The following is a 144,179-nucleotide window of genomic DNA, read 5'->3' as shown; positions in this document are numbered from 1 at the left end:
TTAGTGGAGTATAACTGCCCTACAACGGTGTGCTAGTTTCTGCTTTATAACAAAGTGAATCAGTTATACATATACATATGTTCCCATATCTCTTTCCTCTTGCATCTCCCTCCCTCCCACCCTCCCTATCCCACCCCTCCAGGTGGTCACAAAGCACCGAGCCGATCTCCCTGTGCTACGCGGCTGCTTCCCCCTAGCCACCCACTCCACATTTGTCAGTGTGTATATGTCCATGCCACTCTCTCGCTTTGTCACAGCTTACCCTTCCCCCTCCCCATATCCTCAGGTCTATTCTCTAGTAGGTCTCTGTCTTTATTCCTGTCTTACCCCTAGGTTCTTCATGACATTTTTTTTCTTAAATTCCATATATATGTGTTAGCATAGTGTATTTGTCTTTCTCTTTCTGACTTACTTCACTCTGTATGACAGACTCTAGGTCCATCCACCTCATTACAAATAGCTCAATTTCGAGGCTTCCCTGGTGGCACAGTGGTTGAGAGTCCGCCTGCTGATGCAGGGGACGCGGGTCCCTGCCCTGGTCCGGGAGGATCCCACATGCCGCAGAGCAGCTGGGCCCGTGAGCCATGGCTGCTAAGCCTGCACATCCGGAGCCTGTGCTCCGCAACGGGAGAGGCCGCAACAGTGAGAGGCCTGCGTACCACAAAAAAATAAAAACAAACAAATAGCTCAATTTTGTTTCCTTTTATGGCTGAGTAATATTCCATTGTATATATGTGCTACATCTTCTTTATCCATTCATCCGATGATGGACATTTAGGTTGTTTCCGTCTCCTGGCTATTGTAAATAGAGCTGCAATGAACATTTTGGTACATGACTCTTTTTGAATTTTGGTTTTCTCAGGGTATATGTCCAGTAGTGGGATTGCTGGGTCATACGGTAGCTCTATTTGTAGTTTTTTAAGGAACCTCCATACTGTTCTCCATAGTGGCTGTACCAATTCACATTCCCACCAGCAGTGCAAGAGTATTCCCTTTTCTCCACACCCTCTCCAGCATTTATTGTTTCTAGATTTTTTGATGATGGCCATTCTGACTGGTGTGAGATGATATCTCATTGTAGTTTTGATTTGCATTTCTCTAATGATTAATGATGTTGAGCATTCTTTCATGTGTTTGTTGGCAATCTGTATATCTGCTTTGGAGAAATGTCTATTTAGGTCTTCTGCCCATTTTTGGATTGGGTTGTTAGTTTTTTTGTTATTGAGCTGCATGAGCTGCTTGTAAATTTTGGAGATTAATCCTTTGTCAGTTGCTTCATTTACAAATATTTTCTCCCATTCTGAGGGTTGTATTTTGGTCTTGTTTATGGTTTCCTTTGCTGTGCAAAAGATGCTACAAATAGATGGAGAGATATACCATGTTCTCAGATTGGAAGAATCAACGTTGTGAAAATGACTCTACTACCCAAAGCAATCTACAGATTCAATACAATCCCTATCAAACTACCACTGACATTTTTCACAGAACTAGAACAAAAAATTTCACAGTTTGTATGGAAACACAAAAGACCCCGAATAGCCAAAGCAATCTTGAGAACAAAAAACAGCTGGAGGAATCAGGCTCCCTGACTTCAGACTATACTACAAAGCTACAGTAATCAAGACAGTATGGTACTGGCACAAAAAGAGAAATATAGATCAATGGAACAGGTTAGAAAGCCCAGAGATAAACTCATGCACATATGGTCACCTTATCTTTGATAAAGGAGGCAGGAATGTACAGTGGAGAAAGGACAGCCTCTTCAATAAGTGGTGCTGGGAAAACTGGACAGGTACATTTAAAAGTATGAGATTGGATCACTCCCTAACACCATACACAAAAATAAGCTCAAAATGGATTAAAGACCTATATGTAAGGCCAGAAACTATCAAACTCTTAGAGGAAAACGTAGGCAGAACACTCTATGACATAAATCACAGCAAGATCCTTTTTGACCCACCTCCCAGAGAAATGGAAATAAAAACAAAAATAAACAAATGGGACCTTGCTGCTTTTAATATTCTCTCTTTATCTTTAATTTTTGACATTTTCATTACAGTGCTTCTTGGTGTATTCCTCTTTGGGTTGATTCTGTTTGGGACTTCCTGGACCTGTGTGTCTGTTTCGTTTCTCATGTTAGGGAGGTTTTCAGTTATTATGACTTCAAAAATGTTCTCTGCCCCTTGCTTTCTCACTTCTCCTTCTGAGACCCCTATAATGTGAATGTTAGTATGCTCGATATTGTCCCAGAGATCTCTTAAACTGCCCTCATTTCTTTTTATTCTTTATTCTTTTTTTTCTGTCCCTCTATACTGATTTCCCTTACTCTGTCTTCCAGATCTCTGATCTGTTTGTATCATCTAACCTACTGTTGATTCCATCTAGTGTACTTTTCATTTCAGTTATTGTATTCTTCATCTCTGTTTGGTTCTTCTTCATATTTTCTAACTCTTTGTTAAAACTTCTAACTGCTCACTCTGTTCATCTATTCTTCTCCTGAGTTCTATGATGATATCTTTTTTTTTTTAATGTTTATTTGGCTGTATCGGGTCTTAGTTGTGGCACATGGGATCTTTCACTGTGGTGCATCAGCTCTCCATTGCAACACACGGGCTTCTCTCTAGTTGCGGTGCACAGGCTCCAGAGCACACGAGCTCAGTAGTTGCAGTGTGTGGACGCTCTAGTTGTGGTGCGTGGGCTCCAGAGAGTGCAGGCTCAGTAGTTGTGGTGCACAGGCTTAGTTGCCCTGTAGCCTGTGGGAACTTATTTCCCCAACCAGGAATAGAACTCATGTCCCCTGCATTGGAAGGTGGATTCTTAACCACTGCACCACCAGGGAAGTCCCTATGATAATATTTCTGATCATTACCTTGAACTCTTTATTGGGTAGATTGCCTATCTCCACTTCACTTAGTTTTTCTGGGCTTTTATCTTGTTCCTTCATTTTGAACACATTTCTCTGTCTCCTCATTTTGCCTAATTTGTTGTTTTTATTTCTATGTATCCAATAGATTGGCTATATTTCTTGACCTTGGAGAAGTGGCCTTCTGTAGGAGACATCATATGTGTCCCAGCAACACACTCCCTTCTGATCACTGGAGCTATATGCTTTAGGGATGTTCCCTATCTGGGCTGTGTGGGTCCTTCTATTGCTGTGGGCTGACTATGGTGGATGATCTGGTAGGCGTGACTGGCCCCCAGTTGATTGCCAGGTCCTGTCTTATGCAGAGGCTGCCAGCCACTGGTGGGTAGGTTTTATCATGAGGCTGCTGCTGCAGGACCCCAGGAGGCCCAGGGGCTAGTCTTGGCCCACTTAGGTAGAACTGGGTTCTGGAGTGTGTAGTTATAGAACCAGAGGTCCAAGATCTAATGTTGGCCTGCTGGTGAGTGGAGCTGGATGCTGGGGCAGCTGGCTAAGTGGTCCAAGGTCTCTTGGAGCTGGTATCAGCCTACTGGTGGGTGAAACCCGGTCCTGGGCCTAGTGCAGACTCACTGTGGGGAGAGCTGGGTCCCAGGTCTCTGCCAGCAGGGCCCTAGGGATTCCCAGGCCACTGGTGGGCAGGACTGGGGCACAAGGGGTCCTAGAGCTGATGCCTGCCCACTGGTGGGTGAGGCTGGTCCCAGGAAGAATGCCAGCCCACTGGTGTGAGGGGCTGGCTGGGTCTTAGGCCCTCTGGTGGAAGTGGCTATGAGCTCAGGGGGTCTTTAGGACCAGGCCTGCTGGTAGGTGGGGCTGTGTCCCTGCCCAGCTAGCTTCTTGACCTGGGGCATCCCAGTACTGTTGCCAACAGGCTGGTGGACTGGGCCAGGTCCCTGCACTAATAAGCTAGAGGGAGGATTCCAAAATGGCACTTGCCAGCACCAGTGCCCAGGTAGTAGAACAAGTTCCCCAAAATGGCTGCCACCTGTGTCTACGTCCCCAGGGTGAGTTCCAGCAGCCTCCTGCTTCTCCGGAGGCTCTCCAAGGTCAGCAGGTAGGTCTGATCCACCCTGGGTCCCAGAGTATGTAAGATCCTGTGTGTTCACTTTAAGAGTGGAGTCTCTAAAAGGAACCCTCCTACACCATTGGTGGGAATGTAAATTGGTGCAACCACTATGGAAAACAATATGGAAGTTCCTCAAAACACTAAAATTAGAGTTCCCATATGATCCAGTAATCCCACTCCTGGGCATATATCCAGAAAAGATAAAATTCTAATTTGAAAAGATACATGGACCCCAATGTTCACAGCAGCACTATTTACAGTAGCCAAGACATGGAAACAACCTCATCAATAGTCTCTCTGTAAACAGTTATAATTTTGCTGTGCCTGTGGGAGGAGATGAGCTCAGGGTCTTCCTACTCCTCCATTTTCCATTCTATTCCTTTTATGTGTGTGGGGGTATAGTTGTTTTACAATGTTGTGTTAGTTTCTGCTGTACAGCATGGTGAATCAGCTATATGTATACATATATCACCATTTTTTGGATTTTCTTCCCATTTAGGTCACCACAGAGCACTGAGTAGAGATCCCTGTGCCATACAGCAGGTTCTCATTAGTTATCTATTTTATACATAGTAGTGTAAATATGTCAGTCCCAATCTCCCAATTCATCCCAACCCCCTTTCCCGCCTTGGTGTCCATACGTTTGTTCTCAACATCTGTGTCTCTATTTCTGCCTTGCAAACAAGTTCATCTGTATGATTTTTCTAGAATCCCTATATATGCATGAATATACAAAATTTGTTTTTCGCTTTCTGACTTACTTCGCTCTGTATGACAGTCTCTAGGTCCATCCACGTCCCTACAAATGACCCAGTTTTGTTCCTTTTTATGGCTGAGTAATATTCTATTGCACATATATACCATATCTTCTTTATCCATTGGTCAGTTGATGGGCATTTAGGTTGCTTCCATGATCTGGCTATTGTAAATAGTGCTGCAGTGAACATTGTGGTTCATGTGTCTTTTTGAATTATGGTTTTCTCAGGGTATATGCCCAGTACTGGGATTGCTGAGTCATATGGTAATTCTATTTTTAGTTTATTAAGGAACCTCCATACTGTTCTCCATAGTGGCTGTATGAATTTACATTCCTACCAACAGTGCAAGAGGGTATCCTTTTCTCCACACCCTCTCCAGCATTTGTTGTTTGTAGATTTTTTTGATGATGGCCATTCTGACTGGTATGAGGTGATGATACCTCATTGTAGTTTTGATTTGCATTTCTCTAATAATTAGTGATCTTTTCCAGTGCCTGTGGCCAACTGTATGTTTTCTTTGGAGAAATGTCCTTTTACGTCTTCAGCCCATTTCTTGATTGGGTTGTTTGTTTTTTTGGTATTGAGCTGCATGAGCTGTTTGTATATTTTGGAGATTAATGCCTTGTCAGTTGCTTTGTTTGCAGATATTTTCTCCCATTCTGAGGGTTGTCTTTTCTTCTTGTTTATAGTTTCCTTTGCTGTGCAAAAGCTTTTAAGTTTCATTAAGTTCCATTTATTTATTTTTGTTTTTATTCTCATTATTCTAGGAGGTGGGTCAAAACAGATCTTGCTGTGATTTATGTCAAAGAGTGTTCTGCCTATGTTTTCCTCCAAGAGTTTGATAGTGTCCAGTTTTACATTTAGGTATTTATTGCATTTTGAGTTATTTTTGTGTATGGTGTTAGGGATTGTTCTAATTTCATTCTTTTATCTGTAGCTGTCCAGTTTTCCCAGCACCACTTATTGAAGAGACTGTCTTTTCTCCATTGTATGTTATTGCCTCCTTTGTCATAGATTAGTTGACCATAGGTGTGTGGGTTTACTTCTGGGCTTTCTATCCTCTTCCATTGATCTATATTTCTGTTTTTGTGCCAGTACCATACTGTCTTGATTACTGTAGCTTTGTAGTACAGTCTCAAGTCAAGGAGCCTGATTCCTCCAGCTCCATTTTTCTTTCTGAAGATTGTTTTGCCTATTCGGGTTCTTTTGTGTTTCCATAAAAATTTAAAGATTTTTTTGTTCTAGTTCTGTGAAAAATGCCATTGGTAATTTGATAGGGATTGCATTGAATCTGTAGATTGCTTTGGGTAGTATAGTCATTTTTACAATATTGATCCTTCCAATCCAAGAACATGGTATATCTCTGCATCTGTTTGTGTCATCTAATTTATTTCATCAGTATCTTATTGTTTTCTGAGTACAGGTCTTTTACCTCCTTAGGTAAGTTTATTCCTAGGTATTTTATTATTTTTGTTGCAATGGTGAATGGGATTGTTTCCTTAATTTCTCTTTCTGATCTTTCATTGTTAGTGTATAGGAATGCAAGAGATTTCTGTTCATTAATTTTGTATCCTGCAACTTTATAAAATTCATTGATTAGTAATTTTCTGGTGGCATCTTTAGGATTTTCTATGTATAGTATCATGTCATCTGCAAAGTATGACAGTTTTACTTCTTTTCCAATTTTGATTCATTTTATTTCTTTTTCTTCTCTGATTGCTATGGCTAGGACTGCCAAAACTATGTTGAATACTAGTGGCCAGAGTGGACATCCTTGTCTTCTTCCTGATATTAGAAGAAATGCTTTCAGTTTTTCACCATTGAGAATGATGTTTGCTGTGGGTTTGTCATATATGGCCTTTATCATGTTGAGGTATGTTCCCTCTATGCCCAGTTTCTGGAGAGGTTTTATCATAAATTGTTGCTGAATTTTGTTGAAAGGTTTTTCTGCATCTATTGAGATGGTCATATGATTTTTATTCTTCAATTTGTTAATATGGTGTATCACATTGATTGATTTGCATATACTGAAGAATCCTTGCACTCCTGGAATAAATCCCACTTGATCATCGTGTGTGATACTTTTAATGTGTTGTTGGATTCAGAGGCTAGTATTTTGTTGAGGATATTTGCATCTATGTTCATCAGTGATATTGGCCTGTAATTTTCTTTTTTTGTGACACCTTTGTCTGGTTTTGGTATCAGGGTGATGATGGACTCGTAGAATGTGTTTGGGAGTGCTCCCCTCTCTGCAATTTTTTGGAAGAGTTTGAGAAGGAAGGGTGTTATCTCTTCTCTAAATGTTTGATAGAATTCACCTGTGAAGCCATCTTGTCCTGGACTTTTATTTGTTGGAAGATTTTTAATCACAGTTTCAATTTCATTACTCATGATTGGTCTGTTCATATTTTCTATTTCCTCCTGGTTCAGTCTTGGAAGGTTGTACCTTTCTAAGAATTTGTCCATTTCTTCCAGGTTGTCCATTTTACTGGCATATAACTATATGTAGTAGTCTCTTATGATTCTTTGTATCTGTCAGTGGTAACTGACAGTGGTAACTTCAGTGCACTGTCAGTGGTAACTTCTCCTTTTTCGTTTCTAATTTTATCAATTTGAGTCCTCTCCCTTTTTTTCTTGATGAATCTGGCTAAAAGTTTATCAATTTTGTTTATCTTCTCAAAGAATCAGCTTTTAGTTTTACTATCTTTGCTAGCATTTCCTTCATTTCTTTTTCATTTATTTCTGCTTTGATCTTTATGATTTATTTCATTCTGCTAACTTTGGGGTTTGTTTGCTCTTCTTTATCTAATTGCTTTAGGTGTAAGGTTAGGTTGTTTATTTGAGATTTTTCTTGTTTCTTGAGGTAGGATTGTACTGCTATAAACTTCCCTCTTAGTACTGATTTTGCTGCATCTCATATGTTTTGGGTCATTGTGTTTTCATTGTCATTTGTTTCTAGGTATTTTTTGATTTCCTCTGATTTCTTCCGTGATCTCTTGGTTATTTAGTAGCATATTATTTAGCGTCCATGTGTTTGTATTTTTCACATTTTTTCCAGTAATTGATATCTAGTCTCACAGTGTTGTAGTCAGAAAAGATACTTGATACAATTTCAATTTTCATAAATTAACCAAGGCTTGATTTATGACCCAAGATATGATCTATCCTGGTGAATGTTTCATGAGCACTTGAGAAGAAAATGTATTCTGTTGCTTTTGGATGGAATATCCTCTAAATATCAATTAAATCTATCTGGTCTATTGTGTCAATTAAAGCTTGTGTTTCCTTATTTATTTTCTGTCTGGATGATCTGTCCATTGGTGTTAGTGGGGGCGTTAAAGTCCCCCACTATTATTGTGTTACTGTTGATTTCCCCTTTTATGGCTGTTAGCATTTGCCTTATGTTTTGAGGTGCTCCTATGTTGGGTGCATATATATTTATAACTGTTTTATCTTCTTCTTGGATTGATCCCTTGATCATTATGTAGTGTCCTTCCTTGTCTCTTATAACAGTCTTTATTTTAAAGTCTATTTTGTCTGATATAAGTATTGCTTCTTCAGCTTTTTTTTTTTTTTTTTTTTTTTGCATGGAATATCATTTTCCGTCCCCTCACTTTCAGTCTGTATGTGTCCCTAGGTCTGAAGTGGACCTCTTGTAGACAGCATATATATGGGTCTTGTTTTTTTTGTCCATTCAGCCAGTCTGTGTCTTTTGGTTGGAGCATTTAGTCCATTTACATTTAAGGTAATTATCAATATGCATGTTCCTATTACCATTTTCTAAATTGTTTTGGGTTTGTTTTTGTAGGTCTTTTTCTTCTCTTGTGTTTCCAACTTAGGGAAGTTCCTTTAGCATTTGTTGTAGAGCTGGTTTTGTGGTGCTGAATTCTCTTAGTTTTTGCTTTCTGTAAAGCTTTTGTTTTCTCTGTTAAATCTGAATGAGAGCCTTGTTGTGTAGAGTAATCTTGGTTGTAGGTTTTTCTCTTTCATCAATTTAAATATATCCTGCCACTCCCCTCTGGCCTGCAGAGTTTCTGCTGAAAAATCTGTTGATAACTTTATGGGAATTCCCTTGTATGTTATTTGTTGCTGCTTTTAATATTTTTTCTTTTTATTTAATTTTTGTTAGTGTGATTAATATGTGTCTCAGCCTGTTTCTCCTTGAGTTTATCCTGTATGTGACTCTCTGCGCTTCCTGGACTTGATTGATTATTTCCTTTTCCATGCTAGGGAAGTTTTCAACTATAATCTCTTCAAATATTTTCTCAGACCCTCTCTCTCTCTCTTCTTCTTCTGGGACCCCTATAATTCGAATATTGGTGTGTTTAATGCTCTCCCAGAGGTCTCTGAGACTGTCCCCAATTCTTTTCATTCTTTTATCTTTATTCTGCTCCATGGCAATTATTTCTACCATTCTACCTCCCAGCTCACTTATCCATTCTTCTGCCTCAGTTATTCTGCTATTGATTCCTTCAAGAGTATTTTTAATTTCAGTTATTGTGTTGTTCATCACTGTTTGTTTGTTCTTTAGTTCTTCTAGGTCCTTGTTAAACATTTTTTGTATTTTCTCCACTCTATTTCTGATATTTTGGATCATCTTTACTATCATTATTCTGAATGCTTTTTCAGGTAGATTATCTATTTGCTCTTCACTTATTTGATCTTGTGGGATTTTACCTTGTTCCTTTGTCTGCAACATATTTCTCTGTCTTCTCATTTTGTTTAACTTGTTGTGTTTGGGGTCTCCTTTCTGCAGGCTGCTGGGTCGTAGTTCCTCTTTCTTCTGGTGTCTGCCTCCAGTGGGTGAGGCTGGTCCAGTGGCTTGTGTAGGCTTCCAGGTGGGGGGACTGGTGTCTCTGTTCTGGTGGGTGGAGCTGGATCTTGTCCCTCTGATGGACAGGGCCGCATCAGGTTGTGTGTTTTGGGGTGTCTGTGAGCTTAGTATGGCTTTAGGCATCCTGACTGCTAATGGGTGGGATTGTGTTCCTGTCTTGCTAGTTGTTTGGTGTGAGGCGTCCAGCACTGGAGCTTGCTGCCCCTTGGGTGGAGCCGGGTTTTAGTGCTGAGATGGAGACATCTGGGAGAGCTCTCACTGATTAATATTCCCTGGGACCAGGGGTTCTCTGGCGGTCCAGCGTCCTGGACTTGGCTCTCCCACCTCAGAGGTTCAGGCCCAAAGCCTGGCCAGAGAACTAAGATTCCACAAGCCACGTGGCTTGGAAGAAAAAAAAGGAAGAAAGAAAGAAAACGAACAGACAAACAAAACCCCAAGTCAAATGGTAAAAGCAAAACCAAACAGACAAAAACACACAAAGAAACACACAGACACACAAAAACAGAAAATAAAGGTAAAGAGAGATAACTGAAAAGCAGAGAGCAACCAAACAGTAAATGAACCTGAAAACGAAAACAAACAATAAAAATGAAACTAACAAAGACAAAAAACAAATCAAAAGCAGAAAGTAAAGTAAAAAAAAGGCAAAAAAGCATAAAACAAACACACAAAAATGATCAAAAAAATAAAAACAAAATAAAAGAAATAAGAAAATAAAAGGAAAAAACACAAAAGTAAAGTAAAAATGGAAAATATAGTTTAAAAAAGATAAAATCAAAGCCAAACAAAGAAAAAAACAAAAACAAGGAAAAAACACAATATAACAAAAAAGTAAAGTAAAAATAGAAAAAAATTTAGAATATATTAAAAATAAAAGCATAAAAAATAAAAGAAAAATATGTAAAAAAATAAAGGAATAAGAAAAAGGTCAATGACAGAAAAAACCCAAAAACAACAAAAATAATTGTAAAAATGATAACATTTTCCTGAGGCTTCAGCTGTCAGTGTCCTTGCCCCCTCAGTGAGCCACAGTGAATCCCTGCCTCCACCTGAAGTCCTCCAAAATCTCTAGGTAGTTCTCTGGACCAGCTGTAGGCACTTTGGGGCCAGCTCAGACTCTGAACTGTCCCAACTCCTGTGTGTCCTTGCCTCCAAAGTCCACAGTTACCTACAAAGTCCACAGCCTTAATTGTGGGAACACTTGTCTATTCAGATATTCTGTAGATGCAAGGTTTACCAAACAGATTGCAGGGATTTAATCGGCTGCTCCTGAGGCTGCACAGAGAGATTTCCCTTCCTCTTTGGTTGCACTGCCCCTGGGGCTTAGCTTTGGTTTTGGCCCCACCTCTGCTTGTGGGCCACCCTCAGGCATCTGCTCCCCGCCCAGGCAAGAAGGGTGGAAAGCAGAGGCTGATTAGGGCTCACTTGCTCACTCAGGCCAGGGAGAGGGAGGGGTACGGCAGTCACAACTGGGATGTGTGAGGACTGCCTGTGGCGGCAGAGACCAGCAGGAAGTTGCAACAGCCTGAGGCGTGCTGTAAGCTCTCCTGGGGAATTTGGCCCCAGATCGCAGGGCCCTCGGCAGTGGCGGGCTGCGCAGGCTCCTGGAAAGGTGTGGGCAGTGACCTGCTCTTGCTCACAGGACCTTTGGTGGTAGGGGCAGCAGCAGACCTGCCTCTGGGGTCCAAGATAGCAGCCGCAGCTCACTCCTGCCTCTGGAGCTTGTGTAGGTTGTGCCCTGCCACCTGTGAGTGCACAGAGATAGAAGCTCCTATGGCAGGCCTGCTCCTCTCCTTGCGCACCCCCCAACAGTGGTCTCTTGCCTCTCTGGCAGGTCCAGGTTTCTTCCCAGACTCCCTCAGCTGTGGTGCATTAAGCCCCCTCAGGCTGTCTTCACACATCCAACCTCAGACCTCCGAAGCCCTGGCCTCAGCATTCAGCCACCACCCACCCCAGCGGGCGAGCAGACAAGCGTCTCAGGCTGGGGAGTGCTGGTCAGCACTGACCCTCTGTGCAGGAGTCTCTCTGCTTTGCCCTCCACATACCTGTTGCTGTGCTCTCTTCTGAGGCTCTGAAGCTCCCCACCAATCCCCGCCAGTGAGGGCACTTCCTAGTGAGTGGAGACTCTTCCTCCTTCACAGCTCCCTCCCAAAGGTGCAGGTCATATCCCGATTCCTTTGTCTCTTTTTGTTTTCTTTTTTCCTTTGCCCTACCTGGTTACATGGAGATTTTCTTGCCTTTTTGGAAGTCTGAGGCCTTCTGCCAGCTTTCAATGGAGGTTCTGTGGGAGTCGTTCCACATATAGATGTATTTTTTATATATCTGTGGGGAGAAGGTGATTGCCACGTCTTACTCCTTTGCCATCTTGAGAAGCTCCCCACTCCTTTTTAAAAATGTAATGTTTTCTCATGTGTTTCTAAGAATATTAAATACAGGTTTAGGGGCTTTTATTTCATTTTCTCTTGCTCCCTGCATTATCTCTCTTCCAGGTTCCTTTTTTTTTTTTTTTAATTGATTCTGTTTGTTTGGAGGCTGTCTTTCTCAACTGAGGTTTTCCTCAAATATCTTGTGATTCCAGCACCCCATTTACATTTCAGAATAAATCACTAACTACTTGGCTAGAAGATTTGTGTGTAATGGGTGGAGTTTGTCAATCCTCATTGTAAGTGAAATAGGGACCAAGGTAATCAGCTGAGAGTGAAAAAAGAGAAAGAGATGTTCAAGTCCTCTCTCACACCTAAATTATGATTTTGGCTTCATTGTTTATATATGGTTCAAACTCTAGATCAACCTATTTAGCACTTCAGAGCAGCTTCCTGTCAGAACCTCGTAGAAGAGACTTTCTTCTTATTTTAACTTCTTTCTTTTGCTAGCTGTTGAGCACTCAAGGAAATTTTAAGCTAAAGATCCCATTTTCTTCTTCCTTTATCGAAAGCAGAAAGAAAAACACACACACACAATGGTATAGGTCCCAGATTTTTACGAAACTTCCTGATAGTCTTCAAATCTTAAAAAGAATGTTCTCAACTCTAATCCAACTAGTTATTCATGCATTAAAAAAATATTGAAATATCTACCACAAGCCAAGAACTCTATTGCCCTTTGGGTTTACAGTTGTAAACAAAATAGATACAGTTCTTGTCCTCATGGGCTGAATGTCTTGTGGGGGAGAGAGACAATAAACAAGTAAACTAATGTGGTGCTCCAAGGACAATGATGCTTCAAGGATAAAGGATGACGTTGCCTGAAAAGGTGTCAGCGTTACACCCCCTACTGGACTCTTAATTGCCCTCCCCACCATGTTGTAATGGTTACAAAATTCCTGAGCCCACCTGGGCAATGCTCACCTGGGAAGCAGGACCTGTCCCAACTAAGGAAAGGCATATGTCCTGTCCCACTCCCACTCTATAGAAGGAAGGTATATGTGCCTTGACCAATCAGTAAACAAAATTTTCACCTTGGACCATTCCTTTGTTTTCTGGCTATAAAAACTGAGCAATAGCACACGTTCGGGCTTGAGTGTCCCAGACTACTAGGAAGTCAGCACGCTGTTCTGGCAGCGACCCTGCCCTCCAATAAATTCTATCTTCTTTACATTCTGCCTTGTGTCTAGAAATTATTTTCCAACCGTCGTTCAGACCACAACAACTAACAAATAAATATATATTTACAAATTGTGATAATTTGACAAAACTGAACTGGGTACAATGACTATGAATAAGTAAGACCTGCTTCAATAAGGTGGTCAAAGGCTGCTCCAAGGAGATGAAATTTAAATTGAATCTGGGTCCTCTGAGCCCATTTACTTAAATTTTAACAAAAAATAATGTATATGCACAAAATTTAATAGTTTTGTTAATTACATATTATCATTATATATTAACTATGCTTCAAACCATTCAATTTTTCTTATGTGAATAAGCCCTCTTTTCTTTCTGAACACTTTAAAACAGTTAAGACATAAACAGATTATTTTAAACTGAAGATATGTAGCAGTTTCTTGCTTGTTTTGAACTCGGTTTGCAAAAGAAATCAGTTTTCCACTTAATCAGAATCGATGTCTCTCTCTCACTCACACCAGGAGATGCTGGGATCAGGTCACACTCCTCTCTCTCTGTGTAGACTTCCTTATCTCTGTGTCTCACAGGGTGACCCTCTTCTCACATTCTTCCTCTTGGCTTCTCCACAGGTCAAGGTGAAATCTATTTAATCTGCAAAGCTCCCAGGATCAAAAAGAGAAGAAACTCTTTCCTCAAGGAGCAGAGTAGGAAGGAACCTGAATAAACAATGATCACAGGTTAGGAATTGGGTAAAAGGAAGAGAAGAAAAGAAATGGGAAGACAGGGAAACAGGGGAAGGAGTATTCCAGGAAGAAAAGTCAGAGGTGTGAGTGGGCTGGAGATCCCTTGAGGAAGCTGGATCTGGGGATGGAGCTGAAATGTCCTCCAGGCCCCATAGAGAAGGAGGGAGAATGTTAATGTCTGAAGCCAATTATCCTGTTTCCTTGTGTCCCATTATACCCAGCCTAGGCTGCCCCTTAAAATCTTGTCAGATTCACACTTCAGACACCTATTATTACATGCTGTGTATTGGAGATGCAGAGAAGGGTAATAAGCATGGGCTTTGTCATGGTTCCATGGAGAAGACAGACACATGCACAAAGGCCATTATACAGCATGCTCAGTGCTCTCCTAAAGTCATTTACTAGGGTTAGCCGCAGATCGTGATGATTGTAACGGTGAGTTCCCCAAGGGGTGGGAATATATCCAGACCTCTTCTTCACTGTATCTTCAATGACTAGAACAACACAGGGTGCCTTAAAAATGCTCTGTAAATGCATGTTGCTTAATGAAGAAAGAGGGGCAAAAATATTTATACCTTAGATAGTGGGCAGACATCATAGGGTTTTAAGCGAAAAGAAACACAAGCATGGCTTTCATTTAGAATTAACCCCCTAGCAGCACAGTCAGGAGGATGATTGGGAGGGGAGGGGAGTTAGGAGACCAGGTGAGGAATACGTGAAGTGAGGAAAGTGTGAGCAATGGCTGGTAGCGTGAGGAAGACGAGGGCTCTAAATAACCAGCTTTCTGCCTTTGGCAACAGGAAGAAAACAAGGGATGTGGGGAGAGGCATGGGCACGGGGCAACATCAGTCCTGGGAAGGACTGTGACCCGAGAGAAGAGGTCCAGGAGAGAGCAGCCCATGTGGCTGAGGAGAGCAGGTTGAGGGTAACAGAATTGAGGAATAGCCCCTGAGCTTACCTATCAGGATGCTACTGGGGCAAACCAGCCACAAGGGGTTGAGGAGTGAATGGCTGGTGAGGAACCAGAGACAGGGAGCAGAGACAACTGTTTCAGAGGTCAGTGGAGAAGAGGAGAGGAACAGGTGTGTTTGGACCGAGGCAGTTTCCTGTCATGGCCTGTGGAACCCAGGAGAGGCCACCCTTGCCCACCGGAGGAGCACAGCCCTGTTACCCTCTCGGAGCAGCTCTAGGCAGGAGTAGGGGCCGAGGCTTCTCTGAGGACACAGGCAAGGAGGTCTGGGACCCCTCCTCAGTGGGCTCTGCAGGACTGAGTGAGGATGGGGGAAGCACCTTCCCTCAGGAAGTGCCGGGAATGAGACAATACCCAGCTGAGTCTGCTGCAAGTCCAGGCATGGGGGTCTGGGGCCGACAGAAGGTGGGCAGAGTGGGACGGTAGTGCCAGAACCCTCATCTCCTGCCACCCCAGAGATGGTCCCTCCTGCAAACTAATCCTGCCCTATTCTTCTTTAACCACTCCTAGAACCCTGAGGAAGGCAGGCAGGGATGCTGTGAATCTGGACCGAGTCTGCAGTGAAAGGTTCTCAGAAGGAAGCGGTTACCTGAGCAGAGGGGCCTGACAGGGATGGAGCTGGAGCTCTGGCTGATGGGGTTCTTGGCAGTACAGCGATACCTGTCACTGACCCCAGATCTCCAGGACATGCTGAGAGTGGTCCCCCTGTGAGATACAACTGCCCCCTGGCCTTGGGGGTCCCAGCTATACTTAACATCCTCTCCAGCCTGGTCCATCCAGCAAGCCAGGGTGATGAAGCAGGTCCCATCCTTCATGATCTGAGAGCTGGCCGTGATATTGGGCTCTTGCAGACTCTCTGTTCCAAGAAGGGATAGTTCAAGCTGTGAGAAGGCTCTGGCTTGGCCAAGCAGAGGAGAAGAAAGGTCAGAGTTCAAACGTAGGCCCTCTACCCCCCACCCCCACCATAGCCGCGCAGGGTGAAATCCTTGGTGTTGTTGATCGGGGGACTCTGCAGAGTTATCCAGGTTTTATAGGAGCCAGAGTCCTGCAGCCTCAGGGAACTGATCTGAAGAGGGTAGTTGTGGCGGAGGACACTCACTCTCCTGCTCTTGGGTCCCTGCATCCCAGCAACAAGGATTGGTTTGCCTGCAGGTCCTGGTTGCAAAATAGCCACAAGCCCTGGAGAGCTCCAGGTAACCTTTTCAACCTCCTGCCCCACCGGGACTTCCAGGGGCAGAGGGGCCGACTTCCCAAGGGTGCTGATCACTATCTCCCCTACTGATTCCCCTCCCAGGATTCCTGGTCCTGCAGATGGAGAGAGAAAACCACAGCTTCAGCGTCAGAGTCTCCCTGGCCACTTGGGGCAGCCATAGGTCCCATCCAGCCCCTCCTGCCCAGACCCCTCCAGCCTCCCCATCAGGTCCAGCGGGTCTCCTTCCTCTCCCCTGACCACACAGACCAACGCTGGCCCCCCCACTCTCTCAAGGGTGTTCGCCCCTCTCCTCGGGGCCTGAAGGGGACAAGACTCCTTCCTCCAGCTTCCGTCCACTCCAGAGCTGCCAAGCAGGGTGTGTGCTTGGGTTTCAGGTACCTGTGCATGAGGGCGGCACCAAGACAGGGAGGGAACTGTTGTTACTAACTGGGTTCTTGACCACAGAGGTAAAATTCAGAGCACTGTTCCCAGGTCTCAAGGAGACACTGAGGACAGACCCTCCGTGGGACACAACAGTCCGGGGCCCCAGGGGTGTCCAGCTGTAGGTCACAGTGCCTCCTCTGCTTTCTGCCATGCATGTTAGGATGACGAGGCAGTGTCCATTCCCATTCGTCCTAGAGCTCATTGTGACAGGGGGCCGGGCCAGCTGCTCTTGTGTGCAACAAAGAACCAACGGAAGACTGGAAAACTGCTCTGGACCTTCCCTTCACAGGGCAGAAGCAGGAGGCGTGGCTGCCAAGACCCTGCACCACCCTGAATATACATAAGGAACAACAGAGGCAGAAGCTGGCCACGTCTATTCTCAAAGCTTTGGGCTTTATAAGGCATGTCACTTAATATCTCCTCAGATTCCCAGAACAATCTTATGAAGTAGGTAGGGAAGGTGTTATATCTACTCTATTAAGTTACTTGCCCAGAGTCTCATCGATCCTAAATCCAATGGATCTGACCTCAAAGCTGAATTCCCACCCTGCACTGAGTAGATGAAGGCTGTCTGTACGGGCAAACAAGGAACCGTGTTGTAATTACATATTCCTCCAGTAGGGGGCTCTGCAGTATACACTGAGCTTCCAGATGCTGAACCAGGCTCCCAGAGGAGGTGGCCCTATGCCTTTGAGGTTTCTCCTACGTCCTTGCATTCCCTTCCACCTCCACTCCATCCCTTCTCACCCCGGGACCAGGCACCCAGATGCTCTCCTTAATGTATCCAGAGTCTCGTTATTTGCCCACCTGCCTCCCCAGGCCAGAATCAGGACGGTTTGAGGGCAGCAGCAAGAGCAGTTGCAGACAACAGACAATCAGGACAGGCAACAAAGTCACAAGGCTTGGGAGAAGACTGCTCTGCTATTGGGCCTCTGCCCTGGGGTCCACCTGACAGTAGCCCCAGGGGCAACTCAGCTGTGCAAAATAGGACAACACAGCCCGGAATGTCCCCCAGGAGAAGGCAAGCTGGACATGTCCACTGCTGGGTAAATTTCTGCTGCCTCACTCCAGTGTGTCTTCCATAGACCAGGCCCTGGGATCCAAACCCTTCCCCTGCGACCCCTCCTGCAGGCCCTTGTCTCCTCAGTGTCCTCTCAAGCTCAGGAAGATAAATACAGGGACATATGAGAAATCCAAGGTGTGGCATTGGGGTACCTGAGTTCTATTCCCAGCTCTCTGCATCTTTCTAGCTCTCTGTCACGGGTATGTCATTTTTTTCTCTCTGAGACTCAGTCTCCTTAGCCTAGAAATCAAAACCCCTTTCCTGCCTGTTAGCAAGGCTGTCACGAACCGCCACTGACTTGGGAAATACCCTGTGAAGGATGAAAGCCTGGCCCCTTATCATCACTCTTGCCCCAGGAGCCCTCTCTGATTGGTTAGCACAGCTTTATATCCTGCCCAGAACGCGCACTGAGCTCATCTTGCCAGAATGACCATCAGCATAGTGCGAGGGCTCTCCCACCACCCCTGGGGTGAACAGTCCTACCCCAGGTCCCAGCAGCCCCTCACCCAGTGTTCCCTCGCCCTGTCTGAGGAATGGGCCACAGCCATTGCAGGCCAGTTTATGGCAGAAATGCTTTCTCCCCAACCATGTGAACCTGACCTTGGCAATTCCATCATCCCCGACTTAAAAAAAAAAAAATGCCTTCACCTAATAGGAATATTTCCTGTCACATAACCCAGGAAGATGTCTGAGAAGGATATCCACTTTCTCTCCATCACTTAGCTTCCTGTGTTCATCCTCACTCCTCATTGGTATCTTTCCTGCTACCCACTGTAGAGGAACAGCTCTGCCATGGCATCATGGTGACCTTGCCTGGTGAACTTGCCATCCATGGCCTCCTTGTTCCTCAAGCAAAGACTAGAATCACGGCTAATCCGAGTCTTGCAAAAGGCCTTGTGATCCTCCCAGAACACGACAGGAGGGTGGCCTGTGAGGAATTACCTTGAAGCCATCTCCCTCCTGGGAGCCATGGTCCCTCCTGGGAGGCTGTCATGAGCAGTTTGTCATGGGGTTCAGGGCTTCCTGCTGCACCCTCGCAGAACAGAGCTGCTGACTACAAAACCTTTTCTCTGCAGTCTAGAATTTGTTTCTCAGCAACCCCCGTTATGTTCATCCGGTTCCTTTTTTCTCAGTGTCCTCATTTCTGGGGCGTGGGATGAGGACCTTTGGCCCCTCTCCCTCTCACTACCTATATAAGTAATAAGCTGTTTGAATCTAAAAGTACCTGACTGTGTCTTCACTGGCCGATCTTGCTGCTGCGTATGCCTGACACCCCACCCCCGACTCCTTGTCCCCTTTGTAGTTTCCCCTGCTAAAACAGTCATTTAAATTTCCTTAAATGAATATGATAATAGTGTTCTCGTACATCTGTACAGAGCTTTACAAAGTTCTTTCCCATGAATTTCATTCTCACAGAAGGTAGTGTTCTATTTTAGCAAGGAGGAAGCTCAAGGCCACACAAGTAGGTTGTGGCAGAAGCCAGTTCTCCGGGCCTGAAATACCATTCTCTGCCCAGACCCAGCGGTTCTGCTGCAACTGGTCTGGGACACGTCCTGGGCCCCGAGATTTTTCAGGATATTCTCCCAGGTAACTCTATTTTCCATGTTTTTCCCCAGTGAGCACGTGTTAGCCTTTTAATTAGAAAGAAAATTATAAATGTAACCAAAGTGGGAAAGGCTATAAAAATGACTGAAAGACAGTCATCACACACACCCACCTGTTGCCGTTCCCCAGACACTCACCATAGACGTGCAGGCTGTACTCCCAGACGTGGGTGATGCGGGAACTCCACAGATTAACGTGGGCTCGGTAGGACCCTGCACCCTCCCAGCTCAAGTGGCTGATCTGCAGGGAGCAGCCTGGATCCACCACACTCAAACGACCCCAGTACTGCGTTTCTGCCTGGTAAAAGGTGTCTGGTCCTCCAGCTTCTACCAAGGTTACCGTGGCTATTACCCCGGGGACCAAACGACACATCCAGTAGATGCTCTCCACCTGCTGTCCATCCTGCAGCTGCAGGGGCAAAATGACAGACCCCCCCTAGGGTCCCAGTTACCACCATGGGGGCTGAGTCCTCTCTGGAAGCCCCTGGTCCTGCAAACACAGAACAGAGGTTTCAGAGGCAGCCTATTACATTGGAGGCTCACAACAGGCCTGAGAGAGAGTCAGGGCCATGATTATTATTCCTATTTTATAGGTGAGAAAACAGAGACCCACAGAATTTAGATGCCTTGCTCAAGACTACGTAGCTAGTTACAGGGATAGAACTAGAACACAGCTTGGTCACTCCTCCACACCAAAGTGGTCTCCTTCAGCATTTACATTAATTAACATATAAGAAAATAATCAATGAAGGCTGTCCTAAGGGTTGCAGGTACTAAGTGTCATGGAGAGTAAGCAAAATTCTTGGGAGGGGCCTATGGGGGCGGTGATCTCTGCTGTTTCTGTGAGTCACTCTCTTGTCCATTCAGGGAATAGGACCAGAACTCACTCAGCCCAGCTGCATCCACAGCAGGAACTGCTTTCCAGCATCCCCCATAACTGCTTATTTGGCCACTTCTGAAACAAAAGCCAGCTCCTCTGAGGCCCAGCCAGGAATCTGGGAACATATCTTTCCAGAGCAGGAGGGATGGTGCTGTGCTAGCCAAGCCAGGTTAAGCACGGTCAGTGGGACAGTCATTTGGATACCAGCCTATACTGCCCTTGAGAGAAGAGTGTAACACCAGGGCACTAGTCAGACTGCCCAAGTTCAAGCCATTGCTCTACCAGGTGCTAGCTGTGTGATCTTTGGCAGGTTACTTAACCTCTCTGAGTCCTGGTTTTCTCACCTGTGAAACAGGGAGTACCATCTTCCAGGATTTTGTGAGTGTTAAATGAGATAATGCAAGGAAATGCCTCACTATGGTATTATTTAAGATACTTAACGTCACTGAAATAAGTTGGTGACTGCATCTTGTTTGCATCCTTACCAAAACTAGTCAGTGCTCTTGCAGGGAAATGTAAAAAAAAAACACTCCTAAGTAGTGCGACCCACCTCTATTTTTGCAACACCGACACAGTCCCAGGAGGCAGAAAGTGAAACTGACTCAGGTCTGCTGCATAGCTGTTTAAAGAGAAAAGGCTGCCTGGCCCAGGGAGGGATGCAGGTCCTGATTCAAACTGGAATCTAGAAGCACTGGCCGCATCACTGATTCCTAGGCCTGGTGGTGAGGTTTTTCTGCTGAAAGTTGAACCGAGAAGTCCTGTGATAGTAGCTGTGGTGACGAGGGGTAGGAGTGTGGTTGCTGTCTTGTGGGAGTGGGGATTCCACACTGTGGGGATGTACAACATCCTGTGCGCCCACCACAGAATCCACTTGACGGCCTGGTGTTCTTTTCTTCCATGGGGCTCTTCTGGCTCCACTTGGAGGATGGTACAAATCGGCTGGAAGCATGCCAAGGCAGTGCTAGCACCAGATGGATCTTTCTCATCCCAAGTTGGCCCAGGACCTAAAGTCTGGCCCAGAGGAATTCCACCTTGACCAAGCAGCTATGGTCACCCTTGCACCCTTGAGTGCAGTAACTCGTTAAGCCTAGTTCAAGTGCTACTTCCTTTCTGGAGCCTTAGCTGAGCTCCATACTTCCGGTCTGGCCATGCTTTCCTCCTAGTTTCCTTCAGCCTGTGCTTTTGTTGGCTTGTTTTGTTTAAAGCTTTTACTTCATTCTGCCTCATACAACTAGCTGGGTTGTTTGTGTTTCCCCATAGTTCATGAGCTCCCCAAGGACAGGAGAAGGTAGAAGGGAATTAGTATCTGAGCTATAAAGTAAAGTAAGGCTGATGGTTTAGCCACGTGGTTAGGTGCAGTGGGATGTGTGTAGAGCTTCCCTTTCTGAATCCTGTTTCTGGATTCAATGAGGGAAAGAGACACTAAGGGATCAGATCAGTACATGAAATGCCGGTGCCAGACACTGCTGAGGACGTTAAGCACATTATTTTATTTAACTTTCCCAGCAAACTAGTAAGGTCCGTATTTTTATTCCCACTTCACAGATGAAGACCATGAGACTCAAAGAGCTTAAGAAAATTACTTGCCCAGAGTCACCAGCTAGGAAGCAATAGAGGTCACATGAAACCCAAGTTCACCTGACCCCGAAGCTTATTCTCCGTTGACTACACTGCGCTGCCAGCAGCAGAATTGCACCACACCTAATTCCTCCCTGTGTGCCACTGACCCCTTTCCCCACCACACACACACAGCACAGGACCAGCACACAAGAGGCCTCAATAAATGTTTCTGGAATTGAACTGAAGAAATATGAACATTTTTTAAGGCAGGACCTGTCTCACCCATTCTTTTGCCACGTGCCCTAGGGATGCCCCTGTGAACAGTGACCTCCAAGGGCCTGGCCCGGATGCCACAGAGGAAGGGAAGCTCACAGATGTGCTTGTTGCTTCATGGAGGGTTATGAAAGTGGAGGCAAGGGGAAGCTTCCAGGAATCCGGCGTCTGAGTTTCAATTCTGTGACTTTGGTTGGGGACACTGTGGCTCTCTGAGTTTCCTTGCTGCTGCTGCATTCCCACAGCTGGGCCGTGCTGACTTCCATTCTCACAGATCACCAGCTGTGTGCCAGAGGATGTCACCTAATCTCTCAGTCCATCGTCTGTAAAATATGCTTAATACTACCTGCCTTATCTATATCACAAGATTGTTGTAGGAATCAGATTATTTAATTTCTTTCTTTCTTTAATAAATTTATTTATTTAATTTTTTATATTTGGCTGAGTTGGGTCTTCATTGCTGCGCGCGGGCTTTCTCTAGTTGCGGCGAGCGGGGGCTGCTCTTCGTTGCGGTGCACGGGTTTCTCACTGTGGTGACTCCTTTTGTTGTGGAGCATGGGCTCTAGGTGCATGGGTTTCAGTAGTCGTGGCGCACGGGCCTAGTTGCTCCGCGGCATGTGGGATCTTCCTGGACCAGGGCTCGAACCTGTGTCCCCTGCATTGGCAGGTGGATTCTTAACCACTGTGCCACCAGGGAAGCCGGGGATCGGATTATTTTAAATTTGAGTAAAAGTTCTTTATAAACTGCCAAGTTTTAAACACATTTAAAGGATTCTACAGCAGGCTTAGGGGACACCCTAAAGGCTGGGGTGGTGGCCACCCTGAAAGCATGTGACCCTGATAACCAGTGCAAGCTGGTTTCCTCCTAAATGAGGATGAAAGCAAAAGACGGAAACTCTGGAAGCTAAGAGCAGAACCTGGCCCCTCCCCATGGATTTCTTAAGAGCTCTGTTCCTCTGGCCTCCAGTTCTCCAGCCTGTTTCCTGCCACCACCCAGGTCCTTGGGGCCATGGGAGTAAGCAGTAAGAACCCAGAGGGACAGGAACAGCCACAAGGTGCCAGGTTTGAGATCCCCTACTGGAGTCATTTATGCGACAGGAAAGCCCAATTCACAATAAAGGTGACTCTCAGAGGCTTGGGGGAGAGAGCATAAGAGGATCATGCTTGAAATGGCAAGATGCAGATGAGGTCCTGAAACTGGCTGTGGCGGATCTCCTATCTCATGCCTCCACCATCGGTCTGTCTGGGGACTTCCAGGGTCCTTGTGACTCACTAGCAGAAGAAGTGTGAAAGTGACAGGACACAATCTGGGTTTGCATGGTCTGAGATGATAGCACACACACCCCTCATACGCACACACACCTCACACACACACACACACACACACACACACACACACAGAGTCTGGCTCCCAGTGGGGCAGCAGCTTCAGTGAAAATGACCCATTGCTGGAGAAACCCAACATGCAGGCAGATAGAGGTGCCTGGGAGGCAGTGGCAAGGACAGACTTACCAGTGAGAAGACCTAGGAGGAGCAAGGACCACCGTAGAGAAAGGCCCATAATATGCAGCAGACTGGCCTGCCTCACGACGGCTGACGGACTGTGCATGTAAATATCAGCCCACAAACATTTCCCATTTTTAGACTTCACTGCTTTAATCACATGTAGTTTTTGAGTCACATGCTATGAAAATAAGGGGATATGAAAGAAAGAAGTGTGAGAGGCAGCAGAGTGAGCTATTTAAAAGCCAAAGCTGACGCTGTCGCAGCCTTGCTTTAAATCCTTCTAAGGTCCCCCATCCCCTACAAGGTAAAGTCCAGGGTCACAGTCCTGACAGATGAAATCCTTCAGGATCTGCTGGCTTCCCTGCATGAGCTCGGCCTCATGTTGTCACTGAGCCTCACGCTTGCACTCCCACCTCACATACCTTATGATTTCTCACTCTTGTAAATTGACTCCTGCAATTTGGCTTACTGGACTGCCCTAGTCCCTGCCACCTGGCTCACCTGCCTCTCTCTAATATCCTCCTGTTCCCCGACTAACGTCATCACCACCTTGAGAAAGGCTTCTCCTGAAACGCCACACTAGAACAGTTGCCCTCTTCTGGGCCTCTCAGTTTCACCCTACTGGCCACTATGGTAACACCCATCCTGCTCTACCATAAACAACTGCTTACTTGCATACACTTCCTAGTAGTCTCTCAGCCCTTTGAAGGTAAGGTCTACTTTTTTCACCTTTCAGTTCCCAGTGACTAGCTCAGTATCAGCATATAGTAAGGGCTTAGTTCCTACACGCTTGGTAAGTCCACGAGCAGACACGGAGTCAACAGGCAGAGAAGAACGAGCCCAGAATGGCCCAGAGACAAAAATGGGAAAGGCACAGGCTTGGCTGTAGCTTCTTAGGCACAGAAACAAGGCTGGAAGAATCCAGGGGACAAGACTTTTGGGACCGCCTCTGCCTCCAACCACGAAGGACGACCAGATATCATTTTACTATCTTGCCCTGTTAGTGGTACGGTTGAGGGAGTTGCGTGAAAAGTCCTGGCGTTCCCCTCCACACCAAGGAGTCCTGATGGCTTTGCTAGGCTATGCAGGCTCCTCTGACATCTCCATGAGAATGTGATTGTGACTAGTGTCACCTGTCACTAGTCACAATCTAGTCAGAAGTAAGGCTCCCTTATTCCTTGGACTTTGATAAGTATCTCCCTGGCCTTCCGTGTGTGGAGGCTAGGTGCCCCGACAAGACTTGAAGAGAATCTATGTTGCTTTTAAGAACATCACCAACGGTCTCCCATCAGTCACGTCCTGTAGATCCTTTGGTCCTTATCTTATATGACCGCTTGGTGGAATTTGACACTGGAACACTCCTTACTTGAAACCCTCTCTTGAGGGTGCTGCAGGATGCTCTTCTCACTGGGTTCTCCTCACTCAATTATTCAACACACATAAGATGAGCTCCTGCTGGGAGCTGCAAAGGCACTGTGTTGAGACTGGGGATTCAAAGATGAAAAGAAGTTTCTGCAAGCATGTTGCCCACAGGCCAGTGGGAAAGTCACATCAATAGAAAAATAAAGTTATGTGAATGATTTAACCTCAGGAGGGATTGGGTGCAGTGGGGTGTGTGTGAAGCTTTTTGATCTGAATCCTGCCTCTGCTGCTTTCTAGCCCTGTGACCTTAGCAAACTACCTTCCAGTAAATAAGACTCCCCCACTATCATTTATTTCCCTGAAGGTGGTTTTAGTGCTTAAAAAAAGCATTCATAGGTTATACTGCTTTTAAGAATTCATATTCAGGGACTTCGCTGGTGGTCCAGCGGTTAAGAGTTCGCTCTCCCAATGCAGGGGGCCTGGGTTCGATTCCTGATCAGGGAACTAGATCCCCCATGCTGCAACTAAAGATCCCACACGTGGCAACGAAGATGCTGTGTGCCACAACTAAGACCTGGCCCAGCCGAATAAACAAATACTTTGAAAAAAAAAAAGAATTCGTATTCAATTTACTAAAAAAAACCCAAACAGACAAATTAAAAACCTGTCAGCCTTAAGGCCAGTTCAGCTTACGAACATATTGTTCCATTTACAAGTCAGGAAACTTTTAGTAACCCTTTTTAGTGGCTATTGATAATATTTGACTCATTTTACAAATGCATAAATTGATTCCCTTAAGGACTTCAAACCTCACTATTGAATGTCATATATTTACTTTCCTTCTAAAGTATTTTAATCAACAAATAAGCCTCCCCAAATACTTAAAGAGAGCTTATAAATCTAATAATTAAAGTTTTAAATATGGTGATTCTTAAGTGGTTTTAAAATATTCAATACTTCATATATACTTAAGATTTCCAACTAAAATCAAAGTGTAAATCAATTACTCAATTAACACAGTTCAAATCAGAACCACAAAGTTAACTATAACTTTAATAAGCTGAATTTCTTAAACAATACATATGCTTAAACAAAAAGTATTAACTGATATCTTGAACATGCCTATTCTGAATTCCTTATCTTTCCAGGATTGAAAGATTCATAGCTACAAAGGAAACAATCATCTCAATCCCAGCTATTCCCTGGGCCACTTTCTCAACCAAGGACAGTTGGTTAATGATCAGATATCACTGAGACTTTAGCTGATGGTCCCTTTATTTACTTTGTTGATGCCCTCTAAAAGGCTGGTCTCATGCCCTTGTCCCCCAGATTCAATTTGCACACTGTGATATTACCTAACTTTTCCCCTTCCTGCAGCTACAGAACTTGATTTTTCCTTTGCATTTCTTTTTGCTCTTAAGATATTTAACTCTCTTTCCATTTAGGTGTAAAGAGCTTTGAACTTGCCAAAATTCTATACTCTTTTCATATTCTTCCAATCTTTAGGAATAGTACATATTAGAACCCCACATAACATTAAAAGTAAAGTCAAAAAAATGCAGTTATGTAACATGCAGGGTCATCTTAATTGCAAAGTTATTGAAGGGCTGGTTTGGGGCTCATGGTGAATCTATGCAACTAAATTTGGGACTATGGCTGCAGGATCCAAATTGCAGCCCAGGCTGGAGTTTGGTACTACCTGAAGGCAATGCCCATTAAATAGGAGCCTATGACTGGCTGGATTTCCAGGACAGTAGCAGGGATTCCAGACTTTCCAGTCATTTGCACCCTTTGCTGGCCTGGTACAAGGACACTGAGAAACTGGAGATGCTGGGACCAACCTGCCTCCACTCTGCTTCCCAACACTAGGTGTCTTTGCATCCATGGCCCAATGAGAATATTAGTGCTCGCTGTGTGAAGACAGGGGCTGGGTGAGTACAAGACCCCATTTGCCAACTGCATTATATCAAAACTCGCATTATTTTAGATTTATATTGTACTTAATTACTATACTTAAATGATACTTCATTTGGATTCTATCACAAGATTGCGTCTACCTATGTTCACAACTTCAAAGATGGTCCTTCCAATGACATTTCCCTCACTAAGCCTCAGTTTCCTCATCTCTAAAATGGGGATAATAGGAGTACCAACCAAATAGGGTTGATTTGAGGATTAAAAGAGAAAACGTATGTAAAACTCCAAGCACAAAGCCTTACCCACAGCAATTACTCGACAGATGTTAGTGATTATTCTTATTATTAACAATATCTTTGAACCCTCTCCCACCTTTGTTCTCTCTTCCCATCCAGGCTGTCCCTGCTCTCATGCTCTTACCTGGGCTCCCTAGTGACCTGTCTTCTCATATCTCAGTCTCATTCCTTCCATCCACCTTCCACTCTGCTGCTGGAGTAATCTTTCTTCGAGTCCTTGAGTCAGGCCATGCCTCTGCTTAAAAACACTTGCTGAACCATCACTGCCTGTAGTCTTATGTCTTAGTCCATTTGGGCCACTATAACAAAAATACCATAGGCTGTGTGCCTTATACAAGAAATTCAGTTCTGGAGGCTGGGAAGTCGAGGATCAAGGCACCAGCAGGTTCAGCGTCTGGTGAGAGCCTGCTTCCTGGTTCATAGACAGCCATCTTCTCAAGGTGTCTTCACATGACACAAGGGGTGAGGGAGCTCTCTGGGGTCTCTTGTATAAGGACACTAATCCCATTCTTGAGGGCTCCACCCTCAAGACCTCATCATCTCCCAAATGTTCCACTTCCTAAAACCATTGCTTTTGGGATTAGACTTCAACATGTGAATGTTGGGGAGACACAAACATTTAGTCCATAGCTCCTAGGTTGTAAGACCCTCTATCTGAGCTGCGGCAACCGTTCCTGGCCCCATGTCCTGCAGTTCTCTCTAGGCAACCACATTCTAACCACAGGGCCAGTACTAGAGTGAGGTGAGAGAGGTGTCTAAAGCACAAATTTAAGGAGGCCTTCCCTCTCAGGATTGTACAGCATCAGCTCATGACCAGCCTCTGAAGAAGCTCTCCATGGGCAGAGGCCTGTTATCTTAATTGTCCCCCTCTCTCCCTCCTTCCTCCCAGACTTCTTGGGTTCAAATTCTCAGTAACTACAAAACTCAGAGCAAACTACTTACTCTCCTTATACCTCAGTTTTCTCATCTATAGAGTGGGGATGATAAAAAAAAAATACCTATCTCATAAAGCTGTTGTGAGGACTAATGAGTTAATTTGTGTCAAGTTTTAGAAGAGGGCCTAGCACCCGAGAAGCACTCACTGAATGTTAGCTCAAACCACACACTCCACCATCCTGAAGTTTTCTAAGTCCTCTAATGTTATAGCCTAAGTAAACATATAAATCTCAAGATACAACAAGCTACAGCTTAACCAGCTGTTACACTATCAATTAAAAGAAGTCAGCTTCCCAAGGCAAATAAAGGGAATTATGCTACCCCCCCCCCCCACCCCGCAACTTAATTCTCAACTCAGCCAGTTCTACAACTGTTACCTGCAACATCCATCCTCAGCACAGTTTCCCTGGTGCTTTTTTAGGATTCATTCAAAGTCTTTCAGTTGCATTGACAGGAAGCCAACACAAACTGGCTTAAGCAAAATAGGGAATTTATTAGACCATGGTATTAGTTATCCATTGCTGTGTAACAAACTGCAAAATTTAGCAGCTTAAAGCAATAAACATTTATTATCTCACAGCTTCTGTGGATCAAGAATCCAGGCACAGCTTAGCTGGGTGCCTCTGGCTCAGGGTCCCTCACTAAGCTACAGTCAAGGTGTCAGCCAGGGCTGCAGTCATCTCAAGGCCCTCCTAGGGGAGGATCCACTTCCAGTTTCATTCCTGTGGCTCTTGGCAGGCCTCAGGTTCTCATCAACCATTGGCCAGAGCCGATAGTTCCATGCTGGACGCTGGCCGGAGGCCTTCCTTATCTTGGAGCCCTGCAGTTCACAGCATAATACCTGGCTCCTCGCATGAGCTCAAGGAGGGATGGGGGTGGAGAAAGAGAGCCCAAGATGGAAGCCACATCCCATCCCTTCTGCCACATTCTGCTCACTAGAAGCAAGTCACAAAATCTATCCCACACTCAAGAAGAGGTGATTACACTAGGGCATGAATACCAGGAGGTAGAGATCTTTAAGCGGCATCTTCAGAGCCAAGTTTAGAAGCTAAGTCTCCTGAGGCTGAAGCAAGTGATACCCGCTATGGGTTTGCAAATCCCATGAAGGTTATTAATAGACTCGGGACCTCTACCCCAGCCTGAGCATGTGGGAGGAGTCCGTGGTGCTGGGTATAAACAACCCTCCCTGGGACACACACACACACACACACACACACACACATACACACACACTCACTCACATGCAATTGCGGAAGCTGTGGTGTTTCCTCCTTCAGCATGTTATCTGAAGACAGATCATCATGGCGAGCCCAGGGAGACAAACAGGTGGCTGGGCTCTACAAACTCTCTCCAATAAGCCACCAGAGAGTCAGCCACACATATTCTCTCCCTTTCTATGGATCCCTCTCCTCTTCCTGCTCATGGGTAAGTCCACACTATGGCCACCGCCGCTTGCTACTGGTGTTCCTCTGAGGCTGGTCACATTTCTGCTGGGGATTCTAATTGATAAAAGCAGGAAACTCTTCTCCTTTTGGTAATTATTCTGCAAGTTCCACCTTACTCTGAGCTCTGTATGTGTGTGTGTGAGTATGCATAGTTACACACCATGAATAGGTGACATTCTAGCCCCGGTCACAAATAACTCTGGGCTCAGACTATTCCTCTCACCCTCACATCTTCCTGCTAAGAAATACTGGGTGATGAGTTTGTTCCCTATACACTGTGGGCAAAACACACAGAGAGATACAGGGAACTTGTCCTGAGGGTAAGCCACCTGTCAATTTCCTAGGGAGGGATAGAACTGCTGGAGCTTCTTTCTACATCCTGCCTTGCTTATCACATGTATGGAGGCTTCATTAGGGATCTGGAGATGGTCTGGTTGCCCTCGGCTAGGTGGCTTCTATGTGAATATCCTTTCTCCCCACCATCCTACCTCCCCCTCAAGGCCCAAGTCCTGCTAGTTTCTGAGAAACATTTCTCAAGAGCACTTTCGATTTCATCTTTGCTCACCCCTCTCCAGTGGGCAGAGCTAACCCAGTACCCCAGGGAGTATCTCAACCACCTGGGACTGTGACAGTTACTATCCGTCTGGAATCCTTCTTCCTCACCAGGGATTCAGGGAGGATAATGCAGGTAGCACTAAGGACCTGACAGCAGTGAGGATAGAGGTGGGGATGGGCAGTGAGGAAAACTCTAGAAAACTCTTAGATGCATGTATGGGGGTAGAGGGAGCCTAGACCTCAAGGCTGAATTTTAGTTTGACCTCCCTTCACTTTTTTTGGCTGTGTTGGGTCTTCGTTGCTATGTGCGGGCTTCTCATTGCTGTGGCTTCTCTTGCTGCAGAGCATGGGCTCTAGGGCGCATGGGTTTCAGTAGTTGTGGCACAAGGTCTTAGTGGCTCTGTGGCATGTGGGATCTTCCCAGACCAGGGATTGAACCCGTGTCCCCTGCATTGGCAGGTGGATTCTTAACCACTGCACCACCAGGGAAGCCCCCTCTCTTCACTTTCTTTTTTTTTTTTTTTTTTTTTTTTTGCGGTACGCCGGCCTCTCACTGCTGTGGCCTCTCCCGTCGCAGAGCCGCAGAGCACAGGCTCCAGACGCGCAGGCTCAGTGGCCATGGCTCACGGGCCCAGCTGCTCCGCGGCACGTGGGATCTTCCCGGACCGGGGCACGAACCCATGTCCCCTGCATCGGCAGGCGGACTCTCAACCACTGCACCACCAGGGAAGCCCCTTCACTTTCTATTTCATCTTTTCTCACCATAAAAACACAGGTGGCAGCAGGCTGTTTATATCCACACCCAGCTCTTGAGGTGCTTCTTGGTTATGTTGGATAAACCTGGAATTAGCCACATCCAACGACCTCCAAGCCTCAGGTGGTCAATGCAGGAAATTTCAAACAGTTCAGGGCAAAGAGACATCTCCCTCTGTCTGGTTCCACCAATTAGGGTTACCTCAAACCTCACTGTTTGGGTCTAGAAGGGAATTTCCTTGAGGCTTTTGTGTTTCCAAGGAGTTGTTTCAGGAACCTAGGAGGCAGTAGGGTGAAAAGTTTTGGCCCCTCGCCCCCAGCTTTAGTACCAGGAATATTGAAATTAAGTCCTTTCTCCATCATTTCTTAGGTGTGTGAGCCTCTATTTCTTAAGTGTATAATACAAATAATAAGACGTATTATGCAAGACTGTTTTATCGATAGAGATGGTATGTGTACAGTGCTTGGCACATAGTTGGTGGAAGCTATGTTTGTTATTATGATAATCACTGTTAAGTACATTATTCTCAGACACTATTCAAGGATGGGCAAGTCAAATTCAGTTATCACAATCTTTGAAGCCCCCTTTAATTATTTGTCAAATGATGTAGTTAAAAAATAAGATGGCTGGGCTTCCCTGGTGGCGCAGCGGTTGAGAGTCCGCCTGCCGATGCAGGGGACACGGGTTCGAGCCCCGGTCCGGGAAGATCCCACGTGTGGTGGAGCGGCTGGGCCCGTGAGCCATGGCCGCTGAGCCTGCGCATCCGGAGCCTGTGCTCCGCAACGGGAGAGGCCACAACAGGGAGAGGCCCGCGTACCGCAAAAATAAAAAATATAAGATGGCTGATACCTGGGGCTCCTGTCACTCTGCAGGGAGCTGTGTAGCATTCTGCTACAATATGATCAGGACCACATCCTGCTCCTCCCACTGACAGTATGAGAGGCTTTGTTTATCGTTGATGTGAGGAGCGATGATGTCAAAACATGTTCATATGAGCCCAGCCAAGACCCAGCACCTCTGGGCTTCCAGGATGGGGTGGTCAGTGCTCTTGGCCTCTATACCCTGGGGCATCACGTACATAGAATCTGGGCTCTGCAACTGACCAAACCTGTGATCTCAGGCAAGTGGCTTAAACTCTCTAAATTTCAGTTCCTTATCAGAAAAACAGGGCTACTTATCAGATAATTTTGAGGATTAAGTGAAGTGATTTCTACAAAGTGCCTAATACACACATAGCAATCATAAGCAGTGTCTTCTGGATGAGAAGAGCTCTCTTTTAGGCAACCTCAAACCAACATCACTTCAGCTAAGCTTCTGTCTTCTGCATCTTCCCCCAGAGTCCACCTGAACTGACACTTTCGTGTCCAGGGTTCCTAGTCCTGTGTCCTCCCTAGCTACCACGCCACAAGGTCCAAGCGCTCTGCTGATGGGGGTCTGGGCAGAGACCCCCTTGGCCTGCACCAATCTCTTCTCTGTGTCTACGGAACCGGTAACCTTTAGGCTTTCAGAACACACTTCAACCTTTTCCCATCCATCCAGGCTGTACTTTGGACACTCCTCTCTCTCTAACATTTTCTACATATTTTTCCACCCAGAATTCCTGGTGGAGTCTGGGTCCTGAACCCATCTGAGTTGGTCTAGGGTTTACAGAGCACTCTCTAGAGCCTCAGAAGCCCTGGAATCTGGGAATCCAGGTTGGGGTCACCCAGAGGATACTCACAGGACCTCTACAAGGAAATAAGCTGCCGTGGCCAAATGTCAGGCCTTGGGAGCGCTTAGTAACAATGGTTATCAGAGATCCGGGTCTTTCCTGAGATGAGGAAATCAGGTGTTGAATCAATGCTACCTACCTATTCCCAACCCCAAATCTTGTTCCCAAGCACAGACCAGATTTCCCTGGCCAAGCCAAAGTCAGGCTGAGATCCATGGGCAAAGAGGGAAAGGTAAGGTGATAATAGAGGCGAGAGATGCTCCTTTAATTCCCAATAGTTTATTATGAAAATTCTCAAACGTACAGAAAACTCGAAAGAATTTTGCAGTGAACACACAGATACCTCCCAGCTCAGTTCTATCACTGGTGTTTTACTTTACTTCCTTTATCACACACCTATTCATCTATCCACCCTTTTAGCCATCCATCAATCCATCTTGTTTTTTTAAAGATGCTCCATCTTTTTACTTCATTAGTTCTTTATGATTTACAGCAACCTGATTTTATTTCATCTCTACCACATTCCTGGAGGAAGATGGTACAGGTGTGAACATTTCTGTCTTACAGATGTGTAGACTGATTCTCAGAGAAATTTAGAAATTTGTTGAAAGCCACAATGCTAATTTCCCTGTAGGAATAGAAACCTATAAAGTCTGTTTTACTGATTATTGTAGCTACATTCCTGGGAGAGAATGTTTGGGAAGTGAATGAATGGATGAATGAGGTCCATTTGCTAAGCAATGGACCTAGAGGGAGGACAGCCAAAATATCATTTCATTTCTCAACATCTGGCATTTATTACCAATATGTGTTTATTGAATGAATGAATGCACACATGCATGAATAAATGAACAAACAAATGAACGCTGGCTTGAGGACTCCAGCTCCTCCTCCAAGTCCCTCTTTTGTCTCTGCAGGGCTAGGAGCCTCTGAAAAGGACACAACACCAACAGTGGTGAAAGGGATTCTAGGGGGTTCGGTGATTCTGTCCCTGAACATTTCAGTAGACGCAGAAATTGAGCACATCACCTGGAGTGGTCCCCAACAAGCTTTGGCTTTAGCAGATGCAAGCGGAAAGATTATCTTAATAGACAAAAGCTACCAGGGGCGAATAAACGTCACCCAGAACAACTCCTTGTCTATCAACAAGCTGACTCTGAAAGATGCAGGATCCTACAAAGCCCAGATAAACCAAAAGAATTCTAAAGTCACCACAAGTGAGAAATTCACCCTGTCTATCTATGGTGAGTTCCAGAGAGCGTCTGTGGGTTTTGACCTTTTATTTTTAAAAGCAGGGTTTTTCCCTCTCCAGGAATTAATCTCTCTAGGACAAAGAGAACTATCACATTGGTCCTTTTCCCCCAATTCCATAAATACAGATGTCAAGAGCGAAGAACAGCCAAAATGTGTTTAAGAGCTATTTGGATTCTGTTTTCTGTCATGTGGATTCTCTCTCTGTGTTAATACCCTTTATCCATCCATCTGTATTAGCTTGCTAGAGCTGCCATAACAAAAGATCAGATTGGGTGGTTTAAACAACAAAAATTTATTTTCTCACAATTCTAGAGGGTAGAAGTCCAAGGTCAGGGTGTCAGCAAGTTTGATTTCTTCTGAGACTCATGCCTTGGCTTGCAGATGGCCACCTTCTTGATGTGTCCTCACATGGTCGTCCCTCTATCTGTGTTGTCTGTGTCTTAGTCTCCTCTTTTTACAAGGACACCAGTCATACTGGATTAAGGCCCACATTGTAACCCCATTTTAACTTAATTATCTCTTTAAAATCTCTATCTCCAGATACAGTCACATTCTGAGGTAATAGGGATTATGAATTCAACATATGAATTTTGATTCAGCCCATAACACTCTGCCCTCTGGTCCCCCAGAACTCATGTCTTTCTCACAAAATACATTCACTCCATCTCGACAGCTCCCAAAGTCTTAACCCATTCCAACATCAAGTCCAAAATCTTATCTAGATATCATCTAAATCATGTATAAGTGAGACTTGAGGTATAAGTCATCCTAGGCAAAATTCCTCTCCAGTTGTGAACCTTTGAAACCAGACAAGTTACCTGCTTTCATGATGGGACAGGCACAACATAGACATTTGCATTCCAAAAGGGAGAAATCTGAAAGAAGAAATGGGTCACAGGTCCCAAACAAGTCTAAAACCTATTAGGGCAAATTCTATTAGATTTTTTTTTAATTTTTATTGGGGTAGTTATCTATTTTATATATAGTAGTGTGTATATGTCAATCCAATTTATCCCCCCCTTACCACCTGGTAACCATAAGTTTATTTTCTACATCTGTGACTCTATTTCTATTTTGTAGATAAGTTCATTTGTACCCTTTTTTTAGATTCCACATATGAGTGATGTCATATGATATTTGTCTTTCTCTGTCTGACTTACTTCACTCAGTATGACAATCTCTGGGTCCATCCATGTTGCTATAAATGGCATTATTTCATTCTTTTTTATGGCAGAGTAATATTCCATTGTATATATATGTACCACATCTTTTTTTTTTTGATGATGTATTTTCTTTTTTTTCAATAAATTTTATTTATTTATATATTTATTTTTGGCTGCATTGGGCTTTTTGTTGCTGCATGTCAGCTTTCTCTAGTTGCAGCGAGCAGGGGCCACTCTTCATTGTGGCGCGTGGGCTTCTCATTGCGGTGGCTTCTCTTGTTGTGGAGCATGGGCTCTAGGCGCGCGGGCTGAGTAGTTGTGGTGCACGGGCTTAGTTGCTCCACGGCATGTGGGATCTTCCCGGACCAGGGCTCAAACCCGTATCCCCTGCATTGGCAGGCGGATTCTTAACAATTGCGCCACTAGGGAAGTCTCCACATCTTCTTAGATCTGAGAATAACCCCCTTTGGCTCTATGATTTATCCTCCTGGTCCACTGGGGTGGCAACCACACCTCCTTGGCCCTGGGCCCTGGCCAGCAGCCCTGACCCCTGGAACCAAGGAGGAAACCACGCCACCAACGGCCCCTGGGCCTATGACCTTTAGGCCTGTGGTGCCAGTGGCAGACCTGTCGACCCCTGAACTGCCCTTGGGGTCATTCTTCCCTTTTCTTGAAGGATAAAGCATGGTCTCAGCTGGACATCTCTATTGGCTTATCCTGTAAAATCCCCGAAATCTGACAGCCTTCCTTCATTTTGTCCCTTCAGTCCAAGGTGGCAGAATTTCTACTGAAATGGTTGACTGGATCCTTGAATTACACCATTGTCTATCCATACTCTCAGTGTTTTCCCCAGACACAAATTCTCATTTTTTGCTCTATAGATAGGCTGAGAATTTTCCAAATCTTTAAATTCTGGTTTCTTCTTGCTTAACAATTCCTTCCTCGATTTATCTTTCTTCTCTCACATTTTACTACAAGCAAAAGGAGAAAACAGGCAGTGCCCTCAATGCTTTGCTTGGAGATCTCCTTAACTAAATACCCAGTTCATCACTTAAATGTTCTGCTTTCTACAATACACTAGAACATAATTTGTCTAAGTTCTTTGTCACTTTGTAAGTATCATCTTTCCTCCAATAACAGGCTCTTCATGTTCAACTATTACCTTACCAGCCACACGTTTAATGTTTATATTTCTATCAATGTTATATTGACAATAATATGTCTATCTCTGAGATAATAGACATTTTCTTTACAGATCTCTTCTTTTCTTTCTGAGCTCTTACCAGAATCACATTTAACATCCATATTTCTATGAACTGTCTCTCGAAGACAATCTAGGCTTTTTCTAATATGCACCTTAAAACTCTTCCAGCCTCTATCAGTTAACCAGTTCCAAAGACACTTCAATATTTTTGGGTATTCATTATAGCAGCACCCCAGTTCTGGTGCCAAAATCTGTGTTGGTTTGCTAGGGTTGCGATTACAAAATAGCACAGACTGAGTAACTTAAACCACAGAGATTTATTTTCTCACAAATCTGGGGCTGGTCATGAGGCCTTCTTCTGAGGCCTCTTTCCCTGGCTTGCATACGGCCACCTTCTTTCCCTATGTCCTCATATGGCTGTCTCTCTGTCTGTGTTGTCTCTGTCCTAATCTTGTCGTCTTATAAGGACACCAGACATGTTGGATTAGGGACCATCCTAATGACCCTATTTTAAAATAATTACCTCCGTTTCCAAATACAGTCTTATATCCAAATACAATCACACTCTGAGGTACTTGGGGTTAGAATTTCAGCATACGAACTTTGTGGGGACAGAATTTAGCCTATAACACCATGTTTCTATTGGATTGTTTGATCTTTCTGATTGATTTTTTAGGGTGCTCTGGATATATTAAAGAAATGGAATTCTATGCAGTTAACAGAAATAGAATGAATCAACTTAATATGTACTAACATACAACAATTTCCCAGATATATCATTAAAATTTTTAAAAGCTTAAGGACAATATGTACAGCATGCTATTATATATATATGTCTACAACTAGAATATCTCTGGAAAGATCAATAAGAATCTCATAACAGTAATTGCCTCCAAGAACAATAATTCCTGGGGAGAGGAACTAGGTGGCTGGGGCAAGAAAGCTTGTTTCTTTGTGTGTGCATATGTACCTTTTTGTATCTTTGCAATTTCAATTTTATGTATGTATTGCCTATTCAAAAAAGAAAATGAACTTACACACACACACACACACACACACACACACACACACACACACACACACACACAGGCTGTGAACAGAGGAGATGGAACAAAAGGAAAGGAGAGGACCAGGAAGAAAGTCTGGAAGCACAGTGGGTCCCAAATCTAGACCAAAAGACGAGGGCAACTCAAATTATAGAGGCAGAGCTTCCAAATCCCCCGTGTTTGAGCCTGGCTCATTCATCCATTTATTTACCAAACATTCATGAGTGTCTTTCATGGACCAGGCAGATGTTAGATGTTCAGACACAGACACTGGCTCTGTCCTCAAGGAATTCACTAACTGGTGGGGGAGAGAGAGAATAATCAAACTATTGTCATGTTGAGTCTTGGTGATAACAGCTGTAGAGGATACTACGGAAGCACTGAGGAAAGGCAATCAACCTAGCTTGCATGGGATACAAAGAGGAAAAAAAAAGACTTGCCACTGGAACAGATAATGCTGGCCTCTTCCTTTGGCCCCCAGCTCTTCTACCAACACCATATTTTTCCCTTAGCCCTTTCCTGCTGGGGAAGCAGTCTGAATAGTCTTCCTATTGCCCTTGTTCCTGCAGAACAGCTGCAGGAGCCCCGAGTCACCATGAAGTCTGTGAACATGTCTGAGAACGCCTCCTGTAACATCACCCTTGTATGCTCCGTGAAGGGGGCAGGGGAAGATGTTCAGTACTACTGGACTTCGAGGGATCCCCATGCTTCTGAATCCTGGGGGGGGCCTAGTCTCACCATCTCTTGGTTGCCCTGTGACCCAAACCTGCCATACATCTGCAGAGCCAAGAACCCCGTCAGCCAGAGCAGCTCCCGCCCTGTCCATGCCTGGCAGTTCTGTACAGGTAACTGGCTCCACTGAGGCCCTCCAGGGGATTCCAGAAACAGTCTAAGCAGCTACAGAGTCTAAATCCCAGGATTCTGGCAGGACACAGATGAGGTAGGGAGGTAAGAGAACAGGCCCGAAAATCCCTTTTTCTCTACCCTCAGGAGCCTGAGAGAGACTGGTAGGGGACTTGGGAACTCCCAGGGCACTCTGAAACTCCAAGGGTCTATAACACAAGAGAGGGAAAGAGAGTATGGATGCAGAAATCCAGATTGCTCTTTGCTTGGGTAGGGGTGTCTCCTAGGGTGTCCTTAGAAGGGCAGAGAGGGCAGGAGAGGACTGGGTATGCAATAGGCAGAGCCAGGTGCATACCTGTGCATGATAAGTGGTCATGGGAAAGCAGCAGGGATGCCTCATCAGAGAAAGGGGGAAGGAGGCCTGGGCAGGAGGGTGTATCAGGCTATGGTCCCCTTCAGGCAGGCTGAGGGTCAAGGGATCGAGACCAGTGGCTGAAACTGCAATGTCTCACCTCTGGCTACAGATCTAGGAGCTTCCAGAGGAAGACCAATGGGGGAGACAGTGGCGGGGATCCTGGGGGAGTCCATCACCCTGTCCCTGGCGCTCCCGGACAGTCAGCACATAGACAACGTTGTATGGATGTTTAACACCTCTATTATCAGCAAAGAGCGGGGAGAAGAAGCAATAGCCAATCAACTCATTAAGTTCAAGGACCCACATCAGAGCACGGTGTGGGTCTCCAGCCAGGACTACTCCCTAAAGATTGGCCAGTTGAAGATGGAGGACGCCGGCCCCTACCACGCCTATGTGTGCTCAAACGCCAGAGTTGCCAGCACAAAACATATCAACCTGAGCATCTACCGTGAGTTTCTGAGTAGAGCGCCCATCATTCGATTCATTCCCTGAAAGCTTTCTCCTCTTTGCTGCCTAGCCCACCTCCCTCCTCCTACAAAATGCCTCAGACCCACAGGACAGCTACTGAGTTCACACCAGTACGTTCACAGGAGGACAATACAATCAGCAGCTGAGCAAATTCCCCTAGCCCAGGCCCCCTTCTTCTAGGCTTCCAGTTAAGCCTCAATCAACCAACTTCTGGTACTTGCCCTGTCCTCCTGCATTGATTATTGGGTGGGACAAGGAACTCTCCAACCTGTATTTTTATAGAACATTATCATTTTGCATAAAGGCAGAGCTGGCTGGGTAAAATCATAGAAGACTGAGGAGAAAGCCTTTATTGTCCTGTGACCTCCAAGAGCTTGGAAGGCTACTTGGCTTCCTTGAGTGTGAGGGAAAGAACTCAGAGTCTTCCTCCTCGGCCCTGTGCTTCACAGGAGCTTAGCAGGACGGTTTGTATAATTTAAATTTGCCAGCTCCTTCACCTCTACCATTCAGACATGGTCAACCTATCCCCTGCCTGGGCATGTTGGTGTCTCAGTACAAGAGAAAAGAGTCACTGTCCATGGTCCTATTAAAATATGCAAGTCAGCTAGTTCACTTCTATTGCCTACTGTGACTCAGGTATCAAAGAACCAGTAAGATGATCAAGCAAAAAGAATAAGAAATTGGGAACAAAGAGTGCCAGTCTTACGCTGCTTTTAAAATTGTTAACATTTATTAAGTGCTTACTCTGTGACAGTGCTGTGCTCACCTCTCCATATTCCTTATCTCACGTAAGGAAACAAATTAGATGATGGGACCTCAAAATGTAAGCCTTGAAGGGCCTCAGTGCACTTGGAAGTGTTGTGCTTATTTGTGTTGATTGGTTTGCTTGTTCTTCACAGTATACTGTATAGAATGATGGGGTATCTTTTTTCACTTTTCATTAACCCCTCTATTTCCAAGGACCAAAGATGAGTAAAGTGATGAGTCTGAGATTTTAGATCTATCAAAGAAAAGTCCAGGTGCACTCCTGGAGGCACCTTCCCAGCCCTAAGGCAGTGTCAACCCACAACTTCATGAATATATTTTGAATGGTAACTGCCCAGGGTGCAGGCCTGACTCCACATCTGGTTTGCCTTTCTCCTCACATAGGGAGGCTGAGGAAGCCAAAAGTCACCAGGAGCCTCGGGCTCACAGAGGACGGCGTCTGCAGGATCAGCCTGACATGCTCAGTGGAGGACAGTGGACACAATGTGACATACAGATGGAGCCCCCTACAGAAAGGAGCTGTTGTGTCCCAAGGGGGAGCTCACCTCAGCGTCTCCTGGAGAAGTGGAGAAAAACACCCCAGCTTCACATGCAGAGCCAGCAATCCTGTCAGCAACAGCTCCCAGCAGTTTCTTTCTAGGGACCTCTGTCCAGGTTGCTCTCCTGTTCAGCCAGACCTCAGAGCCTTAAGTCCGTGGACCCAAGAGTTTTCATTCTGAGTGGTTCTTTATAAAGTGCAGTGAGGGAGTGTGAGTGAGAGTCTTTAGAGCAGCACATTCCAATAGAAATATAATGAAATTATAATAGGTAATTTAAATTTTTAATAGTCATATTAGAAAAAGCAAAAAGAAACAGGTAAAATTAATTTTAATCATATATTTTATTTAACTCAATATATCTAAACGATCATCAATTCAACATGTAGTCAATACAAAGAATTATTCACGACATAATTTGCATTTCAGTTTGTACTAAGTCATTGAAATCCAGTATGTACTTTACACTTACAGCACATCTTAATTCAGATGCTAAATTCTCATGGGCAGTAGTTGATCTGTATTCAGATTTCATAAAATTTGCACTTGAAAAAATATATTTATATCCGAGTTGTTCCAAATATACTTATCAGTTTTTCAATAGGGAATAGAGTAGCTGATTTTTAATTTAAATTTTAATTAATTAAAATTAAATAGACAATTTAATTCCTCAGTCATACTAACCAAGGTCACACAGCAGAAGCGGGATTGAGGCTCTGAATTCTGTGCTCTGCTCTTCCCTAGAGAGAAGTAGAAAAAAAGGAAAGTCTACCCAGGATGTGAAAATGCTGGGTCAGGCTGTGTCTGGCAAGTGGTTTCAGAGCCCCGATCAATAGTAATCTGGATTCACTTTCTAGAACTGTCCTTATGCCATTTATAGAGAGGGGCAGTGTAGTGTGATGGATAAGGGTGTTTTAGGATCTGACAGCCTGCCTTCAAATCCCAGCTCAGGTACCTAAAACTCTGTGACACTGGGCAAGCAATAAACCTCTCTACCCAGGGACAGTGTCTGCCTTACTGCTATAATTTCTTGCCTGGAATATGACTGCTCAATAAATAGCTGTAGAATGAATGAATGAATGAAAAGGAATATTTCCTGCAATAGTATGGGATGTTAAGAGGCAGGTAGGATGGCCTTTATGTTTTGTCCTTTGCTTGCCCCAACTCCCTTGTTGTTATTTATATTGATATCACTCAGTTCCTCTTCACAGGACCTGAGAGAAGGACAGCACTTTGGTCTGGGCTCTCCCTGATGGTTCTTTTCACCCTTCTGTGCTTTGGGATCTCTGGCTGGTGCTTTTGGAAGAAAAAAGGACGATGTGAGTTTCTGAGATCAATGATATCTGCCAGTACGAGGCCATTTCCCTAGGACCTCTGGAGACTTCTTTGTCCTCTCATAATTCCCTCCTACCCCTTCTCTCCCAAGACCTCATTTCTTCTCAGAATGATAGGGGAGGAGTGTCAGCTGGGACTCTTTAGTTGCAAATAATTAAAACCCAACTCAAACTAGCTTAGACAAGAAAGGGTGGGGAGAGGTGCAAGGGGACTGGTTTATTATTTGGAGACTCACATAATCAGTCTATGGTCAAGGAAGAGAAGAGCTGGCCTAGAGACAAATGTCACCAGAGACTCAAAATCCACCAGAGCTCTCCATCTCTCATCCCTATTTTTCCCTATAAGCCAGCTTAACTCTCTTAATACAGCCAGCTGAAGGGAAGGGGTGGGGGGGGGGGGGAATGTACCAAAACACAGCAACTGGTAGCTCCAGTCTCACACATACTAGTAGTTCTGACACCAGGAAGGGGAAAAAGATGTTCCAACTCGAATTTGAAGAACCTCAGAAATCTCTCTGATTGTCTCAGCTTTAGGTCATGTGACTATTGCTTGGACTAATCACTGTGGGCAATGGAATGAGTGTTTGTGATTGGTAGCTCCTTCTAGAATGTCAGTATTGAAGTGGGAATGGAGTAGTTCCCAGAAAGAACAGATTGGTTAGAATATATAGGGTCCCTGGAAGAATTACTGTGAGCCAGCAAACCAACCTGATGAGTGGCTACCACAGAGGGGTTAGAGCTCTCCCTTCCAGAGAGATGGCAGGAAACTCCAGAGAATTCTCCTCAGCTGAAGATGACCCTAGACTCTGGCCAACATTTCCCATGGGCTTGTGCTCACATCAGGGTTCACTCTCCTCCCTAAAGCCTTTTCCCTATGTCCTCAGAAATCTCTCTCTCTCTCCTTTGACTCTCACAGAATCAGACTCTCTCCCCTCACAGCCCTAATGATAATCCTTCTCTAACTTGATTTCTCAGGTTCAGCCCCAGCCTTCAGATCCAGTCAAGTTGAGGCTCCAGCTGACACACCAGGTAATATATCACCAGTGACACAGGCTATGGGGTTCCCAGGCCAGATGGAAGCTCCAGAGTGTGGCTACTCAATGTGTGACCAGCAACGTGGGTACACCCAAGGGCTTGTTAGAAACGCAACTCTCGGGCACCACCCCAGAATACTGAACACGAATCTGCATTTTAACAAGATCTGTAGGTGAATCGTATGCCTGTTAAAGTCTGAGAAGCGGCATGCTAAAGGAAGGTGGTTTGGAGAACAAAAGCCACAACCAGACTGAACTCCTGAAAGATGGTAACCAGAGCTAGGAGAACTAGTCCTTCCTCCGGGGTCTCTAGGATTCCTCAGGTATTGACTGCCATCACTGGAATGTGTCCCGTGATGAGGATGAATTTACTGTCTCCACTCCAAGAATGGAGAAACAAAGACCAGATGAAACAGTATATCTGTGACTGAAGCAAAATTAAAAGTTAGTTGAAATTAAAACTCATAAGACTGTTTAGATACCTATTATCCATAAGTATTACTGAGGCAGTGGTTTTCCAATTTTCGAAAAAGCTAAGGAATGCTTTCTTCAAACAAAATATTATGCAACACCCCCAAATCACAATGCACGTAAAAGTGGAGCTGTTCTGATGAGTGTTGGGGTGGAGAGCTGAGATGCCTGTTCCTTATTCTCCCAGTCCCAAATCTCAGTGTCCTAAATTACCACCTTGAACTCTGAAGCTCTGGAGTTCTAAGGAATCTCCAAACTCTGGCCACTCAGTCAAACCCTGCTTTAAAAACCCCTATGTCACCTCTCATGGAGGGGATGCCCCAAAGAGATGGAATAGGAGGAGGGAATGTGTGGGGGAGCCAGGGGCTCAGAAATCCAACATTGCAGCCTTTTCTGATGGGAAAGTGTAACCAAGAAAAAGGGGGCATGAAATGGAAATGAGGTTAGACTTTGGAGATTCCCACCAGCTTCCTCCTTAGAGCTGGAAGAACAGACGCTGGTCTCCCCTAGCCTGAACCCTCCTTCCTTGGCACCCTGGGCACAGGAGGAGGAATAAAAAAGTTTTGGGGATACCACTGTCATCCCTGTCCCTCCTCCCTCCCCCAGCACCTCTCCTCAGTGCCCAAGGTCTGCTTCTTTTATTTCTCCACTATCTCTCCAGAGTTTCCTCTTTGGAGACTGTGCCACTGCCTGAGTTCATGCTGTCATCAGTTTTTTGTTTTATGAAACAGGTTCTTTTTTTAATTGAAAAGTCACATATTAACATGGTATAAATTAAAAATAATCTCCTTCTAAATCCCAATCTCCAGACCTCTATACAGAAACCCCTGAAGAGACCTCCATTGTTAAGATATATGTATGTCTAAATCCTTTCAGAGCATTTTAACGCGTTTACAAGCCATATATTCTTCCTTTGATTACACATATGGGAGCCATCTATAACATTTTTCTGAACCTGCTTTTTTAACTTAACAGTAGATCCTAGCAATATTAGCGTACGTAGATTAAGACTGACTCCCATTTATTCCATTCTACAGATGTACCTTAATTTATTTAACAAGTCCTTATTAACAGACATTCCCATTCCTTGTAACTTCTTCCCTGAAATATTGTTAATAGTTTCCTAACTGGCCATTCCCGCTCCAGAACTCTTCCTTTCTATCCCTTCTGCTCCCCCTTTGAAAAGCTTAATTCTGACTGCTCTAAAACCATCAATGGCTCCTCATGGCTTTGTCTGTTACTCAAAAGGCAAGATAATCTAGTGGTCATGTGTATGAGTCCTGAGGTCAGATAATCCTGTGTTTCTATCCTAGCTCTCCTCCTTTTTAGTGATCTCGGGCAATTCAGTCTCTAAGCCTTAGTTTCCTTACTTTGCAAAATGAAGGCACCAACCTCTCAGTTGCTGTGAGGACTGCGTGGGGCAGCACCCACAGTATGCACTCAATAGGTGATGACTATGATTATTGCTCAGTATTGGGCCAGGACACCTTTTGTCTACTTTTTTCCTACACAAAGTGCATAGGGGGCAGTATTGAGTAGCAGTTAAGAACACCAGGGACCAGATTACCTGCATTCAGATCCTGGCCCTCCCACTTACTTGGGCAAATATTCAACATTTATGTGCTCCAGTTTCCTCATCTGTGAAACATAAATAAGAATAGTTATTGTCTAGGCTTCATGGGGTTTTATGCAGGTTAAATGAATTTATTCATGAAAAACATTTAGAACAGTGACTGACACATAGTGGGCACTTAATAAATGTGAGCCATTATTATTCTACACTTAGATCGAATGGGTTGCTTGATATGTCCCGAAGGCAGTAGACATCCACCCAGGTGTTCGTAGCAGGCACCCATTCTGATTGTCTTATGCCCAAACCATTGTGGTTGTTAAATATTTTAAGTATCATCCTTTCCCAAAAGAGAGGGTGCCTCAGGTTTCATGCCTGCCTTTAATCATGCTGTTCTTTCCACCAAGAACACACTGTCATTCAACAAAGTCCTGCCCCAATGTCAAGGCCTACCTTAATTCTGCCACTTCACAAGTTCTTCTCTGCTTCCTAACCAGAGACCATCTCCTCTCACTTCTGCACTTTCCTCATACTTTTCCTATGACACAGTTGGCCTTACGTTAGTTGATTTATGTATAGATCTGACCCCCAGGTAGACAGTGTACTCCTTCAAGACCGGGTCTAACTCACGTTTGTGTTTCCCCAGAGTACCTGTCATGGCAGTTAGAATGGTTTATTCAACGGGGCCAGTCCTGCTCACTGAGAGCTCCTAAGTCCATCACATATCACACTCGATGAATGTTTATCAAATGAATGAATAAGTGAATGCTTGAAAGGAAGAAGGAAGGGGTAATGGAATGGAGTCCTGTGAGGGAAGACAGGAAAACACCTTCTCCTCCAGTTCTCTAGGCCTCGTCTGGGGTTAGGAGTCAGAGCAGCTTGGATCCTTGCACAAAGCAAGAGAGAGAAGGGGGCTGGTACATACTTTACCAACCCTGCAGAATGTGTTCCAGAGCCCACTGCTGACCACACAGTATGCTCCATGCTCTCCCAAGGGTATGTGAAGGTGGACACTTTCCCTAAGACCGCCAGGCACGTCTCCGACAGCAGCTCTGACAGCAATGGGACAACTGAGGAGGATGAGGAGAGGACAGAGATGCACCAGCCCGTCAATGGAAGAGACCAGGTGTGTGATTTGGTCACTCAGGAGGACGCTGGACATGACTCGGACTCTGAGGGGCAAGCAGAGTATTATCTCGTCACTCCAGATGACATGACACCGGCGCTTACGATTGAAGGGGAAACTGTGTATACACAGGTGTTCCTTGACTTTCAGGTGAGCTCTTTTGATCAGTACACCTTCCCTCCCCCTCCCCATTCTAGGACCATCCAGTAACCTGAAAGACTAATCTCTCCAAACTGGGGGACAGGACCAGCGGTGCAAGGGCAGAGAATTGTGATTCTATCCATGTTTACCAACCTTGGGGTCCCTTGATATAAAGGAACTTCACTCCCATTCTTGGGCCGTAAATAAGGGAGGTGCTGGGAAACCAGAGGCACTGTTTCCACTGCACTAAGGCAGTTCCCACCCTCTATGTGTAATCAGAACCTGGTGGGGTGCGAGTTGAGGGCGAATCTCTGGAAAGCTCTCCCTCGTCTGGTGATTATGGATATCCTGGTGCTGGTCTGTTACAGGGACAGACCCCAGTTCCTCAGAAGAAAGAGAAGTCAGCCACAATCTACTGCTCTATACAGAAACCTCAGAAGGTAAGAACAATTTTCTCTGTATCCTAAGGCCCATAAAGTGAGGAAATATTGCCCAGACCATTTTAAATGAAAGCAGAGGAGCTCAAGTTCCACTCACTGTGTGCCCCCCGACACACTCCATGGTGCATAGAGATACTGAAACAAATATTCCTGATTTACATCTGTGTGGCCAAAAGCTGAACATTTCTAATTAATTTAATGATATCTTATATTGATTAATCTTAACACTACCAGAACAACAGTCTGTAAACCCAAACACTGTATGGTCCATGTATGTTTCTAAATCTATCTCTAATTCATCAAAATGGCAACTTCCCAAAACAATTGGAAATTAGCCAACAGTCTAATGCCAAGATTTTTTGGAATATGTGCTATTAACTACAGCACATTGGTTTCATTAGAGTGTTGAGACATCCCTTAAGCATAGAATTTCCCATTAATAATAAGTTTATATAAAGTTTTACAGTCAAAACATTAGCAAACATATTCTCATCTGATCCTTAAAACAACTCTACAAGTGTGCTGTCATCCCAACTTTATAGCCAGAGAAGTTGAGATTCAGGAAATTAAATTTGCCTAAGTTCACACAGATAGTGGCTGGAATTTCAATATTAAAAACCACAAGGAGTTTTGTGTTTTTTTGTTTTTTTTTGTTTTTTGCGGTACGCGGGCCTCTCACTGTTGTGGTCTCTCCCGTTGCGGAGCACAGGCTCCGGACGCGCAGGCTCAGTGGCCATGGCTCACGGGCCCAGCCGCTCCGCGGCATGTGGGATCTTCCCAGACCGGGGCACGAACCCGTGTCCCCTGCATCGGCAGGCGGACTCTCAACCACTGCGCCACCAGGGAAGCCCAGGAGTTTTTAAATAACCCTGAAAAGTCTTCAACAATTAACCTTGATCTGAATCTGGCTGTCCACTCCACTTTCACTTTCCTGGAAATATTGGGTCCATTCATACTTTTGCTTTCAAGTCTCCCCCAGAATTTCCTCCCTGTATTATGTGCGAACAAGATTTTTTTTTTAACTCTCAAAGTTTTTCAATTATGCTACTTCTCTGTGATTGATGAATCAATCAGTAGATATGTATTGAATACCTTTTGTTTGCCCAGAACTGGGCTGAGGGCCATGGGGATTCAAATATGTGTAAGGCGCCACTTTTGACTTTGAAGACTTGTTGTCTATCTTTGATGTAGGAGAGTTGGATTGATTTAGTCACCTGAAAGATGAGAGGAAATACTCTACGTGACTACTTATTATGTGTGCAGTTCCCAAGGGTTTTTCGGACATTGGAAATGGAAGACAGCACTGCATGGAGGTAGCCAGGAAAGACTTCATGAAAAAAATAATTTGGATGAGGTCTTAAAAGATGGATAGAATTTGTTCAGTAAACGCTTGTGCAAAAACACAGTTTGGTTCAACCATCTCTGCCTCCTGTCCTGATTTCTAGAGCATGGCCTAATGCCTAGCCAGCTAGGAACTTTATCTTTGTCCTCAAGGCCAAATCTGGACTGTTCACTACGTTCACTGAAGCTCCTTGGGCCTGGCCCTTTGCGTTGGGGTCAATACTGGTCAATCTTAAAGTCATGGACAGCAGTCCCTGCTCTGAGTTTCAGAATGGTCATGTGACCCCCCCCACCTTGTCTGGTCCGTCCTGCATGACTCCCACACCACTCCAGGAACTCAAGACCCCTAAAACCACCTTCACCCACAATATAAGTGGAAATCAGTGCATTTCCGCAGCCAAACTCTAGAAAGAATTTATTCCTTGCCCTCAGAATTTTCAGGACCAGGAATTCTGGTTCTGGGTCTCCTAAGGTCATTATTTCCCACTTGATCAGGAAATTCTCAAACCTACTTTAGTTATTTTCGGACACTTGTCTCTGCATGATATCTCAAAGAAGGTTTGTGCTATTTCCAAGCTATTGATGATACTTAACCTCGTTTCTGCATCAGCTCAAGTCTCATCTTCTCTTTAGAGCTTTTCCTGAACACTGTCAGACAAGGGAGCCTCAGAACCCTTGGAATATGAAGGTCTAATGGTTTGGACTATTACTTTGGAACTTAGCCTCTATCACCTGAATTATCTTTATATAAATGTCTGCATTGTTTCTCTCGCTAGGGTAGAGACTGGGATCATTAGACTGTAGCTTCCTGAGAGCAAGGCCTTTTATTGTCATTTTGGAACACCCTCAATTTGCTGCACTAAACTGTCTCATATCTCCCTTCCAAAGAGCCTAGCGCATGGCCCTCACCATTAGGAGATTCTCTGTAAATGCTTGTCATCTGCTTGGATAATTGCTTTATTAAGCATATTATTGTGTCTCTTTTGGCTCACAGGTGGTACCAGCACCGCAACAGAATGATCTGGAGTCTCCTGAAATATCTACCTATGAAAATGTCCCCTGAAATGCAGCTGCCTCCCTGCATGAGGTTGGAGCACTGGACCTAACAGGGTCTGGGGCTCCCGCAGGCAGAAGCACTTCAGAATTTCCTTCAGGGTCCCAGCGATGCCTGGATTTGTGGCTCCCCCTTCCTCTCACCCCCATGACTTCCCAAACCCATTAGCAGATCAGACAACTTCTGGGCTCCATTTGTCTCCTTGCATGCTCATACTGTTTCTGCCTCTCAGCTCAGATGCACACCTCAGAACTCTGCCAAGGCTTGTCATGTTGTTGAAGGGGACCTGGACCTTCACATGTTCCTCTAAAGAGCTGCTAAGATAAATCCAACAGATATTCTCACTTACAGACACAAAGATCTAGGTGAAATCATGACCACAGTAGTATTTTTTTAAATAAAAGGCTACAAATAACCTAAGTGTCCATTTAGTAGGAATCTGGTTCAGCACGTGAAAGTATACCCATGCGATGGCAAAACCTGCCACTTCTGTAAAGAAAGGAAAGGAAAGACTAACATGTGCTAATATAGAATGAGCTCTAAGATACATTGTTAATGGAAAGAACAAAGTCTTGGACAGTGTGTATCATATGCTACCAGTTGGATAAAAAAAATAACTGTATGTTTATATAGGTAAAGAAAAGTTCTGAAAGGAAATACAAAGATCTTATCAGTGGTTGCCTCTGTGGAGGGAACTAGACTGGCTTGGGGATTTTTTTAATGCATACATTTTGTACTGCCAGATATTTTTTAAACCATTTGTGTGTACTACTCTTTTGATATATTTTTTAAGTGCTTAAAATGCCTCTTCTGAATAAGCTTCCCGTATTTACCCAAAAGAATTTCCCTCCTTATTGTCAGGTCTGGATGCATAACAGGCATAATATCTCTCTTCTCCCCCAAACTGTGGCCTCAGCCCTGTCCCCCTGCCTGTAAGTTACACTGCCCTTGACTTACGTTCATGATACTCTCGTGTCCACTTGCGTTACATGTGCTTTGCAGCCCGTTTATGTTTTTGAATACTGTGCTTCTGCTGTCATGCGCCCCTGCACATGGTCCATGGGGTCAGTATGACTTCTGCGGCCTGAAGTGAGTACTCCCAGGGAGCCAGGCAGTGCTTCCTACACAGCAGGACCTTAATTACTGCTTTGCTCATTGGCTGGTCATTGCATGGGTAATCATCTTTGTAAGGCTTTATCACAGAAGCGCAACAAAGACATGTAAGATGATAATGATATACGTGATTACACTCCAGAATAGAGCATCCCAAAAGGTCTTAGGCCCATAGGATCTATTCTGCTCCTTAAACAAATCTGGCCGGTTCAAGAGCTATGCAACTCAGGACATGTGAAAGGCCAGCAGCAGGCAACGGTCCACATCTCTGGTCTTCATCTGACCTGCTGTGACCTCTATCATTTCCCACTCCCTCTTCTCACCAAACTCCTTGACTGAGCAGCTCAGCTCCGAATAGGTGCCTCGGCTCCTCCCCCCGCCCTTCCTTTTGCATATATTTTCCAAGTTTTACCCTTGACACTTTCTCTAGGATGTGGTCTGTCCACACTTGCCTCCAGGAAGAAGCTAGCCTGGCCAACCACACACCTGCAGAGGAGAGGGATCAGGTGGGGCATGAACAAGTGGCTTATCCCCCAAGACTAAGTGGTCCTGGGATCTGGGGACCCTAGAATCTGTGATTCCAGTGTGAACACAGGCGGGGAGACACTGACAGCTTACCAGGAAGCCAGACTCCTCTCCAGCAGGAGTTGAACAGACGTGTTTATTGATGGCCCACGTGTGCCCTTTGGCTGCTATAGAGAAGAAAAGTACAGAATAGGGAGGAGACCCAGACATTTCATTCAGGAAAGAAATTTAGACTGCCTCTAAATAACAACACAGTTCTATATTAAATTCATACCTTATATAGAGAGTGGGGCAACTGAAGAACAGGCTCCATGCAGTGTCACCTGTTGGGGGTCCCTGAGTAGGCCCTCTTCCAGTTTACTCTTTCCTGGGCTTGGCCAGAGTCTCAGCCTGCTCTCCACAGCCTTGTGGAAGGGTCTGGCCTGAAGACTCAGGGGGGCCCAGCAAGGTGCCTGATTCCCAGTTGCTCAGCTGTCTGAGCCCTCCCTCCAGCGTGTGCCGTGGGGAACATCAGGACTCAGAACTTAAATACAATATCGTTTGTAACTGTGAAGAGACCGGAATAGATGTCTAATAATGTGCTTTTGTAAGTCAAACCTCGTTCTGTAGACAAAGCTGGTCCCACTGCCAGGTTATCGGGATGGCGTGGGCTCTGCGTGATTTTTCCACTCAGAGATGGGCTTGCTTTGCACCATCTACCCTCGCTCCTGCCTACACCCTTTTGTGACCAAAGCCCAGGCATGGCCCCCTTGGAGAACCTGCCAGCTGGCTTACAGCTAGTTATTCCACCCTCACAGAGGGGGCTGTTTCTTTTCCTCTGTATTCCCGTTATCTTTCCTTCCTCTTTGGAAGATGGGCCTGGGCAAGGGAAGGGTCTAAAAACGTGGTCATCCCTGATTAGGGAGGAAGGAAGACAAGTCATAGATTAGAAAACCAGAGGAAGGGAATCTTAATGCTAATAATAACACTACCGTACATTTACATCGCACTTGAAAGATTACCAGTACTTGGATTGCTGAGTCCGTTTTTGGAAACTACCCAATATCTCTACTCATTCTTGTCCAGTCTGTGAGTTGAGATAGTATTTAACAGCATTGCTCCTATAATGGCTGTTAGCAATCATTTTTTCAAAACAAAATATAGACCATGCACAAACTCTCATATCCTCTCCAGACTAGGAACTGCTCTGCAGAGAGTCGTGTGGTGTCATCCATTGTAACAGAAGCTGGACTGTAAGGAAGATGAGAACAGCTGCGGCAACTAGGAATATACACAGAAGTTCTCCAGCTCCCTGCGGCTCAGTCGAGCCGGGTTCTCAGCTTTGGGTGCTCTCTTTCCCACCTGCAGAAGAAAAGGAGAACTTCAGACCCTCCCACCAAGAGATCCTTATAACAACCCTGTGGGCCATGAATTAGTATCCCGATTCATAATTATAAGAAAAGGAAGCTCACATGGGTACAGCAAATAATTCAGGGTCAACGACTAGTAAGAAGTAAAGGAGGGGCTTGAATCCAGTTCTTCTGGCTCCATTTGTAGTGCTTTTTAACCACACCACCCCTCTTCGTGACCCACCTAGATTGCCTTGGCCCACATGGTGTCCTTTACAGCCCTGGCCTGTCCAGCTGGCTTTACTGTAGGGCCGCAGCTCAAGTGCCAGAAATTCCAGCAGGCCCCCCTCTACCCTCTCCCTTGTGACCAGGGGCAACATCTTTATCAGGCCACAGGTGGAAGCTCAGGTGTTAAATGAGGCTGATGGGTGGGGTGCTCTCCACGCTTTAAATTCTCTGGGTATAAATGGGAAGTATAATTATACTACCTCATAGTATTCTGTGAGGATTAAATAAGATAGTTCACATGAAGACACTGGCAGGCATATATATATATATATATATATATATATATATATATATATATGCAATAAACCTCCAATAAACGTTGAGTCCCTACTTTCCATTCCCTAAATGGCCTGATGGGAATCATTTCGGCCACCAGGCTCGTTGGTCTCTTTCGTGCAGTGTCCATCCCAGCAGCAGCTGAAGATCACCTATATCCTGGAATGATTCTCAATTACTTACTAATGGGAAAATCAGTTAAATTCATTTATCCTCCCTTCTCTGCTCCCCGTTCCCCAACACACACATACCCGTAGAAAGGAGAGATGTCCAGTGTGTGGCACACAGCTGGGAAACTAGCCTGGGGATAGCTCTAATTTAAAACTCTATCTCCCCAACAGGGGTCAAACTCCAAAATATGATATGATCTTGGGTTAGACCATCACTCTCTTTGAGCTTCAGTTTCTTCATCTCTAAAATGAAGATTTGGATTAGAAGATCCCTAAAGTCCCTACAGCCCTGAGACTCTATGGATGACTTTTCACACGTGTATGAGTTCAGGGCTATGCTATGAGCACGAAACCCATTCAGAGGAGCTCCTTACCTCTTCATAGATAGTTTTATTGACGGAAGTGTTGCGGTTCGTCTTCTTGGATCCAGACTGGAAATTCAGAGGGTAAAGAGTGCTTAACTTCAAGTTAAGAAATGTACCACTCCTAACTGAGGTGAGAGGTCCCAAAGGAGACTCAGGGCCCAGAAAGTCCCTGAAGTGTCCCCAGCCAGGAGTGAATAGAATTTCCTACCCCGGGAGTAAACAATGGTGTTTATGGTTTCCAGAGAAGGCACAGTACATACTTGCCTATGATATGACATTTCTGAACCAAAAGAGTTTAGTATCCCACACCCACAGATCCCTAAAATCCACACATACACACATTCCCAGCACACACACACACCCCCTTCAGACAAACCTAATACAAATACTGCCTCAAACTGTGTATCTTTTCAACACACAGCATACATACACACCTTAGTGTAAACAATTCTGGCACATACATAAGTACCAATCCTAGCACATACCCTGAACATGGTGAAATACTGGAGACAGTGCAGGAACTCAGAAGCACTTTCAGTAGTCTACAGAGCCTTCACAACCTAATACAAAAGCATGTGATCATGGTGCCCGTGACCATCTATATGTCCATAAACTCTAGCGTATACTTTAAATATAAATACCTCTCATGGTAGAATCCAAGTTGATTTAATGACTTATTAGAAGGAGGGTGAGTGAAAAGTCTAAAAATCTTCCCAAACCTCTCCCCTATTTGACACAAACACAGGATCCTGACACACATGAACTCAACACTTCCACAGTTTGGCAGATCCCAAACTTCCCATACTACCATGGTAAGGTTTTGGCTTCATACTGTGACTCCAGCCTTGGAATTAACATTCTTCCCCCCCCCCCACCCCCCAAGGTGGAAATATGACCATGGGCACTAGGATGTCCCACTTTGTGGTCCCAGGCACATGTAACAGCTGTGAGCTCAGCTTGGAGAAGGATTCAAGGAGACCGTGATGGGTTGCCTCGTTCTGGAGACCACCACCAGCAGGTGACTGGCCAGAACCTTTGTCTGATTCTCTGAAAGTCAACACTGTTTCTCTCTAGGTCCAGTCTACTCCTCCAGTTCCAGGTTATATGCCTCTGCCTTGGAAATGACTCCATTATCTCCCACCATAGCCTCAGTTGGTCTAATGAGGACTCTGTGGTCCTTCTGCACAAAGCACCTCCTTTCTGTCTTTGACGGTCCTCTGCCTCCCACAGAAACTCCTATAGAATCCACTCTTCTCCTAATCTCAGAGCTGTTCTTTTTCTCCAGACAGAACCAGAAAGGCATTTCTAGTTGACCCATTAACATTTAAACACAGTCATTTAACACAAGCTACTCAGATACACACAGTGGAAGACAACTCACTCAGAAGTACACACACACACACCCTCTGCAAAGACATGCCTGCGTATGCACAGGCAAAATACGTATCTGCATAAAGAGCACCCTGCGGAGGAGACTTACCTTCCAGGAAGAATGTGCTAATGAATACAATATATGTGCGTTATCTTGTGATGTGGAAGCAGAAGACTATAGAAAAGAGAAATAAAACCATTTCAGAAGCAGAGATCCAACACAACCCTGGGGAGGCAGGCATCTATCTCTTCCATTTCTCCCCTTCAACCTTGCCCAGACAGCAGGTTTAAGTGTTAGTGAAAAGAATCCTGGACTAGTTGGGAGGTCAGACAACCTGAAAGGTAGTCCTGCTCTGTTATTAAAGATAGCTGTGGGCTTCCCTGGTGGCGCAGTGGTTGAGAGTCTGCCTGTCGATGCAGGGGACACGGGTTCGTTCCCTGGTCTGGGAAGATCCCACATGCCGCGGAGCGGCTGCGCCCGTGAGCCATGGCCGCTGAGCCTGCGCATCCGGAGCCTGTGCTCCGCAACGAGAGAGGCCACGAGAGTGAGAGGTCCGCGTACGGCAAAAAAAAACAAACAACAAAAAAAGACAACTGCTACTTTTTGAGTGCTTATTCTGTATATGCATTCTCCCCTAACCCTTATAACACTCCTACAAAATAGGAATAATCATAATTTGCCCCATTCTACAGATGAGACTCCAAAAGGGGAGGATCTAAACCTCAGACTCTCCAAGGTTCTTTCCTCAACACCTCAGTGCCTCCCTCTGACATCATGCCTTCCCTCTCTGGACCTGAGCCAGGTGTCCTCAAAGGCAGGTAACCATCCTCTTTTTAAGATGCTCCAGAGGAGAAATCTCATTCTCACCATCATCTCAGTCTAGGAGGATTTCTTCCTTGCATTTATTTAAATTCCTCTTGTTGGAATTCAATGTGACTAAAGCCAGAAAACTGCCAGATATCAATGGCCCTTACATCTCTCTTTGACTTTGACCCATTATCAGTGGATCACGTTATTTTAAGGGGAGTAGAAGTAGGCAACACCCAGCTTGGGAATTCCAGAGTGGCTCTGAGGGGTCGGGCACGTTCCTTCCTCCTTTCCTCCCTCTCTTCCATTTCTCTCTTCTCTTCCTCTCCCCTCCATTGCCTTCCCTTCTCCTCTTCCCTCTTTTCTTGATCTCCCTCTGAAGCTTATCACCATTCCCCAAGAGTTTTCTTTGCCCTGCAGCCTAGCCACCAAGCTGAAGAGGTTGGTGCTTCAAGCCTTAATTCTTTAAAAAATAAATAGGTAAAATAATGTCATTTGTATCAGAAATTATCATTACTGGCCACCAGGGGGCAGTGTTTCCTTTGCGAGAGATGCCTCCGCAGTCTGGGTTATCAATACAGTCATTTTAGCAGTCAATATTACAGTACAGGCCCCTTCTCCAGTTTACGGGTGAATTTCCACAATCCCAGAATGTTAGAGATGAAGTAGGTGGAGGTGGAGTGAAGACTCGGAAACAATTTGGCTCAACTTTGCCGCAACACAGCTATGTGGCCTTGAGCACGTTAGTTAACCTCTGAGTTTGTTTCCTCATCCACGAAATGGGGTTTTTTTTTAATTTATTTATTTTTGGCTTTGTTGGGTCTTTGTTGCTGCGCACGGCCTTTCTCTAGTTGTGGCGAGCGGGAGCTACTCTTCGTTGTGGTGCACGGACTTCTCATTGCAGTGGCTTCTCTTGTTGTGGAGCATGGGCTCTAGGCGCACTGACTTCAGTAGTTGTGGCATGCAGGCTCAGTAGTTGTGGCTCATGGGCTCTAGAGCGCAGGCTCAGTAGTTGTGGCGCACGGGCTTAGTTGCTCCGCGGCATGTGGGATCTTCCTGGACCAGGGCTCGAATCCGTGTCCCCTGCATTGGCAGGCCGACTCGTAACCACTACGCCACCAGGGAAGTCCCCGAAATGGGGTTTTTATTAGACCTACTTCATGAGGTTGTTTTGTGACATTCAATAAGAAAATAGACATGTTAAGTGCTTAATAAATGCTATTGTTAAGTCATAATTAGATAAAAGAGAACAACACAGATGCATTCTCTCCTGAAAACAGGTATAATCAAGGGCAGGAATAAAAAGTGCAAGGCCCCCAAGTATTGGAAGCAACAGGGAGGGAAAACAGAAGTTGAGTCCCCTGACAAGTTTCCTCCTCCCACTGACTTTATCTGGACCACACTTGCTACCAGGCATGGAAGAGAAAAGAATGTCTGCATCAGACTTTCCAGCTCTATTCATCTGTCGAGACATTCCAGAATCACACTCATCTTTACAAACAACTTAATGCAGCTGAGGCCAAGCTGTCTTCCGGACTCCAGGAGCACCAAGGTCTTACTCTGCCATTCAAGGGTGTGAGTGTCTAGGGGGCATTAGGAAACCCCATGGACAGGTACAGAATGGATTCGAGAAACCAGAGTGGTACCTGGGACTGGATCATGGAGTAGATGCTTATCCCTTCTCCAGGGGAATTCTGCTCCTGCACAAGAGATAGTAAAAGGACATATGGTAACGTGAGCAGACAGCTGTGTCTGTCTGAATTTGGATCGAGTCGGGGAGAAACAGCATAAGAAGAGGCGCTCCCGGGAACCTGGGAGGGAGGTGTTCTTTGAGCATCTCAGGATAGGGAGAGACAGTAGGAGCGACTCACCGTGCAGCAGTTAGTGTCAGAAGTGAGGAACCTCCCAAGTGTGAAAGAATTGCATCGAGTGACCCTGCCCAAAGGGTCTCCTGTCACTTGCTTTACTTGAGTAACTTAGAAACTTGCCTTTGCTGACTTTCTGACTAAATTTGCAACATAACTACTGATAACGGGCAGAGCTTTGGGTGGGGCTCTAATCTGAGTCGTACCTATAAGGACACAAATTCAGGCACTCTAAATGTTCTAAAGCCCCCTCTCTAGATCCAGCTTTGGTGGCCAGCTTGCCTTTGGCCTCAAGCCAGCCTCTGAGCAGTGCTGGTGGTGCTGGGTGGAGCCCTGGAGCGAGGCCAAAGGCAGGGAGCACATGCCCTTCCGGCTTCCCTCTTCAGTCCTGTCCCACGGGAGACTGGGGTTGGAGGCATTTCATGCTGCTCGACCCCGAACACAGACTGCCAGGCGGGGCTCTAGGGGAGAGCCCATGGAGACCATTAGAGTCCATTAGACAAGGAAGAAGCTGAACTCCCCAGAAGCAGGAAGACGCTAAGAGGAGCAGAGAAACATGAACCGTCCGTGGAGGCTGGAGTCGCTGGCATCTGGCAAGAAACAGGAGTTTGTGCTTTTCTCTTCTGCCCAGACCTGAGTGAAGTGTCTCCAGAAAGGTCAGAGCTGGGGCCCAAAGTGAGAGCACGTGAGACTTGAGATTTAGGCCTTCAAGCAGAACCTTGGGGACAGTAGGGACAGGCCATAGAGAGATGCGGCCACGGAGGGAGGAAGCCCTGAGTCAGATGCAGAGTAACAGACCTGAATCCCCAAGAGGTCTCTTTTACTCTGAGTAGTTATTTTCCTTTGTCTTCTCCTCCGTTTTACTTAATCTGAAGTCACCTTCATTTTGTTGGGGAAGAAAGGTTATTTTTACTGAGCAATTGGGCATCCGTGGCTGTAGGAAGATGCACTTGCTCTCAGGAATTTGCACCAGCATCCAGTAATGATGGGAGAAACAAAGTCTCCTTTTGTTTTTCATGTCCCAAAATATTCCCTGGGTGGGGCAAGGAAACAGGCCAGGGGAGCCACACTGATTCCTAATTCCCACTGAGCCCAGACCTTTGGGAAGCTGCTTCTCTGTTCTATGAGGTCTCACAGGGCCTCACACCTGTGACAAGCAAGAGTCCCACTGCTGTGACTTCCTGCCTCGCCCCCGCAGGTGAAGCACCAGGAATAGGGGTGGGAAGAGGGCCCTTCCTCCCCACGCCCATCACCCTTCCCACCTGGCATCTCAGCTGGGCACTGCCTTTCCCCGAGGCCTGTCACACATCCTGCCCTGCTCAGGGGCAGAACAGCAGGAGGGCCCCTGCAGCCCCCTGCAGTTTCCTCCTCTTCGACACCCCTGGATGACAGGCAGAGTTGGCCACTACCTGCAGAGACTGACTGGCCAGAGAGGTTCGCAGAGGAACTAACCTTTGTGCTAACCTGGTTACTCTCTCTAGCACCGCAGCCAGACCCGGGCCTCTTCCTCCCAGAGCACTGTGAGCACAGACCACTGAGGCATCTGCGAAACCGCTGTGCTCTGGCTGCTCAGGCTGGCCTCCTTCTCAGCCTGGGCAACGATCAAGGGACCCGCAAAAGTAAACTCGGGCTTGCAGGGACACGAGAATTTGTGGTCAGACGCAAAATACAAGAAGGTTGGACTCTTCCTGGGGCTGAGCCTGGCTGGTAAGACAGGACAGAAATGAGGACACCGGGGGGCCATCCCTCCCCAACAGGTGCGAGGCTGCACCAAGATGCCCCTTCTGCCTCCTTCATTTTTTCTGCACCCCGGCCCCCTCGTTTTCCTCTTTTCCTCCACGGCCAGAGCTAGGAGGCTGTCGGAGAAAAGACAGATGGGGAGGACTGAGGACAATTGTCTGGTCCTCTTGGACCCCCTGCTCTGGATGGTCATTCTCCCAAGAGCATCTCCCAGACTAGCTGAGAGAAACCGCAGCCCCTAGGGTGCCGTACTTGATTTCTCCTGGTTTGCACGTTGTTGACATCTTCGTAGATCGTCAGAAATTCCTCTGGTCTGGTCTCTGTGAGAGGAAAGCAAAGAAGCAAAGAAAAGAGCTGCAGAGACCTCCAGAGGGCGTCCTGTCCAGGCTTCTGCTTCTGGAAATCCTCCCTCCATCCCAGATGACCAAGACCTTGAGAAAAGTTCTAGAAAGGAGGCAGATTAGTGCTCTTCCTAGGATACCCGAAATGCACAGTGGCAGCAACCTGCCCTGACATACCTATTCCGTCAGGCCAGGCAGAGTGCAGGTAAATCTGCACATTGGGGATCAGACTGTAAACATCCAGCAGCCACCCCAGAAGGCGTGGCCTGGGAGAGAGGGCCCAGCAGCCACTGCTTCCCCTCCCCCAAGCACACACACACATACCTCAATGCCCCCAAGGAAAAGCAGGTACTGTACTCCCAGGCACATGCCACTGGGGATGACAAATCAGGCAACACACCTCCTAGGAACCCCCCACTTACGTGACTGCTTCCTCTTCCACCTCCGCACATAGAAGCAGGTGAGGGCGCCCAGGAACAATGCCGTTAGGAGAATCATGATGCTCACCAAAGTGGACAGAAAGATGAAATCTGAGGGATATGGAAGGCACCAGGCCTGAGTGCTAAGCCCTCTCTGTTCTCCCTTCCCACCTGTCTGCTGCAGGGACTGTCTCAAAACCCACACTCCTCTCTCAAATGGCTGGTCCCCTCGCACCCTGTGAATTCACCACCAAAGTCATCTCTCTTCTCAATTGGGTGACCTCCCCTGAGTGATGCTAAGAGTCTGGGTATTAGTATCTCAGAGGCCAGGCTCGATTCTAATTCTATAACCTCTGTGCCCTTGGGCAACTTCCTTAATTAAACTCTCTGAGCCTCTGTTTTGTCACTCACAGAAAGGAGATAATGTTATCTACACATGGGGGTTAATTACGCAGTCTAATATATGTAAAACATCTGGCACAGCAAATGTTAATCCATTCACTCTTTTGTTTTGAACTCAACAAACATTTGTTGCACACCTACTATGTGCCAGGCAAGTCTTCCATTTCACCTTCTGCTATTCTTGCTTTCATTGCTCTTCATTCAAACGTTAACATTTGTGTCCCACGTGTAGCCTCTTATATAACCCAGCCAACATGGGGAGAAGGGAAATGAATTAAAGTTCCAGATGCCAGCTGACTAGGCTCTTTACAAACATTATCTCATTTAACCTCAACAGCAATCCTGTGAGGTACTTATAATTATCATCCCCATTTTACCCAAAAGAAAAATTGAGTCTCAGAGAAGTAATGCATCAGCCTCAGTTCACAGAGCTAGTGAATGATGAAGCCATGGCTGGCATGAACCAAACTCCAGTGTCCTTGTCACTCCACATTACTTCAGCTTGCTTGTTTCTTTTTTGCCCCATTTGATTATAAGTTCCTTAAGTATGGGAACTGTGGGTTGTTTTTTCCCGTCATGCCCATGCTGATGGCACAGTCATTCTTTGTTTACCTAATCAATAGTGGTGTAAACTTAACTCGGGGTAACTCTTAGGATGTGCATAAGCAAAAACAACCCAAGAACTCTTCTGGCTACCCCCAAGATCATCCTGATGACCCTATGACTCAGAGTACTGTGTACAGCGTAGTTACCTCTTGGGGAGCTATATGGTTTGGGGGAGTTATCACTCAGGAGGAGAAAGTAGATCTCCATCAGTCTCTCAGAGAAAGGAAGTGATGATCAGAATCATGGCAGGGCTGCGACTCACCAAACAAGTAAGCATTCCCTACATGAAGGAGAAATGCACATCTCCCAGAAGGAGATTCTTTATTGGGATAAAATTCTTCCCAGACAAAGACAGCCCTGACTTTATGGAAACTGTGTGCCTAGAGGCCAGGACCTCCCTGGGGAAGGACTGCAAAGCCCTGGGGGAGGCAGCCAAGGGATCTCAGAGCCAAGCCTCCTTTGCACATGAGCCTGGCTGTGGGGTCCCACACCTTCAGCCCCTGTTACAGCGCAAAGAGCTCCACTTACTCGAGTAGGCATTCAGACAGCCCTGTGTGAGTTGGAGGGTGTGGTTTGCCCAGCTGACAGGGTTGCTGACATTGCAGGTGTATGTGTGCAAACCACTGACATCAATCTGCTCCTCCAGTTTGGTGAGGTTCCTGGGTGTCTGAATCAGCTCAGTCCCTTTATACCAAGCATAGCTCACATCACCACCTCTGGAGACTGAGCAGGACAGAGTCACTTGGCACATCCCCCTGTCCAGGACCTTCCACTTCTCCACCAGCTGGGGCTTCTCAACACGATCTGGAAGCAGAGATGTTGATCAGAAAGGTGCTGGAAATACAAGCCCTGCAGGAGTCAAAGGTGCAGTATGAGCTGTCCTGAGGACTCACCAAATACAGAGACGTGGAACTGATGTCTCCAAACCTTCCCAGTGTCTTCAGTGACCTCCAGGAGGTAGAGGCCACTGTCCTGCTGCTGAACTGCCATGATGAGAAGAGTTAAGTTTTCTCTTATAAAGCTCAGTCTATTGTTGAAATGATTTGAAGTCCAATTCAAACTCTTCCCTACATCGCTCTGGCTGGAAACATTCTTCCAAGAGTATATGAAATAACAGCTTGAATTTGAGTATGGCTTCATCTTCCATATAACAGAGTATGTCCTTATCTGTATGCTGGGGGGCCGTAACCAGACAGACTCTCCCGAGATTCCAACCACATGATCAGCAGAACCTAGGGATTATAGGAAAGAGAACCCAGGCTGGAGGTGGAAAGAAAATTTCAAGCCTGAGCATTGTGGGTTGTTGGATGTGACCTCCCTTAAACCAAGAGGATGGAAATGCATATGAGGAGCCCAAAGTCTAAGAGAACCTGAAAGTGTATCTCCCTTATCTGCCTCCCCTCCCTCCATGCTCTGTGCCTGAAGGGCCCACACACCAGTAATAATAGCTAAAATCTCCTGAGTTCTTATTATGGGACAGATAGATTTTAAACACTTTACATATTTTTACTATTTCACTTTACAATGACCCTAAAAGAGTCTTATCCCCATTTTACAGGTTAGGAAACTGAATCAGAAAGAACTTAAAAGTAATTGGCCCAAGTTACACAGTGAGAAAGATGAGCTTAAAATCCAGTCAATTTGGCTTTAGAGGATGAATTCTTAACCATAATTATTATAAATATCATATATGATGTCACTCCTTCCCTGCAGTGCTGAGGCAACCGACAGTGGCCATCAGTGACTGCTGGAAATTCTTAATGGCCAGACCTAATAAGACTAACCCTCCAAGCTGAACTAATGGCTCCCTCCTCCATCCTCCGTCCTCATAGAACTAGATTCATAATCCTTTCTTGTAGCACTTTGCACATAAGATTGTGGTCTTTATTCATTAGTGTTCACCAATTTTTTAGTTACTAGAAAGTATCCACAGGATTGCTCCATAGAAAACAAATAGAGAAAAATAAAACTATATTACCAAGGCATATCCTAGAACATCCCTCTCTAAGGACCATTATGGGGGCTAATGACCGTGAGAATGTGACGTAGAGCTGCTTGTCATTGCCTACCCTAGAGTACTCCAGTGCAATCAATGAAAACAAGTGGAAATCCCTGTACCATTTTTGGCAAGGAAGCTATGTGACATGGCCCAGTGGAGGCTGGAAATATAAAGGTCTGTCTGGGCAGGTTGAAAAGGGTCAGGGAGAATTTGGAGGAGAGAATAGAAGAAGGAGATAGTTATACAAACAGATCTGTTAAAATGGAGGACATTGAGAAGAGAGCGATGGAGAGAGATCTTTAGATGTCCACGTGCATTATAAATACACTCACTCCTAACCATACCTTCATGTCAGCATTTTCTCAAGAGACTAAGTAAATAATTAAAGGACTCGTAATTACTATCTGGTTAATATAATATGTTCCTCTGATTTGACACTCCTAAGAGTAAAACACATGAGGTTCCTACTCATAGTCCCATGATTTGGACTGGCTCTGCTTATTACCAAGCCAAAAGCAGAGACTGTGATATATATCTCTGTGACTTTGTCTCTTGAGGTCCTAGCACTGCCTAAAGATGTTGAGAACAAAGGTGAACAGAAAAATAATTACTAAACCTACAAAAAGGACATGAACTGTCATCACCAATTATTGAGTCCTTACTGAGTCCCCACTGTAATGAGGGCCCTGAAAAGGCAGGGCCTCTTCATGTGTAAGATATGGTTCCTGACTCCAGAGAATTTGTGATCTGGAAATAGAACATGCTTTCATGCCACAGCATACATTTAAGGTTGAGATACATAATCATCTAAAGAATTCTAATTCGGATCATGGAAGACCAGATTAAGACATGCTAACCAATGCTCCCACTGAGAATAACTAGAAAAAATGGGCAAAGTAAAAAAGTATGTTGTTAATGGCATCAGAGAGCTAATAAAGCAGTATAAAGTTATAGGGCCAAGATCTGGAAGAAGGAAACTCAGAGAGGTGAAACCAGAATTTTTGACTGCTGCTCCTTGGAGGCATCTTCTGAGTCCATAAAAAGCATCTGAAATGCTGAGAAGCTAAGCAGAGCTTACAATAAGCTCAAGGAACTAAGAGAACATGGAGTTCAGGAACCTCTTGAGAGGAAGTGGGTATACCTAAAATCCAGCAGATTTGGGGTTTGTACCATAAAGGTCTACACACTAAGAGTAAGGGTGAACAAGAAATAGGCCAAGGACTTCCCTGGTGGCACAGTGGTTAAGAATCTGCCTGCCAATGCAGGGGACACAGGTTCAAGCCCTCGTCCTGGAAGATCCCACATGCTGCAGAGCAACTAAGCCTGTGCACCACAACTACTGAGCCTGCGCTCTAGAGCCCACGTGTCACAACTACTGAGTCTACGTGCCACAACTACTAAAGCCTGCTCACCCTAGAGCCCATGCTCCACAACAAGAGAAGCCATCGCAATGAGAAGCCCGCACACCGCAACAAAGAGTAGTCCCCGCTCACCACAACTAGAGAAAGCCCACGCACAGCAACAAAGACCCAACACAGCCAAAAATTAATTAATTAATTAATTTAAAAATAAAAAAAGAATCTGCCTGCCAATGCAGGGGACACCGGTTCGATCCCTGGTCCATGAAGATCCCACATGTCATGGAGCAACTAAGCCTATGTGCCATAACTACTGAGCCTGCACTCTAGAGCCCGCAAGCCACAACTAGTGAGCCTGTGCGCCATAACTACTGAAGCCTGCGCACCTAGAGCCCATGCTCTACAACGAGAGAAGCCACCGCAATGAGAAGGCCATGCACCCCAATGAAGAGTAGCCCCCAGCTCTCCTTAATTAGAGAAAGCCCATGTACTACAACAAAGACCCAATGCAGCCAAAAAGTTAATAAAAAAGAAAAGAAATAGGCCAGCTCTCACAGAGATTGAAGCCCAGTTTTGAATAATTTCAACGCTGAATTGGATTAACATTATCTAATATCTCTAGTATTTCTAATCTGACTAGAGGCAAATACAAATTATTCCTGGAGGAAAATAACAAAAACCAGTGCATTAAACTATTTCTAAAATTTTTCATACAACAGTGTCCAAAATGAAATAAAAAAATAAACAGGCATAAGAAGAGGAAACATGTCCAAAAACCAAAAGAAAAAATAGAAATAAATCCAAGGGACATCTAGATAATAGTGTTATCAGCCATAAACTTTAAAGTAATTTTGTTTAACATGTTCAAAGAAATAAAATATGTTTGAGAATTACAGCAGAGAACTAGTGTGATAGAAAGCAAAATGGCTATTCTCCCTGAAATGTGACTTTGCAGCTCCTTCCATCCTCAAGAGATTGAGTTCACTTTCCCATCTCTTGTAACTGGGCTGGCTTTCTGAACAGAATGCAGTAAAAATGCTGTTGTGCCAGTTCTAAGCCTAGATCTGAAGAGGCCTTGCACAGGCCTCTTGGAATGTGCCTCTACATGTTCTCTTGGCATGTTGTCTAGCTGACATATAAACAAGACTCAGATAGCCTCCTGGAGGATGAGAGATCACATGCAGCAAGCTGAGGCCTTCTTAGATCAGCCGTCCCCAGTCAATCTGGCAGCTGACCCTATATGCAAAAATGGTGCAAGCTGAAATGAAAATAATGACCCAGCTAAGCCCCGCCCAAATTGCCAACTAGCAGAATCATTGACTAAATAAGTGGTTGTTGTTTTAAACTACTAAGTTTGGAAGTGCTTCATTATGCAGCAATAGTTACCTGAAAAAATGAATTTTTTGAGAACCAAATGAAAATTGTAGGAATAAAATATAAAATAACTGAAAAATGAACTCAACTGAGACCTTTTCTGACCACAACAATATGAAACTAGAAATCAACCACAGAAAGAAAAATGGGAAAAGAACAAACATATGGAGACTAAACAACATGCTCTTAAAAAACCACTGGATCAAAAGTGAAATCAAAGAAGAAATCAGAAAATACCTGTAGACAAACAAAAACGAAAGCACAACCTTATAAAATCTATGAGATGCAACAGAAGCAGTTCTAAGCAATACAGGCCTGCATCAAAAAACAAGAAAAATCTTAAACAAACAACCTAAACTACCACCTAAAAGAATTATAGAAGAACAAACAAAACCCGAAGTCAATATAAGGAAGAAAATAATGAAAATCAGAGAGGAAATAAATAAAATAGAGATCAAAAAAAACCAATAGAAAAGATCAATAAGTCCAAGAGCTAATTTTTTGGAAAGGTAAACAAAATCAACAAACCTCTAGCCAAGGTCACCAAGAAGAAAAGAGAGAGGACCGAAATAAACAAAATAAGAAAAGAAAGAGGGAAATTTTAACCACAGATACCACAAAAATACAAAAAGATTATGAGAATACTAATAGTTATATGCAAACAAACTGGACAACCTGGAATAAATGAACAAGTTTGTAGAAACAGACAGCCTGCCAAAACTGAGTCAAGAAGAAACAGATCGTTTAATTAGACTGATCACTAGAAGTAAAATAGAATCTGTAATTTAAAAATGAAACAAAACAAAACTCTCTGCAAACAAAAATCCAGAACTGAACAGCTTCACTGAGGAATTCTACCAAACATACCAAGAAGAACTTATACCTATCCTTCTCAAACTATTCAAAAAAAATTTAAGAGGAGGGAATACTCCCAAATTCATGGCTTCTATGAAGCCATCATCATCCTGACACTGAAACCAGACAAAGACACCACAAAAAAAGAAAATTATAGGCGAATATCTTTAATGAACATAGATGCAAAAATCCTTAACAAAATATTAACAAACTGAGTCCAACATAACATAAAAGGGATCATACACCATGGTCAAGCTGATTTCATTCCAGGGTCACAAGGATGGTTCAACATACATAAATCAATCAATGTGATACACCACATTCATAAAAGAAAGACAAACCACATGATTATCTCAGCAAACACAGGAAAATCATTTGACAAAATTCAACATCCATTCATGATTTTTAAAAAAGCTCTTATGAAAGTGGGTATAGAGGGAACATATCTCAACATAATTAAAGCCATTTATGACAAACCCACAACCAATATAATACTCAATGGTGAAAAGCTGAAATCCTTCCTGTTAAAATCTGGAACAGGGCAAGGATGCCCACTCTCACTACTTCTATTCAACATAGCATTGGACTCTGTCTAGCTGTGACCGGCTGAGGCGGCGCGGCGGCATAGGGACGGTAGCCTTGCCCGGCTACTGCAGCACTAGGGTGTCAGTTGGTCCCGCCCAGAACACTTCAGTTCTGCCCTGCAAGGATATATTTAATAACTGATTGGTGTGTTCCTTTAATACAAGAAAATGGAAACTGAACAGCCAGAGGAAACCTTTCCCAACACCGAAACCAATGGCGAATTTGGTAAACGCCCTGCTGAAGATATGGAAGAGGAACAAGCTTTTAAAAGATCTAGAAACACTGATGAGATGGTTGAATTACGCATTCTGCTTCAGAGCAAGAATGCTGGGGCAGTGATTGGAAAAGGAGGCAAGAATATTAAGGCTCTCCGTACAGACTACAATGCCAGTGTTTCAGTCCCAGACAGCAGTGGCCCCGAGCGCATATTGAGTATCAGTGCTGATATTGAAACAATTGGAGAAATTCTGAAGAAAATCATCCCTACCTTGGAAGAGGGCCTGCAGTTGCCATCACCCACTGCAACCAGCCAGCTCCCGCTCGAATCTGATGCTGTGGAATGCTTAAATTACCAACACTATAAAGGAAGCGACTTTGACTGCGAGTTGAGACTGTTGACCAGATGGCTTCACAGGCGAATTCTATCAAACATTTAGAGAAGAGCTAACACCTATCCTTCTCAAACTCTTCCAAAATATAGCAGAGGGAGGAACACTCCCAAACTCCTTCTACGAGGCCACCATCACCTTGATACCAAAACCAGACAAGGATGTCACAAAGAAAGAAAACTACAGGCCAATATCACTGATGAACATAGATGCAAAAATCCTCAACAAAATACTAGCAAACAGAATCCAACAGCACATTAAAAAGATCATACACCATGATCAAGTGGGGTTTATTCCAGGAATGCAAGGATTCTTCAATATACGCAAATCTATCAATGTGATAAACCATATTAACAAACTGAAGGAGAAAAACCATATGATCATCTCAATAGATGCAGAGAAAGCTTTTGACAAAATTCAACACCCATTTATGATAAAAACCCTGCAGAAAGTAGGCATAGAGGGAACTTTCCTCAACATAATAAAGGCCATATATGACAAGCCCACAGCAAACATCATCCTCAATGGTGAAAAACTGAAAGCATTTCCACTAAGATCAGGAACAAGACAAGGTTGCCCACTCTCACCACTCTTATTCAACATAGTTTTGGAAGTTTTAGCCACAGCAATCAGAGAAGAAAAGGAAATAAAAGGAATCCAAATCGGAAAAGAAGAAGTAAAGCTGTCACTGTTTGCAGATGACATGATCCTATACATAGAGAACCCTAAAGATGCTACCAGAAAACTACTAGAGCTAATCAATGAATTTGGTAAAGTGGCAGGATACAAAATTAATGCACAGAAATCTCTGGCATTCCTATATACTAATGATGAAAAATCTGAAAGTGAAATCAAGAAAACACTCCCATTTACCATTGCAACAAAAAGAATAAAATATCTAGGAATAAACCTACCTAAGGAGACAAAAGATCTGTATGCAGAAAATTATAAGACACTGATGAAAGAAATTAAAGATGATACAAATAGATGGAGAGATATACCATGTTCTTGGATTGGAAGAATCAACATTGTGAAAATGACTCTCCTACCCAAAGCAATCTATAGATTCAATGCAATCCCTATCAAACTACCACTGGCATTTTTCACAGAACTAGAACAAAAAATTTCGCAATTTGTATGGAAACACAAAAGACCCCGAATAGCCAAAGCAATCTTGAGAACGAAAGAAGGAACTGGAGGAATCAGGCTCCCAGACTTCAGACTATACTACAAAGCTACAGTTATCAAGACGGTATGGTACTGGCACAAAAACAGAAAGATAGATCAATGGAACAGGATAGAAAGCCCAGAGATAAACCAACGCACATATGGTCACCTTATCTTTGACAAAGGAGGCAGAAATGTACAGTGGAGAAAGGACAGCCTATTCAATAAGTGGTGCTGGGAAAACTGGACAGCTACATGTAAAAGTATGAAATTAGATCACTCCCTAACACCGTACACAAAAATAAGCTCAAAATGGATTAAAGACCTAAATGTAAGGCCAGAAACTATCAAACTCTTAGAGGAAAACATAGGCAGAACACTCTATGACATAAATCACAGCAAGGTCCTTTTTGACCCACCTCCTAGAGAAATGGAAATAAAAACAAGAGTAAACAAATGGGACCTCATGAAACTTAAAAGCTTTTGCGCAGCAGAGGAAACCATAAAGAAGACCAAAAGACAACCCTCAGAATGGGAGAAAATATTTGCAAATGAAGCAACTGACAAAGGATTGATCTCCAAAATTTATAAGCAGCTCATGCAGCTTAATAACAAAAAAACAAACAACCCAATCCAAAAATGGGCAGAAGACCTAAATAGACATTTCTCCAAAGAAGATATACAGAGTGCCAACAAACACATGAAAGAATGCTCAACATCACTAATCATGAGAGAAATGCAAATCAAAACTACAATGAGATATCATCTCACACCAGTCAGAATGGCCATCATCAAAAAATCTAGAAACAATAAATGCTGGAGAGGGTGTGGAGAAAAGGGAACCCTCTTACACTGTTGGTGGGAATGTAAATTGATACAGCCACTGTGGAGAACAGTATGGAGGTTCCTTAAAAAGCTACAAATAGAACTACCATATGACCCAGCAATCCCACTACTGGGCATATACCCTGAGAAAACCATAATTCAAAAAGAGTCATGTACCAAAATGTTCATTGCAGCTCTATTTACAATAGCCCAGAGATGGAAACAACCTAAGTGTCCATCATCGGATGAATGGATAAAGAAGATGTGGCACATATATACAATGGAATATTACTCAGCCATAAAAAGAGACGAAATTGAGCTATTTGTAATGAGGTGGATAGACCTAGAGTCTGTCATACAGAGTGAAGTAAGTCAGAAAGAGAGAGACAAATACCGTATGCTAACACATATATATGGAATTTAAAAAAAAAATGTCATGAAAAACCTAGGGGTGAAACAGGAATAAAGACACAGACTTACTAGAGAATGGACTTGAGGCTATGGGGAGGGGGAAGGGTAAACGGTGACAAAGCGATAAAGAGGCATGGACATATATACACTACCAAACGTAAGGTAGATAGCTAGTGGGAAGCAGCCGCATAGCACAGGGAGATCAGCTCGGTGCTTTGTGACCGCCTGGAGGGGTGGGATAGGGAGGGTGGGAGGGAGGGACACGCAAGCGGGAAGATATATGGGAATATATGTATATATATAACTGATTCATTTTGTTGTGAAGCTGAAACTAACATACCATTGTAAAGCAATTATACTCCAATAAAGATGTTAAAAAAAAAAAAATCCCAGTTTAATCTTTGCTCTCACATGATTCAACAGAACTGAAATTTAACCAAGAAAAAAATAACAATATTGAGACAAACTTGTCCTATACTGTAACAATATATATTCATTAAGGAAAAAAAAAAAAAAAAAAAACATAGCATTGGAAATCCTAGACACAGCAATCAGGCAAGAAAAAGAAATAAAAGTTATCCAAATTGGAAGGGACAAGGTAAAATTGTCATTATATGCAGATGGCATAATACTATATAGAGAAAGCCCTAAAGACTCCATACATAAACAACTAGAACTGATAGATGAATTCAGCAAGGTAGCAGGATACAGGATTAATATACAGAAATCAGTTACATTTCTTTACATTAATAATGAAATATCAGAAAGGGAATGTAACAAAACCATACCTTTTAAAATCACACCAAAAGAAAAATAAAATACTTAGGATTAAACCTGACCAAGGAGGTGAAAGACTTATATGCTGAAAACTATAATACATTAATAAAGGAAATTAAAGATGATTCAAAGAAATGGAAAGATACCCCATACTCTTGGTTTGGAGGAATTAATATTGTTAAAATGGCAATACTACTCAAAACAACCTACAGATTTAATGCAATCTGTATCAAAATACCTATGATATTTTTCACAGGACTAGAACAAATAATCCTAAATTTTGTATGGAATCATAAAAGATCCAGAATTGCCAAAGCAATACAAAGGAAAAAGAACAAAGCAGGAAGCATAACCCTCCCACACTTCAGATAATACTACAAAGCTACAATAGTCAAAATAGTGTGATATTGGCACAAAAACAGACATACGGATCAATTGAACAGAATAGAGAGCCGAGAAATAAACCCACACACCTACAGTCAATTAATCATCAACAAAGGAAGCAAGAATATAAAATGGGAAAAAGACAATCTCTTCAACAAGTGGTGCTGGGAAAGTTGGACAACTACATGTAAATCAATGAAGTTAGAGCACACCCTCACACCATGCACATTGAAGTAGTATCTGCCCAGATGGGGAGTAGTGGGTTGGAGAAGGAAAGTCAGGCTCCGCCCTTTACTTGAGCCTCCTCTGCCACATGGATTGACTCTTCCTTTAACAAATGATTTCTCTGTAACAGGCAATGATGTTTGACAGCATTTTGACCACAGTAGAACTTCTTTCAAAATTGGAGTCAATCCTTTCAAGCCCTGCTGCTGCTTCATCAACTAAGTTTATGTAATATTCTGAATCCTTTGTTGTCATTTTAACAATTGATTAAGTTCACCATCTTATATGGGTGCAGTTTATGGCACCCCAAAACAATTGCAATAGTGACATCAAAGATCACTGATCACAGATCATCATAACAAATATAATAATAATGAAAAAGTTTGAAATATTGAGAGAATTACCAAAATGTGACAAAGAGACACAAAGTGAGCAAATGCTGTTGGAAAAATGGAGCTAAAAGACTTGTGTGACACAGGGTTGCCACAAACCTTCAATTTGTCAAAACTCAGTATCTGCAAAGTGCAATAAAGTGAGGCTCAATAAAACGAGGTATGCCTGTCTATAAAGAATTCCTAAAAATCAGTAAGAAATAAACTGACAACCCAAAAAAAAAAAAAAAAAAGGCAGAAGACTAGGACAGGCACTTGGCAAATAAATGATACCCAGTTAACCAACAAGCAGCAAAAAGGTCCCCAACATTGTTGGATATCAGAAAACAATGAGACTCTACTATATCCCCACCAAAATGGCTAACATTTAAAAGACTGAAAATTCCAAGTATTGACAGGGATGAGGCACAACTGAGACTCTGATTCATTGTTAATGGGAGTGTAAATTGGTACAGCCACTTTGGAAAACTGACAATATCTTTTAAAACTAAAGTTACATATGCCCTATAACCCAGGAGAATTTGTACATACTCAGGAAAATATATACAAGAACGTTCATATTGGCTTTATTCATAATAATTCAAAATGGGAAACAACCCAAATATCAGTCATCATTAGATGAATAAATAAATCATGTTATATTCATATAATGGACTGTTACCTAGCAATGAAAAAGAATAAACTGGGACTTCCCTGATGGCACAGTGGTTAAGAATCCGCCTGCCAATGCAGGGGACATGGGTTTGATCCGTGGTCTGGGAAGATCCCACATGCCGCAGAGTAACTAAGCCCCTGTGCCACAACTATGGAGTCTGCGCTCTAGAGCCCACATGCCACAACTACTGAAGCCCGCACACCTAGAGTCGGTGCTCCGCAACAAGAGAAGCCACCACAATGAGAAGGCCATGCACCGCAATGAAGAGCAGCCCCCGCTCGCCCAACTAGAGAAAGCCCGCACGCAGCAACGAAGATCCAACGCAGCCAAAAATAAATTATTTTTTTTTAAAAAAAGAAGAATAGACTACTTCTACAAGCAAAAATGTGGATGGATCTTATCGACTTGGTTATTAATAAAGGAGCCAGACACCAAAAGGTATATAGTGAATGATTCTACTTATACGAAATTCAAATTCCAAAAAAAAAAATCTATGGTAAGAGGTTAGAATATTGGTTAACTCTGAGGAAATTATCAAGGAGGAGGGGACATAAAGAAGACTATTGGGGTGCTAGAAATGTTTTACATCTTGAGATGGGTGGTAGTTACATGTACATACATATATAAAAGTTCATCAAGGTATTCACTTAAACTTTTTGTACATTACTGTAAGTTATATCTTGATAAAAATACAAAATGTAAAAAAGGAGTAATTACCACCTCTCAGAGAGCTGTTCTGATCATTAAACTAAGTAAAATGTACTTTGATAAGAGCAAAGTAAGATGTTGCCACTGTGGAAACATTACCACAGCAAGAGTGGAAAAACAGGAGATTTCTGCACTCACCTTTTGGCGAAATATTAGAAAATTCTTCCTGATACTTACTTAAATGACAACCAGAAATCAGTGGGTCAGAAATTCTCACAGGTAAAATAGACTAGAAAATAGGTTGGGCAAATTTACAGATTGACAACGATGTTCTAAACCTAGGTTCCAGGTACATCTATAAGAATCAGTGAGCCCCTTTGAGGCAATGAGAAGACTATTCACTCCTATATTCAACAATTATTTATTGAATACTCTCTGTGTGTCAGGTATTGCTCTAGGGAAGATATCTTAATCTCAACACTTGACATATGGGGCCTGTTAATTCCCTGTTGCAGAGGAAGCGGGAGCCGTCCTGTGCATTGTAAAGATGTGTAACATCATCCCTGGCCTCTACCCGCTAGATGCCTGCACCCCTGCCCCATTCATGACAAACAAAAAAGTTTTTAGACATTTCCAAATGTCCCCTGGGGGGCAAAATTGTCCCCACTTGAGGACCACTACTCAAGGGCATTGGACTAGAGGGGTGAGCAAGAGATACAAGGTCCCTGCTCCCATGAAGCTTACACTCCAGTTGGGGTACGCACCATAAATAAGTGAAAAATGAGACAAGATCCTTTCAGAGAAACATAAGTGCCATGAAGGTAGTTTTAAAAGGTGATTTAACAGAGTGACTGGTAGATTCATGGCCAGAGAAGACCTCTCTGAGGAGGTGACATCTGAGCTAAGAAATGATAGATATGAAGGATCCAGCCAGGCGAAGAGCTACAGAAAAAACATTCTGGGTAGGGGGAACTGCAACTTCACAGCTCCTCTGGGGACAGGGAATCAAGCAGAAGGTGCAGCCCTTAGGCAGAATATTAGAGATAGAAGAACTAAGCAAGATGGCCTTAGTGGTTGGCAGCATTTGCAAAGAAATACATACATATGATAAGTCTTAATTTCCTAGAAACAGGACATCACCTTCACAGACTATAGAAATGGGAGATGATAAAACAACCAAATTACATTCAAGAGATTAACCCAGGCAAGTAGAGTTGGGGAGAGTTGCAAATAGAATGGTACACAGAAAGATAGAAATGCCCCCCATACGTAACAAGGAAGATATGGAACCCCCAAGACTGGGTAACTGACAATAGCAGTGTCAGTCATATGAAGGGTCAAGGGTAAGGCTCAGTAGAGAGGGAGCCACACCAATGGATACATATTTCATTGCCCAGGCACTGGGCTAAGTAATGGGTATCTAAAACTCCACCCCACCTCAGGCAGCAAAAGGGCTGAGACTACAGATGGATCTTGAGTATCCCACAGGAGCCAACTCCAAGAGCGACACGAAATGCCAAGTTTAAGGGCTCCAGGATGGGTGACAGAAATGCTTGTCACAAAACCAAAATCTATAGTGCTGGGCAGGATTTTAAATAAGGAATGAAAGCCAAATCATAAGAAGAGAACAGGACCAAAACAGAAGCATATAAGTGTAATATGGGAGCAGTGAACAGCCCAGGTTACTGGTGCATGCACGGGTGCATCTTACTGGCCCAAAGGCAGGGAAGAAGTTCAGCCAATACACCAAACAAAGCTTTCCAGGTTGCTCAGGGTTGGCATCTGTTATGATTGCTGTTGCTCATATCATATCTGTAAGTAGATATTTGTAATATCACTCCTATTTTGGAGAAGGGGACTATTAAGGGCACTGGGCAAAGACGTAAAGGAAAAGTTACCATCTCTGTTTTACTGTGCTTACAGTCTAGAGGAAGATAAACCTAAAACAGCCAACTAAGACTTGATCTGAAATGTGCCATGGGGGTATGCCCAAGGTGTGACACAAGCATAAGGAAAGCATGCTCTACTCTTCCCTGGGGCATTAGGAGTGACTTCCCAGAGGAGGTGAGCTAGGTGCTGCCTGGGGCACCCAGGCCTGCCAGGCGGATTGAGAAAAGAGTATGGAAGAGGGTATCACAGACAGAACAGCAGCATTGTTACAGACACCCATACTTCTGGCTTATGGGTCTGCTAAGGATGGTAATAAAGCTCTCTCCAGCAGGTCTGGAGACTGGGGTGATAGAAAATGAGTTTAATTTTTAGGGGGTTGTGATGGTTTTATTTTATTTTTAACTTTTATAAAATTGAGAGGTAGCACAAATATTAAAGGGTGCCTAAAATATAAATGCATAGTATAATGAATAATTATAAAGTAAACTCCTGAATAACCACCATCAGATCAAAACATAGAGCCTTCATTCTGGTTCTCCTTCATCATGACAAAACTGAATATAGGACTTCCCTGGTGGCACAGTGGTTAAGAATCCGCCTGCCAATGCAGAGGACACGGGTTCAAGCCCTGGCCCGGAAGATCCCACATGCCACAGAGCAACTAAGCCCGTGCACCACAACTACTGAGCCTGCATGCCTCAACTACTGAAGCCCACGTGCCGCAACTACTGAAGCCCACGCGCCTAGAGCCCATGCTCCGCAACAAGAGAAGCCACCACAATGAGAAGCCCACGCACCGCAATGAAGAGTAGCCACCACTCACCGCAACTAGAGAAAGACGGCGAGCAGCAATGAAGACCCAACACAGCCATTTAATTAATTAATTAATTAAAAACTGAATATAGAGTATACAAGGAATGATTAAGTTATGAACTAAACTATTAAATTATTAAGGAATCAAATGTGTGATCTACACTCCTGATGCTATACTGCCATTGTAGTCATTTTTTAATTATACTATTCTATTATATTTTCATGTAAATTGTATTAGTTTATGCACTTAAGAAGGGTTTGTCTCCAACCAAAAAGGAGCTAGGAAAGAAGCTACCGCAGGAAGAACACCAGCTGTTATTTTGGTTTGCTGGTTTGGCTTTTGTGAGATAATGGAAATATATACATTATTCTCTCCCCCCAGTTCCTGGCACAGAGTTCCTGAAATCCTTATAATTTCTCAGTGATAAAAGCATCTCTTGCTTTAGTATTTAGTCTTTGACCCCATCCCTGACATGGGGCTCCTAAAACCTTTGTAAATTCCTAAGTAACAAGAGCACCAGGAGCATCTTTTATTCTATTAAGATGACTCTGGATGGACTCCTGGGTGGGAGGGGCTGATCACAAAAAGGGCCAAGCCATGATTAAAAGCTTGGAATTTTCAGCCCCATTCCCCACCCTTCGGAGGAGGGATAGAGGCTGGAAATGGAGTTAATAGTTAATAACTGATCACATCTACATGAGGAAGCCCCTATAAAATCCCAATAGCACGAGTTGGTGAACCCCAACTCCAAGGGAACAGAAGCTGTCTTCCAGACCTTGCCCTATTTATCTCTTCATCTGTCTGTTCATCTGTATCCCTTATCATATCCTTTAATAAACTGGTAAATGTAAGTAAGTGTTTCCCACTCTTCTGTGAGCTACTCCAACAAATTAATTGAATCAGAAGAGGGGATCACTGGAACCTCTGATCTACAACCTGGGCTTGAGACTGGTGTCTGAAATGGCAGAGGGAGGTAATCTTGTGGGAACGAGCCCTTAATCTGTGAAATCTAACACTGTCTCCGGGCAGATGGTGTCAGAATTGAGTCAAATTGTAAGACACCCAGCTGGGGCCACAGAGAGTTGCTTGGTGCGGGGAAAGAACCACACACACATTTGGAGACCAGAGGTATCAGAAGCAAAGTGTTCTGTATGAGTAGTAAGAGACCCATGGGAAAGAAAGACACACTAGGGAAAAACTGGATGGTATTCCAACATAGATTTTTACATGGGAGGATAATGAACTGAGAGTGGAAAGCCAACAGAAAAGGAGCAGTTGAAGAAAGATCAGAGATATCGTGAACTGGGCAGGTCCTGGATGACCTACCAGATGAAGCCATGATGTCCAGAGCACACGGGGAAGGACAGACCAAGGAAAGGAGGAGAGCTCCCTAACGCAGAGCAGAGGTGAATGTGGTCATTTACGGGCACAGATGAGGTCAGCTGATGTTGAGGGATTGTTGGTGAGGTCGGCAGAATCCCTAATTGGGGCCTCCATTTACTTGGAGAAGGAGAGTGTAGGCTGATAAAAGCTATGATGATGGAACAGGATCCTGAAGAGATGGTGAAGGTTTGGAATCACCCCTTTGGAGAAAGGGGAAAGCTGTGGATCAGAAACAAGGATTCCCAGGACAGTGGGGACCCAGCTGAAATTGAAGGCTCTCAATCTGTAGTTGCTCTTTGTTGTTGAATTTTCTTCTGCAGCCCTCAACAGCCCAGTGTGGGGAAAAGGAAGATATTCAGGGTGAGGCAGGGCTAGACAGGGATGGCGGTGGGGTGAGGTTGGAGTGGGAGGATACAGCAGAAAGATGAGTGTGCAAGGTACTATGTACTGGGTATTGTGACTGAGGCAGAAAGACCTCTGTCCCTGTCCCAGAGGGGCACATATGCCAAATGGAGAGACAAGAAATGGCAGTATGAAAAGATAACTTCAACACAAATTCTCACATGCTTAGTGAGAGGTGGAGGAGGCCCCGACACGCGGCGGATTGCTCAGAGCGGAGAGGCCACAGCAGATTCCGGTGGTCAGAGCAGGCCCCAGGGCTGCTGCTACCTCTGTTGTTACCACTCAGCAGCTTTGGGGCCTCTCTTCCGGTGGTTAGGAAAGAATGGGGTGAAACAACTCTGCAGAGGTAGGGCAGAGGTCAAGCGATTAACTCCACCACCTCCTCAGGAAGAAGAGGGAAGCCAGCACAGAGGACGGTCAAGGAGACGATCTGACCCAGCAGTGAGTCCCGCTCAGCCCCAGAGCTGGGTGCAGAAGCTGCAGCCTCCAAAGTCCCACAGTGTCCACCGTCAGCTCAGCTTCCTCTGACCTTGACCTGCTGGTCGGAGGAAGGGTGAGATGGGAAGAAGGTTGAGGCCTGAGAGCCTGGGAGAGGGGACAGGGGAGAGAAAAGAAAACTTTCAGAAAAGTGTAACTTCCCCTAGCCAACAAAGGATGTTGAGGTTTTCTCAGCTCAGGGTTATGCCACCAGGCTTGGAGTGAAGGCAACAGAAGGGGTTCCTGATGGGGTCTGGGTGGATAAAGCTCAGTGAGATCCCAAAAGTGCTGGGGCAGGGCCGGCCCTAGTCAAGACAAAATTATAAAGTAGATAAAATCCCCTCCAGGTCCACAACCCAATTCATCACCTCTCTTCTTCTTCACCTAGCCCCACCCTGAGGGGCTTCCTCCTGGCTATACTGACTCCATTTCTCAGACAATGCAACCCCTTACCTCTGTCAACTTACCTAGGCTATGTCCCACTCTTTGTATCAGTTAACTGAATCATCCCATTTGTAATACTGTCTTTCTCCAAGATGACAAGAGCATCTGCTTCTCACGTCTCCTCGTTCAAACCTGTTTTCCCTACTTCTGTTTAGGCTGTTCCCTCTGCTTAGCTTGTCCTTCTACCTTACCCCTATCTCCTGAACTCTTATTTGTCCTTCAAGGCCACTTCCCCAGTGTCCCTACCTAGAAGGATTCTCCATCTTCTTTGCACCCTTTGTGCTCTAAATGTATCTAGCCTGTCGGAGACACTTAGCATTTAGCATTTGCTGTCTTCCCTTAGAGTTGATATTGTACAGGTCTCTTTTCCTCTAACTATCTGAAAGATTCTTAAGGATGGAACCAATGTGTGTTTTATCTTTGTTTCCTCCACAAAATCTTGCATGGTTCTTGGAACATAGTAAGGGTTTAATGAAGTGTTCAGTTGATTAATTAATTAAATTCAGCTCCCAGAAATGACTCTCACGTAGGAATTTCGTGCAGTATACCAGGGAAGCCAGAACAGACATGGTTCTCTTGGCTTTGACTTTCACCTTTCAGGCTCCACACCCCTGCACTTTCATTTCCCATTTGCAGGTCCTCAGAACACAAAGCTGGTGGCCCTGAAACTTGGAACTCTCACGCACTGCTTGGTTCAACCACTTTGGAAAACAGTTAAGCAGCAACTACTAGAGGTATATCTACATACCCAGTGATTCTACCCCCAACAGACATGCATGCACTAAAAGGCTCATAGAGGACTTCCCTGGTGGTCCAGTGGTTTAAATTCTGAGCTTCCACTGCAGGGGGCGCGAGCCCCATCCCTGGTCAGGGAACCAAGATCCTGCATGCTGAGCAGCTCGGCCTAAAGGCTCTTAGCAGCGTGATTATAATAGGGAAAAAAAAACCTTGAAACAACCCAAAGGTTCATCAATGGTAGAATAGATTAATAAACTATTATATAGTCATACAATGAAATACAGCCATGAAAACGACCAGCTGCAAGTGACAGCAGAGATAAATCTCATCAGATGTTGAGCAAAAGAAGCCAATACAAGAGTATATACTTTATGATTCCATTTATATACAGGCAAAGCTAACCAATGATGTTAGAAGTCAGAAGAGTGGTTGTATTTGTGGAAGAGGGTGGAGGTAAGGAAAGGAGGGAACATGTGGTAAACACACAGGTGTTTTCACTTAACAATAACTCATTGAGTTGTACGTTTATAATTTTGCACATTTTTTTTTAATAATTAGCCATGCCTGTACCAAAGCATTTATTTTTTTCAACCAATTTTTTTTTTTTTTTGTAGATGTTGGGGGTAGGAGTTTATTAATTAATTTATTTATTTTTGCTGTGTTGCGTCTTTGTTTCTGTGCGAGGGCTTTCTCTAGTTTCGGCAAGGCGGGGGGGGGGGGGCACTCTCCATCGCGGTGCGCGGGCCTCTCACTGTCACGGCCTCTCTTGTTGCGGAGCACAGGCTCCAGACGCGCAGGCTCAGTAGTTGTGGCTCACGGGCCTAGTTGCTCCGCGGCATGTGGGATCCTCCCAGACCAGGGCTCGAACCCGTGTCCCCTGCATTAGCAGGCAGATTCTCAACCACTGAGCCACCAGGGAAGCCCCATTTTGCACACTTTTCTGCACACGTATCATGAAGACAATGGCCCAGCTATCTCTGGAGGGATTTCTATAGAAATGGTTCCCTCCAGTGGTGCTGCAACCCTGAGTTCTCTGAGTCCTGATCTCTCTCCTGTGGACAGATACTTCACTATTCACACTTTGTCTGAGGGGGAGTACAATAAGGAAAAAATGGACAAAAATAAATCCAGCCTTTTTAGAACTTGTCTGGATCCCAGCCAGAGCAGTTGCGATCAGTGACTCCTTCCTGAGAAGTGAAAGTTTCAACACAACCTATGGGAACAGCCTGCGGCCTTCAGAGCTAATCTGTGAGATGCTGCCCCTGCCCCTTTTTTTTGGTCCAGCACATCTCACCCCAGACCTTGTGGCCCCTGGGCATTTATAGCCTCTGGTGTGTCCTTTGTAGTTTCTTCAGAATGTATAGCCAAAATCTGAATTTAGGGCCCAAAATGAACTTTAGGGCCCAAGTCCACTCTTATGGGCAGTGATTTGAAGGTCCCTTGTCCCCAAACCATCTGACCCCAAAATTATCCCAATCTTCCTCTAAGATGCCTGAAAACAATTCATTTATTCACTCAACGAACATGTTTTGAGCACTTACTGTGTTGGGCACTTCGTTGGGCACTAATCACAGCTGTAATTATGTACTGATGGATAAAAATGGTGTAGGCTCCATAAACAAAGGGGCCGTGTACTTAATCACTACTGAATCCTAAATATCTTGTCCAGCACCTGGTGCAGAGCTACTCAAAACATATCCAGGGAAGGAATGGGAATAGAGAGGGAGGTGCTATTGTGAAAACAGACTGCTTTACATTACGATGTAATCATGTGATTAAATGTCTTGAATACATGTTTCTTTAAGTTAAAAATGTTGAAGTCTCCCTAAGATCCTGGTTATGATAATGAGAAACCCTCAGAAAAGGGTCACACATTAAAACTTTATCATCTTATCTGAAGATTCTCTAACTCACTTTCTATTCAATTAATTAAAGTCAACAAAAGATTACTGAATAGTCTCTCCTCTTTACTCTGACTACAAAACTAAGTGAAATATATGCCCTGCCTCCAAAGAGTCGACTAACATGAGCATTCATTTTGGAGGACTTGTTATAACTCAGCATTTCTCTAACACTTTATACACTATATCTCATCTAATCCTCACACATCCCCCAGGAAGCAGGCACCGCTGTTAACTTCATGTTATGAATGAAAAATTGAGAAACAAGAAGTTAGTTAACTTCCTCAAGGCCACAGAGGTAGTTAGTATTTACATACTTTAAAATCTAAAACAGTTTTCCCAATGAAGCTTTCTGGTAGGCAGATAAACTCACTTTATTCCATGGATTATTTAAAGTACTCATTCATTCGATAAATACATAGTGAGGGTCTACTTGTGCCAGATACTGTTCTAGATGCTGAAGATACAGCAGTGAACAAAACAAACAAAAGCCCTGGCCTCAAGGATCTTACATTCTAATGAGGTAAAGAAGAGCCTAGGAGATAGAAAATAAGACAAATAAGTAAACATATAGTATGTAAAATGGAGACGAGCATTACAGAGAAAAATAAACGAAGAGGGAGATAAGAAGTTACAGGATGAAGGGGTTGACATTTTTAGTGGGAAAGATATCACTGCAGAAGTGGTATTTGAGCAGAATGAGGAAGGAAGCCTCACAGCAAATGAGGGAAACGCAGCATTCTAAGTGGAGAAAACAGTGCAAAGCCCCCAAGTGGAACATGCGTGAGGACCAGCAGGCCAGCGTGGCTGAAATGCAGTGAGAAGACCAGAGAGGAAGGGGCAGTGGTCAGGGAGGCCAGATCACGTGGGCCATTGTAAAATGTATAGCTTTTACTCTATGCGAAGTGAGAAGCCTTTGGAAGACGTTTGCAATGCTCAAGAGTGCTATGAGCCTCTTACACATATGTGATGCATATTACATTCTTCAGTAAACCAAGTCTTAGAAAAAATGTTTCACTGTCATTGTACCACCTGATGGGATGCACTGAAAAAGACATGCCATCATTTTCATGGTATTCCTGCCAAAAGTGCATGACCTAAGTCTTATGACAAAACATTAGACAAACTCAGATTGTGGAACCCTCTAGAAAACAACTGACTTGTATTCGACAAATGTCAAATTCATAAAAGACAAAGAAAGGAATAATTGTAGATTGAAGATGACGAAAAGGATATAACAACTGAATGCAATACATGATCCTGATTGGATTCTGGTTGGGGAAAAAAGATGTCGTATAGCACATTTGGGGGACAGCTGGTAATATTTAAATATGGACTGTATGTTTGATTGTATCTATGTTAAATTTACTAAATTTGATAACTGTGCTGATATATGATATGACATGGGAACATCCTTGTCCTTAGAAGATGTGTGCTAAAATAGTTAAGAGTAAAGGGGCATGATGTCTGCAACTTACTCTTGAATATTCCACAAAAGTAATTATTATTATACAGTTATACACACATACCTATATTTGGAGAGAAAGAGAAATAAGGCAAATGTGATAAAATGTTAACAACTGGTGAATCTAGGTGAAGGAAATACAAAAATTCTTTGGGCTATTCCCTGAAACTTAAAAATCATTTTCAATTAAGAAGTTTAAAAATTGAACTAGATAAACAAAGCAGTTTCAGTCAGCTTACGTGAGGTCAGCCCCACAGACACAGGGCATAGCAAGAAGAGAGAGAAGTTCCCTAAGACCAAAGTCCATCCCTCCTTGTGCTCAAAGAATCAATCGCCAGGCTCCCCCCTACCTCCCACCAATGGGTCTTGTCATAACCACACCCAAAGAGAGCACCACAGCCCTGGGAATGGGGATGGAGGGAGCATCGTCTTCCTGCCACTTGGGCTCATGATCTGAGTCAGCCTCAACGTTCTGTCCCTCCCACCCCCAGAGCCAGGCATCAAAGCATGTGGGTCCTACCTCAGCTTTCAAGGCTACTTAGCCCAGGTTCCAACCTAGCTCTCTTACCTAGGATCCTGCGTCTTTGGGTCCCCCCAGCCCACACGCATGAGCCCCAGTCTCCAGACTTCTCTCTCTGCTCCCTGTTCCTTATTACACCCTGCCCTACTCCGCCTGTACTCATTACAAAAGCCGGAGCCTGGAATGTGTCTTCTTGAAGGATACCAAAGTGCTCAGGGGCTCAGTGATTGAACTGAGTACCCAGGGATGGCTTCTAACAGGCCCTGCACAAATACTTCCTTGTGCCTCTGTTTCTTCCCTTTGCACAAAAGTGTGCCCTCCTCTCACCGCACCCCCCACTCATGATGTCCCTCAAAGAGTCACTGATCTAAAATGCAGGCTCCGAGTCTCAGAGCATCCTAGACTTAGGGTTGGAAAAACAAGGGGAACCTGCTTCCCACACACACAAACATTAGTTGGCTCAGGGCCCAGCTGACAGTTACCAGTTTGCTATGGAGCTTCCTTATACTGTCTCCTTCTCTTCCCTTCCCCTCACCCTGCCCCCAGACAACATTTCCCTAATAATTCTCAGGCTCCCATGGCCTCTGGGCTGCTGGAAGAGCTGAGGGATGAGGGACCAGGCCATGCTGGTAAAGCCTCTGTTCTGGCCTTGGCCTCACCCTTCCCCTCTCCCCTCTCCCTTGCCAGGGCTCAGCTCTCCTGCCTCAGAGAATAATCTATCAGTTTCTGAGCTCCAGTACCCCTACTTCCTTGGAGAAACCCAAGCTCATGGCCACTTCTCCTCTCTGCTGGTAATTGCACCAAATTAGAGGATATTTCCTTGTCCTTCTTACAGCCAGCAGAGAGGATACTTTCTGCCCACTAGACAGAAAGGAAAACTGAAGCCAGTGGAAAAGACTTACCTTGCCTGAGGTGGCCTGGATTGCTTGGCCAGAGGTGCTTCTCAAGGACCTCCCAACCCACTGCCAGCCTTTGCTCTCTGACCCAGCCTGTCCAGAGCTGCGGGGAACTGTTCAGAGTCACAGTTCCAGGTCACCAATGTAAGCAGCACAACCCAGAGGCTCTGGACACTGATCTCCCTGAAGGCCACGGCCCCTAGTCCATGCCAGCCCCACCCCTGCCAGGCTAAGCCTCCTTACCTTGGCCCCGATGCCCCTTGATGAGCAGAAAGAGTGTGAGGGTAAGTGCTTGCCCCAACATCCCCACAAGACAGAGGGGTCAGGCCGGGTCCTCTCCCACCAGATGCTCTGCCCTGCACAGGCTCAGCAGCCACCCATCAGCAGGAGGCTGACGGAGAGCAGAATGGCCTCGCTCCAGCCACAGTTTCCTCAACTTGAGGCTGTTCTCATTAGCTGAACACTAACAAGGCCTTTGAGGAAGCCCCAGTCCCTGGACCTGGTCTGATAGTTCCCGCAAGCTAAACTTGCAAAGTCTGCCTCAAGTGGGCGGGTGTTCAGAGTTCACAGTGACTCACAAAACCAGCTTCAATATCTTGTCCCAAGCTCTGCCCCAGCCCAGCTGCTTTGTTTAAAGGACAGATGCCCAAGAAATTTTCCAATTCTCTGCATCCTACTGGCAATATGGAGGAACCTACATGGGGGCCAAACAGCCATCATCAGAGCCTGTCCCATCCCAACAGACATTGTGAAGGTGGAGGGGAGAGGGTTTGGGAAGGATGTGGACTGAGAAGTGGAACCCTAGATAAGTGGGTGAAATGTTGAAGAAGACAAGTAAGGGGCACTAGAAAAATCTAACAGGCCTGGGGAATCTCTGCAAGTTGATACCAAAGTTTAAGCATATGCAAATTAAATTTTTTTCTTAAGAATGTGCTTTTGCCCTAGTTTCCTATCTGTACTTCTAAATTCCCTCCCTTCTTCTTTTTCTACTTTCCCGTAATAGTTCTTTATTCCTTCTCTCAGCTTCTCTCACCCAGACCGGATGTAGACCCATGTTTGCTTCCCCCAAGCACGCACTTTGATTCCACCCTCCAGAAAGGCCAGGTAGCATCTGATCCTCTTCACCCCGTCAGGGAGAGGTGGAGGCATCCCATCTTTCTCAGAATGCAATTGCTTTGAGACCACACCCCAGAGTTCTATGCCTTTCTCTTTCTTCTGCTTTCCCCTTAGCAGAAAATACTTTCAGTTCACTTCAGGTCGGTCTTTCTTCTCCTTTTCAATCTTTTGATCCATTTCCAGTCACCCTGTCTGAAGCTGGGCTGAGGGGAGGCAGACTGAAAGCCTTGCCTGCCAAAAAAGGAAGCAGTGATATTCCGGATGGAGCACTGGATTTGGAGTCAAAGATGTAGACTTGGGTTCCATTTCAGCAACACACAGCCTGTGTGATCCTGACCAAATTATTTTCTGAGCCTGTGGGCTCAACAATACTTGGCTCCCGTCCCTTACAAGGTAGTTTCAGAATCAAATTAAAAACTGTACCTGAGAGGATGCGTGTAAAAAACTCTGGACAACGGTAAGGTTTTGTTTGTTTTCTTAAACGGAGACCGACACAGATTTTTCCAGCTAGTCTAATGGTTATCAGCTCTTCTCTCATTTTTCTCCTCCCAAGGGGCAGTCCTCAGTCCTGGGAAATTGATCTGGCCATGCCCTTGACCTTAAGAACTGGTGCTCAAGGCATGATAAAATAAGGAAGAGTAGGGCTTCCCTGGTGGCGCAGTGATTGAGAGTCCGCCTTCCAACGCAGGGGACACGGGTTCGCGCCCCGGTCTGGGACGATCCCACATGCCGCAGAGCGTCTGGGCCCGTGAGCCATGGCCGCTGAGCCTGCGCGTCCGGAGCCTGTGCTTCGCAACGGGAGAGGCCACAACAGTGAGAGGCCCGCGTACCGCAAAAAAAAAAAAAAAAAAAAAAGGAAGAGTAAATTTCCTCCCATTAAAGATGGAGGACAAGGTCCATCTGTTCAAAGCAACTAATGGACAACATTAATTAGGAATCTGGTTCACCACTCCTGACCCCAGCACCAGCTCCATCCTCTTCCCACCAGTCACGTGGATGACCTACCATCCCCTGGAAACTGAACTGGAAGCAGATGTACCACTTTGTGTCTTGTGGCCCTTACCATACTCTACCCCATGATAACTGCTACTTGTTCTACACACTGCCCTGCCTGACCTTGAGCTCTTCTACATGAAGTCTTTTCTCTCCTTAGTTTAGTGTTTCCAGAGCCTGGCCCAGTGCCTGGCTCTTAATAGTTGGTTATAGACTGTTCAGTGCTGAAGGAATGAATGAGTTCCCTAGAGAAAGCATTTCCCTTCCCTCTGAGATACACTAGTAAACTAAGTCACCATGGTCCCTGCCTTCATGGAATTTATATCTTGCCCTGCAGGATCCTTGTACAAAGAGCCATTCTGTGTAATCCAGCCACTTTAGTATGAAGACCCAAGATGCTACAAAGTCCACATAAATTCAGAAATTCCTGTATTCCCATTTCCCATGCATATTCCCCAGGTCTTTGTAAGTCTTGGACATTTAACGGTCAGTGACCATCCAAGAATTAATGTTTCATCAACCCCCACCCACTCATCCTTCTTTTTCTCAAATCACACTTTCACCATGTTTCAAGGAGTCAAGTTCATTCTAGTATATCCCAGTTACAACACTGATGAGTCCCCAAATCCACTCACTTTTTTTTTTTTTTTTTTTTTGGATGACCACAACAAAAGCAACAATGATTGCAATTACCAAACACGAAACACACTCATACTATGTCATAATATTGACATTCAGTCCAGGAATCCTCCACTGTAACAGCTCCTTTACTTTGCAGTGAAAATTGATTTGTATATTTTTTGCCTCTGAGTCCTTGTGGGATTTTCTTTTTTTATTCAAACAGAAAGTCACAAAAATTATAATCATCCTCATCAGTTCACTCAGTCCCATGTAATTAATTTGTTTTTTCATCTTTTGTTAGCACTTTTATGAATTCATCAGTTTTCCATTAGAGTTCTGAAAATGCTTATTCATTCAGTTCAGGCGTATAGTCAGTTACCAGAAACCTGTACTTGTCAGTCTTTTCCATGGATTCTGTGAAGATGAAACCCTTTTATAGGAACATTTTTGCAAAAGCCTCAGAGTACACCCAGAACTGTCTGTAAATGACAAAAGACTTAAAAATGACCATGGTTAAGGATTTGATGAAAGTTCATAATAATGCAACTGACAAGGAAATTTAGTTATTTCTGAGATATACATTTTAAAGTAATAACTAGAATTATGACTTATAACATTATACCAGAACATATAATATTTTTAGAAATTTCATGTAATGTCTGAAACAATCCACCCACTTCTGAGACTAATTTTAAATTTGGGGTCCCTAAGACCACCTTCAACTTTGATAATTTACTAGAAGGCAATTTAATAGTAATCATTAACATGTTAAATACATATGCCCTTTCACCTAGCAATACCCCTCTTTGAATTTACCCACAGGAATACTCACTAATACTTTCACAAATGCCCAAAGATAAGCAAGATTCTTCCTTATAGCATTGTTAAGTAAAAAATCCTAAATAACCTAATCAGTGGGGAACAGTTTAAAAAATATGGTGTATTCATTCTATACTACAGTATATTAAGAAGACTTTTAAAAGAGTAAAATAAATGTCTACATACTCACATGAAAAGAAGCTTAAGACATTCACAAAACCATCTGCATAATATAGTTCTGTTTAGGTGGACAAACTAATGTGTGTGTATTTATGTTCTCTGAATGGTTGTAAATGCAAAGAAACATGCCTGGGGAAAAATATTCATGTTGGGGACTTCCCTGGTGGCACAGTGGTTGGGAATCTGCCTGCCAATGCAGGGGACACAGGTTTGAGCCCTGGTCCAGGAAGATCCCACATGCCGCAGAGCAACTAAGCCCATGAGCCACAGCTACTGAGCCCGGGTGCCACAACTACTGAAGCCCACACACCTAGAGAGCCCGTACTCCACAACAAGAGAAGGCACCGCAATGAGAAGCCCGCGCACAGCAACAAAGAGTAACCCCCGTTCTCTACAACTAAAGAAAGCCCGCGTGCAGCAACAAAGACCCAGCACAGTCAAAAAATATATATATATATATTCATGATGGCAACCTTTAGATAAAGAAATAGAATTTTGAGTAGAGGTGAGTGAGTGACTTTTACTTTTTATTCCACATATACTTCCTGTCCAGAACTTTTTACAATAACTATATTACATGGGCGATGATTTAAAATACCAGTTCTCCAAGTTCCCAGGTTTTCAACTACATAACATAAGATCAATGTATTAGTGAGGCTTTCCAGAGAAACAGAACCAATAAGAGATATACAGACATAGATAGAGAGATAGAGATGGAAATGGAGATGGCGATAAAGAGATTTATTATAGAGAACTGGCTCATAAAATTATGGAGGCTGGCAAATCCAAAATCTGCAGAGCCAATGTCTCAGTTTGAAGGTCATCAGGCGGGAGAGTTTTCTCTTACTTGAGGGAGAGTAAACCTTTTTTTTTTTTTTGGTCACTCAATATGTTCTGCAGTACTACACGACCTGTGGCTGGTTGAATCCACGGATGCAGAACCACCTGTATGGAGGGTCAACTATAAAGTTATACTCAAATTTTAGACTTTGGTAGGGGCGGGATCAGCACCCCTAACCTCCACATTGTTCATTTTTCAAGGGTCAACTGTATAGTATAAATCAGAATCTGATTTAGCATCCAATTTTATACTTAAATTGTTACATTTGAGTGTTTTGCAAAATGGAAAAGAAAACATAATGAATCTAGGTGCCCTGCCACCTAGTTTGTGAATTGCACCTACTTTGTGAATTATAAATTTAGAAGATCAAAATTGAGGTCTGAATGATAAGGTAATTTGTGCAAGCCAATGTTCCCTTTAATTTTTTGAGTTGTGGTACACTGGCACCTCTGAAAACAAGCACATGTGATCAAAGTTTCATACTGCAGTTAGGAACTTAAAACCAAATTATCTTGTTTTTTTAATGATATGAACATTCGCAATAAAATATAAATGAAATTTTCTTGACATGGCAAACCCTATTCTGGAGGATTTTCTTTTCTCCACATTGTTGTTTGTCTGTCATGTATAATCCATATCAGTGCTGACAGGTTTTCTGATTCCATGTGTGGTTACATCTACTACACAGGTTACACATGTCCACATATTAGACCACAAAAAATGAAGAGCCTAGATCGGATTTCCCATCCCCCAAGAGTTCCCCTTTTTCTCCCCCCATCCAACCTCCCTATATAACTTTCATGTGAAGTTCTCTCAGTCTTTCTGGCAGACTCTGTCCTAACTGCCTCTGCTGGTGTTCCTTAGCACATCTGTGTGCTTTCTTCTTGTGAGGAAAGAGACTTGGGGATCACATGCCTTGACCTCCCCTTGCTCCACTCTCTTATCTGATACTGCTTTTCTGTCCTCCATCCCAGCCAGGGCAATCCAGCACAAGCACAAGTGTTAGACACACCATTAAATGTCAAAAAGTACATCAGCCTCATTCCAACAGAGGTTTTTAAAGCATTATTTCAGATTTATAAGTCCTCGGCAGAGACTTTTGTTGCCTTGTGTTTTAATTCTAGTAATTCTTCTCAGCCTATAGCAAAGGATAACTTTTGGGTCTTGGACCCCAGAAATTTTATTCCTATTCACTTCCTCAAGTCTGAAAAATAACAATTTTATCTTTCACAACCAGCCCCTTTATCTTTTCGAAATGCATTGGTTCCTCCTGCCCTGTTCGTTTTGTTCTTTTGTTTTGTTTTGTTTTGTTTAAAAAAAAAATACCATCCCAGCTTTATTGAGGTATAATTTACATTCCCCCATTTTATGTTCACAATTTAATTACTTTTAGTAAATTTATGGAGTTTTGCAGTTTCATTACCACAAACTGGTTTTAGAACGTTTTCATCACCCCCAAAAGATTTCTCAGGCACATTTGCAGCCCATTGGCTATTCCTTTATATTCTCTTTTCTAGGCTCTTTGTTATTTTTGTTGTTGTTGTTCTTTTTTTTTAACCTCTTTATTGGAGTGTAATTGCTTTACAATGTTGTGTTAGCTTCTGCTGTACAACAAAGTGATCAGCTATATGTGTATATGTATATATATATATATATATATCCCCATATGCCCTCCCTCTTGAGCCTCCCTCCCACCCTCCCTATCCCACCCCTCTAGGTCATCACAAAGCGTCGAGTTGATCTCCTTGTGCTATGCAGAATCTTTCCACTAGCCATCCATTTTATATTTGGTAGTGTATATACGTCAGTGCTACTCTCTCACTTCATCCCAACCACCCCTTCCCCCTCCGTGCCATCAAATCCATTCTCTACGTCTGCATCTTTATTCCTGCCCTGCCACTAGGTTCATCAATACCACTTTTTTAATTCCACTTATATGCGTTAGCATGTGCTATTTGTTTTTCTCTTTCTGACTTGTTTCACTCTGTACGACAGATTCTAGGTCCATCCACCTGATTACAAATAACTCAGTTTCGTTCCTTTTTATGGCTGAGTAATATTCCATTGTATATATGTGCCACATCTTCTTTATCCATTCATCTGTTGATGAACATTTAGGTTGCTTCCATGTCCTGGCTATTGTAAATAGTGCTTCAATGAACCTTATGGTACATGTATCTTTTTGAATTATGGTTTTCTCAGGGTATATACCCAGGAGTGGGATTGCTGGGTCATATGGTAGTTCTATTTTTAGTTTTTTTAAGGAACCTCCATACTGTTCTCCATAGTGGCTGTATCAATTTACATACCCACCAACAGTGCAGGAGGGTTCCCTCTTCTCCACACCCTCTCCAGCATTTCTTGTTTGTAGACTTTTTGATGATGGCCATTCTGACTGGTGTGAGGTGATACCTCATTGTGGTTTTGATTTGCATTTCTCTAATGATTAGTGATGTTGAGGATCTTTTCATGTATTTGTTGGTCATCTGTTTGTCTTCTTTGGAGAAATGTCTATTTAGGTCCTCTGCCCATTTTTGGATTGGGCTGGGTTTGTGTGTGTGTGTGTGTGATATTCAGCTGCATGAGCTGCTTGTATATTTTGGAGATTAATCCTTTGACAGTTGCTTCATTTGCAAATATTTTCTCCCATTCTGAGGGTTGCCTTTTCATCTTATGATTTCCTTTGCTGTGCAAAAGCTTTTAAGTTTCATTAGGTCCCATTTGTTTATTTTTGGTTTTATTTCCATTACTCTAGGAGGCGGGTCAAAAAAGATCTTGCTGGGGGCTTCCCTGGTGGCACAGTGGTTCAGAATCTGCCTGCTAATGCAGGGGACACGGGTTCGAGCCGCGGAGTAACTAGGCCCGTGAGCCAAAACTACTGAGCCTATGCATCTGGAGCCTGTGCTCTGCAACAGGAGAGGCTGTGATAGTGAGAGGCCCGCGCACCACGAAGAAGAGTGGCCCCTGCTTGCCACAACTAGAGAAAGCCCTCGCACAGAAACGAAGACCAAACACAGCCAAAAAATTAAATAAATAAATAAAAGATCTTGCTGTGATTTATGTCATAGAGTGTTCTTCCTATGTTTTCCTCTAAGAGTTTTATACTGTCCCTTCTTACCTTTAGGTCTTTAATCCATTTTGAGTTTATTTTTGTGTATGGTGTTAGGGAGTGTTCTAATTTCATTCTTTTACATGTAGCTGTCCAGTTTTTCCAGCACCACTTATTGAAGAGACTGTCTTTTCTCCATTGTATATCCTTGCCTCCTTTGTGATAGATTAGTTGACCATAAGTGCATGGGTTTACCTCTGGGCTTTCTATCCTGTTCCATTGATATATATTTCTGTTTTTGTGCCGGTACCATATTGTCTTGATTACTGTAGCTTTGTAGTATAGTCTGAAGTCAGGGAGCCTTATTCCTCCAACTCCATTTTTCTTTCTTAAGATTGCTTTGGCTATTCGGGGTCTTTTGTGTTTCCATACAGATTGTAAAATTTCTTGTTCTAGTTCTGTGAAAAATGCCATTGGTAATTTGATACGGAGTGAATTGAATCTGTAGATTGCTTTGGGTAGTATAGTCATTTTCACAATATTGATTCTTCCAATCCAGAAGCATGGTATATATCTCCATCTGTTTATGTTATCTTTGATTTCCTTCATCAGTGTTTTATAGTTTTCTGAGAACAGGGCTTTTGCCTCCTTAGGTAGGTTTATTCCTAGATATTTTGTTTGTTTGTTTGTTTGTTTGGTTTGGTTTGGTTGTGGTACTCGGGCCTCTCACTGTTGTGGCCTCTCCCGTTGCAGAGCACAGGCTCCGGATGCGCAGGCTCAGCAACCATGGCTCACAGGTCCAGCCGCTCCGCGGCATGTGGGATCTTCCCGGACCGGGGCACGAACCCGTGTCCCCTGCATTGGCAGGGGGACTCTCAACCGCTGCGCCACCAGGGAAGCCCTATTCCTAGATATTTTATTCTTTTTGTTGAGAATGGCAAATGAGATTGTTTCCTTAATTTCTCTTTCTGATCTTTCGTTGTTAGTGTATAGGAATGCAAGAGATTTCTGTGCATTAATTTTGTATCCTGCAACCTTACCAAATTCACTGACTAGTTCTAGTAGTTTTCTGGTTTCATTTGTTTCTAGAATCCTAGCATCTTTAGGATTTTCTATGTATAGTATTATGTCATCGGCAAACGGTGACAGTTTTACTTCTTCTTTTCCAATTTGTATTCCTTTTTTTCTTTTTATACTCTGATTGCTGTGGCTAGGACTTCCAATACTATGCTGAATAATAGTGGTGAGAGTGGACATCCTTGTCTTGTTGTGATCTTAGAGGAAATGCTTTCAGTTTTTCACCATTGAGAATGATATTTGCTGTGGGTTTGTCATATATGGCTGTTATTATGTTGAGGTTGGTTCCCTCTATGCCCACTTTCTGGCGAGTTTTTATCATAAATCATTGTTGAATTTTGTCAAAAGCTTTTTCTGTATCTATTGAGATGCTCATAGGGTTTTTATTCTTCAATTTGTTAATATGGTGTATCACATTGATTGATTTGTATATACTGAAAAATCCTTGCATCCCTGGGATAAATCCCACTTGATCATAGCATATGATCCTTTTAATGCGTTGTTGGATTCTGTTTGCTAGTATTTTGTTGAGGATTTTTGCGTCTATGTTCATCAGGGATATTGGTCTATAATTTTCTTTTTTTGTGATATCTTTGTCTGGTTTTGTTATCAGGGTGATGGTAGCCTCATAGAATGAGTTTGGGAGTGTTCCTCCCTCCACAGTTCTTTGGAAGAGTTTGAGAAGGAGGTGTTAACTCTTCTCTAAATGTTTGATAGAATTCACCTGTGAAACCATCTGGAACTGGACATTTGTTTGTTGGAAGGTTTTTAATTACAGTTTCAACTTCATTACTTGTTCTTGGTCTGTTTATATTTTCTAATTCTTCCTGGTTCAATCTTGGAAAGTTGTACTTTGCCAAGAATTTGTCCATTTCTTCCAGGTTGTCCAATTTATTGGCATAAAGTTGCTTATAGTAGTCTCTTATGATCTTTTGTATTTCTGCAGGGTCACTTGTAATCTCTCCTTTTTCATTTCTAATTTTATTGAGTTTAGTCCTCTCCCTTTTTTTCTTGATGAGTCTGGCTAAAGGTTTATTGATTTTGTTTATCTTCTCAAAGAACGAACTTTTAGTTTTATTGATCTTTGCTATTGTTTTCTTTGTTTCTATTTCATTTATCTCTGCTCTGATCTTTATGATTTCTTTCCTTCTACTAACTTTGGGTTTTCTTTGTTCTTCATTTTCTAGTTGCTTCAGGTGTAAAGTTAGATTGTTTTTTGGAGATTTTTCTTGTTTCTTGATGTGAGCTTGAATTGCTATGAACTTCCCTCTTAGAACTGCTTTTGCTGTGTCCCATAGGTTTTGGATCATCGTGTTTTCATTGTCATTTGTTTCTAGGTATTTTTTTATTTCTTCTTTGATTTCTTCAGTGATCTCTTAGTCAGTTAGCAGTGCACTGTTTAGCCTCCATGTATTTGTGTTTTTTACTGTTTTTTTCCTCTAATTGGTTTCTAATTTCATAGCTTTTTGGTCAGAAAAGATGCTTGATATGATTTCAGTTTTCTTAAATTTTCCAAGGCTTGATTTGTGACCCAAGATGTGATCTATTCTGGAGAACATTCCGTGAGCACTTGAGAAGAAAGTGTATTCTTCTGCTTTGGGGTGGAATGTCCTAAAAATACCAATTAAGTCTATCTGGTCTATTGTGTCATTTAAAGCCTGTGTTTCCTTATTTATTTTCTCTCTGGATGATCTGTCTATTTGTGTAATTGGGGTGTTAAAGTCCCCCACTATTATTGTGTTACTGTTGATTTCTCCTTTTATGGCTGTTAGCGCTTGCCTTATGTATTGAGGTGCTCCTATGTTGGGTGCATAAATATTTATAATTGTTATGCTTTCTTCTTGGGTTGATCTCTTGATCATTATGTAGTGTCCTTCCTTATCTCTTGTAACAGTCTTTATTTTAAAGTCTATTTTATCTGATATGAGTATTGCTGCCCCAGCTTTCTTGTGATTTCCATTTGCATGGAATATCTTTTTCTATCCTCTCACTTTCTGTCTGTATGTGTCCCTAAGTCAGAAGTGGGTCTCTTGTAGACAGTATATATAAGAGTCTTGTTTTTGTATCCATTCAGCCAGTCTGTGTCTTTTGGTTGGAGCATTTAATCGTTTTACATTCAAGGTGATAATTGATATGTATGTTCCTATTACCATTTTCTCAATTGTTTTGGGTTTGTTTTTGTGGGTCTTTTTCTTCTCTTGTGTTTCCCACTTAGGGAAGTTCCTTCAGCATTTGTTGTAAACGTGGTTTGTTGGTGCTGAATTCTCGTAGCTTTCACTTGTCTGCAAATCTTTTGACTTCTCCATCAAATCTGAATGAGATATTTTCTGGGTACAGTAATCTTGGTTTTAGGTTTTTCCCTTTCATCACTTTAAATATGGCCTGCCCCTCCTTTCTGGCTCACAGAGTTTCTGCTGAAAGATCAGTTGTTAACTTATGGGGATTCCCTTGTATGTTATTTGTTGCTTTCCCTTGCTGCTTTTAATATTTTTTCCTTTGTATTTAATATTTGAAAGTTTGATTAATATGTGTCTCTGTGTGTTTCTCTTTGGGTTTATACTGTGTGGGACTCTCTGTGTTTCCTGGACTTGATTGACTATTTCCTTTCCCATGTTAGGGAAGTTTTCAACTCTAATCTCTTCCAATATTTTCTCAGACCTTTCTCTTTCTGTTCTTCTCCTGGACCCCTATAATATGAATGTTGGTGCACTTAATGTTGTCCCAGAGGTCTTTGAGACCTCAATTCTTTCATTCTTTTTTCTTTATTCCACTCCACAGCAGTTATTTCCATCATTTTATCTTCCAGGTCACTTATCCTTTCTTCTGCCTCAGTTATTCTGCTATTGATTCCTTCTAGAGTATTTTTAATTTCAGTTATTGTGCTGTTCATCACTGTTTGTTTGCTCTTTAGTTCTTCTAGATCCTTGTTAAATGTTTCTTGTATTTTCTCCATTCTGTTTCTGAGATTTTGGATCATCTTTACTATCATTACTCTGAATTCTTTTTCAGGTAGGCTGCCTATTTCATCTTCACTTATTTGGTCTTGTAGGTTTTTACCTTGCTCCTTCATTGTAACATATTTTTTTGTTGTTCCTTTTTTTTTTTTTTAATGGGTGGGGCTGTATTTCTGTCTTACTGGTCGTTTGGCCTACCAGCCCACTGGCAGGCAGAGCCAGATCCTGGAATTTCTGGCTGCAGGGCTCTGGGGGTCCTAGGGTTACTGCCTATGCCCTGGTGTGGGGGGCAGGGTCCTGGACCCTCTGGTGGACAGGCCATGTCATAAGGAAGGTGTCAGTTCAGGGAGCCTTACGGCAGCCTGTCTACTTGTGGGTGAGACTGTGTCCCCACCAATTAGTTGCGTGGCCTGAGGCATCACAGTATTGGTGGGTGGGGCAGGTTCCAGTGCTAATAAGCTAGACAGAGGATTACAAAATGGTGCTTACCAGCACTAGTGCCCAGGTAGTAGGACAAGTTCCCAAAAATGGCTGCTACCAATGTCTATGTCACCAGGGTGAGCTCCAGTTACCTCCTACCTCTCCATGAGGCTTCCCAAGATAGGCAGGTGGCTATGAGCTATAAGCTCCTTTCAGATTACTGTTTCTGCCCTGGGTCCTGGAGTGTGTGAGATCCTGTGTGCCCCCTTTAAGAGTGGAGTCTCTGTTTCCCATGGCCCTCTGGCTCTCCCAAAAGTAAGCCCTGCCGACCTTCAAAGTCAAATGTTCTGGGAGCTCATCGTCCCAGTGCAGGGCCCCCAGTCTGGAAATCCTGATGTGGGGCTCAGAGCACTCACTCCTGAGGAAGAGCTTCTGCAATTGTAAGTATGTTCCCATTTATGGGTCATCCACCCAAGGGTATGGGTCTTGATATATCAAGACTCCACCCCTCCTACCTAACTCCTTGAGATTCCTTCTCTATATCTTTAGTTGTAGAAGATCTTTCCTGTTAGATTCCAATCTTTCTCATCAATAGTTACTCTGTTTTAATTTTGTTGTGCCTATGAAAGGAAGTAGAGCTCAGGCCACAATCTTGGCCCAAGTAAGTCTACACAACAGAATGATAAACACAAATTCAGACAATGGCAATGTAGAGGAGCACATGGGTAGGTATAGGTTATTAATAACATTCCAGTTTTGGGGTTGGGTAGTGGTTTATAAGTGTCTAAGTCATTATGAAAAAAAAGGAAAGGGGAAGGGAGGGGTGGAGGAAAGGAAGGAGAGAGAGGGAAGGAGATACAGAAAGAGGACCGAACTGTCTCCCATGCATCTCTGCTGTTTCTTACAGCCATAAGTAAATGACCACTAATGTCACTTCATCAGGAAAACTTTCAGGTAATCATTAGTGTTGTTCACTCTGATTCAATTCACTTCTTTTTAGAGGCACATGGAAGACTGCACCTCTTATCTGTGAAGTTAAAAAGGGCCATGGGACTTGTTCTAGCCAAGGAATGTAAGCAGAAAAGGTTATTTTCAGGCTGAAGCCTTTACCAGGCAGGGCACAAGTCAACATTGCCCTTTTCCCAGCCTCAGGAAATAACTCAAATATGTAGCCCTGGCTTGGTGGCATGCTTATAGCTGATGAAGAAACTAATCTTGGAGGTTAAAGGATGGAGATCTGTGTTCTGTTGTAGGGAAAATGTTACATGTGTTGCCTGTGGTATCTCAGGAGGTATGTGATGTACCTACTGCACTGGAGCTTTAAGGGAAGACCTCTGGGAAACAATGTGAGCACTGCATGTCAGCTGCCTTGGTTCTATATTACAAAGGACAGGACCTCAGGGAGAAAAGGTGGTCTGTTTTGCAAGCAGGAGCAAAAGGAATAACTGATTCTGGGTCTTCAACAGGCAAACAATATGGAAAAATTTCCTTGGTAAATCATCTTCAATCAGGACACACACAGACACACAGACACATATGCAGGCACTATATATATATATATATATATATATATATATATATACACAAAAAAAAAATACCACTCCCAAAATCTTTGTCTCCATCCACCTCAGTCAAGAGCATGTATTTGCTATGTGGTATCTCATGTGCAATATAGTAACTAGTGACACAGACCCAACCTAGCAGCTGAGGGAGCTGAGCAATATTGTTTCTACATGATATATAAAACTTCTAAAATTTGCTTAGTAAAATTTGGGGGAGTAAAACAATACATTTTTAATTACATTTGGATTTAGTAATCTTCCAGATGTTCATTCTTTGATCATCAACATATGGGTTTATTCTCTGCTGAATACTGTTTCTAACAAAGGACTGTTGAGAATATGAGGACAAATGTGTATTCAGTGACCTCTACCAGAAAAGTGTGTAACTGCTGGGTAAGACCTCAAGCAGCCTGAAAACCTGGGCCTGGTGGGGAGTTTGTGATTACAGTACAGGTTTGGCATATGCTGACATTCTGAAATACAGAGCTCTTAAGTTCCAAAATCCCAGTATTTGGGGTATAATAAAATATTTTAGTGTTTTTCAAAAATATGAAATCTGAATGTGTATCTTAATATATATCTTGAGGAACACTTTGCACTAAAATTTCAAATTGAATAAAACTACATTCCTCTTAAAAAATGTCACCATATCTATTCCTTGCTTAAAAACCCATCCTGGTTTTACCCCAGTAAGTACACTAACATTTCAATCTTACAGGATATCACAGTGTACAGGAGTACTGAAAGCTTGTTTTGTAGTCACAACATCCTGGTGGCAGACACCAGTTTTAGGCCTGGTTATAGTCTATTCCTGCAATTTTTTGTTGTTGTTTTTTTAAAACTTTGTAACGCTAGACATCTGAGAACTCATTTCTTGCTTTAATTCATCCGAACCCTTTGAGTAATTCATTTCCTTGATGTTCTCAAAATAGAAAATATTAGCTTGGCAAACATGGGAAATCACCATCTCTCTTAATAATTGCTAAAAGAGGCAAATAAATATTTGAATGCAATGTTATCAGTTACATAATAAAAGCTTGTCTCAGAATTATGAAAATACACAGGAAGAAGTGGTTGATTCTGTCACTGAGAAAGGGAGGTAAATATATTTTCTCAGAGAACTCATTGATCTGGGGTATGAATGATGTCAAAAGTTTTGATCATGAGAGGAGTTTTTACTAAATCAGAGATTCACAAGTTGCCCTCTAAAGGTTGTGGCAGGTCATGACAGTTTCCAGGAGCTGGCATTCATCATAAAAAATATAAGAACAAAAATGTGGATTTTCCATGCAATAGATGTATTCAAGGTAAAGAACTATATTTACTCTGTGACTATGTCCTTTCTATTTTGTTGTTCTTAAAATATCTTTCATGTAAAATGATATTAATAATAGATGTTAATTGACTTTTTAAAACTATATCTTACTTTTCTAGCAATTCATTTATTTTTCTTCAAACTTTCTATGTAGACTTATAGTTTCTGGTTGCCTGTACATACTTTTGAGCATATTGTGGAAATAAGTATGATGGTTTTATAATTTGTTTTGATCCAGTGAATGGGGTATAAATCTATGTTGAGACTAATCTTCTCATATATATATATGTATTTTTTTTTCTCTTTCCTTCTCTGTTGAGCAACAAGGCAGCCTTTTCTACAGCTCCCTGACGTTGGGAGAAGGGATAGCGATTAGTTCTGATTGCTCTTACCTCAGATATTTAGTCAATGTGGAGGGAGTCTCTTATAACTTTTCCCCACCTTGAAAATCCTGGATTTTTTTTTTTCTTACTGTGAAGTCATTTAGAAAACACACTTTGTCTTGTATCAGTGGCCTCTTGCATCTAGGTAAACCAGATTCTGCCCCTGGCATCAGCTGTTTGAGATGAAGCGGAGACCTTGATATCTTGCAGGAAGGGACATTACGTTTGGTTTTTTTTATGTGCTGCCTGAATTGTCATAGAACTCATACTGTATTTGCTTCACTTATTGTTCCTTAGAAACAAGAGCTTTGCAGGCTTAGTGTGGGTTCTGTCGGAGATGCATGTAGGGCTCCAAGTAAATCCTTCAAGTAAAGTGCTGAAGTCCACCCATTTCTGGACCAAAGATTATTTTACATCTTTCTCACAGAAGCTGCTCTTGAGGTTTGGTTTTGTTTTTAAACATCTGGGAGACTATTGTCTTCAAAGCTTCCTGAAGTGTCAAAGCCTGAAATTTTTCCTTTTTTATTGATGTTTTTGACTTTTGTTTTTGTTTTTGCGGTACGCGGGCCTCTCACTGTTGTGACCTCTCCCGTTGCGGAGCACAGGCTCCGGACGCGCAGGCTCAGTGGCCATGGCTCACGGGCCCAGCTGCTCCGCGGCATGTGGGATCTTCCTGGACCGGGGCACGAACCCGTGTCCCCTGCATCGGCAGGCGGACTCTCAACCACTGCGCCACCAGGGAAGCCCTGTTTTTGACTTTTATATTTAGTAAAATGTGCTCTACAAATATGTGCTCTAAATATTTAACATATTATATATTTATAGTAAATAATAATAATAACAATAATGTTAAATGTTTGCTTTTTAATCTTTAATTAGCAAATTTTTAAATTTTGTAACATTATATTTTTCCCATTGAAGTAAATGAACTTTATGACAAGTTCTAAGTCTGTGATTCTCTGCTTAGCCTGAGAAAACCAAAATCCTCGTCTCCATTGGGCAAAGTATGTGGGCAGAAGCAACACGGGTTTTCCACCTAAAGGACACAGCAGCAATCCCCAGAGAGTCTGCAAGACAATCACAGGATCCCAATTTAGCAGGAAAATCTGCATTCCAAGCAGCTGGTGGAAGAAGGGAGAGAGTAAGAAAACGCTCCTCCACCCCTTGGAAGGAAAATTCATGGGCTGTTCTTGGCTGATCATTAAGTCTCCCATCCCTTTCCCTTTGGGGTTGCATGCCTAGAAAAGAGAAAGGGAAATAAAAGTGATCACTAGGACACTTTCTGCACCTTGGTTATATTTTTTCAATGGCAATGACCAGAATCTCTTTTCTGTTGTTTTCTTCATTGCCAGGAGAGGAGTCAGTGTCCACGAGTTACTTTCTTAGGAGCAATAATTCCTTCAAGTTAGTGGTTCCATGGAGTGGAGGTAACAGAGCTGTGCTAAGATGTTCTCAAAATAGAAAATATTAGTCCTATGTCCTTATGAAAAAGTAATATTTGGACACAGAGACAGACACATCACGTGAAGTTGAAGGCAGAATTCTGGTGATACATCTACAAGCAGGGTCTACCTTGCATCAGAGTGGATGTCTCTGAGCTGCAGAGAACCTTCAGCACACTGCAGACTCCAAAACTGGGGAGATGATTTCTGGGCCTTTGCTGGAGTCTCTTTTTCTTACCCATTTTAAATGGTCTTCCTGCCAGCCCAAAGGAGAACCCAGTTTTGTGAAATTCCCTTACTTCCAGCCTGGATTTCCATGGATAGGACACTCTAAGGACATGAAGATGTGGAGAGAAAATAAGTGGAGAAAGCAAGTGGGCACCAAACCACCCATCGGGAAAGTGCAAAGAAGTGGGGAAAATAACAGTAAATCAATCAGAGGGGTGCTGGGACAATTTGAAATCAAAATGGAAAAGAAAATTAAGCAACTCCTACCTCTCAATAAAGAAAAAAGTCGATTACAGCTCAACTGTAGATTTTTATGTGAAACATAAAACAACAGTGCTTTTAGAATATTACACAGGTAAAGATACCTGTGAATATACCCCACAAGTATCTTCATGACCTGGGAATAAGGAAAAATTTATTAAATAAGACACAAAAGGAACAGGAACAGTAAATTGCAATTCATTACAATTAAGAACCTCTGTTTATCAAAAACCCATAAAGTGAAAAGGCAAGGCCCAGAATGGGAAAAGAAGTTGTAACACACATAATTAATAAAAGGCTGTATCTAGAGCATATAAAAATTCCTAAAAATCCCACATGGCATTATCATTGTTATATGCACTTGAGTGGGTTATCAAAGGAAACAGTTTCAGAAGACTTGGCTATTTTAACTGTGGAGATCATGACAGGTTGGCTCCGTGTAACATCTGTCAGTTTGCTTTGTTGGCACCTTCACCCTACTTATTCCAGGACTGAACCATTTTCCTCCTCAAAATATCTTGGTGGGCTTCCCTGGTGGCGCAGGGGTTGAGAGTCTGCCTGCCGACACAGGGGACACGGGTTCGTGCCCCGGTCCGGGAAGATCCCACGTGCCGTGGAGCAGCTGGGCCTGTGAGCCATGGCCACTGAGCCTGCGCGTCCAGAGCCTGTGCTCCGCAACGGGAGAGGCCACAACAGTGAGAGGCCCGCGTACCACAAAAATATATATATATATATATCTTGGTGTTTATAGTTTCATCATCTAGATCTCACACATTACTAGTTAAATTTATCCCCAAATTTTTTATTGTTATTGTATTGATAAATGGGATCTTTTCTTCCATTATGTCTTCTAACTTGTTATTTAAATAAAGGGGAGAGTTATTGGTTTCTGTACATACAGTTTTGTCTCATGGTCCCACTGTGATGATTTGTGGTTTGTTCTTAGTGCTAAAGGAGCAGAAATAATGTACAAAGAAGGGAGTATTCCTCCCCTAAAATGCCAAGAGAGTGGAACCAGAAGCCCAACTCTATTGCAAGCCTAACATATAACGGAAGACAACGGCATCCTACAATTAAAAAGCAGCTGAGGCCAGGACAGGATTGCAGAAAGGGAAAGGATAGAATTGCCTATGATAAGGCTTAATGTGCTGCTGAGTGAATTGTTCAGCCATATGGAGACCAAAATATATAAGGGACCTGTTATGGGTTGAATTGTGTCCCCCCAAAAGATGTTGATGTACCAATCCCCAGTACCTTAGCAGAGAACCTTAATTTGAAATAGGATCTTTGGAGAAAATTACATTAAGATATGTCATTAGGGTAAGCCCTAATCCAATAGGACTTGTGTCCTTATGAAAAAGTAATATTTGGACACAGAGACAGACACATCACGTGAAGTTGAAGGCAGAATTCTGGTAATACATCTACAAGTCAGGGAACATCAAAGATTGGCGGCAAACAACCGAAAGCTAGGGGAGAGGCATGGGACAGATTCTCCCTCACACCCTTCAGGAGGAACCAGCCCTTCTGACACCTTGATATCAGACTTTCAGCCTCCGGAACTATGAAACAATAAATATCTGTTGTTTAAGCCACCCAGTTTACGGTGTTTTGCTACAGCAGCTCTAACAATCTGATATAGGACCCTAACTAGGAAGAAGAAATTCTAGGACAGTGGTTCTCAAAGTGTGGTTCCCGGACCAGCAGCGTCAGAATCACCTAGGAGCTTGATAGAAATGCAAATTCCTGGATCTTCCTCACTTGTTATTTTCTGTTTATTATTTTTTTTTATAAAGGCCATCCTAAGGGTGTAAAGTGGTATCTCATAGTTTTGATTAGCATTTCGCTAGTGATTAGTGGTGTGGGACATCTTTTCATGTGCTTGTTGGCTGGTTCTATATCTTCTTTAGAAAAATGTCTACTCAAGTCTTATGCCCAAGTTTTGGTTTTTTTTTTTTTTTTTTTTGCGGTACGCGGGGCGGGCCTCTCACTATTGTGGCCTCTCCCGTTGCGGAGCACAGGCTCCGGACGCACAGGCTCAGCGGCCATGGCACATGGGCCCAGCTGCTCCGTGGCATGTGGGATCTTCCCGGACCAGGGCACAAACCCGTGTCCCCTGCATCAGCAGGCGGATTCTCAACCACTGCGCCACCAGGGAAGCCCTGGAAATACTTTTTAAACACAACATAAAAGTACTAATCATACATGAGGATACAGATAAATTGCACTTCAATACAGGAAATTATGTCCAGTGGTCAAAAGGTACAAACTTTCAGTTATAAAATTAGTCCTGTGGTTATAAAGTACAGACTGGTGACTATAATTAACAATACTGTATTGTACATTGAAAAGTTACTAAGAGAGTAGATATTAAAAGTTCTCATCGGGCTTCCCTGGTGGTGCAGTGGTTGAGAGTCCGCCTGCCGATGCAGGGGACGCGGGTTCGTGCCCCTGTCCGGGAGGATCCCACATGCCGCGGAGCAGCTGGGCCCGTGAGCCATGGCTGCTGAGCCTGCGCGTCCGGAGCCTGTGCTCCGCAACGGGAGAGGTCACAACAGTGAGAGGCCCGCGTACCGCAAAAACAAAAACAAAAGTCAAAAACATCAATAAAAAAGGAAAAATTTCAGGCTAAGCCCGTGCGCCACAACTACTGAGCCCACGTGCCACAACTACTGAAGCCCGTGCACCTAGAGCCTGTGCTCCAAAACAAAGAGAAGCCACCGAAATGAGAAGCCCACACACCGCCACAAAGAGTAGCCCCTGCTCGCCGCAACTAGAGAAAGCCCCTGCCTGCAGCAACGATGACCCAACGCAGCCAATAAATAAATAAATAAACTCACGTGCTCAGTGTTGCAGCCAGTGACTCTCATCCCAGCACACAGGGCATTGGGCTGCTCTCTCATTATTAAACACCCTGAACTGGACAAATCCTGCAACAAATTCCCCTGGAAAAGAAGAGGCAGAGAAGGGTCAAGTATTCAAAGGAAGAACTGGAAACAGCTTCCCTTTCACCAGCACAGGGATTCCCTACACCAACAAATGGATATGTGCGGGAGCCTCTAGGATACATTTCTGACTTCCCAGGGTGTTTCTGGTTTTGGAGCCTGAAATGGACCCTGTACTCACAGACACGGGCTCTCTAGGCTGGTTCCGTCCACAGATGGCCTGTATTTGCTCTACACTGAGAATGGCGTCATCTACCAGACCTTCTGTGTCATGACCTCTGGGGATGGCGGCTGGACCCTAGTGGCCAGTGTGCACGAGAACCACATTCCTGGGAAATGCACGGTAGGTGATCGCTGGTCGAGTCAGCAGGGCAGCACGGCAGACTGCCCAGAGGGGGGTGGCAACTGGGCCAACACGTTTGGGTCTGTAGAGGCGTCCACCAGTGATACAAGGTTGGTGGCACTGACCACCCAGCTGGGAAAGGGTGGAGAGCTGAGTGTGGCTGGAGCAGAGCGTGTGGAAGGGAGGGTGGGAGATGGGGATGAGGAGGTAGGGCTGGAGAAGAAGAAGGAAAAAAGTCCATGTCTTGAATCACGACTTTCTCCCACCGGGTCTTTTTGGGCGGTGGGGCCTTATCATCTGCTGGCGATGGCAGGTGTCTGAGCGTTGCTGCCACCTGCCCCCCTGGAGCCCAGAGCTCTCAGCTCAACTGAGAACTGCATGTGTGGGTCTTTGGTTAGTGGGACCTCCTGGGCTGTTCAGGATCAGTGTGTGTGTTGCTCTGCAGAACCCTGGTTACTATGACATCCAGGCCCAGGACCTGGGCATGTGGCATGCGCCCAACAAGCGCCCCCTGCAGCACTGGAGGAACAGCTCCCTGCTGAGGTACCGCACCAACACTAGCTTCTTCCCGAATCTGGGACACAATCTGTTTGGACTCTACCGGGTGTATGGGGCTGCAGGCTGTTCACACTTCTTTTGGTGAACAGACAGCCAAGTGTCTGGGGTGAAGAGTAAGTCTGCTCTGGGTTCTGTGTCACTAGCAGGTGCTTGTGCTTGGCTGTTTCCACCTGTGGGTCAGGTGAACTCATGTGCTACCTCTCTCAGGAATCTGAGCTGAGCACGGGATGAGGCCTATGGAGGAGGAGAGAGGGGGTAGAGAGGGAGAAGGACAAGGGGCTTGAAGCTAGTTAGGAACCTAGCTATGGGGTGGGGGGAGTGGGAAGGAGTCACTATTATTTAGACTGATTTCTGCATATTGACACCTGAAGGCTCTAAATCCCCCAATTCCCAATGTGGCAGCTTCTCTACTGTCCTCACACAACCTGTATCTTGGGTCCCTGCAGAAATACCCAGTGAAGTACGGATCAGGGAGCTGTCAGACTGACAATGGCCCAGCTATTCCTCTGGTCTATGACTTTGGTGATGCTGAGAAAACCGCATCTTAGTACTCACCAGTTGGTCAGCGTGAGTATCTGCTTCCAAAGTCCAGTCATCAATCCTTCCCTGCACTCTTGGGGAAAGTGTAAATAACAACAATTAACAATTGTTAGCATTTGTTGAACACGTACAATGTGCCAAACTCTTTTCTAGGAACTTGACATGTGTCATTTAATCATCATTAGAACACTATGAAGTTAAAAATACTATCCTCTCCAATTTATAGGATATAAACCCAGGCTTCTTAACCAATACCCTGTATGGCTCTTAAAAGAGTAAAAACTAGGTTAATGTTCACAGGTGAGAACAACTTTCAAAGTGGCGAGAAATTCTCTATGGGTCATCTGTGAACAGGGACACTGACAGCCTTTGTTCCATGCTACATATTCAAAGACTTTGTAGCACTAACATCCTTAGAAGACAGAGACACTAACTCTCAATGGATTGTGCTTCCTTTTGGCCTGGAGAGGCCAGAAATCAGCACCCAACCGCATCTCAAGTCTACATCAGGATGTAGCCTCTGGAACTGAGAGTAAAGGGCAGCCATGGTCTCAGCCCTTTATATAAGATTCAGATTCTCTAAGCGCAGAGTTCCTCCTCATACTCAGCCCCAAAGAGAATAAACTATACTCTCTGAAAAGGTTTGTGGTCGCTTGACGAGCCCAATTTACGAGCAGCTTGGCAAACAGACTAAATCTGCAACTGTTTTCCTGGCCCTCTTCACGTCACCCTGTGGGGATGGGACTCAGGGAAGCAGCACAAGAAAATGCTGGTACTCTGGCTACTGCTATGAATGTGAATAATACATTTCTTTGTCTCACTGTCAGGAGTTTCATATTTTCTGCCAGCATCTATGAAACTCTGGCAGGCTAACTCTTCAGCTTACAACAAGGGGAAAATCTTAGACTCATCACTGCTCTGGCCACCACCTTAAGAGTCACCAGGAGCACTACATTCTCTCTGTGTTCAGAAGAGCATGTCTGCTGTGCCTGGGTGGGACCGAAAAGCCTCAAAATTCTCACTGGAAATCTCCTTGGCTGTAGCTGGAGTCAGAGCAGACAAGAGTGATGGGCACACTCCTCTTGCTGTCCATGACTGGGGTCCATTTAGCTTAAAAGTGACTCAGATGAGAGGACGCTGGGTTGGTTTATAACTCACCACTTGCTTCACCACAACTTTCTCTTTCTCTTTTCTCTTTTCTTTCTTTCAACTTTCCTTGACGCTTCTAGGCAGGAAAGAGGAAAGAAGCGCAGGTTTTGCTCTCCCAAAATGTCTCAGGAGAACGGGTCGCTGCTAGAGGATGTGAAGATAATTCTCATTAATAGTCTGGTACAGCTGACAGCAGCCTTCCTGGTCATCAGATCCCAGCCCCTGCCCACTTCACCAGTTCAGCACTGCGCTATGAGGCCCCAGAGGTCAGGATCCTCTCTGCTATGACTAGCTGACCCACAGTCTAGTACAGGCTTAACACTTGCATTCTTCTGCTCAATTAATTAAAAGTGAAAACTATCATTACACCTACTGTGAGGATGGGATTGTGAGGATGGGGACTAAAGAAGGATATTCCCTGGGCACAGCTCTGACCACCCAGCTCCCTGTGGGAATCCCTGGGCCAAGGCCATAGCAGTAGGAGCAGCTAGAAGGGAGCACAGTCTTTATCGCGGCTCCCTGAGCCTCCTAAGCCACACAGAGGCACAGAGTGCGGCCCCAAGACATGCCTTAGCTTCAGACCAGAGAGGCCAGCAGTCAGCACCCAGGCCGCATCTCAAGTCGGCTGCAAAGTGTGGCTTCTCTGCATCTACATAACTCCCCTCTGGCCCAGGACCTCAGCCCAGCTCTACTCCTGCTCCACTGCACACCTCAGGTGAGCTGAAGAAACTGCGGCTCCTGAGTGACTGACCTGCACTCGGCCCTCTGCTGGCCAAAGAGGGGAACAGCAGGAGACAGAATCTGGCCCCCGGCCCCCAAGGGGAAAGGAGAGGCACAAGGTCATTGGCTTGTCCATCTTTTCCTTCCATCCTTGCTCTTTGAACTTTCTGAGTAAGGAAACCTCAAATGGAAAGTGAGGGGCTTATGAACATTCTGGAACCTCCTGGAATAGCCCCCACCTCTATCCAATGCTACAAATCCTTAAGAGGCCATGGGCTCCTTTCTCTGAAACTTCCCATCTCTGAGACCAAGACCAGACCTGAGCTGGCATCATGGCTCCCCACACACTCGGATCTTGTCTCAGACTCAGAAAAACCTTCTTCACAGCACGGAGAGCTCCCTCCTTCCTTCCTCACAGATGCCAGGAGCTGAGAGTTCCCAGCCAAGTGGAGACTCAGAGCTACCGCCTCTGCAGAGAGTCCTGAGGTGGGTGAAGTGCTGAGCCTTTATAGGGAGAGCAAACCACGAGGGCCCTGCTGAGCCCTGCTCACTTCAGGCTGCAGGTCCCTCCCTCGGGAGTCCTTCCCTTGAAGGTCCCCGGGCCTTGAACCCTGGCACTGAGAAGGAATGTGTGACTCTGATGTTATAACTTAACTCTGTTTCAGAGTTTACCACAATGCATGGCACAGTGATTCTTCAGCAGCAGAAAGGCCCAAAAATGTCTTTTTAATGAGTGAGTGAAATTGAAGTAGACTTTTCAAAACTCTCAAGAATAAAATATAATAATAGCTAGTATGTATCAAGCAGTTAGCATAAGCCGGGCACTCTTATAAGGGGTGTAATGTTATTCCATTGAATTTTTAAAAAACAATATGTGAGGACTTTACCATTATTATCTGTATTTTATTATTATGTGTATGATCTGTATTCACTTAAAGAAACTGAGACTCAGATATATGGGTAACTTTCCAAGGACCAGGTGAATTTAGGGAGCCAAGATTTAGACTAAAGACATCTATAAACATTTTTGAAGTTATCTATATTGTCTGTCTGATAACTTTGTGTCAATTTTTATTTCTACCAGTAGAGATTTAAAGGGTCCATTTCTTTCTTTTTCTTTTATTGAGGTGTAACTGACATACAATATTATATTACTTTTAGGGGTACAACATATTGATTCAGCATTTATGTACATTGCAAAATGGTCACCACAATAAGTCTAATTACCATCTGTTACCTTACAAAGTTAATACAATATTATTGACTATATAACCCATGCGATACATTACAACCCCATGACTTGTTTTTTTTTGTTTGTTTTTTGTTTTTTTGCGGTACACAGGCCTCTCAATGTTGTGGCCTCTCCCGTTGCGGAGCACAGTCTCCGGACGCGCAGGCTCAGTGGTCATGGCTCACGGACCCAGCCGCTCCGCAGCATGTGGGATCTTCCCGGACTGGGGCACAAACCCATGTCCCCTGCATCGGCAGGCGGACTCTCAACCACTGCGCCACCAGGGAAGCCCTTGTTTTTTTTATAACTGGAAATTTGTACTTAATCTTCTTCACCTACTTTGCTCCCCCAAGCCCCCTCCCCTCTGGCAACCACTAATCTGTCCTAAAAGAGTCTGTTTCTTGAACCCCTAGTCAAGGATTATATTTGGCTACAAATAATAGAAAAACTTATAGCAGCTTAAATTGTTCAGGGGGTTATTTATCACAAAACAAAATTTCCAGGGGTAGGCAATGGAGGACTGATGTGAGACACAACGGTCTCAAGAGGGTACTTGACTTCTTTGATGTTCCTGCTTCACCATCCTTTGTATATATATTTTTTTCAGCCTCATGAACACAGAATGGTTACTGTCTCTCCAATCATCATATCTGTATTCCAGGGAGAAAGAAGAAAAAATAATGCACAAAGAGCAATTAGACTTCTGTTCACTAACATTTGTTACATGGCAATTTCTAGATAGTAAGGAGGCTGAGAATTTGAATATTTTGCTACTGACATTAAAAAAACAAGGGGAAAAAATGGGATTGGAGTCATGAGCTGAGTCCACCATTAGAAGCTATGATTTATCATGTTTTTATCAATTTTTAATTTTTTTTAAAAGCAAATTTCTCATCTACATTTCTTTGATTATTAATGAAGTTGAACAATGGTAACTTTTTGGAATTCTGATCTTAGTTGTACTAAACCTAGAAAATAATTTAGAAACAATGGTCATTTTTAAATGCTTATTCTATCATGAAACTTTGTCTCTCCATTTATTTTATTTACAACCCCTTTTCTTTAATGGCTCATTGTCTATAAATCTGATTCTCAAACCATTGTTCTCTCTCAAGGGTGATATTTCAGGCAGTGTCATTGGAGAGAACCCTTTGACGTCTCTATATAGTCATGAAGAGAACTCTCTCAGGTAGCTGAGACCACATCTGTTTTTACTCACTAGTCTATCCTCAGTGCCTGCCAGGTAGTAGGTGTTCAAAAAATTATTAAATCCATGCTTTAATAAATGAATGTGTGAGAGGGCAGACAGCAGAAGCAAAAAGAACTACAATCCTGCAGCCTGTGGAACAAAAACCACATTAACAGAAAGAGAGACAAGATGAAAAGGCAGAGGGTTATGTACCAGATGAAGGAACAAGATAAAACCTCAGAAAAATAACTAAATGAAGTGGAGGTAGGCAACCTTCCAGAAAAAGAATTCAGAATGAGAGTGAAGATGATCGAGGACCTCGGAAAAAGAATGGAGGCAAAGATCAAGAAGATGCAAGAAATGTTTAACAAAGACCTAGAAGAATTAAAGAATAAACAAACAGAGATGAACAATACAATAACTGAAATGAAAACTACTCTAGAAGGAATCAATAGCAGAATAACTGAGGCAGAAGAACGTATAAGTGACCTGGAAGACAGATGGTGGAATTCACTGCTGCAGAACAGAATAAAGAAAAAAGAATGAAAAGAAATGAAGACAGTCTAAGAGACCTCTGGGACAACATTAAACACAACAACATTCACATTACAGGGGTCGCAGAAGGAGAAGAGAGAGAGAAAGGACCTGAGAAAATATTTGAAGAGATTATAGTCGAAAACTTCCCTAACATGGGAAAGGAAATAGCCACCCAAGTCCAGGAAGCACAGCGAGTCCCATACAGGATAAACCCAAGGAGAAACACACCAAGACACATAGTAATCAACTGGGCAAAAAATAAAGACAAAGAAAAATTATTAAAAGCAGCAAGGGAAAAATGACAAATAATATACAAGGGAACTCCCAGAAGGTTAAGAGCTGATTTCTCAGCAGAAACTCTACAAGCCAGAAGGGAGTGGCATGATAAACTTAAAGAGATGAAAGGGAAGAACCTCCAACCAAGATTACTCTACCCAGAAAGGACCTCATTCAGATTCGATGGAGAAATCAAAAGCTTTACAGACAAGCAAAAGCTAAGAGAATTCAGCACCACCCAACCAGCTCTACAACAAATGCTAAAGGAACTTCTCTAAGTGGGAAACACAAGAGAAGAAAAGGACCTACAGAAACAAGCCCAAAACAATTAAGAAAATGGTCATAGGAACATACATAATGATAATTATCTTAAACATGAATGGATTAAATGCTCCAACCAAAAGACATAGGCTTGCTGAATGGATACAAAAACAAGACCCATATTTATGCTGTCTACAAGAGACCCACTTCAGAACTAGGGACACATTCAGACTGAAAGTGAGGGGATGGAAAAAGATATTCCATACAAATGGAAATCAAAAGAAAGCTGGAGTATCAATACTCATAGCAGATAAAATAGACTTTAAAATAAAGAATGTTACAAGAGACAAGGAAGGACACTACATAATGATCAAGGGATCAATCCAAGAAGAAGATGTAACAATTATAAATACATATACACCCAACATAGGAGCACCTCAATACATAAGGCAATTGCTAACAGCTATAAAAGAGGAAATCGACAGTAACACAGTAATAGTGGAGAACTTTAACACCTCACTTACACCAATGGACAGACCATCTAAAATGAAAATAAATAAGGAAACAGAAGCTTTAAATGACACAATAGACCATATAGATTTAATTGATATTTATAGGACATTCCATACAAAAAGAGCAGGATACAATTTCTTCTCAAGTGCACACAGAACATTCTCCAGGATAGATCACATCTTGGGTCACAAATCAAACCTCAGTAAATTTAAGACAATTGAAATCATACCAAGTATCTTTTCTGACCACAATGCTATGAGATTAAAAATGAATTACAGGGGAAAAAAAACGTGAAAAACACAAACACATGGAGACTAAACAATACATTACTAAATAACCAAGAGATCACTGAAGAAATCAAAGAGGAAATCAAAAAATACCTAGAGAAAAATGACAATGAAAACACGACGATCCAAAACCTATGGGATGCAGCAAAAGCAGTTCTAAGAGGGAAGTTTATAGATATACAAGCCTACCTCAAGAAAAAAGAAACATCTCAAATAAACAATCTAACCTTACACCTAAAGGAACTAGAGAAAGAAGAACAAACAAAACCCAAAGTTAGCAGAAGGAAAGAAATCATAAAGATCAGAGCACAAATAAATGAAATAGAAACACAGAAAATAATAGCAAAGGTCAATAAACTAAAAGCTGGTTCTTTGAGAAGATAAACAAAATTGATAAACCATTAGGCAGACTCATCAAGAAAAAGAGGTAGAGGACTCAAATTAATAAAATTAGAAATGAAAAAGGAGAAGTTACAATAGACACCGCAGAAATACAAAGCATCCTAAGAGACTACTACAAGCAACTATATGCCAATAAAATGGACAACCTGGAAGAAATGGACAAATTCTTAGAAAAGGTATAACCTTCCAAGACAGAACCAGGGAGAAATAGAAAATATGAACAGACCAATCACAAGTAATGAAATTTAAACTGTGATTAAAAGTCTTCCAACAGGGGCTTCCCTGGTGGCGCAGTGGTTGAGAGTCTGCCTGCCGATGCAGGGGACTTCGACAGTTTTGAGCCCTGGTCTGGGAGGATCCCACATGCTGCGGAGCAACTGGGTCCGTGAGCCACAACTACTGAGCCTGCGCATCTGGAGCCTGTGCTCCGCAACGAGAGGCCGCGATAGTGAGAGGCCTGTGCACCGTGATGAAGACCGACCCCTGCTTACCGCAACTGGAGAAAGCCCTCGCACAGAAACGAAGACCCAACACAGCCAAAAATAAATAAATAAATAAATAAATGTTAAAATCTTCCAACAAACAAAAGTTCAGGACAAGATGGCTTCACAGGTGAATTCTATTAAACATTTAGAGAAGAACTAACATGCATCCTTCTCAAACTCTTCCAAAAAATTACAGAGGAAGGAACACTCCCAAACTCATTCTGTGAGGCCACCATCACCCTGATACCAAAATCAGACAAAGATACTACAAAAAGAGAAAATTACAGACCAATATCACTGATGAATATAGATGCAAAAATCCTCAACAAAATACTAGCAAAGAGAATCCAACAACACATTAAAAGGATCATACACCATGATCAAGTGGGATTTATCCCAGGGATGCAAGGATTCTTCAATATACACAAATCAATCAATGTGATACACCATATTAACAAATTGAAGAATAAAAACCCTATGAGCATCTCAATAGATACAGAAAAAGCTTTTGACAAAATTCAACAACAATTTATGACAAAAACTCGCCAGAAAGTGGGCATAGAGGGAACCTACCTCAACATAATAAAGGCCATATATGACAAACCCACAGCAAACATCATTCTCAATGGTGAAAAACTGAAAGCATTTCCTCTAAGATCAGGAACAAGACAAGGATGTCCACTCTCGCCACTATTATTCAACATAGTTTTGGAAGTCCTAGCCACGGCAATCAGAGAAGAAAAAGAACTAAAAGGAATATAAATTGGAAAAGAAGAGGTAAAACTGTGACTGTTTGCAGATGACATGATACTATACATAGAGAATCCTAAAGATGCTACCAGAAAACTACTAGAGCTAATCAATGAATTTGTTAAGTTGCAGGATACAAAATTAATGCACAGAAATCTTTTGCATTCCTATACACTAATGATGAAAAACCTGAAAGAGAAATTAAGGAAACACTCCCATTTACCATTGCAACAAAAAGAATAAAATACCTAGGAATAAACCTACCTAGGGAGAAAAAAGACCTGTAAGCAGAAAACTATAAGACACTGATGAAAGAAATTAAAGATGATACCAACAGATGTAGAGATATACCATGTTCTTGGATTGGACGAATCAATATTGTAAAATTGACTATACTACCCAAAGCAATCTACAGATTCAATGCAATCCCTATCAAATTACCAATGGCAGTTTCTATGGAACTAAAACAAAAAATCTTAAAATTTGTATGGAGACACAAAAGACTCCGAATAGCCAAACCAGTCTTGAGGGGAAAAAACAGAGCTGGAGGAATCAGGCTCCCTGACTTCAGACTATACTACAAAGCTACAGTAAACAAGACAATATGGTACTTGCACAAAAACAGAAACAGATCAATGGAACAAGATAGAAAGCCCAAAGATAAACCCACGCACCTATGGTCAACTAATCTATGACAAAGGAGGCAAGGATATACAATGGAGAAAAGACAGTCTCTTCAATAAGTGGTGCTGAGAAAACTGGACAACTACATGTAAAAGAATGAAATTAGAACACTCCCTAACACCATACACAAAAATAAGCTCAAAATAGATTAGAGACCTAAATGTAAGGCCGGACACTATAAAACTCCTTGAGGAAAACATAGGGAGAACACTCTTTGACATAAATCACAGCAAGATCTTTCTTGATCCACCTCCTAGAGTAATGGAAATAAAAACAAAAATAAACAAATAGGACCTAATGAAACTTCAAAGCTTTTGCACAGCAAAGGAAACCATAAACAAGAGGAAAAGACAACACTCAGAATGGGAGAAAATATTTGCAAACGAATCAACGGACAAAGAATTAATCTCCAAAATATATAAACAGCTCATGCAGCTCAATAACAAAAAAACAAACAACCCAATCCAAAAATGGGCAGAAGTCCTAAATAGACATTTCTCCAAAGAAGATGGACATACAGATGGACAAGAAGCACATGAAAAGCTGCTCCACGTCATTAATTATTTGAGAAATGCAAATCAAAACTACAATGAGGTATCACCTCACACCAGTTAGAATGGGCATCATCAGAATATATATAAACAACAAATGCTGGTGAGGGTGTGGAGAAAAGGGAACCCTCTTGCACTGTTGGTGGGAATGTAAATTGATATAGCCACTATGGAGAACAGTACAGAGGTTCCTTAAAAAACTAAAAATAGAATTACCATATGCTCCAGCAAGCCCACTACTGGGCATATACCCAGAGAAAACCATAATTCAAAAAGACACATGCAGGCTTCCCTGGTGGCGCAGTGGTTGAGAGTCCGCCTGCCGATGCAGGGGACACGGGTTCGTGCCCTGGTCCGGGAAGATCCCACATGTCGCGGAGCGGCTGGGCCCGTGAGCCATGGCCGCTGAGCCTGCATGTCCGGAGCCTGTGCTCTGCAACGGAAGAGGCCACAACAGTGAGAGGCCCGCGTACCACAAAAAAATAAAAGACACATGCACCCCTATGTTCATTGCAGCACTATTTACAATAGCCAGGTCATGGAAGCAACCTAAATGCCCATCGACAGATGAATGGATAAAGAAGATATGGTACATATACACAATGGAATATTACTCAGCCCTAAAAAGGAACAAAATTGGGTCATTTGTTGAGACGTGGATGGATCTAGAGACTGTCATACAGAGTGAAGTAAGTCAGAAAGAGAAAAACAATGTATATTCATGCATATATATGGAACCTAGAAAAATGGTACAGATGAACCGGTTTTCAGGGCAGAAATAGAGACACAGATGTAGGGAACAAACATATGGGCACCAAGGGGGGAAAGCCGTGGGGAGGGTGACAGGGGGCTGCTGAATTGGGTGATTGGGATTGACATGTATACACTGATGTGTATAAAATTGATGACTAATAAGAACCTGCTGTAGAAAAAAAAATAAAATTCAAAAATTAAAAAGAAATTTTTTTAATAAAAAATAAATGAATGTGTAAGCCAAATGAATATGTAAGACATTCCAGTCAGGATGTCCCCAAGTCCAAGTCTTCCAACCTTCATTGGACACTCTTCCCTCTAAAACTGAAAAAAAAAAAAATCCATTGGCTCAATTTCCTGCCTTACATACTATGGAAAAACCCAGCACCCTCTCTGAGATTTCAGGGGGTTCCCAGGGGCTCCTCATGGTCACCTCTGGCTTTGATTTCCTGTTCTAGCTGAATTCTCTCACATCTCTCCTCCCACGCTGTCTTCTTCTCTCCACTGTATGTAGGACCAAGTATGGAGCCCCCTCTTCAATCTGCAAAACATCACCAATCCAAGACAGTTGTGTAGATTGCTACCGAAGGTTTTGGATAACAGAGGAATTACCTCATAGCCCAAAAAATAAATAAAAATGGGAATTAGGTATCTCTGCTCTCATGTTTCTCAGCATCCCTGCAACAAGGAACTTCCTACTGGCTGAATTTCCCCCTCAGAAGAGTGACCCCGCCTCTGGCTCCCAGACCTATAACAGTCTCTCCCTAGCCTCCCACATCAACCAATTGCCAACTTCCCAATGTTGTCTTATACGGGGAAGCCTAACTCTTCTTTGTTGCATCATCTCCTGTCTAGGCTAGGTTTTCACAGCAAAACTTGTGTATTCAGATGTTTTTCCTAACCCAAGAGTTTGCATCTCTCCTTCTAGGCCGTGCTCTGTATAAGAGCATATACTATCTTCTAGGACCTAGGTGTCCTAATAGATGCCAGGATATAAAGATGAAAAAAATATCGTTTCTAGGGAATTCCCTGACGGTCCAGTGGTTAGGATGCTGCACTTTCACTGCCGAGGGCCCAGATTCAGTCCCTGGTCGGGGAACTAAGATACCACAAGCCGTGTGGCTCAGCCAAAAAAATATATATATATGGTTTCTATGTTAAAGAAGCTCGGTTGGGCTTCCCTGGTGGCGCAGTGGTTGAGAGTCCGCCTGCTGATGCAGGGGACACGGGTTCGTGCCCCGGTCTGGGAAGATCCCACATGCCGCGGAGCGGCTGGGCCCGTGAGCCATGGCCACAAAGCCTGCATGTCCGGAGCCTGTGCTCCACAACAGGAGAGGCCACAACAGTGAGAGGCCCGCGTACGGAAAAAAAAAAAAAAAAAAAGAAGATCAGTTGTTTGTTCTTAATCTCAACATTTAGTTCCCATGATCCAGCTGTCTGCCTACATTAAAATGAAGTACATTTCCATCCTCTGCTTCAACATATTGTGCTGTTAATAGCAGTCAGAAATCTTTCAATTCCAAGTGATATAAATCTACCTCAAAAACCACCATAAGCAAATAAAGTAGAATTTATCAGCTATGTGACCAGGAGATCCAGAGGTGGAGTCAGGGGCATGATGGGGTAAGTACAGGCTCAGGTGAGGTCCTCAGCTACTCTCTTCATCTTCTTTTTGCTTCTTTTACTCTTTCTTTACTTCTGCAGACAGGCTGTCTCCTTTGGTAGGGGAAATGGATCTGTGGACTCCTCACCCTGTGCAGATGGGCACTGCCACGGAGACTAGCATGGTGCCTTCTGAAGCATCCTGAGCAGGAGATCACTTGTCTGGGACTAAGAACAGTACTAACCATCCATTCAAGCTGAGTTGGAAGACTTGGCTCAAATCCTGCTGATTCTGCCTTTTAAATATCACTTAAAAGTCAAACTGGGACTTCCCTGGTGGTCCAGTGGCTAAGACTCCACACTCCCAGTGCAGGGGGCCCAGGTTCGATCCCTGGTCAGGGAACTAGGTCCCACATGCCGCAACTAAGAGTTCACATGTTGCAACTAAAGATAGATCCCACGTGCTGCAACTAAGAGCCGACACAGCCAAACACAGAAATAAATTTTTTTTTTAAAGTCTTAAACCTTGCCTGTCTCCATTCCCTGCTATCACCGCCCTTTTTTTCCTTCACAGGTATATAGATTCCAAAGACCATCTTGTACTTCAAACTCCCTTTCAGTGTCTACAACCAGAGAAGCCAACATGAAACACCAGCCCCCGTTTTAAAATATATGTTTTATTACTACTTAGGTATGGCAAGGCCAATAGATGAGGAGACAACTGTCATTGAAGAGATAGTTATACTCTAGGTTAAGTATAACTTAATGGTGGGATGAACTGGGAGATTGGGATTGACATATATACACTAATATGTATAAAGTAGATAACTAATAAGAACCTGCTGTATGAAAAAATAAAGTAAAATTCAAGAAAAAAAAGAGTTTTGATGGAGATACATTAACTAACTGGATCTTTCCAAAATAAGGATACTAAAAATATAAATTACTGAACACAGGCTTTCTTTCACGGAGAAAGTAAAACTATATGTAAGAATCGTACAGTTTTCTGCAAAAAAAAAAAAAAACAAACTTCGCAACTAGTATTTCGCAGAGGTACAGAATGCTAACGTGAAAGTTCACAACCGTAAAATGGAGCAGGACCCTGCAGCGCCTTGTTGGTGGAAAAGCTTCTCCGTCTCCCGAGTTCCGTGCCCGGAGTTCCTTGTTCGGCAACCACGTCCTTCTCGTTCAGACTGTGAGTAACCAGTAAAGCTGCGTGCCGATTTCAGCTCTCCCCCATGGCAGAATGCTGTATCATTTTCATACGACTCCATCAGAAGTCCCTCCTTCAGGAAAAAAAGACAGAAAAGATAGAAGAGTTTTCCGGCTGTGAAACTCACAAAACGAGAAGTGGGCAAAGGAACTTAAGTTCTACAGAATGAGAGTCACTGAACACATACCTAGAAAAAGACGAAAACATTCCTGCCTTACGGTCCGTCGAAAGCTGCCGCGCTTCTACTCAATGAACAAGTAGTTTTAGGGCAACTACCCCTACCAGCCTTTCTCTTTACTCCACTGTTTACAGAAAAACAGGACAAATCATTGTTAAAAGCCCCGTGGAAAAACAGGCGATTAGTAGACAACACCACAAGTGTTAATCTTCATACCCCCCATATAGAAACGCACTCTCTGTAACAACAGTGCAAGAAAAACCCGGTGCGCAGAACAAACGGAAACAGCTCTCCGTTCTGACTCTGAGTTTTAAAAACTCATTTAAGGTGTTACTTTCCGACACAAAACATACCACAGGCTAAATTGATACAAACAACTACTACATTTGATTTTAACGAAAACGCCGAGAGGGGACACCAGCTCATCGCCTCCGGCCGTTGCGGTCCTTCTTTCATCCCTATACAGGTACGGTGAGCACCCTAATCCTCACTCCTTGTCTGATTCCCTTTGCGTCGTCAACAGTGCTACCATGGACTCCTATGCAGACTTTCTGTTCGCTCCGTCATTCCCGCACCGAACAGCCATTTCCAATCTGCATGCTCCGCCTTCTGTCCCCCGAGGAGGCGCGGCTACCGCGAGCGGACTCCACCCTCCGGACCGCCTCCTCGCGCCCGGAGCCCAGGCCCGACCGGGAGCCAGCCTCCTGGCCTCCTGGCCGGTGCACTTCATGCCGCAGACCAGGGACAGGGGCGGCAGCCGGAGAATGCGAAGGGAGCGGTGATACGGTAGCAGCTCTCACGGTTCGAGTCCCAGAAATCAAGAACTTGCTTTTGTCCGCCACTCTTCCCCCCGCACGCACTGCACATTCAACAACCGTTCAATGAGTAGGAGTGCCTCCTACACGCTTAGCCAGTTCCCGGCACAAGCCATGATTACGGCGGCTCTTCAGCCACCACCACACCCCCTCGCCCCTCCTTGCTCGGGGCCGCTCTGCTCGCGTCTGTGTTCGCCCGCCCGTCTTCTGCCCAACAGTTCGGCTCCCCTGGGGTGGGGGGTGGGGTAGTCCTGAGAAGGGATGTCCTGGGTGACAGTCGTTGGAATGCAACACTGCCCGTCGCAAATCAATACTTTAGCATCTCCGTTTACTCAGCGTGATTCACTCCCGCGGAATTTGCTCAAATCGACGTGCACGGACTGAAGGGCCTGCGAATGGCGCCTGGCTCCCGTGCACGGCGCTCTGCGGAGGCCGGTCGGGTGCCCTTGTGTCCTCACGGTGGCGCAGGGCCGTCGCGGTGCCAGCCACCCTCACTGCAACGGAGCCTTGAAGCTCGGGAGATCAGGGACGGTAACCGGAAGAGCAGGGCAGGCGTTCTCTGGCAGCGCCTCTTTCCCCAGCCTCGCCAACAACCCCACGTGGCATCAAATTTGGGAATGCTTTTTTGGTGCAGGGTGGGGAAAGGGGGAGGGGTCGATCTCATAGGTGAAAATGGTACCTCGGCGTAGTTTGGATTTGCAGTTTTCTAATCTTGGGTAAATAAGGTTGAGTGTCCTCTCCTGTTTCAGAGTCGCCTTTATTTTCTCTCTGTGAACTAACTCCTTGTTGGGGGTCTTCGGCCCTTTTCTTCCTGGGTTCTCGGTTGGGCTTTATCCTAAGGGCCTGGATCTGCAATTTACACATTCTGGGGACTGGCCCTTTGGAATGGAAGCGGTGAACATTCTCTCCTGTTGGATATCTGGCTTTGGCTTTGCTTGAGGTGGTGATTCCATTGCCTAAAGGTTTCATGGAAAGTTCTTTTTATATCATCATACTTATCAATTAAAAAAATATATCTTTCAGATTTTGAGTCAAAAGGACTTATAAAATAATTTCCTAAATTAAAAAAAAAAAGAAGTACTAGGGATGTAATGCACAACATGCTAAATATAATTAACACTGCTGTATGTTATGAAAGTTGTTAAGAGGGTAAATCCTAAGAGTTCTCAGTACAAGAAAAAAAATATTTTTATTCTTTTTTTCTATTTAATTTTGTACCTATATTAGATGACAGATGCTCACTAAAATCATTGTGATAATCATTTCAGGATGTATGTGAATCAAATCATTGTGCTGTACACCTTAAATTTATACAGAGCTGTGTGTCAACTATATCTCAAAAACACTGGAAGAAAAAAAGAGATAGTTATACTCACAGTTCCCAAGGGAGGGGGGGGATGCCATACCACAAGGGTGGGGGGCCCACACAGGGAAGAACCAGGGTCAGTCAGGAGGCAGAGGGAGTGAGGGGAAAACTTACACAAGAGCCTTTATTGTGGTTTCCACAGGAAGGAAGAGGCAAGGCAGCATAAGCAGGTTTAGGATTGGCTAGTTTGAATAATTTCAGCGGGCTCTGGGGCACAGGGGCTGTCCCTAGTTGTCTGGTACCTGACCCTGCGTGATTAGGGCAGGTGGATAGTGGCCCAGAGTGAAAGAGCGTAATAAACAGGTGGCTGAGGGTATGGGCTCTGGATTGGTTCGTTTGCACAAGGCAGGAATGCTTACAAACAAGTTGCTACCCCTAGGAATTAGCTAACCCTAAAAGAGGCAGTCCCTCCAGGGCAAGTAAGGCCCCAAGAAGTCAAAGTATCTGAAAATTAAAGGAATGGGCTCTTCTGCCGCCATTTTAAATCTAGCTCCTTAAAATGCTCCACCATCCTTGCTGCCTGGGCTCTGACTGAGCACCAGGACCCCCACTGTGGGGAACATGAATAATATGACAACACAGGGGCTTCCCTGGTGGCGCAGTGGTTAAGAATCCGCCTGCCAATGCAGGGGACACGGGTTCGACCCCTGGTCTGGGAACATCCCACATGCCGCAGAGCAACTAAGCCCGTGCACCACAACTACTGAGCCTGCGCTCTAGGGCCCACATGCCACAACTACTGAAGCCTGCGTAGCTAGAGCCCGTGCTCCGCAACAAGGGAAGCCACCACAATGAGAAGCCCACGCACCTCAACAAAGACTAGCCCTCCTCTCCACAACTAGAGAAAGCCTGTGCACAGCAATGAAGACCCAACGCAACCAAAAATAAGTAAATAAATAGAAAAATAGTTTTTAAAAAAATAGTTCTGACCCAATTCTAGTGGGGGAGGCGGGATTTTGCCCACACTGCCAAGCAATTCTTCAACACTAGCTGGTGTCCTACAATTCAACACAATTCTGAGGCTATCTACCAGGAGGTTAATGACTCAGTCTCACCAGACTGCCCCCTCCGCCCCCCTTCAGACACCAGTTGCAAGTCCAGATCGTCACCTGTGCTTCTGACCTACTGGCTATACATTAGAGGTTCCAATGACCCACTCCTTGGAGTCAATTAATTTGCTAGAGCAGCTCACAGAACTCAGAGAAACATTTTACTTACTAGATTACCTGTTTATTATGAAAGGATATAACTCAGGAACAGCCAGATAGAAGAAATATATAGGGCAAGTACGGGGAAAGGGCACGGAGTTTCTATGCCTTCTCTGAGCACACCACTCTCCTCGAATCTCCACTTGTTCACCAACCCAGAATCTGTGAACCCTCTCCTATTGGGTTTTTATGGAGGCTTCATCACATAGCCTTGATTGACTAAATCGTTGGCCATTGGTTGATTCACTCTCCAACTCCTCTCCCCTCCCTAAGGGTAAAGGGAGGTGGGACTGAAAGTTCCAACCCTCTAATCACAGAGTTGGTTCTCCAGCCAACCAGCCCCTATCCCTAGGTGGGGTCCAAATTTCACCTCATTCACATAACAAAAGACATCTTTATTGTCCTCATCATTAAGGAAATTCCAAGGGTTTTAGAACTCTGTGCCAGAAATGGAGGTGAAGACCAAATATATATATATTTTTTTTTATTACAAGTCACAATATCACAGACATATACGCTGCTCTCATCAGCAAATTATTCTTCAAATCTTTTTTTTCCCCAACTCACTCTTCAGATTAAAAACTTCTTGACAGCTCCCCTTTGCCTACAGTTTTTTTGGTTTTTGCAGTTAGGTCTAAGCTGAAGCCACGAGGACCTTCAATTACCTTGCTGAAACTCCCTCTTTTCTCCATGACCCTACAACAGGTCCCAGGGGGCATCCAAGGTCAATCCAGGTATACCAGCCACTAAGGGTGGGAGGTCCCAGAGTCAAGCTATATTAGGCAAGTTTACCCAGAGAAGTCAGAAACAACAGCACAAAAGCAGGTTCAGTCGATGAGGCAGGCAGACGGAAGTCAGAGCCGCAGCAGCATCAGTATTGGGTTTAGGGGTGAGGTAAGGACATAAGCCATATGTTTTCATCAGGATGGGCTCTGTTATATTTCCCTAACAAACAGCTTCCAAACTCAGTGGCTTAGCACAACAGAGGTATATTGCTTGCTAATGCAGTCACCTGCAGGTCCGGGTGACTGCAAAATATTTGTCATCCATGGAGCAGCTCACAGTAATTTCAACACGAGACCTTCTTGGTTGCAGAACCGATGATACATCTGGAGCAACTTTTAAATAAATAAATATATATATATATATACATATATATTAATTTAAGTCTTTGTCTTTATTTGCATCTTGGGTGGGTTTTTGGGGGGGGTGTTTGTTTGTTTGTTTGTTTTGGCCACGCCACATGGCTTGCAGAATCTTAGTTCCCCGGCCAGGGATCAAATCCAGGCCCTCGGCAGTTTTAACCACTGGACTGCCAGAGAATTCACAGTATATTTTTAATTATGTTTGGAACAACTATTTCACTATAAATTTTATGAAATCTAAATGCAACATCAACAATTCTGATGAATATATAGTATACAAATTGAGCTGAGCTGTATGTGAGTGTTAAATACACACTGGATTTTGAAGACTAAGCAAGAAAAGAAATTTTTTACATTGACTACATAGTGAAATAATATTTTGGCCACACACACACACATATATTAAAGTTAATTTCACTTTTTTTTTTTTTTACTTTTTATATAGGGTTAAAAGAAAATTTTAAATTACATATGCAGCTTGCATTATGCTTCTATTGGACAGTGCTGCTCTAAGGTACAAACCTTTCATTTACTAGTTGCAATTAATTAGGGCCTAAATTCTGAAGTTACACATTAACTTGTCAATTTTTGCCTTGTAAAAACACAAATGGGGGCTTCCCTGGTGGCACAGTGGTTGGGAGTCTGCCTGCCGATGCAGGGGACACAGGTTCGTGCCCCGGTCCGGGAAGATCCCACATGCCGCGGAGTGGCTGGGCCCGTGAGCCATGGCCGCTGAGCCTGCGCGTCTGGAGGCTGTGCTCCGCAACGGGAGAGGCCACAACAGTGAGAGGCCCAAGTACCGCAAAAAAAAAAGTAATGAAAACACAAATGATTGAAGACTACCCCAAAGTTTTATTGCCCAACTTATTTCTAACTTAGTTGATTTATTCCAGAAGGCCCTTCCTGACTACTATATAAATCTCTATCCCACAAATGCTCTTTGTTTTTTGTTTTAATTTAATTAATTAATTTATTTTTGCCTGTGTTGGGTCTTTGTTGCTGCACGAGCTTCCTCTAGTTACAGTGAGCGGGGGTTACTCTTCATTGCGGTGCTCGGGCTTCTCATTGCAGTGGCTTCTCTTGTTGCAGAGCACGGGCTTTAGGCGTGCGGGCTTCAGTAGTTGTGGTTCACGGGCTCTAGAGCACAGGCTCAGTAGTGGTAGTGCACGGGCTTAGTTGCTCCAAAGCATGTGGGATCTTCCCGGACCAGGGCTCGAACCCGTGTCCCCTGCATTGGCAGGCAGATTCTTAACCACTGTACCACCCAGGAAGTCCCTACATTTATTTTCATACTGTTAGAGGTATATCTTCAGGGTAAATTCCTAGATTGAATTTGAATGGGATTAAAACCGAGATCCCCTAAAACTGAATTCTCCTGCTCAGTTTATGATTAACCTCTCAATCCAAAACTTTATTCACTTTCTTGTCCCATCCCTGTTCACCTCAGGATTGAGAAGTATCAAAGAAAAGGAGGAGATTGAAAAATGAGCAAGACCCTGCAGGGAATTCCCAGGTACAAAAAGTCCCCCTTGTCCCCTGTTTCTTGTTTGTAGAAAAAGGATTTAGTCCCTTAGGCTTACTCTGAGTTCCAAAGAGCAGACTCAAACAGTTACTTATTAGGGAAGTGAGGGGATGCAGAAAAAAGGAAAAGCAGTCAAGCAAGAAAAGTAATGATTGCTTAACAATATTTCAGCCACAGAACAGCGTTCTACTTCCTCCTCAAGGGAGTAGATAACAATCTGATGCATATCTTTGAGTTGTTCTGTAGAAACTAGGACACTCCCCCTCCCCCCCCCCCCCCCCCCCGCGCCCCCAGGTATAGGATGGTGACTACATGCTGACGACAAGCACATAGACCCCAGACTGGTTGGAACCAGAAGGTTGGTGATTAAGATTCCTGAAATATCAGGAATTCCCTGGCAGGCCAGGAGTTAGGACTCTGCGCTTCCACTGCAGGGGACACAGGTTCGATTCCCTGGTCAGGGAACTAGGATCCTGCAAGCCACATAGAGTGGGAAAAAAAAAAAAAGATTCCTGAAACATCACCCTGTTACCTCACCACCAACCAGTCAGAAGAAATTCCATGAGCTGCAATCCTCACCCCAAATGTTGCCTTTAAAAACCCTTTCCTGAAAGACATCGGGAGTTCGGGTCTTTTGACCACAGGCTGCCCATTCTCCTTGCTTGGTGCCCTGCAATAAATGCTGTACTTTGCTCCACCACAACCTGATATCAGTAGATTGGCTTTGCTGCATGGCAGGTGAGTGGACCTGAGTTTGGTTTGGTAACATGATGGCCAGGTCAAATTTTAAATGTATATGTACTTTTGTTACGATATTGACAAATCGCCCTACCTTTTGGTTTGTGTGGGTGTGTGTCTGTGTGTTTTAAAATATTTATTTGGCTGCGTCAGCTCAGTAGTTGCAGTGTGTGGGTGCCCTGAGGCATATGGGATCTTAGTTCCCCGATTAGGGATCGAACTGTGTTCCCTGCATTGGAAGGTGGATTCTTAACCACTGGACCACCAGGGAAGTCCCACCTCCCTTTTGTATTCACACCAACAACACACGAGTGTCTGTTTCCCCCACAGCCTTGATGACCAAGTGTATTATCAAGTGAAGGGGAGAAGAAAATGCCACCCCAAAATATGCCTTTTTGGTATTGAGGAGGAAGAAATTTTCCTCTACCCAACTAGGTTTTTCTGGCTGGTCTAAGAAATAAATTGACATGAGGCAGATTAACCGGAGCAAATCAAACAAATTTAATTAATAACATGTATACAAGGCAGGGACACAGGAAAACTGAGTAACTCACCAAAATGGCCAAAGCCCTCACCTTAAATACCATCCTCAGCTAAAGTCAAAAGAGAACGTTTAGGATAGGGGCTGTCGGTTATGGGAAGCTACCGGGAACAGCACAGTAAACAAGGGTGATTGTGATGCAGATTTAAGTCATTGCCTTCTCCATTGCTAAGAGTTTCCAGAGATTTGATCCTCTTCCTGTTCCAAGTACAGAGAAGATACACCCTTACAAATGGAGATTTCCCTCACAAATGTAAATGTTTCTTACAAAAGGGCAACTCCTACTTGGTTTTCAGAGCCCTTCCCATGTCTGCTGTTCCTCAGAAAATAACCGGCTCCAAACAATAAATATGCCAATGAGACATATTTTAAAGCGGCAAATTCTGCTCCCCTACATTGACATAAGGATTATCTTGAGTTGCTTACTTTTTAAAAACAGCAGACACAGGAAAACTCTGAAAACCAAGTAGAATTTCTCTTTGTAAGAGAAATTTGCATGTTGAAGGGAAATCTCCATCTGTAAGGGTGTCTCCCTTTCTGTACCAGGAAGAGGAGCATGACCCAGTCTCTAGAAACCTCTTATCAATGGAGATAGCACAGACTTAAATCTGCATAAAAAACCTTACTCTTTTTACTGTGTTTTGCCTGAAAACCTCCCATAACTAAGCTCTGCGTCCCCAACACCCCCAACATTTTGTATCTTTAGCTAGAGACAGTATTTAAGGTGAGAGCTTCAGCCATTTTGGTGAGTTTTCCTGGAGCTCCCCCATGTGTACTGGAGGTATATATGTTATTAAACTTCTGTTCTTTCTCCTGTTAATCTTTTTAATGTTGGAGGGAGGGGGGTTCCTCAACCAAGAACTTGGAAGGGTAGAGGTAAAGTATTCTTTCCTCCCCCAAGCTTTTTAAATTTTTCCGGGGCTTCCCTGCTGACGCAGTGGTTAAAAATCCGCCTGCCAGTGCACGGGACACCAGTTCAAGCCCTGGTCCAGGAAGATCCCACATGGTGCAGAGCAGCTAAGCCTGTGCGCCACAACTACTGAGACTGTACTTTAAAGCCCGCGTGCCACAATTACTCAAGCCCGTGCACCTAGAGCCCGTGCTCCACAACAAGAGAAGCCACCACAGTGAGAAGCCCACGCACCGCCACGAAGACCCAACGCAGCCAATAATAAATAAGTAAATTAAATAATAATAAATTTTGCCAATCTGATAAGTGAAGTTAACTATTTTTTTATTTTATTTTATTTTTTTGCGGTATGCGGGCCTCTCACTGTTGTGGCCTCTCCCGTTGCGGAGTACAGGCTCCGGACGCACAGGCTCAGTGGTCAAGGCTCATGGGCCCAGGTGCTCCGTGGCATGTGGGATCTTCTCGGACCGGGGCACGAACCCGCATCCCCTTCACCGACAGGCGTACTCTCAACCACTGCGCCACCAGGGAAGCCCAAGTTAACGATTTTTAATTCCTCATACTTAACTCTATGTCCAGGAAATCATGCCTGTAACATAGCATCACGTTTGGAAGAATAGCCTTGCCAGAAGGGTCTAGCTCCACCTGGTGGTTACATATCTAGTTGCAGGAAAAGTACTGTACCTTTACTTCAGGGATATTTGTGCCTTTGCACATTTGCTTACCTCTTAAATCTCCTGCCCCTTCTTCCCTAATGAAAAACACTTGTATTCTAACCCCTTTCCTATTGGCTACAGCATGTGCCATATGCCAAACTTTGTGAGTTAAATGACCACTAAAATAATCCACACCCACAGTTTGCTGTTTACATTAACCTGGCTTCACTATGTGAAGGTCTGCGTTAACAAGACCTTACTAACCCAGGAAACTCTTGCCCAGGAACAAGACATCCCGACAAAGTGTCCTTAGCGTAAAATGACTCATCAAACAAGAGTAGCTAGGAAACCCTTCCCTAGCAAATATTTCCCACCAATCCCAAATTATTTTGCCCCAGAGTATGCCTAATCTCAATCAGCAACCCCTGCCTCCCCCCACAGTGAAATACCCCCTGTAAACCAGACTCCAGAATTCCCATCAATACCCTACCTTTGCGCCCCCATTCTGAGACTCTACTAAGACTTTATCAATGGCGTTCTCTCTGTTACTCCAATAAGCAAGGAACTCGGTTTTGCCTTACCAACAGATTATTTTGTAGTATTTTAGGGGAGCCAGCTTTCAACTTAAGAGAGAGAGTAGTACCTTTATCACCAAGTTCCAGACAGGGGAAAGGTAAGGGATTGGCCTTTGTCATGCCAGACATTGGGCTTCACCCTCTTACCAACCTCATTTCACAAGTACACCTGTAGTTTGGTCCTTTTGTCCATTAGACTCTTTAAAATATTAGAGAGTGCCTTGGTCCATTTAGGCTGCTATAACAAAATATCATAGACTGCGTAGCTTATGAACAACACTAATTTATTCCTCACAGTTCTAAAGGCTGGAAGTCTGAGATTGTTACTGAGTCCAAGCTCACTCTGCTCACCTCACGACAGGCCAATGAATCAGGAGACGAGGTGTTGAGGCAAGGAATAGTGACTTTATTCGGAAAGCCGCAGACTGAGAAGATGGCGGACTTGTGTCCCCAGAGAACCATCTTATCGGGGTCTGAATGTCAGTTTCTTTTATAGAGCAGAGAGGGAGAGGAGGTGAGGAAGTAAAGTAAAAAGGCCATTAGTTTTGCCTGGCTTGGCCAGCATATGGGAGGGGATGTGTTAGTTTCTTCTTTTCTGCAGCCATTCACAGGTGGGCAGGGTTCCCTGAGGCAGGCCATTATGTATGATTATAATAACAAAAGCAACGAAAAGCAAAGGTTAAAGTCAAAGAAACATATCCAACATGGAGTCAGATTTTGCTCTTGCCTGTTACAAGATCAGGGTGCCAGTGTGGTTGAACGAGGACTCTCTTCCTCATTGCAGACTTTTCCTTGTATCCTGCATGGTGGAAGGGGCCAGGGAGCGCTGTGGAGCCTGTTTTATAAGAGCACGTGTCCCGTTCTTGAAGGCTCCACCCTCATGACTTAAGCATCTGCTAAAGGCCCCACCTCCTAATACCATCACCTTTGGGGGTTTGGCTTTCAGCATATGAATTTGGGTGGAGCACAAACCTTCAGACCATAGCGGAGGGCAACTTTAGACCACCTGGACCTTAGGCTCTTTTCTAATGTTGGAGACTAGAGATTGTCAGCACCTGCTTCCCCCACTAGCCAGCTTCTTTCCCCCCAACCTATTTTCCTTTTATTTCTTCTTTTCTTTTTTTCCTTCTCTCTTCTACATGCCCAAGGCCTAAAGGTGACACTATAAGGCCCTATCTCAGGACTAAACAAGTTTTCAGTGAATAGGAAATTTTACCTGCATCCGTAAAAAATGCTTTCTTGAAACAGACTTCAGATCCAGCCCTGGATTCTGCAGGCACCACAGGGAGCCACAGGCAAGAGCCCCAAGTTGTGTCCTCCTGGTATCACTCACATTGAATTCTATGAGAGTGACACCTCTGGCCTGCAATGCCTCCTAACATGACATCTCTTACCTGTGAATTTTCCAAAAAACCTCTGGAGTTGTGTACCGAGTGACAGTGCTGGGGTGGTTTAGGGAAGCTTTCCAATAGCTCTTTTCCATATAGATAAGTATGTTTCTGTAACCTTGGTAAAGGCAGAATAGTGAGTCTTTAGAATTTGGGCTCTTGGAGCCTGTCTGTCTGGGTTGGCATTCTGGCTCTACGACTTACCCCTCTATGACCTTGGGCAAGGCACTAACTTCTTCCTGCCTCAATTCCTCATCTGAAAATGGGGATAAGAGTACCTTTCTTTTAGGTGTGAGGATTAAATGAGTTAGTACATTGGAAGGAATAGAACCGTGCCTGGCACTAATGAGCATTCCAGGCCAACTATTACTATGTAAAGCACTACACAAATACAGCTTCAGCTCCTGCCCTCCAACCAGATTGCTGCGCCCTAGGGGACAGCTTCAGCTAATTCGCCTCTTCTGTGGTTCCTAAATGTGTAGCCCCATGAGGGAAAATATAAGGCTGTTCTTCACCTAAATCTGCTTGTCTAGAGCTCTAAAGAATGCTCATGTTTCTCACATCTTTTTTAATCTGGGATGGCTTTACCCAACAATGACATCTCTTTTCAGCCTGGACATCTTTAAGGATTTCGACCTGTGTTTTGTGGAGTACTCCTCTCCAAATATAGACATTGAAGGGTAGCAGAAAATGCCACCCCAAAATATGCCACTTTGGTACATTGATCATTTCAAGCTGAAGGGACTGAGAAGTGGATACAAGAAAAGCCCTCTGCCCTTCCCCTAGTTGCCTAAAAGCAGAACAGAAATTTGTAAAGGTGCCCACCTACCTTCTCTACCAGGAAGGACAGAAGTTAATCACCAGAGACAACTCTAGGCCTTTAGCCCAGAGATGGCACCAGAAGAAATCCACGTAACAAACCTAACACTTATCTCGCATTAGTTTTTCCCATATACTTACTTTCCTACAATTTGCCAGCCTAGAAAGTCCTTTTCCTTTTGTCTCGTCACTTCTTTAAAAATGTATTTTTATTTTGTTATGATGCTGTATATGCCCAAGTTCTAACCACTCTTTTGAGTTACTCATCTGAGTTCTCCCTGTGTATGCGTGACACACGTTAATAAAGTCTGTTTCTTTGTCTCTTGTTAATCTGTCTTGTCAGTCTAATGACGGGGCCCCAAATGGAGAACCTAGGAGGGTAGTGGGAAAAAAGATATGTTTTTCTTCCCCTGCAGCATAGACTTCAGGTGTTCTGAGTGCAAACAGAATTGGAAGTCACAAGCCTTTTAGGAATGTTGCCAAAACATTGGTGGAAAAGGGTGAGAGAGAGGGGGCTGAGGCCTTATTTGTCCTTGCTCCTCCTTTATCCCTCTGGCCACACAGCTCTTGCCAGGCTCCTTTCACAGCAGGATAAAGGGACCTCATTCATCAGCACTCAGCCTTTCCTATATGGGTTGATGTCTCCCTGAGGAAGGTTTCAATGTGTTCCTTATTGGCCACCTCAACACCTTAAACCGTGAGGTGGTCTCAGGGGTAGGAAGAGCAGCTCTGAAAATCCAGGAGCCCAGCCCACTTGGAAGGACTCAGCACACCAGAGGGAGGGAATGAGGCCACTTCGTTCTCTTCTCGGCCCTGTACCCTGTTCCACTGTCTCCACTGCCTATACACCAAGAACAAGATGCACGTTTAAAAATTCAGGGCCCGGGGTCCTCTGTCCCCCAGCTCCATTCAGCTTATTTTCATTTGGATTCCACACAAAAAAACAAGAGGTAATAATGCTGGTGACAGGGCTTCCCTGGTGGCGCAGTTGTTGAGAGTCCGCCTGCCGATGCAGGGGACACGGGTTCGTGCCCCGGTCCAGGAAGATCCCACATGCCACGGAGTGGCTGGGCCCGTGAGCCATGGCCGCTGAGCCTGCGCGTCCGGAGCCTGTGCTCCGCAACGGGAGAGGCCGCAACAGTGAGAGGCCCGCGTAGCACAAAAAATAATAATAATAATGCTGGTGACAGCCAACATAGCAGCTCCTCAGTTATCTTGGCTTATTTAGATCTGGGGACACGATACTCATTCATTCACTATTTATCGATTGGCATGGTGTGCCAGACACTGGGCACGTACCCTGACAAGCTCCCTGCCCTCAAGGAAGTTGGTGACATCAAACAAGGAGCTATAAATAATAATTTATTACTGAAAGTGACTGTAGTATTATTTCCACATAGTTTAAGAACCAACTAGAAACAGGAACTGGATTTAAGTGTTGTTCTAAAATAGTGGGGATGAGTCTCCCTGCTAGTTAAAACACCCTCCTCCCACATCACTTCTCATTGACATACTGGTTTTCCATTCACTCCTTTCTCTCCTGCATGCTCCAATGATTTAGCTCTTATTCTTGTCCAGCTGCTCCCACTCACTCTGTTGTCTGAGTTTCTTTCTCCCCAGGGATGTTACAGACCCGGGCCAAAGAAATCTTAAAGTCTGCATTCAAAACCAAGTGAGGGCGGACTTCCCTGGTGACGCAGTGGTTAAGAATCCGCCTGCCAATGTAGGGGACACGGGTTCGAGCCCTGGTCCGGGAAGATCCCACATGCTGCGGAGCAACTAAGCCCGTGTGCCACAGCTACTGAGCCTGCGCTCTAGAGCTCGTGTGCCACAACTACTGGAGCCCATGCTCTGCAACAAGAGAAGCCACCGCAGTGAGAAGCCCGCACACTGCGACAAAGAGTAGCCCCAGCTCGCTGCAACTAGACAAAGCCCGCACAGCAACGAAGACCCAACACGGCCATAAATAATTTTTTTTTAAGGGGGTTAGTTGCTTTCTTTTAAGTTCAACTATGAATAAAATACCAACGGCCCTATCACTACGTGAAAAAGTGGTCTCGAATTTATGTGGAAGGGAAAATAGACTATGGTGAATACATGGATAAAAATAATGTGAGGTGACAAGCAACAACGGTTATAACTGATAACATATTTCTGAGTAACCAGACAAAAGAGAAGGCATAGAGTGGATGATTCTTCTCTGGCCATTGTTTGGTACAGACTCATTTCCAAAAGGTGTATAGTCTTTACAAAAGATCTGTTACTCGTGTCACAACATGTGAAAATCGTGAAATTCACATCTCAGTGTCGACAAATGGAGTTTTAGTTGAACACAGCCACACTCATTCATTGTCTACGGATGCTTCCTTGCTACAACTGCAAAGTTGTGTAGAGACTGTGTGGCTCACAAAACCTAAAAATTTATCTTGTAGAGGCAATTTTGAGCCGCTGGGCAGATACCATGAGCCAAGCTCACCCTCCCTATTTGAAAAAAAATTTATGGGGAATTCCCTGGTGGTCCAGTGGTTAGGGCTCTGTGCTTCCACTGTAGGGGGCAGGGGTTCGATCCCTGGTAGGAGAACTAAGATCCTGCAAGCTGCACTGCACGGCCAAAATAAAAAGAAAAAAAATTATAGAAAAGAAGTTGTCATTGAAATTAAACTGTGGCAGACATGTCCGAGGAATACTGTGGAGATCTGATCCCTTTATGAGCCCTGTGGTAGATGAATGTGTGGAGATGGTAACTAGCGGGCAACAGAAAAATACCAGAATGGTGGTAATACAAATAGTATCATCATGTTAGAAGACTTCCAGCGTTTATAACCAACAGCTGTGTTCACCAGAGGAATCAATTGCTTCTGCACATCCCCCAACCAGAGCAACTGTTTTCCTGATATAAAAATCGGGTTATGCATATTTTCTTATCAAACTTTCTTTTTAAAAACACCTTCATGTTGAGGTCTACCCTGACGGGGCTTTTTCTGTAAATCTACACCATTGGAAACGCCTCATAGAGTAATGGTGTGGTTTCCTTTACTCATAGAACTACCTGTTAGATCTGTGGGAAAGAACTACATGACAGAGCTGCCAAGTAAACTATGAAAAACCTAACAAACGTTTTTAATCTTAGGTATTGGCATATCCCAATGGTCTGTACTATTCTAGGGTGTGATGGCTTAGGAGTGAATATGATTTGAACCCAATACATTTTTAGAGGATGTCAAATTCAGAACCAGGCAGACCCATCTCCTGACTCTAAACATGGTCCTAAAGTAAATCGCTTGAGGAAATTGGATCCCAAAGATTACAGGTGGGGAATTTTGAAGTGTGTCCATATTCCACGGAAGATCAAAGAAGCCTAACAAAAAGAACTGTGGGCTGACTCACATGACAACTTCTTTTTGAAAGGGCTATTTTATCATGAAGATTATGAGTTTGGAGGAACTAAGGTGATTGGCAGTGGAAAGAATCAGACCATGTGAAATTCCTTAAAAATTTATTGACAAATAACTTTGTCTATGTTACACATAATTTTTTTAAAAAATCTTTTAAAAAATAAATAAAAACACCTTAGTAGGGGACTTCCCTGGTGGTGCAGTGGTTAAGAATCCGCCTGCCAATGCAGGGGACATGGATTCAAGCCCTGGTCCGGGAAGATCCCAAATGCCATGCAGCAACAAAGCCCGTGTGCCACAACTACTGAGCCTGTGCTCTAGAACCCACGAGCCACAACTGCTGAGCCTGTGCACCACAACTCCTGAAGCCCACGTGTCTAGAGCCCATGCTCCGCAAGAAGGCACTGCAATGAGAAGCCCACACACCGCAACGAAGAGTAGCCCCCGCTCGCCACAACTAGAGAAAGCCCATGTGCAGCCACGAAGACCCAAGGCAGCCAAAAAAAAAAAAAAAAATTTGTAAGTCAAAAAAAAAAAAAAATCTAGCCATTTATTTGAAGTTTGTCAACTCCTGGCCTAGAATATCCAGTTTGGAAGCAGTTATGGACAGCTCTTATAATGTGAGGTACTGTAAAGTGCTTTACAGATCTTGTCTCATTTAATTCTAAAAATTTCATAGGGTGGGTATTATCACCAATTTTTTAGATGACAAAACTGAGACCCAGAGAGAAAAATTTGCCAACATCGCAGAAGGTGGAATCAAACAAGGTCTGCCTGACTCCAAAACTGCTATTCTTTCTTCCATACAGCACCTCCTCCTTGAAGCTCTGAAGGGCACATTCTGAATTATAACAAGTCTTCTTAGACATCATCCATCGGTCCTAATTTTCTGCCTTGGGACCATCCACCCAGTAATCTTCAAATATCTAATTTTGTCTTGTCTGAGTCTTTGATTCTCTGGGCTTGACATTGATTCTTTTATTAAGCTTCTAGATGGCTTCTAGTTTTAAGTCCCTTCACCACCCAGATCACTTTCTATGAACATATTCTAGTTTGTCTATAATCATCTTAAAGTTTGACATCTAAAATAGAACTTGATACAGGGGTTTAGTACCATCAGCAAAGAGTATCCCTCTGGTTCTAGACATTCTACATCCTTCCAAATTTATACATGAAGAATTGGTTGTGGGAGCCCAAAGGCAGAATCTTAACGCTTATTACCACTGAACTTCACCTTCTTAAATGGGGTTTATCATTCCTGCCTACTGAGATCTTTTTGACTTCTCATTTTGCAAGCTGATGAAGTTGTCGTTCTATCTCCTTGCCATCCACAAATATGCATGCCTTGTTTTTCATTTAGGTCACTGGCAAAAATGCAGCGATGTTATCCTTCATTCCAGAAGGTGGCGCTCATAGGCCCTCCATTTTACCAAGAGCTTCATAATTGCTTGTCTCACCGTCCTGTAGATACTGTTGGGGTAGTCACAGTTCAGAGAAAACCCCAGGTGGACATCACTACTTTCAATGTCCTAATTCCCACATACCTACCTCTACAGGGAAAGTTAACTTCTATCTCCAGCTCCTCCTCCAGTAGGGTCACTGTGAGCAGGACATATGCTATCCAGTCTCTCCCCAGCTGTCTTGAATCCCAGATCTACTACTTGCCTAGTGCTGGTTGTGTGAACATGGGCAGGTTCCTGAGCATTTCTGTGCCTCTTTTCCCCATCTGTGAAATGGGGATAGTAGTAATACCCAGTAAGGAAGTTAGTGGATGATAGTAATTATTCAGCAAGTTACTGGGCAATTCCCTGGTGGTCCAGTAGTTAGGACTCGGGGTTTTCACTGCCATGGGCCCAGGCAGGGTTCAATCTCTGGTTGGGAAACTAAGATCCCACAAGCTGTGCAGCGCGGCCAAAAGGAAAAAAAAAAAAATTACTTCCGTCAAAAAAAGTTCCATTTCATATTAGATTTTTACAGCTAGTACCAAAGAAGGGATAATAAATTGGAAGAGCTACAAAATTCGAGATTTTTTTTTTCTTAAAGTGCAAGTTGTACTTTTTCTTCATTTATCTCCTTTACTAAGCTGTCCCCATGCCCCCATAGAACATACTGTCCTGTCATTCAGAAATGGACCAACCCCATTTCCCACTTTCCCCTCCCCTGGCCTTGATCTGCAGATCCTGTTGAGACAGGGACAACAAATACATCCTTAATGTCCAATCATTTTCTCCCTGATCAGGGTGGGTTCATGTCTAAAACACTAATCTCTAGGGATTACCCTGTTCCTCAACCCCTAAGTCTCCTTTTAATGCAGGAAATGTCCATTTGAAGCATTCCCATTCGAGTACAGGCCAATGGTCAGTTAAACTGAAATCGAACTACCAGACTATTTAGAAGGATATCCCTAATCTCTTTCTTAAAAAGACTACAGGAAAAAAAAAAAAAAGACTACAGGTAAGATTTTTGAATGTTCAAGTCACTTTGGGGGTCCCAATTCTTTTAAGCTAAAACTTCAGGACTTAAACTCAATGTGAAAAATAAACATTTATTACAAAAATTAGTTGTAACATTCTAAAATGAAAGCAGACGAGGTGTTTTCCAACTCAAGGGACTGTTGTAAGCTGGAGCGGTAAAGTCCAAGGCTGGTAAATAACTGACTTATACTCCTCACAAGTCGTGACCTAGGGAGTGAAGAGCCATTTGCTTCAGGCTTGCAGGCACAATGATTCACCTCTGCTTCCCTGTGGCCTTTTCTCCACATCCCTCCCACCCTGTCCCCCAGCAATGATACAAAACTAAAACGTACTTCAGAAACCTCATTCTTACTGAACCGTTTCGCAATCTCTACTTTTATTGCCTAATTAGATTCTATTTCCATCTGGAAAGCTTATTTTTTATTGGTGCATGACGATACGATTTGGTTTTTGTTTTTCCTTCTGGATCCTTGATGAAAAGAAAACTCAGTTCTGTGATGGAGTGTCAGATGAGGGAACAGAACATGGCAAAGTGGTGTTCAGTATCCTCCACAGAAATTAGCAAAATCAATCCTAGGAGACCCCTTATTTGCCCTCTTGCTAGTTAATAAATAGACTGGGGCTGCTGGGGTAGAGGGAGAAACAGATGTAAGGGCAAAGAAGGGTCAAGATGGTGGGCAGGACTACCCTGCTCACTCCTGCTCTCCTTACACCTACCCCCTAAATAGAGAAGTAGGACTACTTTAAACTACTACTAAAGGAGTGATTCTGAGAATGATTTGAGAAATCCTGCCTCAGGCTCTGGAGCTGCTTTTCCTGTAGCCTCAGGGAAGTATATTAGTGCATCTGCCTGACAGAGGTGGCAGGGTGGGCATTTCTCTTCTCACTGGGTGGATCAGACCAAGTAGAACCCAGAGTACACCATCACTTCACCCGGGGTGCCCTTCTCCTGCCACAAGAGGACTCTGGAAATGAGGGTCCAACGTCTGCCTTGAAGGCAGGAACCAGGAAGGGGTAGGACAGTGAGCTAGGGACCAGCCCAGGTTGCTAGGAAGCCGGCCTTTGGGGATTTTCTTGTTTGTACTAAGAAGGAGCCTAGGTATTTCATTTCTCCCATTCCCACAGTACAATCTCACCAAAGAGCTAAGAAGCCCTCCAACACACACTCAATTTCAGTATAGAATTGATACCACACACACACACACACACACACACACACACACACGTGCTCAGCAGAGCTGACTACTACACAAATTCCCACAACCCTGCAGACACATCTTAAAAGTGTGGGTCCAGTTGTTCCAGCCAAGGGAAGGGTGATGGCTTGAGCTACCAGCTCCAGCTTTCTTTTCTGTAGATCAGTGATTTAAAAACTCTTCTGCTCCGTGTGCCCTGAAAGCTTACTATGATCTCCACAACCAAAACTCTTGTTTTCTCCACAGACATAGTTGCTGTCAGTCTGCTTGTGTTCAGAAAGAGGACGGTGCAGGAGGACCCCATGGCACTTCCGGCGGGAAGACAGAAGAAAGTGGACTGCAGAGGCACTGAGAAGAGACTTGACGTCGTCACCACACAACCATTTCAGCTGCTCCAGTCTCCAGTCCCCACTCTAGAACAGCTGGTACCGGTCCTCAGTACGGCAAGAAAGCACCAAGGAACCAAGCTCCAGATCCCTCCCTATGTGAGGACCGCTGCACGCAGGGGGCAGTGAGTGCCCCGCCACCCTCGCAGTCTCCTTGGAAGGGAACTCAGCAGGCATCAGTCAGGACTTCTGTCTGATCCCTCGTAGGGATGGGGGATGGGGGAAAAGAGCGTTAAACAAGTCCCAGGCCACTCAGCAGTGGTGGGAAAGGAAGGGAGGCAGGAAGGTAGAAGGTGCACATGGCAGACATTATTTAAAAAACACATCCTAACTAAGATAAAAGTGAGGGCCCCTGTGGGGGCTAGAAGACAAATAAGGCATCCCGTGAAACTACAGACATCAGGGGCCAGAGTCTGGTAGCACCTGAGTAAGGCAAGCACAGAGGACGGGAGATGAGCTGGACCAGGGTCACACCAAGAATGATGAGGTCTGTCTGAATTCCCCCTGGAGAAATAAAACATTCGAGTCAACTCTCTACAGTCTTCTTTAGCTGATAATCCCCTGAATACCTATAAACACAGTCTGGAAACCCCTCACTCCAGCCAGGAGGACCTCCCCATCCCAGGGCAGGCATACTCACATCTCTTCGAGCAGTGGGCTGGCTGTAAATCACCTTCTTATTCGAGGTCCTACGGACAAGTCAGAAGATGGAGACGCTCAGTCCCCTAGTCCCTCTCCTTAACCTCTGCTTGTTAACTTTAGAGGCCGGGACTGAGAACTTCACGGAAACACAGAGTTCTCGGTAGGGAGGTTTGGGTGCAGGGAGAAAGGACAAGCACAGGACCATAGTGGATAGGGCTAGAAATCCAGACGCTTTTTCCCTACCAGGCTCGTTGCCTTCCCCTCCAACCCCTTCCCCCGGGGAACATCTCAGCTTCAAACCATATACATCCATGTACTCAACCTTAGAGAGCTCTAGGACAGCAGCTCACTCACCCTTTCTTTGCTCCTGAAAGACAAGAAATGGGACCATGAGTGTCAGCAGGGTAGAAGACAGCACGGCGCAGGAAGATGGGGGACCTAGCGTGTGGCCCTGAGATACGGGTGACCGGTGCTCCCTGGGAGGTAACCCCAACACACACGGGGCTCAGTATCAGGTCAGTACTCAGGTGGCACCCAAGAACCAGGCCCTGAAATGGGGATGATACAAAGGAGAGCCTTTGAGGTCAAATACTTACTGTCAAAGTAGCCTCGGTTATAGGCGAACCAGATGCCAAAAATCAAGACTCCAAGGAGAATGAGTGTTACAAGGACAGCTGCCACGATGCCCCCTACATTCAGCTCCACTATGGGACACAAATGAGAGGTCAGGCACCCGAAAGCTCGTTCATGGTATTGCCAACATTGCCAAAGCCAGGACGGAGAGCAGACCCCCAAACCCCACCCTGGGGTCTGAGCTCAAGCCCCAGCCACGCCCTCACTCACCAGCGTCCATGTGCACAGTGTCTGACTTCATGGGTGGCCCGAACCCATTCTGCGCCTCACAAGTGTAATCTCCAGCATCAGAGGCCGACACGGGGTCAAAGATCTGGAGGGCAGAAGACAAATTGGCTTCCTGCTCGAAGAAGCCAAGTACCTGTCTTTTACGTCTCCTGATCCTAATGCCAAGGTTACCTTGTTGTTTGCCCTTCTTCCCCACTTTCGGGGGTTCTATAACCCTGCGACCCCCTCATACACATCTTTTACCCTGACCCCGTCCATACCAGCTCCCCTGTCTTATGGTTCAGGGTATAGGAAGAGTTGCTGAAAGCACGGTTGTTCTTGGGTTCCGTAGGCATCAGTACCCCATCCTTGAACCAAAAGTATTCAGAAGGTGGGGAACCGTCTGTCTCTGAGCAGGTCAGCACTGCTCGGGTCCCGATGGTAGCAGAGGTGGGGACACTGATTGTAGGCTTGGATGGAGGCACTGGGGAGGGAGAGAAGGTACTTGTCACAAGAGCAGGACGGCTGCCTGAAGGCCAAGTAGCATGACACTCCCATCCATCAGCTCTAGCCTTCCTTCCTTACTATGCCCTTAGTTTCCCCCTAACCAGGGGCTCGTTCTTCTCTGACAGCACCAGGACTCTGAACACCCCCCTCCCCAGCCCCACCGCCACGAGCATTTTCACCATCAGTGAGCTCCAAAGCTTAGCAGAGCCTGCTAAGGGTTTAGGGAAGCAATTGATTGCAAGCCCACACAGAAGACCTGTGGCACGTACCAAGCACAATGAGCTCCACAGTGACTTCCCCATAGGTGTTGCCGCCTTCGTCAGAGACCATACAAGTGTACATCCCCGTGTCTTTCCGGGTCACAGAATGGAAGGTGATGCCACTGTCCGAAAAAGTAACTCGGTCCTCATAGGAAGCTACCAGGACAGAGGAAGCAGGGGCAGAGTGAGCTGGAAAGCTAAGAGAAGCTGGTGACGGTGGCACCCAAGGCACAGGGGGCTCTCTTCTTCCCCCAGGAAAGGCGACAGGAAGGCCCTGGGGACTTCAGCCCCAGGGTGAGCCCCCTGCAACCTAGGCAATCAGCAAGGAGGTGGAGCGACTCACCTGTGATCTTGTTGTTATAGCAAACGAGGCTGGTGATGTCGCCATGGGCAAACTTCCACTCCACGCGGGGAGAGGAGAAGCCGGAGTAGGAGCAGGACAACTTGGCAGCTACAGACAGGATCAAAGTGTGTGGGAGGAAGAAACAGCAGTAAATGGAGAAGCTGGGGAAATGGCCCCAAACCACAGTCTGGGCTGAACGTTCCCCAGGGGTCTGCACCTGCTCACCTCCCTTCCCTCCAACTCCCGCCACCCTCCACAGCCCCTCCCAACTCACGTTTATTCTCAGCAACTCGGACTACTGGTTCAGAAGTTTGCACTGCACCCCTGCCCAATGCCAGTGAGCCTGAGAAGAAGAAGAGAGGTGGGTCCATCAGGAGTGGACAGAGGAATGCTGTGGAGAGGGAAGAGCAGTCCCAGCTGATGGGCATCTAGGGCTGGGACTCTCCATGCTGAGATTCCAAGGTCAAGGGATTCAAGAGATTCACGTGCCTCTCGGATCTCACACTTTCTCACCAATATTCTAAATATCTTTTAAAAATGCTTTTTGCTACAATTGCAGGCTAATACTTGTTTTAATCAATGGAAATAAAAGATTTCCTTCTAATGCAATTTCTTTATTTAAAAAAATTTTTCCCTGGGCTTCCCTGGTGGCGCAGTGGGCGAGAGTCCGCCTGCCGATGCCGGGGACGCGGGTTCGTGCCCCAGTCCGGGAAGATCCCACATGCCGCGGAGCGGCTGGGCCCGTGAGCCATGGCCGCTGAGCCTGCGCGTCCGGAGCCTGTAGTCCGCAACGGGAGAGGCCACAACAGTGAGAGGCCCGCGTACCGCAAAAAAAAAAAAAAAAAAATTTCCCTCTGTGACTCCCAATAATCTAATCAGATTCCTCCTAGTCCAAGAGCAGCTTTCTAAATGACATTTCATGGTTCAGAGAAAGCTTCTCAGCAAATAATTGCAGTCACTTGTCAGACAATCCCGGCAGGAAGCCAGCAAAGCTGGAGGCAAGGGAGGGAAGAAAGGGAGGAGCAATAATAGGATAATAATAATACATTTGTAGGGCCTTTTGTGCTTTTTAAAGTGTTTTCACATACAATTATATCATTTGATCCTTGAAACAAGCATGACAGATCAGCAGGACAAACATTATCATCCCAGTGTTACATGAGGAACTAAAGTAAAGAAATGTGCCTAACATCACACAGTGGGTTCTGGACCAGAAGTGGGTTCAGATCATCTCATTAGAATCTCCTTCTGCCCAATGGAGAAGAGAAGGAAAATGCGGTGTGTGGTGGAGGTGGAGAGAGGAGGTGAGGAGAGGCAAGGCTAATTAAATAACATGGTGGGAGAGAGGCAGCAGGGCTCACAGGAGGGGCCCACACATCCCAAAATAAACACCAGTGCCAGGGGATTCTAGGATGGTGTGATATAGTTACCAACCTGCACGTACACAATTACTCTCATTCATGTTTTCAAAGCTCAAACTCATGAAGGCTGCTTTATTCATAGCTTTAAGTCAAAGTCCTATCTTCTTTAGATAAATGCAAGTATACTTTTTCATTATTAAATTACCCAAGTAACTGAATATGGTCTCTTGACCCTGAACCTCCCTTTTCTTATCTGAAACATGATGGGTTTGAACTAGATGTTCTCTGAAATCCTTTAGGTTCATTTTCTTTTTCTTTCTTTTCTTTCTTTCTTTCTTTTTTTGTTTAAAACCTGAAAGATTAAGTGGGGGGCTTCCCTGGTGGTGCAGTGGTTAAGAATCCACCTGCCAATACAGGGGACACGGGTTTGAGCCCTGGTGTGGGAAGATCCCACATGCCGTGCAGCAACCAAGCCCACGAGCCACAACTACTGAGCCTGCGTTCTAGAGCCTGCGTGCCACAACTCCTGAAGCCCGCGTGCCTACAGCCTGTGCTCCGCAAGAAGAGAAGCCCCCGCACCGCAACAAAGACCAGCCCCAGCTCGCCGCAATTAGAGAAAAGCCCGCAGGCAGCAGTGAAGACCCAACACAGCCATACATACATACGTACATACTTACATACATAAATAAATAGAAAAAATAAAAGATTAAGTGGCTGATCCAAGTTTTCATAGCTAGGAAATGGCAGAGCTGAGATTAGCATACAGGTCTCTCCTATACCTCTTTTTTTCCCTTATTATACCATACTTTTATACACCATGCTGCTTTTCAGAAAAGCCACTAGTGTAATGGAGGCAAACTATGTACTAAAATATGATTCTTTTAAAAGTCAGGTCCATTTTATCTAGAAATTATTTCTAATCATATTACTTTGTATCTGTATATTTGGCATTATATTTCAAAGTCAAATCTATAATCAGATGTAATAACAGATACAGAAATTAACCCAAATAGTCTTTACTAAATTGAAAACTGAGGACATGGAAGTCTCTAGCTCTCATCAAGAACGCTGACAATTAAATGCTTTGATTTTTTGCCCAAGTCAACTTTCTCTGCTTTGATGATGGGAACTTTGTTTTTTTAAGATTCTCGAATTTTACAATTTGCTACCTGTGATGTACACCGAAATGTGCAAACCAGATCTCTCTTCAGGAATGAAGGACTTTTTGTCTCAGCTGCTGGGACTGCTGCCAGAAGAAGGCCTGCAGCCATCAGCCCTCTCTGAGGATACCCAGAACACTGCCTTGCCCAGGGCCGTGCCTCCTACCAGGCGGCAACAGGGTCAGGGCACCGGCATCCAATGCCTGATCAATGAGAGGGGGGGTAGTTCCCTGGTGACCTAGTGGTTAGGATTCTGGGCTTTCATTGCCATGGCCAAGGTTCAATACCTGGCCAGGGAACTGAGATCGAGCAAGTTCCACGGCCAAAAAAAAAAAAGGAACCAGCAAGAACTGACTTTTGGAAACTTCCCTGGTGGTTCGGTGGTTAAGACTCCATGCGTGCTTCTACTGCTGGTGGCTCGGGTTCAATCCCTGGTTGGGGAACTAAGATCCAATGTGCCGCGTGGGACAAAAAAAAAGGGAGGGAGGACACATATAAAGTCCCATCTCAAAAAAAACAAAAAGTCCCATCTCTATCTCCCCAACTCCCCACCTTGGGACAACACTGAAGGGCTATTTCTCCTTCAAAGGTCCCTGTGCGGTAAGCTGAGGCCTTGTTGGGACTATACAATGCAACTCAACTTTTCCCTCTGCCCGGTCCTGCTTCCATAGGTGTGGATCCCAAGAACACTCCCTAATAAATGTCTTGGTACAATAATTGACATCTCAGAGTCAGTTTCCCAAGAACCCAACCTATGACACCACCCAAACGAAGAACAGCTTGTAATTAAACTAAAAACTAGCCTTTGAAATAAAGGGCCGCCCAAAAGAAAATAAATAAATAAATCACAGCATATGAATTTGATGATTGTTTCTGCCTCACTTCTAACTTCAGCTGAACTTCTTTATTTATTTTTTTTTAGAGAAGATGTCGGGGGTAGGAGTTTATTAATTAATTAATTTATTTTGGCTGTGTTGGGTCTTCATTTCTGTGCGGGGGCTTTCTCTAGTTGTGGCAAGCGGGGGCCACTCTTCATCGCGGTGCGCGGGCCTCTCACTATGGCGGGCTCTCTTGTTGTGGAGCACAGGCTCCAGACGCGCAGCCTCAGTAGTTGTGGCTCACGGGCCTAGTTGCTCCGCGGCATGTGGGATCCTCCCAGACCAGGGCTCGAACCCGTGTCCCCTGCATTGGCAGGCAGATTCTCAACCACTGCACCACCACGGAAGCCCTGAAGTTCTTTTTTGAGTCCTCTCAGATTATCAGATCTAAAACATGTGCAGGAATGACATCACCACATATATACACAAACATATTGGGCAACTGGCATCTTCCCCTTCTCATTAATTCTGACTGCTATTACCTAGTCCAGGCTTCTCTCCTCTTGCTTAAAATACAGGGCCCTTCACCTCAGGGCCTTCTCACCTTCCTCTGGTGCAGGACTGTTGATGTCTGCCTGTGGCCTGACTGCAATACTCAAAACTCTCCTGTGACTGCATCTCACACCACGAGTTAAGTTCAGCCTCTGCAACATGTCCTTCCTTCCTAGTGACCCCAGGACACCTCAGACATCCTGATCCACGTTCCCCTTCTTGTTCCTGAACAAGCCTCTAGATCCAGACTGCCTGCATTCAAATCCCAGCTCTGTTACTTATAATCTGTGTGACCCAGGCAAGCCACTTAGTCACTTTGAACCTCAGTTTGCCCACTTGTAAAATGGGGATAATAAGAATTTCTATGTCAAAGGGCTGTTGTTGAGAGTTAAACAAGCTAATACAAATAAAGTGCTTACAAGAGTGTCTGACCAACAGGAAGCACCAAATAAGTATTATGTGTTATTATTCTCATCATCTGCCCATAGGTCCTTCTGTACATACTTCTTTTTCTGACTTCAAAGTTTTCTTCAGTAATACATATAAATATATATAAATACTGCCGGAAAAATGCGTACATTCCAGCCCACTAAACCATCTCTCCTCTATCACTGTAATTGCCTTGGAAAGACTAACTCTTTTCTAGAGCTTCCCTGGTGGTGCAGCGGTTGAAAGTCCGCCTGCCGATGCAGGGTACGTGGGTTCGTGCCCCGGTCTGGGAAGATCCCACGTGCCGCGGAGCGGCTGGGCCCGTGAGCCACGGCCGCTGG

General features: G+C 44.1%; 4 protein-coding genes across 5 annotated transcripts in view; 2 read left to right on the top strand and 2 right to left on the bottom strand.

The window, feature by feature from the left end:
- Positions 1-29,212: 29,212 nt before the first annotated feature.
- On the top strand, positions 29,213-48,913 carry LY9 (lymphocyte antigen 9). Of its 2 annotated transcripts, none has more exons than XM_082833845.1 (10): positions 29,213-29,309; positions 33,267-33,593; positions 37,586-37,861; positions 38,384-38,722; positions 39,892-40,161; positions 41,255-41,362; positions 42,353-42,406; positions 45,448-45,728; positions 46,088-46,159; positions 48,495-48,913. In XM_082833845.1, exons 1-10 carry the CDS (start codon positions 29,306-29,308, stop codon positions 48,561-48,563), a joined length of 1,800 nt encoding a protein of 599 aa, XP_082689971.1. In that variant the 5' UTR covers positions 29,213-29,305; the 3' UTR covers positions 48,564-48,913. The 2 variants fall into 2 exon arrangements, with proteins under 2 accessions (XP_082689971.1, XP_082689970.1); XM_082833844.1 differs by having other exon boundaries at positions 45,406-45,728.
- A 2,539-nt stretch (positions 48,914-51,452) lies between these two features.
- On the bottom strand, positions 51,453-83,668 carry CD244 (CD244 molecule; the record flags this gene model as incomplete). The annotated part of the gene is made up of 9 exons (XM_082833846.1): positions 51,453-51,533; positions 52,629-52,685; positions 54,100-54,165; positions 56,445-56,498; positions 58,656-58,723; positions 59,167-59,274; positions 60,700-60,975; positions 61,065-61,403; positions 83,608-83,668. 9 exons carry the CDS (start codon positions 83,666-83,668, stop codon positions 51,453-51,455), a joined length of 1,110 nt encoding a protein of 369 aa, XP_082689972.1.
- Positions 83,669-96,481: 12,813 nt separating this feature from the next.
- Positions 96,482-106,910, top strand: ITLN1 (intelectin 1; the record flags this gene model as incomplete). Its single annotated transcript, XM_082858559.1, is given in 6 exon segments — positions 96,482-96,506; positions 103,786-104,027; positions 104,359-104,517; positions 104,918-105,016; positions 105,020-105,038; positions 106,876-106,910. Coding segments are annotated over 6 exon segments (579 nt in total).
- Positions 106,911-135,395: 28,485 nt separating this feature from the next.
- The window catches only part of F11R (F11 receptor), a 22,827-nt gene continuing 14,043 nt past the window's right edge, over positions 135,396-144,179 (bottom strand). Inside the window, exons 2-9 of the mRNA XM_082832565.1 lie at positions 139,793-139,861; positions 139,519-139,626; positions 139,185-139,331; positions 138,690-138,892; positions 138,412-138,514; positions 138,161-138,272; positions 137,567-137,615; positions 135,396-137,430 (exon numbers count right to left, since the gene is read on the bottom strand). Of these exons, the coding sequence (XP_082688691.1) occupies positions 137,395-137,430; positions 137,567-137,615; positions 138,161-138,272; positions 138,412-138,514; positions 138,690-138,892; positions 139,185-139,331; positions 139,519-139,626; positions 139,793-139,861 (827 nt within the window). The 3' untranslated portion in view covers positions 135,396-137,394. The remainder of the gene's footprint in view (positions 137,431-137,566; positions 137,616-138,160; positions 138,273-138,411; positions 138,515-138,689; positions 138,893-139,184; positions 139,332-139,518; positions 139,627-139,792; positions 139,862-144,179) is intronic.

This window comes from Leucopleurus acutus (genome assembly GCF_964270905.1).
Source record: "Leucopleurus acutus genome assembly, chromosome: 2".
NCBI lineage: Eukaryota > Metazoa > Chordata > Mammalia > Artiodactyla > Delphinidae > Leucopleurus > Leucopleurus acutus.
The sequence above is the reverse complement of the archived record's forward strand: the minus strand, read 5'-3'. Positions and strand labels throughout refer to the sequence as shown.

Excerpts from the sequence above, each read along its gene's own strand:
- LY9 (XM_082833844.1), top strand. Across the intron at positions 42,407-45,405 it reads GGCTCCAGCTGACACACCAG|AGCCCACTGCTGACCACACA; the intron begins GTAATATATCAC and ends AATGTGTTCCAG. Across the intron at positions 46,160-48,494 it reads CTATACAGAAACCTCAGAAG|GTGGTACCAGCACCGCAACA; the intron begins GTAAGAACAATT and ends TTTGGCTCACAG.